The 143,786-nt window shown below is 39.3% G+C and overlaps 9 protein-coding genes across 14 annotated transcripts in view; 3 read left to right on the top strand and 6 right to left on the bottom strand.

Moving 5' to 3' along the window:
• The first annotated feature begins 27,402 nt into the window (after positions 1 to 27,402).
• On the top strand, positions 27,403 to 31,656 carry LOC117305237. 2 transcript variants are annotated; one of them, XM_033790061.1, is made up of 4 exons: positions 27,403 to 27,532; positions 28,210 to 28,302; positions 28,850 to 29,056; positions 30,229 to 31,656. In XM_033790061.1, the coding sequence occupies exons 1-3, from the start codon at positions 27,456 to 27,458 to the stop codon at positions 29,022 to 29,024; spliced, it is 345 nt and encodes a 114-aa protein (XP_033645952.1). In that variant the 5' UTR covers positions 27,403 to 27,455; the 3' UTR covers positions 29,025 to 29,056; positions 30,229 to 31,656. The 2 variants fall into 2 exon arrangements, with proteins under 2 accessions (XP_033645952.1, XP_033645951.1); XM_033790060.1 differs by having other exon boundaries at positions 28,207 to 28,302.
• Positions 31,657 to 47,583: 15,927 nt separating this feature from the next.
• Positions 47,584 to 52,508, bottom strand: LOC117305153 (60S ribosomal protein L27a-like). Its single transcript, XM_033789944.1, has 4 exons — positions 52,437 to 52,508; positions 51,183 to 51,328; positions 49,852 to 50,023; positions 47,584 to 48,200 (listed from the first exon to the last, which is right to left on the bottom strand). Exons 1-4 carry the CDS (start codon positions 52,437 to 52,439, stop codon positions 48,072 to 48,074), a joined length of 450 nt encoding a protein of 149 aa, XP_033645835.1. The 5' UTR covers positions 52,440 to 52,508; the 3' UTR covers positions 47,584 to 48,071.
• Positions 52,509 to 52,905: 397 nt separating this feature from the next.
• Positions 52,906 to 62,609, top strand: LOC117305152 (E3 ubiquitin-protein ligase TRIM33-like). Of its 3 annotated transcripts, none has more exons than XM_033789943.1 (12): positions 52,906 to 53,294; positions 54,417 to 54,616; positions 55,213 to 55,421; positions 55,670 to 55,849; positions 56,131 to 57,101; positions 57,625 to 57,787; positions 58,251 to 58,374; positions 59,050 to 59,249; positions 59,621 to 59,741; positions 60,083 to 60,157; positions 60,795 to 60,947; positions 61,968 to 62,609. In XM_033789943.1, exons 1-12 carry the CDS (start codon positions 53,078 to 53,080, stop codon positions 62,181 to 62,183), a joined length of 2,829 nt encoding a protein of 942 aa, XP_033645834.1. In that variant the 5' UTR covers positions 52,906 to 53,077; the 3' UTR covers positions 62,184 to 62,609. The 3 variants fall into 3 exon arrangements, with proteins under 3 accessions (XP_033645834.1, XP_033645833.1, XP_033645832.1); XM_033789942.1 differs by having other exon boundaries at positions 57,625 to 57,790; positions 58,254 to 58,374; XM_033789941.1 differs by having other exon boundaries at positions 57,625 to 57,790.
• A 3,832-nt stretch (positions 62,610 to 66,441) lies between these two features.
• LOC117304940 (peroxisomal membrane protein PEX16-like) lies at positions 66,442 to 77,256 on the bottom strand. Its single transcript, XM_033789586.1, has 10 exons — positions 77,100 to 77,256; positions 75,401 to 75,436; positions 74,946 to 75,025; positions 74,587 to 74,720; positions 73,913 to 74,148; positions 72,919 to 73,071; positions 72,256 to 72,328; positions 70,598 to 70,717; positions 68,935 to 68,999; positions 66,442 to 67,485 (listed from the first exon to the last, which is right to left on the bottom strand). Exons 1-10 carry the CDS (start codon positions 77,254 to 77,256, stop codon positions 67,424 to 67,426), a joined length of 1,116 nt encoding a protein of 371 aa, XP_033645477.1. The 3' UTR covers positions 66,442 to 67,423.
• A 4,756-nt stretch (positions 77,257 to 82,012) lies between these two features.
• On the top strand, positions 82,013 to 90,558 carry LOC117304956. Its single transcript, XM_033789611.1, has 2 exons — positions 82,013 to 82,571; positions 88,851 to 90,558. Exons 1-2 carry the CDS (start codon positions 82,469 to 82,471, stop codon positions 90,404 to 90,406), a joined length of 1,659 nt encoding a protein of 552 aa, XP_033645502.1. The 5' UTR covers positions 82,013 to 82,468; the 3' UTR covers positions 90,407 to 90,558.
• Positions 90,559 to 93,579: 3,021 nt separating this feature from the next.
• LOC117305113 lies at positions 93,580 to 111,483 on the bottom strand. Of its 3 annotated transcripts, none has more exons than XM_033789863.1 (12): positions 111,290 to 111,483; positions 109,573 to 109,746; positions 103,657 to 103,791; positions 103,132 to 103,234; positions 102,413 to 102,524; positions 101,761 to 101,838; positions 100,254 to 100,366; positions 98,876 to 98,973; positions 97,281 to 97,362; positions 96,220 to 96,294; positions 95,187 to 95,377; positions 93,580 to 93,805 (listed from the first exon to the last, which is right to left on the bottom strand). In XM_033789863.1, the coding sequence occupies exons 2-12, from the start codon at positions 109,735 to 109,737 to the stop codon at positions 93,656 to 93,658; spliced, it is 1,302 nt and encodes a 433-aa protein (XP_033645754.1). In that variant the 5' UTR covers positions 109,738 to 109,746; positions 111,290 to 111,483; the 3' UTR covers positions 93,580 to 93,655. The 3 variants fall into 3 exon arrangements, with proteins under 3 accessions (XP_033645754.1, XP_033645756.1, XP_033645755.1); XM_033789865.1 differs by having other exon boundaries at positions 95,187 to 95,338; positions 111,290 to 111,481; XM_033789864.1 differs by having other exon boundaries at positions 111,378 to 111,474.
• Positions 111,484 to 113,213: 1,730 nt separating this feature from the next.
• On the bottom strand, positions 113,214 to 119,099 carry LOC117304939. The gene is made up of 4 exons (XM_033789585.1): positions 119,011 to 119,099; positions 117,974 to 118,147; positions 115,993 to 116,229; positions 113,214 to 115,473 (listed from the first exon to the last, which is right to left on the bottom strand). The coding sequence occupies exons 2-4, from the start codon at positions 118,123 to 118,125 to the stop codon at positions 113,793 to 113,795; spliced, it is 2,070 nt and encodes a 689-aa protein (XP_033645476.1). The 5' UTR covers positions 118,126 to 118,147; positions 119,011 to 119,099; the 3' UTR covers positions 113,214 to 113,792.
• Positions 119,100 to 122,893: 3,794 nt separating this feature from the next.
• LOC117305304 lies at positions 122,894 to 131,550 on the bottom strand. Its single transcript, XM_033790154.1, has 4 exons — positions 131,268 to 131,550; positions 125,347 to 125,465; positions 124,905 to 124,986; positions 122,894 to 124,100 (listed from the first exon to the last, which is right to left on the bottom strand). The coding sequence occupies exons 1-4, from the start codon at positions 131,353 to 131,355 to the stop codon at positions 123,997 to 123,999; spliced, it is 393 nt and encodes a 130-aa protein (XP_033646045.1). The 5' UTR covers positions 131,356 to 131,550; the 3' UTR covers positions 122,894 to 123,996.
• A 9,659-nt stretch (positions 131,551 to 141,209) lies between these two features.
• Positions 141,210 to 143,786, bottom strand: part of LOC117305396 — a 21,465-nt gene continuing 18,888 nt past the window's right edge. Inside the window, exons 10-12 of the mRNA XM_033790267.1 lie at positions 142,969 to 143,178; positions 142,410 to 142,576; positions 141,210 to 142,229 (exon numbers count right to left, since the gene is read on the bottom strand). Coding sequence (XP_033646158.1) covers positions 142,004 to 142,229; positions 142,410 to 142,576; positions 142,969 to 143,178 — 603 coding nt within the window. The 3' untranslated portion in view covers positions 141,210 to 142,003. The remainder of the gene's footprint in view (positions 142,230 to 142,409; positions 142,577 to 142,968; positions 143,179 to 143,786) is intronic.

Here is a 143,786-nt window from a genome sequence, read left to right as displayed (position 1 = left end):
CTCCATCCAGGCTGTATACTCCACAAGGAGCTGAGATGAGTAATTTAATGTCCCTTTCTATATGGTTTAAGGGATGTTAAATGTGACCCAGTGACCAGGGAAATAATGTTAGAAGCGCCTTCTGGGCTGTGATAAACCCCGATATAAACATCGACTATTATTATTAAAGAGCAGTTTTCTTATCTAATCAAAAGTTCATGCGGATAGTAAACATGTAGCCTAGGGTGTACTTCCTGTGAGTTTACTGACACATCGACAACACTTTACATGTTCTTGTTTATAATATGAAGCTAATCTAAGTGTTTTTACCAAACAGTTAAAACTATTCAAAATAACCCCTCACCATTATTCGAATCAAACAATAATAATCGATTTTCTGCCATGTGTTGCTACTCAGTACTTGGACTCGGACCCCGGGGTAGGGGGTAGCACCGTGAGTAAACTTCAAATCCAACTCAGGAGTCGATACTGAAAATGGCGTGACTATAATTATCGATTGCATCTTAACCCATTATTGCTGCGTGTGTGACAGTTCCAACCTCTCAGTGTTCCTTTCTAAATCGTCCAGTCTGAACAAGTGTCTTGCCAGAAATGAAGAAGATAAAAGAGGAAGAGGGAAAAAACGTATACTTTGTTGAGCAGTCTTGTGCATATCCCACGATGGCCTAGGGAGATGTTGGAGGACTTAACGGGAGTTGATATGGTTTAACGTTTCTAACCACTGTATGTCGTGTCCTCGGACTTTGGCACGTATGACGTCCGAGTAAGGACATAGAAGCGTTTACTCTTAAGTCCTCAAAACAGTCCCCTTAACACGGACAAACGGGTCCATGAGGAACGCCAGGATTTCCCATGAAATTAGAGGATGACGATGTTTGAGCGATTCAAATTACCATTATCACCTTATTTAAGTTTTTGATAGTTAAAAACATTGTGAGAAACGGCTCCCTCTGAAGTGACGTAGTTTTCGAGAAAGAAGTAATTTTCTACGAATTTTGATTTCGAGACCTCCGAATTTTTCTGTCATTATTATCTCACAACTTGGACGACCAATTGAGCTCAAATGTTCACAGGTTTGTTATTTTGTGCATATGTTGAGATACACCAAGTGAGAAGACAGGTCTTTGACAATTACCAATAGTGTCCGGTGTCTTTAATATTTGAAGGTTGCAGTCTTATATCTGAGCGTCAGTCAGCATAATTTGCCGATTTACCAATATTCTCGTCTCAGTTTTCACTATCGTCTAAGCTTCCCGAAACAAAATACAGTCAAAGCTTCTAATGTTCAAAATGAAAAATCTTCTCTACTTCCATGGAAAATGAAACGCCAAAGAAGCTAATTTGTCCCTGACATAGATATTCGTGTAATATTACTTGACATTCAAAACTCTAAATCCTCTACACTTGACATATTTGCTTTTGATTACGTTAAAGGGGCAGTACTCTATCGGTGTAATTGTCTAGTGTCAACAAACGTGAACAGGTGGACTACATGCTCTTACGCAGTGTTACTTTAAAGGGAAGGTACACGTTTGGTAATTACTCCAAACAAATATTAAATTAAAAACTGACTTGGTAACGAGCGTTGGAGAGCTGTTGATAGTATAAAACATTGTGGGAAACGACTCCCTCTGAAGTATTGTAGTTTTTGAGAAAGAGTTAATTTCTCACGAAAATAATAAAAGACTTCTAGCTAGAAGTCTTTTTATTCCTGTCTGGAAGCACAAACATTCGTCCAACAAAGGTGTTTTTTCTTTCATCGTTTTCATGCAACTTCGATGACCAATTGAGCCCAAATTTTCACAGGCTTGTTATTTTAACGTTATGATGGGATACACCAAGTAAGAACACTGGTCTTTGACAATATTACCAAACGTGTACAGTGCCTTTAAAGGCAAAAAATGCCTTGGATTTTTGGAACCACTTGATTTTTTAAAATCCTGTATAAAATACAGAGTTGTTGTTTATACAATAAAACTAACATGTGAAAATATTATTTCAAAAGATGATCACGTTCTTGGAGATATCGCCGACATTTCGGGGCGAACAATTATGTCCACGCCGGAAGAAAAATCCCACTATAAGAACACACAGCCAAGCTTCTCAGAGCTAAACTTGATACATAAAAAAATATATCTTTTTCCAATATAGCAAGTTTATTGCACCTTGAAATCAAGACTATGCTGCCCCTTTAATCGGACATAGAAAAAGAATAGGCTGGCTTACATTTCCAAAGTAGACGTCAGCAAGAAGGTGAACAAGAAAAGGGGAGAAAGGAAGACTGTAAAATGCCTTGCAAATCCCCTTCTCGACAATACTCTAAGACGGAACCCAGCGGAGGTAAACCTTGCGGATTAAACGCAAAAGTACTCCGTCGGTCAAAGTGCCTTTTAAAGATGAACTATTTTGAACGTGTGCTGTTTTAATTTTGCAAAAATTTCGTGTATGCATTTATTTATTGACTGCTTGAAAAAATAATTGTATACAAATTGTCAATTCAACGCTTACTAAGAGAACAGTTGCTGACGCATATACGTTGCATCAAAAATTTCGTTACAATCAGCATCAATCTATATAGTATGGTTCACCAAACATAACTTTTACTGAATATGAATCGAATTTAACCACAACCGTATAATATTAACCATAATTCGAATGCTTAGATGAGGTCTCTTAATAAGTTCAAATAATCCTTTTAATAAGAAATTACTTTCTTCTCAAAAACTACGTTACTTCAGAGGGAGCCGTTTCTCACAAGCTGTTTACTATCAACGGCTCTCCCTTGCTCGTTACCAAGTAATGTTTTACTGTTTTGAATAATTCCCAAGAGCGTCCAGAGGCTTTATACCTTTGTGTGAACTGGTTAACTCGCATCACAGATGTGATGGTATACGCTAACACTCCGTAAAACCACACCGTGGGAAACATTAAACATAAAACAACTGATTGGAAAGCGGCTGCCGTCATCAAGCGAAACTCAACTCTGTCGCCGGATCTCTCTTTCTCTCTCTTTTTTCTCTTTTTTTTCTCAAATCAGAAACATACACATTTCATTCCGAAATGGAAGTGCCCCTATAAATTATTTGTAAGTTGAGGGAAAAAACGTCGCGTCTAGTTTTTACAGGACTTTTAGGAAGGCAAGCAGTAAATTTAAACAGAAACGGAAAGCGTATGGTGTACACAAATTTAATATCTTACACGTGGAAAGGGGAAAGGGGAAATTCGCGTAATTTGAAGGCTATACGTAAGTTATTTTTTGGTAACATTTATGTTGGTAACAACATCAGGAAATTATAGAAGGTTAAAAGCGGTACATGTGGAAGTGTCGTGGCCGAGCGTTTAAGAGCACCTAATTCAAACTCTGGTGTTTCTGATCAGCAGAGTGTGGGTTCGAATCCCCAGCCGTGACACTTGTATCCTTAAGCAAGACACTTAACCATCGCTTTGTCCTTCGGATGGGACGCAAAGCCGTTGGTCCCATGTGTTGTGTAACGCATGTAAAAGAACCCAGTGCACATATCAACTTAAAGAGAAGGGGTTCGCGCCGGTGTTCCTGGCTGGATTGGCAGCATATTGAGCCACAACACTTTGTTCACCATTACATGGTGCTAAGGATTAGGTATTATATCTCAAACTCCGTCCCACTCCTTGCAGTACTAGTACATGGCACATTGTATCCTTTGGCAAAAGGCGCGTTTTAAATACGGTTATTATTATTATCGTTATACAGTTGCAGATATAAGTATAGTAAACTTATTATAATTCGATAGGATTGCTCTAGAAACAATAACAGAAAGGGGTCGTTTCCGTTCTAGTGCCTATTTACTTTCAATTCTACGAGAATACAAACATCAATTGCTACGCAAATACGCATCACGTTTGAACTGCGAAATTGAAATCTGTACAGTCCAGTTCACATCACACAGTTTCAAATTAACCCACCAAAAATGAAGCGGTTGATGCTCAGTTGACCAATCAATTACTGCGTGGATTTACCCGTCTATTTGTTTAGCCAATACAAGTACAAGAAAACACATCAGTGAGCGGCAATTCGGTGTTTACTACTACTCCGAGTTGAGCTGTAGTCTTTGTTTTTATAAGCCTCCTTTGAAGGTGGCAATTTTTGTCTTGCAAGTAGGATGTTTTTACTTAAGATGGAGACTCTGGTCATTGATGACGGTTGTTTGGGGATTACTGATCCTTAAGGGGAAAAGCATACCTTTGTTTTTTTTTGTGCATAGCTCGTATTTTGGAGAAAAACAAATCTATTTTTAATGTCTAGTTTTTCAGTAAACACTTTGGATAGATTTCACATGACGTCACTGACAATCTTTGATGAAAAATAATGGAAACGTGTATTTGAAGTGGAAAGTTATACCTTTATTTTGTGTGTTGTGGCATGGATTTTTCTTTGAAGAGCACATCATTCTTTTTTTGCAAGTAGGATTTGGAACGTTCAAACGTTGCATAGTCGGGAGTTATTTATGGTGAAGTTTGCTGGAGCACGATGTGTCAGCCTCTTTGACTGATCAAAACATTGAGTTTTCAAACCACTGGTTCTTTTCAGAAGTCACTAATGCCAGCAAATTTACACGGGGTGTCACGTTGCTGTGCAGCAGTTCTTGTTTTGGGGAAAAGCAACCCTATTCGCTGTCTAGTTTTCCACAGCTGGATTCCACATGACGTCATTGACCGTCATCTTTGATATCAATAGACAATACTTTTTCATTTTTATTTTGTTGTTTTTTTCTATCAAATCCCTACGGTACAGTATGTCAAAAACCACGCAAATTCCCTCCTAAAACGCAAGGGAATTGTCAACTACTCATGGGTTTTTACTCTCCAAGGAGGAATTTTTGTTGGAAATGTCGAATTCAATTTTTCCGGGAGTTTTTGGTTAATTCTTGAATTTCAAATTTAATCAATCAAAACAGCCTTGAATACTGACAAAACGATATTCCTTCTTGAACCGATAATATGATTTGAGGCATTGCATGGTGAGGTATCATGATATTCGTTTCCGGTTTGCGGTGTGTATCTACTTGCAAGGTAAAGTTGGTTCTTTCGAGAACTGTCTTGAAATTCTACAACCGCGGAGTAGATTTATCGGTGTTGTTTCTGGAGACTTTTCAGTTGTGAAAAGAACTGTCCTACATTTCAATAACCGGGGTGTTATAGGCAGTGGACACTATTGGTAATTACTCAAAATATTTATCAGCATAAAACCTCACTTGGTAACGAGTAATGGGGAGAAGTTGATATTATAAAACATTGTGAGAAACGGCTCCCTCTAAAGTGATGTAGTTTTCGAGACAGAAGTAATTTTTCACGATTTTGATTTCGAGACCTCAAGTATAGAATTTGAGGTCTCGAAATCAAGTATCTGAAAGCACACAACTTCGTGTGACAAGGGTGTTTTTTTCTTCCATAGTTATCTCGCAACTCTGATGACCAATCAAGCTCAAATTTTAACAGGTTTGTTATTGTATGCATATGCTGATAAACACCAAGTGAGAAGACTGGTCTTTGACAATTACCAATAGCGTCCACTGTCTTTAATCTGGTTCTCGTGGTATATAATATATGTGACACGGTGTTAATTTCACCAGCGATATAGTAATGACAACACCATGTAGCTTTCTCCAGAAGACGATCAGAGCACATTGATCGAAACGTCGAGTTAAAAGCAACGGTTCTTTTTCTGAACCACCCAAACTCATTAGAGATAGTCAATACATGGTGTTACCGCAAACCTTTCTATAACACCATGTTGGTGTTGTCACATATAGATACCAGGAGGAATCGATTTAACACACCAGTTGTTGCAGTGTGTACCTGGGCGGAAGGTAGCGAAAATCGGCTGTCCGGTGGCTGGGACTACTACTTGAGCTTATATGATCGTTTTTAACTGGACTACAACTATTGAGTGAGTTCTTAATTGGTCCCAACGTTTCGAATAGCTTTCTAATAACCATCGTCGTGAGACTGAACGGAGCAAAACATACCTAACATATCTCTTGTTCCGGACAACGCACAGCTACATTACATACTAACATTTAACCCATGGGTATAGTTTATCCATCAGCTAGTAAAAATTGTCGCTAATGTTGAAATACCTGAGCACAGCACTCTACTCTTGAAGGGTGGACCCAAAGGTACCGTAAAAAAAGATAACTCAATAAAAGCTACGGGTTTTTATCGACTAGGCCACTGCGTAGGAAAACCGTGTACTCCCCAAGACGTGTTCTCTAATTGGGATAAATTGCGTCGGCTTGTTCTACACTGTGAAGTGGAAGCAACCCTATGGGGGCATGTCAAACTGTGTTAATGAATCGTGAACAAACGAAAGAGGAGTAGTGGCTGAAATTTCAAAGGAATTGGGTTTCGGGAGATTGCATTTGGAAGCTTTCAAAACCGTCGTCCTATACAAAACCAACATATATTCGGTTGGGATCCTGTTTGCAAGGAAATTGCAGGAAAGTTTGTTTAAGGTTTGACTTTGTAGTGCAAGGAAAAGAAAGAAACTGTTTTTGTACGCAGTATTCTTCATAACTTGCGTCATTTCTGACCTTAAACTTTTCTCGTTGTCGTTTAGAGTTTTTAAGAAAGTGCCCGTTGCTTTTATTTTAAACACGGAGTCCATAAGGTACACGTAAAGCAATCGAAAAGAGGAACAAAAATATCAAAATGATTTCGTTCCCTCGAAATATGTTTTTAATCCCTCTATGCTATCGATCTCGTGTAACTGCATTCGTTTGAACAATTCGCACTGCTATTATTTTTGGAGGGGGGGGGAGTTTTAGCATTCTTTTTTTTCACGGCAATCCTTCGATACTTTAATGTGGCTTCAAAATAGACAAATCCTTCTTCGTAGGGAAACAAATAGCTTGTCGCGTTGATCGAATCGACGTGTGTATATGCGTGGGCCTTAAGTGCAGTGTACTCCCCTCAAAGTAGCTATACAAGAAGTCTTCAAGGAATTTGTTTTCCTTTTGAGGGGCTTCGTATGAAGCGCCTACTCCTGAGGACATGAATGTGGGCCACGCTTAAAAGTCTCAGGTGATGAGACGGAAACCAGACATATTTTATTGTACATCGAGGCAAAGATTTAACATGATAGCTTGGTGTACGAGTAGAAAAGTGTAAAAGCAAAAGGCGGACGCGCCAACCTTGGGGCGCGAACAAAGCGGTTTTTAAAAGACTTAAAAGCTCGTTACATTAGTGCTTAAGCTCTTCAAGTGAACATAAACAGTGCACCTGTTCTCGCTTGCTGCAAGGCGGCACAAAGTTTAGACACTTAACGAAGGGGTGTTCGTTGAGTAGGTTTATCAGTGAACATCGCAGGCTAGTGGCAAATTCCAAGCAGGTGGAAAGGGGGTTGTAAAATAAATACTCAAGCCAAGGTTGACTATGAAATTTAAAACACTCGCACTTTGGACGTAAAGCCGTTGGTCCCATGTGTTGTGTGACGCATGTAAAATAACCCGGTGCACTTATCGAAAAGAGAAGGGGTCCGCCCCCGTGTTCCTGGTTGTGGCTGTTAAATGCGCCGTAGCACCTTGTAAACCTGTGATAAGGTGCTACATAATTGGGTCTCAGAATTCATCACTGCAATATTCTACCTTTGGTAGATACGTGCGCTATATAAGACTTCGATATTATTTAATTATTATTACGTGTATTATTACTTGTAATGCTGGAATTATCTAAGTTTAACGCAAGCAGTGAAGTGGAAATTAAAGAATGGGGTTAGAAAGCATACAGAAAAAAAGCAAGGGGCTGACAATGAAAACATACAAAAAGGGGGGGGGGGGTTGAAGGGAAGGGACTGCTTGACCACAAGGAAATCGAAACACAAAGAACAATATCAAGGGTGGGCAGAGGGGAAACAGGTTAATTAATTTGTGAATGAGGCAGAGCCTAAGCAGAGGATATCCGTGGGGACAAAGGAGACGGTGAAACAAAATGTTTATAATACGAACTTGTAACTAATGATCTTGAGGTTGGGTTTTTTTATGCCACCCGAAAAAAGGGAATCATAGAAGACAAGAATCACCATCAAGCATGAACAAACACGGTAGCCTCTGGCCGGAAATTTGGTATTTTGATGACCCTAGTGAAGTATGCGGTCAGCATACACACCTCATTCAGAATATTTAGACCTGATTTCCTTGGGAAACTCTTTCTAGTTTCCCCCCAATGGGAAAAAAAGGTCTGTATTAGGAGAGGAGCAAGATCCACAGGTTGTGTTTTCATTCATGATTGCACGCAGGCCCGCCAATTCAATGCGCATAATGACCTTTTCAAAAGTAAAGAAAAAAGTGTAGTCGAGATTTAGTGCAACGGGTGTTTATCTACGGTTCAAGTCGGGCATTGTGGGGAAAATTTGTATTAGACCCGGGGACCGGGAACCGTCCATTGCAAACACGATCCCTCTTCTTATAATAACAGCCCAGCGACTCGTAAACGCAAACGGGGACAAGATGAGACTATAGCGGAATGCGCAATCCGTACAATCGTGACGTCATTGGTGGAGCGTGTTGGCGCCAAATCGGTGTAAAATTTCAATTTCCTGGCTGGATCGTCCCTCACTCGGAAATGATGTTCTGAGAAGTTGCTTTTTTGTAAAAACCGGTCATTAATGGAACATTAAAGAATTTGCTTTTGCTTACACAGTAGTTGCAGACAGTGTAAATGCTTTAGTCCACGACTGACAAACCTGTAGAAGTTTAAGATCGATCGGCCATGTGTCACGAAACATTTAGTGAAACACTAATCACACATTATGCATGACATTGATTAAAAAAAAAATGAATAATTGTATTGTAATGTATTATGTTTTATTCCAAACTGGAACATATTGGTAACAATATTGTAAAAACAAAATACAGTTAATGAATATGTCATACGGAAAGGAATTTAACTTTATAGAACAAACACAAATAATACGCTAACTAAGCGATAAGACATGCCGTAATACAAGCCGTGCAACTCGCATAAGGGTTTGAAACAGAATACACATTAATTAATCACGGACATTTTGTCTTGCACGTTCATTCAAGTTATTTCGATTGTTACCATCGAAATAATTCATGATCAGCTCTCAATGACCTCCCAGTAATACATTAGTCGTAGTTACTTAAATATTTATCTGGAGAATTAAAACAGACATTTTGTTTTATAATCTGTAAGCTTTACCCGAGTATTAGCTTATCCTATCATCTTGTCTAAACAAACAATCATGTGAGGCTGGAGATTCGAACCCGAACTGACAATTACAACTAGACACACACATCAAGCACACATCACAGCCAAATCTGACGGCCTTCATCATTCCTAAGTTTATGATAATAACACTTGTGTTTAAATTATTGTTATTTTTGTATTATCCAATGAAATCGTTGTATTCAATGGGCTCATACGGCCTGTATGACCAGTGCCTATCTTAGCCTGAACATCTGACGTCACACTTCGAGGCTCGTGAAATACGCCATAGAGTGACCTCATAAGCCTAGGTCAATCCCCGTCCATAATCACCTTTCACCAACATTTTACGTGTGTGTGTGTGTGTGGGGGGGGGGGGTGCAGTTGCCGAACATCACCTCGGACTAATCAAAACACAGATATGGAAAGCTTACGTCACTGCATGTTTATCCTTTGAAATCATTGTATCAAATGAAACAACTTGTTTGGAGACGCCAGTACCTGTCTTTATCGTTGCGGTTAAAGACAGGGGACCAGTTTAGGTCTTCATTTGCATCAGAGAGGGCGCTGTTTTAGTATTATGACGTCATAATTAACAATTTAGTTCACATATTTGTTATTGTGTGCATATGTTGGAAATACACCACGCGAGAATACTGGTCTTTAACAATTACCAAAGGTGTCAATGTTTTTACTGTATGTGAGCATTTGAATTACCCTTTTTGAGGTCTAATAAAGATTTTTGTATTGCATTGTGTTGTATTGTATTGTAAGGGCCTTTAATGGGTGTTTTCATTATGAGAAATTCTCATAGAATACTATAAATCACAAAACAGCTTATCCCATATATTGCGACGTCAGCAGCTTCCTTGAATATTAACACCCCATTACCTTTAAGGCACCGTGCTTGGTTGAGCAAATGCTCAGCATTATTGGACAGAATATTACAACACTGAGTCGGAGCTATTGAACGTAACAGTGCACTAAATGCAATGTACGGCTCGTTGTTTGCAGATGGCGTACGTAAATTGGGGTGATACTTATGACTTGGACTACCGAAAGTTCACTGGGTACACAATTACTTATTTCGATTTCAATAATCGAAATAGCTTGGTTGAATGTGCACAAATATTATATTGTGTGACTACATTTATATGTTGGTTCAAATAACCTTCAAGAAACAGAAGTGCACTGTTTGGATTGTGGTGTGTCGTGGCCGAGCGGTCCAGTTCATCGGACCCAAGATTAGGAGATGTCAGCCGTTTTAATACCGGTCAAGTCACCCTTGTGCCCGTGAGCAAGGCATGTGAGTGTCGTGGCCGAGCGGTTAAGAGCACCGGATTCAAACCGAATTCGAGTCCCTATAGCCGTGACACTTGTGTCCTTAAAACCATTGCTTTGTCCTTCGGATGGGACGTAAAGCCGTTGGTCCCATGTGTTGTGTAACCATGTAAAATAACCAAGTGCACTTATTGAAAAGAGAAGGGGTTCGCCCCGGTGTTCCTGGCTGTGGCTGCTGTATGCGCCGTATTACCTAAGTAAACCATATAAGGTGCTAACTAATTGGGCCTCAGAATTCATCACTGCAATAACATATCTTTCTGAAAGTTTGTATACTCAGCGCCTAAAATCCATTGTTCTCGGTAATGTTCGCATGCTCAGAACGGACGTTAGCAATGGAAATTTACCCAGTAAGTCTGCTGCCACCTAGCGTTCCAAAGTCTCCCATTATTTCCGATCAAGTAATACACAGTATCCTATACGTGTCCGTTTCAATCAACGTAAAACATTCTTCGATACAAAATAATCCCCATTTTGTGAGTGATTATCCCTTCAAGGTATATAATAAATCATAGTTCTTGTTTGTTTTGGACATCTTTTTAACCTAATTTTGTCTCTTGATTAAAAAAAAAAAAAACACCAATGGGTATCTCAATACATAACACAACACTGCCACCGGATTCCCTTCCGTATAAGAAGACCGAATACCTCTGTATACTGTAACATCACCTGAAAGCAAAACTGGAGCAATTTAAAAATATATCCTGTACGCAAAAATGCCTTCGGTTTAACATCCGTAAAGAAAATAATACTAACACTTTGGTGATGGTAATGTAACGTGGAGAGGCATTGTTTTGTAATTGCAGGCGAAAATTGTTCCAAACTCAAGTACCTTACGGGCGTAGTGCATATACTCTTTCATTGAATTAATACGATCGCGTAACGCGAACTTTCCCTAAAGACCAACCGTCCACGTCCAAAGCAATATTGATCTTTCGAGCAGCGAATTTAATTCCATTTACTTGCGTTCGGAGAATTGTAAAAACAAACCATTATATGTAGAAGATGACAGGTCTGTTTGAAGTTGAGCAGTTTGTGTTTAATTATGACAGACTACTACCTATAAGACAGAGTCAAACCGACTTGGAAATGTCATATCACCAGCTCTTCCTTCTAAATTATCGAGGCGAGATTTTTTTTTATTCAGGAAATCTTCGGTTTCACATCGAGATCATTGAAGGAGCGAAAAGAGAATTGTCTCATGGGATGGTCGTTATACGTCTTTCGTTTCTTGTGCAAACAGAGTGTATTCTGTACGTAATGAAATTAACAATGATTCCAAAGTTGAGTTAAAGGTAAAATAATATATTGAGAAAACATTATGTAGGAGTTCGTACACTTGGAACCGTCTATTAAAGACACTGGACACTATTGGTAATTGTCAAAGACTAGCCTTCTCACTTATTGTATCTCAACATATGCATAACATACCAAACCTGTGAAAATTTGAGCTCAATCGGTCGCCGAAGTTGTGAGATAATAATGAAAGAAAACAAACCTTGTCACACTAAGTTGTGTGCTTTCAGATGCTTGATTTCGAGATCTCAAATCTAAGGTCTCGAAATCAAATTCGTGGAAGTTTACTACTTTCTCGAAAACTACGTCACTTCAGAGGGAGCCGTTTCTCACTATGTTGTATACTATCAACATCTCTCCTTTGGTCATTACCAAGTAAGGTTTCATGCTAATAAATGTTTTTTAGTAATTACCAATAGTGTCCACTGCCTTTAAGACAACAATATGTAGGAGTTCTTACACTTGGAACCGTCTAAGGAGAAAGTGGTTGAGCTTTTGGAAGGGACTCGTGGCAAAGGTGGAGTACCCATTGAAATCACACCACAATGCTCTTATTTGGATATCAGACCTTTGTGATGAGACAGCTGCACTCTAAAACACTCAAGGATTAACAATGGGAGACTTTCTGGGACGATAGAGGGCAGCAGACTTACCGGGTAAATCCATTGTTCTCAGAATTATGCGCATGTTCAGAACTACGTAAACAATGGAAATTTACCCGGTATGTCTGCTGCCACCTAGCGTTGGAAAGTCTCCTATTATTCTAAATGTGGGTCTTATAGGTCAAGGGGTCGATTTCACAAAGAGTTAGGGCTAGCCCTTAACTTGCACATGTCTAAAGAGATGTTAACATCTTAAGACCACTAAGTTAGGACGAGTAACTCGTCCTAACTCAATATAATAGTCTTAACTCTTTGTGAAATCCAGCACCCCTGGGGTCGATTTCACAAAGAGTTAGGACTTTAGTCCTAACTGGGACAAGTCCTAGGAGATGTTAAAAACCTAAGGCCACTCCTAACTCGAGATAAGACTAGTCTTAACTCTTTGTTAAATCCACCCTGCAGCCGATTTCACGAAACCCTAGGATTAAACCCCACGAAACCCGTCATAACTTGGGAAGGGTTCAATGCGTCCTTTCGTCTCCGGATACGGAACCTCACTCGTCCTAAGTCCTAAGATTAATCACTAGTTAGGATGAGTTTGGTGAAATCAATGGCTAACTCTTCCCAAAGTCAAATTTATTGAATCTTTGAAATTTGTAAAACTTCCACATCCATGATGTTTTAAGTATTACTGCTATGGTTAAAACTATTACTTAATTAAGCCTATCAAAATAATGTCAAGATTAGGTGGAAACTAAAGTAAAGTATGTTAAAATAAAGTAGTCAAATGGTTCATTCTGTATCCCTTTCCGGTTAGTAACTGTTCTGGCCCAGAGTGTGTGGCTCCAAACGGGAACGTTGACATCTTGCATGAGTTCATGAGCAGTAATTTGTGAATAATTCGAAGGAACGTGAACTGTTAGGGACATAGGAAAGAAACCATCACATAAAAACGAAACAAGCCAATAACAAAATAACAATTAATGTGCACAAAATGTAACCAAATCACCCAAAAAATGCGATAGCTATTCATTGACGCGTTTGAAACGGTACTAATGCGACCCTATTTCGGAAATTAATTTTACTGAGTAAGATTTTTGTGGAAGATAAGATTGTTAGGAATTTCTTATACACAACGTGCCCGGCCTCTCAAACGTATCTTGAGGGTTAAGTTGGCTACAATCAATATGAATCAGGGGCAAGTCGTTGCCCATGATTGACAAATGAATGACTTTAAAGGTGTTTCGACAGTAATATCCTTTTCTGACAAAAAGCTTAACCTACCGTGTGTCTAAAAGAAAAAAACTATATACACTTTTGAATTGGCTGCCGAATAAAAATATATGTCATTCTGGGGGACAATGTTTAGATGTATGGATAGCTTATGGACTCAACTTTCATTTGACACCATCAAGTCTGTAATTAATTCATGATTGGGTGAGCACTGCTCAACCTAATGTTCATACCCCTTACAAAGGTAAGCAGTGCTTACTCAAATACTATCGGAATTTTTGGTGTCAAACGAAAGATGAGTCCATAAGCTATCCATCCATATAAATCATTTCCCCCGGAATCATACATATTTTTATTCGACAGCCGTTCCAAAAGTGTACATTTTTTTTAGAAACCCTGTAGGCCTATGACCCATGTATTCATTGCATTCACTGTCATGTACAAGTGTAACTCTAACCTAAATAATTTGATCATTAAAATGGGTACCGACAACATGCGGCATGTTTACATTTTAGGTATACTCTCCATGGAGCTTCTCAAAACATAATCACAACACCGAACAAAATTGTTCCAATGTCACTTAGTTTCGTGAGATACTGAGACAATGGCAACAACTGTTGTTCACCAAACAGACATACATAAAACCCTCAATAAGCCTCAGGGAGCTTTTGGTAAAATTCATCAGCAAAGAGTACTCCAAATGTCAGTTTCTTTGTCCTTAGAAAGTGCATCTTATGCTTTGTAAGATAAAATAAAAAAATTATGAAAGTATATATTTCAATTAGCTAAATAGGAATAATAACCGACTGAAAGAAAGTATCAAGATTATAAAATTACTCGCCACAGATGAAAATACGATCCCTTATGATTCATTTGTGATTAAGATAAGAACATAATATTAATACAGCACTTATAAGGCGCGTTTTATCTGTGAAAGATGAGCGTCTTATTCAATTTTTATTAATAACGTCTTTTTTGTTTTGGCAAGTAAAAATTATGAAAGTATTTCTTTCAATTAGCTAAATAGGACTAATAACCGACCAAAAGAAAGTATCTTTATTATGAACTAAATGCACACAGCTAGAATATTAAGTGCTGTTACAATAATACTACAGCACTTATATTTTTTATAAGGCGCGTTTTATCTGTGAACGATGAGCGTCTGTGTAACAGCGCCTGAAGATGGTCGTTCAAAATTTGCCTCTAGTGATATTTCCCTTACAAGTCTTTTTCTTCCATTTCCCCCGTCTGGTCTGTTCCCATCTCTTGATATCAATTTAATTATGGAACAAATCGCCTTAGGCAACTGTCAGATTTCATGATGTGTCTTTTTATGAAAGTATTTGCCGCAGAATCGTAACCAAGTATTATTAACTTTGAATGGGTAATAAATATAATTGTGATAAATAAAAGGGTCGTATATATGGATTATTGTTTGGGGGATTGTCAAAACTGACTGTTTCAAAGTGACTTAATGACCTGAAAGGATTTGGGTACCATTGAACACAAAAACACAATGTCCATAGATTTACATTAAACTTACATGGTTTGATGATAATGAAAGTAGAAAGCTTTCATTCAAATATTACTTGCCGAGGTGCTGCATTTTTTAGAAAATAGTCAAACAATGTTACGAAAATGCGTTTTTCATGCTAACATGATTTTCGTCTCCAGAGGCGAGATTTTGTGTGTGTGACATTGTTTCACTTAAAATAGTAAAACTTCACAGCCAAAGGCTGAATTGAGTTTAAATTACAGAGTTTTATAAAAAAAAAATATATTTGTTAAATATTTATGGTGAAAAAAATATACAATCCTAACCCATGTTTCCCGACTACGGTCCAAGCTACATGTGAGTAATCCTGGTGCTCCGTTTAGATAAGGTCTACATTAACCTTTAAGGAACAACGTAACAACCAATTTCACTCCAATATCTCCGGGTTATTTTGATGTTCTTAAAAATAACGGTTGAATGGCTTCAATAAAAAATGTAGTCTACCGAAAACCATGATGCGTCACAAATTTAATAAAGGCATTTAAGCTATGGCCTAGAGTAACACGTTAGATCTTGTTATATTTGACCGCCAAAAAGCCAGTCTGTGTATGTTTTTTTTTTTTTTTTTTTTTTTCTTTTTTTTTTTTTTTGGCAATATTTCTATTGTGCTTATGGCATTAATATTTCCATCATCGTCATCATTTAGGATGTGGTCATCCAGTTGTAAAAGGTAGCCCTCCTCATGTCAACGCCATTCATTTATATTTATTGCAGTTCTTGTCCATGTTGTTCTGACTTCATCCCTCCATCTTCTTTTCTGTCTGCCTTTTTTCCTTGTCCCGGTCCTTGGTTGTCCACCTTTTGTTATTTCTTCGGGCAGTGTGTCAAGCCCTTCTCAATTTAGCTTGTTTTTTGTCCTTATGATGTATCTTACTCCAGTCTTCTTTCTCATTTAATCCTGTCTCCAATTGAAGTATGTAGCATTTAAGGTGTGAAAAGTAAAAACCCAAATTATACATTATTCGCGAACAATTATCACATAGCAAATGAATGCGCTACCCAATGCTGGATGTTATTGTTATTATTATTATTTTTATGAAACACAAACTATTTAAATAGTTTAAGAGTTCAAAATGAGACTTTAACTAAACCCTGCCACCAAACCTGAACGTTTGCCAACTTCAAAGTTCGTTGGTTCGAATCCCACCCGAGTAGCAAACACTATCAAGTCACGGTCTGAAAGCATCCGCTATAAACAAAAATGTTTACAGGTAATGAGGTACACCCCCAATACCACAAGCTTTTGGGTGTAAAAATGATACTCAAACAAGATCTCCCAATCCAACTAAAAAGTTCGTTGATTCGAATCCCACCAATTGGTTTCAGAATTATTCAAGTCATACTTTGTAAAGCACTGACTAGGTTACAGGTTTTAGGGTAAAACCTCAAATACTTTAAGATTTAATAAGCTTCAAATGCAGTGCCAAAAAAAAAGTCGTTTCAACTCAAATGGCAGGGAATTTCACGAAACCAGACCCTTGATGTGTCGACGTGCTGAGCATGCAACAATAAGTATTCATTTTAAAAACATGGTAAAAAAAATCAATACATTCATATCGAAACCTCCGAGACTGTGTTTCTTTGAAAATATATGCCGTTTCCGTCTTCCAGTTTGTAATACTTTTGCCGAATTGATAACAATTACTTTTTGTTCTCTGTGAGTCATCCTCGTTTCCTCTGTTCATGACGATGTTCAGTGATGTCATTTTTGTGCGATACGTTATAGTTTATGAGGGGACGAGGTAGCCCCGTTTCGCTGAACCGACAGCTTGTTTAAATCTAAGATAGATTAAGAGTGAGTCCCGGACATTGTCCGCTCGTTCATCTCAAAAGTAACCAAAGAAGACAAGGAGCAATCTCCAAACGACTAACCATAAAAACCCATTTCTCTTAAATACTCCATTTCTGCTAGTAATGATTACAGATGGCTGCCTAGAGCCAGTCGTTAATCTTCAACAAGATTTAGAATACATCTCTAATGGATGGCACCGTTCGAAACAGTATCCGCCCCTCATTTACAGAGTGGATTTTGCTTTTCTTCTTCTTCTTCAAAAAGACGGATATACGATCGGAAATAAATAAACGGAGCAAACTAAAGATTATGTTGTGTACCTTTTAAAAAAATCTTCAACGGAAATTAAATTCGCCACACGATGGAGGGCCTCTGAATGACTGATTGCAAGTGGGTACTTTGTCCAAACAAAATCTGTAACAACGATACAATAGAGGGCGTTGTTTTAGCAGCATTCTTTGTTTTCGAGACATGTCAAGAAGAACAGTGTTCGTTTCTGAGATAATTATATCCTTTGTATTATTTTAACCTTGTGAAATACTGCCGCAACAATCATGGTCTAAACCACGTAGGCCAACCTTTAGCCACTGGATCAAAATGAGAACGATTTTGGTACCGAAACGAAACACGAACATAACTCAGGCTACTTGTATTAATTTTATGGCCGAACCAAATTGCACTTTGTCTTTGTTATTGCGTAGGTTCGAAATTATGGCTACATTTTTACGTAAGGTCTATTATGTATTGTGGCGCGACCGGGGGGTGGGGCCAAAAAGTCTGGTCTTGTTCGACGGGGACACCGGCCCCCGGGTTAATTATCACACCCCAAAGTATATTTATGAGCCCTGGTGCTCAGGTGAGCGGCTACCCAAACACAAGGGGGGACTAATAACGAGCGGCGGCTAAAGCCTGCGGGCGGTTCGTTTGGTGGAGATGTACCACCACCTAGACTTAGATTAACCTCAAATTATAAACGAGCAGTTAGGAAACCTCAAATAACCTCACGAAGATTCATAGGTTCCAAGGCACAATTAAATGGTTTATTTCGAGTACAATAATCAATAGATAATTCACAGGTTTATAGTCACAACACAACCCAATAACCTCGCCTTATAATAATATCAGGCCCTTAGACAATGCAATCAATAAATGCACTAAACCTCATACACAAGTTATACACAATTGGGCCCAAGTGACAGGTGAACCTCACACCTCATGCAAGTTACACAATCTTCTCAAATACAGACTATGCCTCACACGAACTTTCCAGCGATAAACAGTGTGCCTCACCGAACCACATACAAGTCGTGAATTCCCCGGGCTACACTCAACCGTTTTCTCTACCCGAGATGCGGTTATTCGCCCTCACACGACCTCAGTATTCGCAGTTCCAACGTAAGGAAACACAACACACGCTCTCGTTCCCCAAATCCCGGTACACAAACTTAGTAGATACCTCGCTCTTCTATCTATACGGTCGGCGGTTCAATCCTCGATCCCTCGACAACCCAGCAACACGTAACCTCAATCCCTAAATGCTAGACTAGCCCAAGAGCTACACGTGGAGAGATAAACTTCGAGATCAGATAACACAGCACGCCGCACACCGAGAGAGAGAGAGCACGCCTCCAGCGCCGCCTGTTTTATAGCCAACGCGCCGCAGACCCCACGCGACGCAGAAAGGCGCAGTAGACTGGCCACAGTCCACCAACTACACTCAACTTACACCCTGTTCCGCCACAGTATGTACGTGGTTCCGCTATGTTTTGGTCAAAAATGCCTAAAGGCTTCAATAATGTGGTTGTATTGAGGTCCATGCTACATGTATGTACACGCTACATTTAGGTCCAGGCTACATTTATGTATACGCTATATTATGGTCAAGGCTACATTTTAGTGTACATGCTACACTTACGTTGAGGCTATACTTAGCGCCTTGCTACATTGTGGGTACAGGCTACATTTAAGTACACGCTACACTTACTTCCGGGCTATACTTAGCCCCAGGCTACATTTACGTCCATGCTACATATATGCGCACAATACTTTTAGGTCCACGTTGTACTTAGCTCCACAGGCTAACTTGGGGGCCATGCTACATTTATGCGCACGTTACATTTTGGTTCTTAGCTCCAGGCTACATTTAGGTACAGGCTAGCTCCAGCATACATTTACGTCCAGGCTACTTTTAGGCCCAGACTACATTTAATGTCAGGCTACATTTAGACAAGGTTTTGGGATACAGACAAAAACAAACGTGTATTCAATCTAACACAATTATTCTGATTGAAAATTAAGGATACCACCAGTCACAGCACTGTTCAATGTGAGACTATGGTAACCTGATGTTTAAGCAGCTTTATTGAAAGTGTACCCTCGTCAAAATGAGGAAACGTTGTCTGAACCAACCGATAGTGTTGGTGCGCATGCGTGAATGCACTTGGTACAATAACAATTTCATGGCCTAAGGTAATTGTTACATCAACTCAAAAGCGACGTCGCTAATCTAATTTTTAACATGAACAGGAACAGCTAGTCCGATACAATAACCAACATTTCACGCTAACCCCTCGTAGTTAGGAAATAAGACGCAAGATTGCTACTTCGTGACTAAGTCGATTAAAATAGACGATTGGCAGCACTTTATAAAGCAAGGTTCTTGAATTCACGATCGAAATGGGATGGGGGTAACTTTCCTCTAAAAACTGCACATGTTATCCCAAAATAGTGAGGTAGAAAGAAGATAAACGACTTAGCTCTAAGTACAACTTCAGTAAAGCATTAGCAACGTTTTCGATCAACGGTTTACGATCATTCAACAAGTTTCTGATTTCGCGTGTTAAAGGAACAAAAAGTGAATTTAGTGGAATTGGAAGGATTTGGGACGTGAGGTCAAAGCTGAGTCGGGGCTCTATGCACCTGTGAACGGCGAGAGGTCTCGCCCTGTCATCCACGATCGATACGATCGTGACGAAGAGGGTAATTTCTCATCAATGAATAAAATATGAGGAAATTCGAATAATTCATATCGAACTATAGACTTGGGCATCACCCTACTAGCGAGGGAAAGTTGTGAAAATCTACACTGGTTGATGTCTAGTTTAGCAGCGGAGGGCATGACTCGCCATGCATGTTAATAACTGTGTATAATATGATATCTAGTCGTGTTAATTGTTATGTTCGGTGCGGGTAATCTAGCCCTGTTCTATGCTTTAAGGTGGAATTAGTTTATAAACACTGTGCAGCGTTTTCCATTAATAGGTAACTGCTTCGGACACTTTTGGTAATTACTCAAAATAAATGTTAGCATAAAAACTTACTGGGTAAACAAGGCTAGGCAGAACGCAAAATGTATACACACCCCATCCAAGTATCGAGTTCTACAAATAATCACAGTATGTCGTGTATAAAACGAGGGTTTAAACACAAATTAATACTCACATTAATACTTAATAGATTCTGGAGCAAAATAAAACGAAAAATACAGGGAGAAATACGTTGCTCTCTCATGCCTATATAGACCTTTATTACAGTGCAGCCGTCTTGAATTTCTCCCATTGATATCAATGTTACCAAACCTGGAACAACACACTATAGTCTGGTTCCTAATTGCAGAATGATCATTAGCATTCATTATTGTTAATCGATACGAGGAACATGACCAAGATGGAGGCGGCATGATAAAGGTATATAGCTATCAAAAGACAATTGATACGTCTTTACGTGACTACACCAAAGTTTACTGTTTACAAGTTCAAAACTGAGGACGCACAAGGAATTCTTTCATTCTTATTATTCTTTTAGAATTATTATTATTATTATTATAAGTATTAAAGGAAATAACAAAATGTTGTGACATTATACCTTTAAGCAGATTGTGACGTGGAATGATTGACTGTGATTGTCGGTGTTTTGTGATAATTATGTTAGAGTGTTGTGTTGTATAACTTTAATGTCTCACGCATCGGGATGTATAAACTCTCTGAGGAAAATCAAGTTACATCTGAATATTGAAAGATTGGCCTACATCGAGGTTGTGTTAATGTCACCTGGTTGTCTTACAAGAGCACATGTGACAAGTCGATTCTTAGTCAAGATCATGTGGTCTTGAGTGGACACTTCGTGACGGTATATATGACGTTAGAACCAGATGCTGGACATGGTATACCTGCGGTTTGTGACGAGTCTCAAGGCTAAGACGGAAATTTGAATCCAACTTCTCCACTATGAGATGTCGCACTGCTATAGACCTTTGCCGTGCTGCCTCCATCTTGGTCATGTCCTTTGTATCGAATAACATTAATGAGTGTTAATAATCATTAGGCAAATAGGGACCAGACTATTTTCTTCTTCCAGCCTCGGAAAGGCTACATTGATATCAATGCACCATGATAAAGGTATTTACGCGTCTCTTAATATTTAAGCATGAGGTACGTCACTATTCTAACCCAAAACGAGGCTATAGGGCGCAGCCTATGCAAGTGGTGGCGGACGTGCACCCATGACATAGCCTCATTTTGGGTAAGAATTAGGACGTCATGCAAAAATATAAAGAGAGGCGTATTGCTGTGCTATTATTCCCTGTTTTGAAGAATTCCCTTGTAGGGTCAAGGTTTAATAACGAAATCCCTTGTGTAGTACATTGTTCAGTTGTGTCCATAGGGGCACCCCGTCAGCCTCAAACAAATTTACGTCCCAAAATTTGAATATGAGAAGCCTAACTGCAGTAACGTTTCTCAGATTGTATTAACCTATTATACTTCCTGCATCCGTGGACATAATTATTTGCTCCGGATTTACGGCGACATTTAAACAAAAACGCGACCAAACCTTTACAGGTTGGTTTTCATGTATAATAATATATCCACATTTATATAGTATTAAAACAACCGAGCGGTTCTAAAAAAAAACGTAGTATACGTTGCCTTTGACAAAGCCATTATGAACACGTATACGTCAGTTATGTCAGCGCACATTTAGTACGAAATAACTATGCCCTGTCACGTATGAAATGTATTAAGGTTTTATCAGGGAATGGCCAGCGAGTTTACACACGTCGCAATATGTCAACGCAGACATTTAGTTTTTTTGTTTTTTAAGAATTTTTGACAAGGCTTAGAGTGGTTTGCACAAACCAAACAATGTCCTCGACTTTGGGGGAAACTTTTTAAGAAATAATGTTCGTATACTCTTTCCCCATGATTCACTTTCTACATTATAACTTCCAAGCATATCCTTGCCATTTGATTGGAGGATTGTCCGTCACGTGATAACAAATAAAAGTACCGTGTCTTTGTAACGCAGCAGTGTTACTGCAACGAATAATATTAGTAAAATTACTAATACTAGCATTTGGATTCTACAATTAACAATTGTAGGCCTACGCTTTGTTTGTTTTGAAAGTTGTATCTTTCAATCAAAATGACAAAGATCTACTTGGATGTTATATAAAACAAATAATGAATGTTTTTCATTCGTGCAATGGTGCGAATATGTTCATTCGTTGAAAGCTGGAATGTTCCATTCAACTCGGCTCCGCCTCGTTGAATAGAACATTCCATCTTTCAACGAATGAACATATTCGCACCATTGCACTCATAAACATTCATTATGTGTATATTTTAGTTAAACAATGTCACGGAGATCATTTTTTGACCCTCCTCGATTCAACCACAAATCAGGTTTCCTTACCCTGGGGACCAAATTAACGTTGAATGTATCCCACTTTTCCATGAGAAGTACCAGTTTCCATCATCCAATCTTGTCAGGGGGAATTGGCGTGGTGGGTTCGTACACCACAGGGAACGAGGTTGTCCTCACCATGTTGCTCTCACCATGTTGAGCCCGTTTGGTTAATTGGCGTTCCAGGCATATTTTAGTTCGCCGACGAGCAAGCAAGTGATGGACTTTCGCTTGACTTCTTGTCTTTATATGGCCGAGAAAAACATGTTTAGCGTCCGGGTTTCTCAAAAAAGGGAAGGAGGAGGGGCTTTTTAATTTTTATTTCAAGATGGCCGCCATTTTTTATAAATATCAAAATATCCATTGTTTTTTCTACTGCTCAAACACACAATACATTAATGAAATATTTTGGTCAAGACATTCAGATTGTTTTAGCTGAGATCGTTTAAAATAACCCTTTTTTCATAAAATAAAATAATAACAAAAATCATAAAAAAAAGAGGCGGCCTCTAAAAAGGAAGCGGGCGGGGACGCTAAAAACGTGTTTCTTTTTTTACTCGGCCTATTCTTGATTAGAGACAAACAAACCGCATTTCGCAAAAAGCCTTTGTAAAAAATTCAAAAGAACTTTGACTTATGGCGTTTGGTTTAACCTACCGACACTTTAATCTATAGGCCTCTGGGCATATAACGCGTTATTATTTCATAACATTCATAAAACATGTCGGCAATTATAGAACTGGTTTTAGGAGCGTTTTAATAACCGTATTTCTGGCTCACGGCGCACACAGGGGAAATTTTGCGTTTATACGCGATGTCCGTTTGCGGTAATTTTTTTAGAGGCACGGCTCTTGAATGTCTATTACACGGGACCCGTTAGGGTCTGTGAAAACAAGCCAAGGGACGGCAGGGGATGTTTGGTTTGATCTTGAGGAAGGCTTAAGGGTTCGATGAGGGGAGTAAACATCAGTGACTGTTGGAGGAAGGGGTTACCCAACATTTGCAGATGGAGACAGGGATTATAAGAGACGTCTTGGATTCACGTCTTAGAGGTGCCGTCAAGACGTATAACTAAGCTGCTAGGGATTGTATGTCAAAATATGAAATATATTCAATCATGTCTATTAAAGGCACCGGACACTATTGGTTATTACTTAAGATTATATTTATAATATAAAACTTACTTGGTGACAAGCAGTTGAGAGCTGTTGATACTATAAAACATTGTGAGAAATGGCTCCCTCTGAAGTAACGCAGTTTTTGAGAAAGGAGTAATTTTCCACGAATTTGATTTAAAAACCTCAGAATTTAGATTTTGAGGTCCCGAAAGCAAGCATCTGAAAGCACACGACTTCGTGTGACAAAGGTATTTTTCTTCCATTATTATCTCCCAACTTCGAAGACCGATTGAGCTCAAACTTTCACAGGTTTGTTATTTTATGCATATGTTTAATAAATTTATTGTTTTTCTATAAAAACAAAGTATTAATAAAACAAATTTATCTTCACTTTACTTTTAAGGAGAACGTATCCCGACGCGCAAACCATTGGGTAAATTGGAGAACATTAGAGATTTTCCGGCTCGACTAACTGAAAAAAAAGGTGTTGTTCTATTTTCTTCGTCATTTTATCTTTTCTGTTTCGCGGATAATTCAATTGTTGTTAAAGTTGGCCGTAATCATCATAGTTTACTGACTTCACTGAAAACAAAAACGCACGTAGCTTTTCGCAGCTGTGCCGCCCGCCGTGAAACGCTACACCGTCCCCCCGTACCAAAAGGCCTCTCCACGGCCCACTTGAACACCATGAATGCTCATTACCCGGACATGAAGTTTAGGGGGGGGGGGGTAGAGGATCGCCCTTAGTGGGGGCATCGCTGTCATTTCACCCCGCAATCGGCACGTACAATACTCCTGATCATATCTCAATACACGTCTTGAAATTCCAAGAGCATCTATCTAAAGAAATAGGAGCCGGGCGTGGGTTTAATACACTCCAAAACAAACTTTCATATTAAAACGGTTTAGTTAGGGCTCTAGACAATTTTCTTTAATGGCGCATGTGCAGTTTGGTTTAATATCAAAACCTAATCTCATTTTGCTTCTCGCTGTACGGAAATTTTGCTAGGCAATAAGAAAAGTCACGGTGGGCGTCTTAAGGGCTAGTCTATGCTATTCAGACGCTATTTGAAACCACGAGGCAGCACGTCTTATACAGGGATTATCCTTCTCGAATAGTTTTAACGTCTAATGAGGTAAAATAATTGAAATTACATGGACGGGGTTTAGAATGTTGCTGCTACGAACACTGTATTGCAGTGAGGACAATATTCTTAATTACTCTTTTCATGTAGGACCTTCGATCCGTGTACCTTAAAGGCACTGTACACTATTGGTAATTACTCAACATAATTATTAGCATAAAACCTCACTTGCTAACGAGTAATGGGGAACTGTTGATGGTAAAAAACAACGTGAGAAACGGCTCCCTCTGAAGTAACGTAGTTTTGCGGAAAGAAGTAATTTTCCACGAATTTGATTTCGAGACCTCAGAGTTAGAATTTGAGGTCTCGAAATCAAGCATCTGAAAGCACACAACTTCGTGTGACAATGGTGTTTTTTTTTCTTCATAATTATCTCGAAACTCCGACGACCAATCGAGCTCAAATTTTCACAGGTTTGTTATTTGATGCATATGTTGAGATACACCAAGTGAGCAGACTGGTCTTTGACAGTTACTAATATTGACCAATGTCTTTATAGGCACTGGACACTATAGGTAATTACTCGAAACATACATTTTTTTGTTAGGTAAGCGATTTGTACTCTGTATTCGAGCATTGGAGAGCTGTACCAGTTATAAAACATTGTGAGAAACGGCTCCCTTTGAAGTTAGCGTAGTTTTTGAGAAAGAGGTAATTTCTCACTCATATTAAGTATACAATACTTCAGCTGACTCGTTTTAGGCATCTGAAAGCACACATTGTGCAATTTAGATGTTGTTTTTCTTTTCTTTCGTTAGTCTCTTGCGTTGGGTTCAATTTTTCACAGGCTCGTGATGTTATGCATTTTGTTGGATTACACCAAGTCAGAAACCGGATCGTTGACAATAGTATTACCAAAGGTGTCCACAGTTACTTTTGAGGGAAGGTTTACTCGTGGTATTTACTCCAAGAATTGTACAAATTCACTTGGTCAAAAACACCGGGAACCTTTGTTTATAAGACATTATAAACGACCCCTGAGACGTTGTGTAATTATTTTAAGAAACAGACAACCACTCTTCAATCACTTGCTTTGAATATAGGAAATGCTTCATACGGGCATGTATTTTCTTGCATCTTCGATGACCAATTTAACCTAAATTTTCACTGGTTTGATATCTTTATGCATGTTGGGATATAGCAAGTTCTGACACTGGTCTATGACAATCACTAAAGTATACCTTTAATTTTCAGTCAGATTTATTGATTTAGATTCATTCAACCAACAAGCTTTAAGGAAAAGCCTGGACTCTGTTTAGCCGAATGAAGAGCACAACAAAATCAAGCGACCTTTTATTCTTGATACTAGACGATTACAATCTCATACTCGTGATGTGTAATCTCGACAGAGGGCGCTCTTTCTAATATTGAATTCATCATCTCAAAAGAGAGCTCGCTCTTCGTTCTTGCAGTCATCTTGTAGTCTGTTGTAACCGCACAAAAATCGAACCAAGATTATTGACGAAATATTTTGTTGCATAATCTTAATTTTTTGGTGCGAACCGGCCCCAGTGAATGGTACCCACCCCCCCCCCCCCCGGTTCACACCTGTGGCTTTCATTCAATTCGTACACTCATACACTCATACTGTTTCTGCTTCTATTTAGCTTATGCTGTTCCGTACAGGCAAACATTTGGTTAGAGATTAGGACCTATGGGACATCGCGCAGTCAGAAAAGCCGTCACCAAAAAGAACGACCCTTGCACTTCTCTTGCGTTATTTGAATGGTCTCGTCTGGTTTTAAACTTCGTGACGTCATAGCCCACTTCACCCTCATCCGGTGTATTGACCACGTGACCTATAGGTTAATTATTACCCCCCGGGCAAGGCCCTGCGATCTTTTTAAGATGTCGGGGCACGATCTAGCGGCCCGCGGGGTGGAGGCCGGCCCTTCTCTGCTTACTTGCGTAACCTTGTATTAAAGGCTATCGGGCACTTCACTAGCGGGCAGAGCGAGCGATCGATCCCCGGCTCTACACTTCCTCCAGGTCCCCCGGTGCCCGCTGGCAGTTAAATCCGTTCAACCCGGGTGTTCTGCTACGGCACGGTGGACTTCATACCTATCATTGGTAACGTGAAGCTAGTAAAAGCAATTGACCAGCTAATTCGCTCACCGGCTGGCATTCTTAAAGCTTTGGGTTTGTTTTCTCAGTTTGCGTAGGTAGTTTTCTGTAAATGAGAAGTTTAGGAAGTGGAGTTTAAAAACAAGACTTTTTGAATGATTGCGCCGTGCGTTTATGATTGTCGGGTGACTTATTTCGGTAGGCTTACCTCTGCGGTACTTGAGCCCGATTCAATTACATATTTTGATTTAGCTCAGCCACAGTTAGCTTATCAGTCTGTATAAAACAAAATAATGAGCTCTTCATCCCATCCGAGGAATGAAGCACATGACTCATGCTCTTCATAACGTACAAGCTAATGACCTATTTGTATTGTGTGTTTGTTTGATTGCAGGCAAGGGAAGAGATCTATATAATACAATCATGAAGCCTACAACAGTTTTGACGCTAGCCGTCTTCTGCACCCTTTACACCATCATCACAGCCGCCTCGATATCCAGGTAGGTAATCCAATCCCACAGTTTCTATTAAAGACACTAGACACTATTGGTAATTGTCAAAGACCAGTCTTCTCACTTGGTGTATCTCAACGTAATTATGCACAAAATAACAAACCTATGAAAATATGAGCTCAATTGGTCTTCGAAGTTGCGAGATAATAATTGAAGAAGAAACAAAACCTAATCATACGAACGAAGTTGTGTTCTTTCTGATGCTTGATTTCGAGATTTAAATTCTCAATCCGAGGTCTCGAAATCAAATTCATGGAAAATTACTTCATTCTCGAAAACTACGTCACTTCAGAGGGAGCCGTGTTTCTCACAATGTTTTATACTATCAACCTCTCACCATTACTCGTTACCAAGTAAGGTGTTATGCCAATAGATATTTTGAGTAGTTACCAATAGTGTCCACTGCCTTTATAGGCACTAGACACTATTGGTAAAATACTCGAGATCCAACTCAATTAAACCAGAAACTCCGGGGCGAATGTTCAAAAGGTCGAGACTCATCGGCGCTCCAGAGCCAATTCACTCATCCACAGGAGAGCCATATATAACATGATTGCATACCCACAAGTTTGCTTTCGAAAGTTAATTACTATCTTTGGTTGGAATTCCATGTTTGTACAAATCCAATAATTATGTGGTTTTTTTTTTCTCTTGTCGTTCAGCAGGGATGATGACATGTTTGACGTGACGGGAGACGATCTGAGGCAATTAGCAAAGAAAGTAGACACATACGCAAGAAACAACGAAATACAGTCACTGTAAGTACAAACTTAGACTGGTCCTCTGTCTTTATATCGCAAGGATAAAGACAGGTACTTGCTTTTCAGAACCAGCGATTTCATTCGATACAATAATTTCATTATATAAACGTGCAGTGACGTAAGCACTCTGAATCTGCGTTTTGATTGGTCCGAGGTGACGTTTGGTAGCTGCACTTGCAGTCGATTACATACTATGAATCTAGGTGAAAGGTGAAGATGGACGGGGATTGACCTTAGACTCGGTCACTCTCCGGCGTTATTCTCTAGCCTCTAAAGTGTGAAGTCAGATGTTCAGGCTGATCTCCCCAACGATTATGATATAGAGGGCGCTGTTCCCTGTTGATGGACAATATTGTATAGAGAGGGTGTTGATGGTCTCCTTTAAATTGATTTGTGACTGATATTGCTATTAGATACCCCAGAAAAAATATCGAATAATATAACATTATTGCCAATAAAGATGGCGGCCAATTAAACTCATGTGGTGGATTGTATTTGATACATTCCCTTGATTCTCGGTCGTGTCCTTTGACTTCTTTTCCAGACTAAAAAGAAATGGGGAATCTCGTGGCTGTTCAGGATTCGGCGGCTGTGGGGTTCTGACTATTGGTCACAACGCCGCCATGCGCATGCTCGCTGAATCCAACTCGCCCTTCGGTGCCAGTGGTCCAGGCAAGAGAAGGAGATCGGTTGACGCTGTAGCAAACCAAGAGGCGTAGAAAGGATTGAACAACGGGAGTAGTGAAACAAGGTAAATATACGGCTCGAGTGTCTGAATTAGACGTATTTAGATAGAATGGGTCCTATGAACAATACCGTTGACTGTTTCAATGACTGATTGAATCCACGAGCAAGTTTGGATGAGCGACTTTTTACACTTGATCAGAAACTGTTACGTACCTCTCGAATTGACCAGAGTCGACCATTAACTTTCATATTGCATGGTACAATATTGTCAGTCTCTCTGTGCTCTATAGTGTCTGGTTAGTCTTGTTGGTCTAGTCAAGTCTAGTCGCCACCCAAACTTGCTCCGTGACTAATAAGGAACTGGGGTCGATTTCACAAAGAGTTAGGACTAGTCTTATCTTGAGTTCGGACGAGCTACTCATCCTAACTTAGGACTACGCATACATTTTGTATATCTCCTAGGACAAGTCCTAAGTTAGGACTACAATCCCGGCCAAAATGCTTGGGCCACCCTTTCCTAACGTTGTATACAACGATTCCCTGTGCACTTCCCATTCACATTCAAAACATTTGTCCCCCGCCCCCCGCTCAATGTTGACTGTAACTCAGAACACAACTCAGAACACAATCAGCAATTGGAACTCAGAACACAACTCAGAACACAATCAGCAATTGGAACTCAGAACACAACTCAGAACACAATCAGCAATTGGAACCAACATTGAAAGGGGGCAGGGGGGGGGGGGGCCCAACGAGATATGGCCGGGATTGTAGTCCCAACTCTTTGTGAAATCTACCCCACTGGGCTCATTTTCAAACCATGAGGCACCTTAGAAGGGATTTGACAACGGGAGTAGTGAAACAAGGTATTTATACGGAGTGTCCGAAACTTACTTTCAGAAAGTCGGTGCCCAGAAAAAGAAAAACAAAGCATTCTTGGGAAGTCAACATTTTAATTTCATGATGTCGAAATCCCGAGGTAAACTTATATTTTGAGAACGTCAACATCGGGGTCGACACAAGGAAGCTAGTCGAACAGTTTTGGGTGTCTCAAAATTGCGTCCGTTGTGGCTTCAATGTACGCACTCCGCTAGCAGTGGGCTCGATAGCTCAGTTAGAGAGCCGCTCTTTTAATCTGGAGGGCTTCGGTTCAAATTCCCTTCCTGCAGTCGATTGTTGTTTGTTCAGGCCCAATACTTATATCGGTCTACCATCTTTTTTTCCCCTTTTTGTCAGAAAACATCAAAGCGTACTTTAAGCAACTGCTTTGCTTCTCAACTGAACAACGCCAAAGATTCTACACAGACGACGTATTTTTTTTGTCAGCTGATTATGAGTGTTCCGGATTTTCAAACGTCATTTTTTTTTTTTTTTTAAGTCAACGAATTAAAAGAAAATGAAGGTCAGCAAATTAAGTAACCAGAGTAAACTTTCTGGAGGATATATTTGTATATAGTATTTATAAAGGTTTATTTTCATGAAATTTATTGACTGTGGACGTATCTGAATTGTAAAATGAATCCGTCTTGTGGACGGCTTTTAAGTCTTATTTAGCTATCGTCCGTTTACTATAATTGTCACTTGTGCTCGAAAGGTGGTTTCATGTGGTGGTAATATTCACACGGTTTGATGTGGTATATTAATGAGGTGACGTCATCTTGACGGAAACGAACTCACCCATTGTATACACGTCAGATGAAAATAAACCTGATCAACGTTAAGCTACATATTAAATAGTCTGGCCCCGTATGAACCAAACACCCGACGATCTCTATTTGGTTAAATGGAAATGGATGTGTGTGGTACAAACCCTTCACCGTGTGGGTTCGAATCCCGGTCGTGACACTTTTGACCTTAGCAAATCACTTAAACTGTAATTGGTAGCTTGAAAACGCTAGGTGGCAGCAGACTAACAAATACAATTTCCATTGTGTACACAATACTGAGCATGTGCACATTTCGAAGACAGTGGATTTACCAGCTAAGACCACTGCCACCTAGTGCCATCATAATTTTCTCAATTAGTTTTGCGATTGCAGAGGTGGTTCTGTCTAGCAGCGAACAATACCTGAAAGCTCAAATGATTTAGCCCGATACTTTAGACCCGGCTTATAATTATACAAACCCATCAGCACTATAGCTGTATACAATTATTATGTTTATCATTTGTAAGTTTGTAAATACTGTATTACTCATCATTGACTAATGGTAACACAAAATCAGTGGTAATATTTGTTTTTTAAATCGTATGAGACAAGTTTGAGCAGAATTGACCTTTAATATCTGCGCTTCATAGTTACAACGACTTATGTCATTCAACTACGTCATACAACAGCAAACACAACCTCGTCCCCAAATCAACTTGTGCATAAAACTTTACATTGCATAAGTACGATCCGCATAAGTTTGATGTTTGAAAAGAGCTCGCCCCAGACATCAGATTATTTGAGGAAGAGGTTGATAATTACAAAGTCATGCGATTGATAAATGAATGCGAAAAAGTTTAATTTTGCTTCACAAAAGTTAGTGATTTATATTAGTAAACGTACTTTGTAATGTAGATGAAATTGTTACATTCCATGAATTTCTTTATAATTATTGTCATGAATGAATTAGTGATTATTTATCTAATTAAACTTCAGTAGTAACTGCTTCCAACAAGAATCTTCTTTGTCTTTGTTTTCATTTAACTGTCTATTATGATAGTTCAAGTTAAGATGTTCACTGGTTTATTGCCTTTGTGTACAATTTTGCTTGAAAATGTATACAAAGCTATAGCCTTGTGTACTTTTAAAGTTTTGCTTGAACAGGTATACAAGGCCTTGTGAACTTTTCAATTTTTGCTTGAAAAGGTGTACCAGGATAAAAAAGCCTTGTGCACTTAGCAGCTTTTGCTTAAAAAAGTTTGCCAGGCTATATAGCCTTGTGTACTTTTCAATTTTTGACTGCAAAATTGTACAAACCTACAGCTTTGTTTACTCAGCAGTTTTTTATTTGTTTTTTTTGCTTGAAAAAGTTTCCAGGGTTTGCCTTGTGAACTAAGCAATTAATTTTCCACTTTAGCAACACATAAGACTAACAATGTAGATTAAAACTCTGTGAACTTGGAGCTGTCCCTTGTGATTTTTGTTTTGTAAATATTGTGCTAAACTTTGATAACATTTTTTGGGACGCCGATCGGTTGAGATTTTTCCATTTTGTTGCCCCAAACTGGATAGAAATGTTGCACTTCCCCTTGGAGATTTGTTTTACATTTTTTGCAAAAAAAAAACCATAATGAAAATAGTCAGAAGGTGAAAGCCTTGTGGCAGTTTAATTTTGGCAATAAGTTTCTTTAAAATTACGGACTTACCCCTTGTATGCTTCTTCATCTAAACACATCAACAAAAGTAAGTCCCCCCCCCTAAACAATTCACCATAACATCGTAAGGTAAAACATTTTACCAATACAACTAATTAAGAAATAATTCTATGACATGTTTCCTAAGTGTTGTGTGAAAATGAAAGATGTCTATGAATTCATGGCCGAATGAGCTCAAATGGAAGACAAAAACTGCTCTTCTCAATAATCACATGCCAATGACCGCCTGGCACCGTCATGGTGTTGGTAAGTCTGGTGACATGCTGCCGCTGTGGGATGGCATTCCACTGAACTTGCAGAAGATGGGACAGGTGAGCCAGGTTGCTGTTGGCGTTGATGTGGGAATATGCAGATCGCTTCAGCTGGTCCCACAGGGATGGGATTGAGGTTGCGGTTTTTTTACGTTGGTAATTATCTGCACACTCTCGTCCTGGAAAAAAAAATACAACACACACCGGGGTCGACCCAGGGAAGCTAAACGAATGCACCCTAAAACAAACATTCACCGTGGAACCCACTTCACCAAGACCAGTCTAGACCCACACGCCTACTGCTGCTGATATAACAGAACTACTTTGTTTTAAATTGTTTTCTCAAAACACTGTTTCCGCAAATCACACACAACAACCCCCATGCCGTCTATTTCGGCGTGTTTAATTTTGTGTTGTATTATTAATTTTAATTTTGTTCTTTTACCCATACACCGATGTGTGTTAGCATCTCTTATTATTAATATTATTGTTTAGGTATTTATTATTTGTTTACATTTGCAACTGGCGCCGTAGCTAGTCCAAGAACGCATTGGACTGGAAGCTACGAGACCCGAGTTCAATACCCGTGTGTGTATTTTTCTTTTTGTTTGCTTTGACAAAGTGAGTGCATTATTTAAGTAGTATAAAAATCATCTCCAAACACCAACGGGCACTGTGGCGACACGGTGCTCTGGATAGTTCCATTGTGCGTGCAATCCAGAGCTGGGACACCGGTTCGAATCCTACCTGTACCAAGAGGGACATGACTTTTACTGCTTGCACCAGTAATGGATTGGGGTCCGTCATGTCTATCCCCAAATTAGGTGTGGATGATTTACCGTGTGGGAGAGTAAAGGAGGGACCGGGACTGCAAATCCCTTAAGGGTTCTAATGGGTGATCACCACGCTGGTTTCGATCAGACTTTGAGTCCCCTGAAAGCCTGGTCGTCACTCTGACTAACTCTTTGCACAAATTTACTTTAACTTTATTTAACTCTAACCAAAAATACAAAAATATTATAACTAATTTGACCCAAAAACTGAAAACAAAATTTGACAAGATAGGCCTACACTTAAGGCCTTGTAGACGTTTTTCAAGCACAATTTGACAAGTTCGCAAGGCTAAAATAGCCTTATAGATTTGTTCAAGCAAAATTTGACAATTTGACAAGGCAAAATTTTTTGAAGCAAAATTTGACAAGTTCACGAGGCTATATATAGCCTTGTTAACTTTTTCAAGAAAAATGATACAAGTTCACAAGGCCTTATAGATTTTTTTTTCAAGCAAAAATTGACAAGTTCACAAGAGTTTTTTCAAGCAAAATTTGACAAGCTCACTAGGCTATTATAGCCTTATAGAATTTTTTCAAGCACAAAATTTGACAAGTTCACAAGGCTGTAGCCTTATAGATTTTTGTCCCGCAAAATTTGACAAGTTCACAAGGCCTTATAGATTTTTTTCAAGGAAAAGATTTCTTTCAAGCAAAATTTGACAAGTTCACAAGGCTATAGCCTTATAGATTTGTTTCAAGCAAAAGATAATCAAAAATTGACAAGTTCACAAGGCTTATAGATTTTTTTCAAGCAAAATTTGACAAGTTCACAAGGCTAGCCTTGTAAACTTTTATAAGCAAAAATTTACAAGTTCACAAGGCTGTAGCCTTGTAGATTTTTTTAAAACAAAATTCGACAAGTTCACAAGGCTATAGCCTTATAGATTTTTTTTAAACAAAATTCGACAAGTTCACAAGGCTAGCCTTGTAAACCTTTTTTAAGCAAAAATTGACAAGTTCAAAAGCCTTATAGATTTTTTTCAAGCAAAAGATTTCTTTCAAGCAAAATTTGACAAGTTCACAAGGCTATAGCCTTGTAAACTTTTATAAGCAGAAATTTAAAAGTTCACAAGGCTATATAGCCTTATAGAATTTTTTTCAAGCAGAAATTGACAAGTTCACAAGGTTATAGACTTATAGATTTTTTTCAAGCAAAAATTGACAAGTTCACAAGGCTATAGTCTTGTAGATTTTTTTCAAGCAAAACTTGACAAGTTTACAAGGATGTAGCCATGTAGATTTTTTTCAAGCAAAAGATTTCTTTCAAGCAAAATTTGACAAGTTCACAAGACTATAGCCTTGTAAACTTTTATAAGCAAAAATTGACAAGTTCAAAATCTATAGCCTTATAGATTTTTTTAAAACAAAATTCGACAAGTTCACATAGCCTTATAGATTTTTTTTAAACAAAATTCGACAAGTTCACAAGGCTAGCCTTGTAAACCTATTTTAAGCAAAAATTAACACGTTCACAAGGCTATAGCCTTGTAAACTTGTATAAGCAAAAATTGACAAGTTTACAAGGCTATAGCCTTGTAAACTTTTTTACGGCAAAAATTTGACAAGTTCTTATATATTTTTTCAAGCAAAAGATTTCTTTCAAGCAAAATTTGACAAGTTCACAAGGCTAGCCTTGTAAACTTTTTAAAGCAAAAATTGACAAGTTCACAAGGCTCTAGCCTTGTAAACTTTGTTAAGCAAAAATTTGACAAGTTCACAAGGCTATAGCCTTATAAACTTTTATAAGCAGAAATTGACAAGTTCACAAGGTTATAGCCTTATAGATTTTTTTCAAGCAAAAATTGACAAGTTCACAAGGCTATAGTCTTTTTCTATAGTCTATATTTTTTTTGTTAAGCAAAAATTTGACAAGTTCACAAGGCTATAGCGTTGTAAACTTTTATAAGCAGAAATTGACAAGTTCACAAGGTTATAGCCTTATAGATTTTTTTCAAGCAAAAATTGACAAGTTCACAAGGCTATAGTCTTGTAGATTTTTTTCAAGCAAAACTTGACAAGTTTACAAGGATGTAGCCATGTAGATTTTTTTCAAGCAAAAGATTTCTTTCAAGCAAAATTTGACAATTTCACAAGGCTAGAGCCTTGTAAACTTTTATAAGCAAAATTTGACAAGTTCAAAAGCCTTATAGGTATTTATTATTTGTTGACAATTGCAACTGGCGCCGTAGCTAGTCCAAGAACGCATTGGACTGGGAGCTACGAGACCCGAGTTCAATACCCGTGTGTGTATTTTTCCTTTTTTTTTGCTTTGACAAAGTGAGTGCATTATTTAAGTAGTATAAAAATCATCTCCAAACACCAACGGGCACTGTGGCGACACGGTGCACTGGATAGTTCCATTGTGCGTGCAATCCAGAGCTGGGACACCGGTTCGAATCCTACCTGTACCAAGAGGGACATGACTTTTACTGCTTGCACCAGTAATGGATTGGGGTCCGTCATGTCTATCCCCAAATTAGGTGTGGATGATTTACCGTGTGGGAGAGTAAAGGAGGGACCGGGACTGCAAATCCCTTAAGGGTTCTAATGGGTGATCACCACGCTGGTTTCGATCAGACTTTGAGTCCCCTGAAAGCCTGGTCGTCACTCTGACTAACTCTTTGCACAAATTTACTTTAACTTTATTTAACTCTAACCAAAAATACAAAAATATTATAACTAATTTGACCCAAAAACTGAAAACAAAATTTGACAAGATAGGCCTACACTTAAGGCCTAGTAGACGTTTTTCAAGCACAATTTGACAAGTTCGCAAGGCTAAAATAGCCTTATAGATTTGTTCAAGCAAAATTTGACAATTTGACAAGGCAAAATTTTTTGAAGCAAAATTTAACAAGTTCACGAGGCTATATATAGCCTTGTTAACTTTTTCAAGAAAAATGATACAAGTTCACAAGGCCTTATAGATTTTTTTTTCAAGCAAAAATTGACAAGTTCACAAGAGTTTTTTCAAGCAAAATTTGACAAGCTCACTAGGCTATTATAGCCTTATAGAATTTTTTCAAGCACAAAATTTGACAAGTTCACCAGGCTGTAGCCTTATAGATTTTTGTCCCGCAAAATTTGACAAGTTCACAAGGCCTTATAGATTTTTTTCAAGGAAAAGATTTCTTTCAAGCAAAATTTGACAAGTTCACAAGGCTATAGCCTTATAGATTTGTTTCAAGCAAAAGATAATCAAAAATTGACAAGTTCACAAGGCTTATAGATTTTTTTCAAGCAAAATTTGACAAGTTCACAAGGCTAGCCTTGTAAACTTTTATAAGCAAAAATTTACAAGTTCACAAGGCTGTAGCCTTGTAGATTTTTTTCAAGCAAAAATTGACAAGTTCACAAGGCTATAGCCTTATAGATTTTTTTAAAACAAAATTCGACAAGTTCACAAGGCTATAGCCTTATAGATTTTTTTTAAACAAAATTCGACAAGTTCACAAGGCTAGCCTTGTAAACTTTTATAAGCAAAAATTGACAAGTTCAAAAGCCTTATAGATTTTTTTCAAGCAAAAGATTTCTTTCAAGCAAAATTTGACAAGTTCACAAGGCTATAGCCTTGTAAACTTTTTCAAGCAGAAATTGACAAGTTCACAAGGTTATAGACTTATAGATTTTTTTCAAGCAAAAATTGACAAGTTCACAAGGCTATAGTCTTGTAGATTTTTTTCAAGCAAAACTTGACAAGTTTACAAGGATGTAGCCATGTAGATTTTTTTCAAGCAAAAGATTTCTTTCAAGCAAAATTTGACAAGTTCACAAGACTATAGCCTTGTAAACTTTTATAAGCAAAAATTGACAAGTTCAAAATCTATAGCCTTATAGATTTTTTTAAAACAAAATTCGACAAGTTCACATAGCCTTATAGATTTTTTTTAAACAAAATTCGACAAGTTCACAAGGCTAGCCTTGTAAACCTATTTTAAGCAAAAATTAACACGTTCACAAGGCTATAGCCTTGTAAACTTGTATAAGCAAAAATTGACAAGTTTACAAGGCTATAGCCTTGTAAACTTTTTTACGGCAAAAATTTGACAAGTTCTTATATATTTTTTCAAGCAAAAGATTTCTTTCAAGCAAAATTTGACAAGTTCACAAGGCTAGCCTTGTAAACTTTTTAAAGCAAAAATTGACAAGTTCACAAGGCTCTAGCCTTATAGATTTTTTTCAAGCAAAAATTGACAAGTTCACAAGGCTATAGTCTTTTTCTATAGTCTATATTTTTTTTGTTAAGCAAAAATTTGACAAGTTCACAAGGCTATAGCGTTGTAAACTTTTATAAGCAGAAATTGACAAGTTCACAAGGTTATAGCCTTATAGATTTTTTTCAAGCAAAAATTGACAAGTTCACAAGGCTATAGTCTTTTTCTATAGTCTATATTTTTTTTGTTAAGCAAAAATTTGACAAGTTCACAAGGCTATAGCCTTGTAAACTTTTATAAGCAGAAATTGACAAGTTCACAAGGTTATAGCCTTATAGATTTTTTTCAAGCAAAAATTGACAAGTTCACAAGGCTATAGTCTTGTAGATTTTTTTCAAGCAAAACTTGACAAGTTTACAAGGATGTAGCCATGTAGATTTTTTTCAAGCAAAAGATTTCTTTCAAGCAAAATTTGACAATTTCACAAGGCTATAGCCTTGTAAACTTTTATAAGCAAAATTGACAAGTTCTCAAGGCTAAAATAGCCTTATAGATTTGTTCAAGCAAAATTTGACAATTTGACAAGGCAAACTTTTTGAAGCAAAATTTGACAAGTTCACAAGGCTATAGCCTTGTTAACTTTTTCAAGAAAAATTATACAAGTTCACAAGGCCTTATAGATTTTTTTTTCAAGCAAAAATTTACAAGTTCACAAGGCTATAGCCTTGTAAACTTTTATAAGCAGAAATTGACAAGTTCACAAGGCTATAGCCTTGTAAACTTTTATAAGCAAAATTTTACAAGTTCACAAGGCTATAACCTTGTAGATTTTTTTCAAGCAAAAATTGACAAGTTCACAAGGCTATGGCCTTATAGATTTTTTAAAAACAAAATTCGACAAGTTCACAAGGCTAGCCTTGTAAACCTTTTTTAAGCAAAAATTGACAAGTTCACAAGGCTATAGCCTTGTAAACCTTTTTAAGCAAAAATTTGACAAGTTCACAAGGCTATAGCCTTGTAAACTTTTATAAGCAGAAATTTAAAAGTTTACAAGGCTATATAGACTTATAGATTTTTTTCAAGCAAAAATTGACAAGTTCACAAGGCTATAGTCTTGTAGATTTTTTTCAAGCAAAACTTGACAAGTTTACAAGGATGTAGCCATGTAGATTTTTTTCAAGCAAAAGATTTCTTTCAAGCAAAATTTGACAATTTCACAAGGCTATAGCCTTGTAAACTTTTATAAGCAGAAATTGACAAGTTCACAAGGCTATAGCCTTATAGATTTTTATAAAACAAAATTCGACAAGTTCACAAGGCTATAGCCTTATAGGTTTTTTTATAAACAAAATTCGACAAGTTCACAAGGCTAGCCTTGTAAACCTATTTTAAGCAAAAATTAACACGTTCACAAGGCTATAGCCTTGTAAACTTGTATAAGCAAAAATTGACAAGTTCTTATATATTTTTTCAAGCAAAAGATTTTTTTGAAGCAAAATTTGACAAGTTCACAAGGCTATAGCCTTGTAGATTTTTTTCAAGCAAAATTAGACAAGTTCACAAGGCTAGCCTTGTAAACTTTTTAAAGCAAAAATTGACAAGTTCACAAAGCTCTAGCCTTGTAAACTTTGTTAAGCAAAAATTTGACAAGTTCACAAGGCTATAGCCTTATAAACTTTTATAAGCAGAAATTGACAAGTTCACAAGGTTATAGCCTTATAGATTTTTTTCAAGCAGAAATTGACAAGTTCACAAGGTTATAGCCTTATAGATTTTTTTCAAGCAAAAATTGACAAGTTCACAAGGCTATAGTCTTGTAGATTTTTTTCAAGCAAAACTTTACAAGTTTACAAGGATGTAGCCATGTAGATTTTTTTCAAGCAAAAGATTTCTTTCAAGCAAAATTTGACAAGTAAACTTTTATAAGCAAAATTGACAAGTTCACAAGGCTATAGCCTTATAGATTTTTTTAAAACAAAATTCGACAAGTTCACAAGGCCTTATAGATTTTTTTTAAACAAAATTCGACAAGTTCACAAGGCTAGCCTTGTAAACCTATTTTAAGCAAAAATTTACACGTTCACAAGGCTATAGCCTTGTAAACTTGTATAAGCAAAAATTGACAAGTTCTTATATATTTTTTCAAGCAAAAGATTTCTTTCAAGCAAAATTTGACAAGTTCACAAGGCTATAAGCCTTGTAGATTTTTTTCAAGCAAAATTAGACAAGTTCACAAGGCTAGCCTTGTAAACTTTTTAAAGCAAAAATTGACAAGTTCACAAGGCTCTAGCCTTATAAACTTTTATAAGCAGAAATTGACAAGTTCACAAGGTTATAGCCTTATAGATTTTTTTCTAGCAAAACTTGACAAGTTTACAAGGATGTAGCCATGTAGATTTTTTTCAAGCAAAAGATTTCTTTCAAGCAAAATTTGACAATTTCACAAGGCTCTAGCCTTGTAAACCTTTTTAAGCAAAAATTTGACAAGTTCACAAGGCTATAGCCTTGTAAAATTTTATAAGCAGAAATTGACAAGTTCACAAGGCTATATAGCCTTATATAATTTTTTCAAGCAGAAATTGACAAGTTCACAAGGTTATAGCCTTATAGATTTTTTTGAAGCAAAAATTGACAAGTTCACAAGGATGTAGCCATGTAGATTTTTTTCAAGCAAAAGATTTCTTTCAAGCAAAATTTGACAAGTTCACAAGACTATAGCCTTGTAAACTTTTATAAGCAAAAATTGACAAGTTCACAAGGCTATAGCCTTATAGATTTTTTTAAAACAAAATTCGACAAGTTCACAAGGCTATAGCCTTATAGATTTTTTTTAAACAAAATTCGACAAGTTCACAAGGCTAGCCTTGTAAACCTATTTTAAGCAAAAATTAACAAGTTCACAAGGCTATAGCCTTGTTAACTTTTTTACGGCAAAAATTTGACAAGTTCTTATATATTTTTTCAAGCAAAAGATTTCTTTCAAGCAAAATTTGACAAGTTCACAAGGCTAGCCTTGTAAACTTTTGTGAACTTGCCAAATTGTGCTTGAAAAAAATCTACAAGGCTATAGCCTTGTGAACTTGTCAATTTTTGCTTAAAAAAGTTAACAAGGCTAGCCTTGTGAACTTGTCGAATTTTGTTTGAAAAAAATCTATAAGCCTTGTGAACAAATCTATAAGGCTATTTTAGCCTTGCGAACTTGTCAAATTTTGCTTAAAAAACGTCTACAAGGCCTTAAGTGTAGGCCTATCTTGTCAAATTTTGTTTTCAGTTTGTGGGTCAAATTAGTTATAATATTTTTGTATTTTTGGTTAGAGTTAAATAAAGTTAAAGTAAATTTGTGCAAAGAGTTAGTCAGAGTGACGACCAGGCTTTCAGGGGACTCAAAGTCTGATCGAAACCAGCGTGGTGATCACCCATTAGAACCCTTAAGGGATTTGCAGTCCCGGTCCCTCCTTTACTCTCCCACACGGTAAATCATCCACACCTAATTTGGGGATAGACATGACGGACCCCAATCCATTACTGGTGCAAGCAGTAAAAGTCATGTCCCTCTTGGTACAGGTAGGATTCGAACCGGTGTCCCAGCTCTGGATTGCACGCACAATGGAACTATCCAGTGCACCGTGTCGCCACAGTGCCCGTTGGTGTTTGGAGATGATTTTTATACTACTTAAATAATGCACTCACTTTGTCAAAGCAAAAAAAAAGGAAAAATACACACACGGGTATTGAACTCGGGTCTCGTAGCTCCCAGTCCAATGCGTTCTTGGACTAGCTACGGCGCCAGTTGCAAATGTCAACAAATAATAAATACCTAAACAACAGTATTAATAATAAGAGATGCTAACACACATCGGTGTATGGGTAAAAAAATATAATAATAATATTAATAATACAACACAAAATTAAACACGCCGAAATAGACGGCATTGGGGGTTGTTGTGTGTGATTTGCGGAAACAGTGTTTTGAGAAAACGATTTAAAACAAAGTAGTTGTGTTATATCAGCAGCAGTAGGCGTGTGGGTCTAGACTGGTCTTGGTGAAATGGGTTCCACGGTGAATGTTTGTTTAAGGGTGCATTCGTTTAGCTTCCCTGGGTCGACCCCGGTGTGTGGTGGGGTTTTTTTTTTCAGGACGAACGTGTGCAGATAATTACCCACGTTCGTCCTGGTAAAACAAAACGCCACACACCGGGGTCGACCCTGGGAAGCTAAACGAACGCACCCATTACAACTTCTCTATTGAGGCCTACAGCTGATAAAAGTGAGTAGAATTCAGCCTGAAAACGTGTATTTTTTCAATTTTGGTTTGAAAAAGTGTACAAGGCTATAGGCCCGGTCACACAGGCCCCGATAACGAGAACGAAAACGATAACGATAAAAATGCACGCCCTCGACTGGTTGAATGAGCGTGGGCGTGTTCTGCGAGGAGCAATTCAACCAATCGCGAGCGTGGATTTTTATCGTTCTCGTTTTCGTTCTCGTTAATCGGGGCCTGTGTACCGGGCCTTTAAGCCTTGTGTTATACTTTTCAATTTTTAAGAAATGTATTTACGGTAAAGAAACATTGACAACTAAGAAAAATGAACTGTCGAGAGCACAAAGTCAGTTTCCTGCGGTTTATTTGTTGATATTATTGTCAAGGTGATCCTCTGGTTGCCGCTTAGTCCCAGGTCGACTGTAAACTTGGGTGTGATCCTTAGCTACACGGCAATTACACGTTGAATTGCTTCTGACTGGCGCGCAGAACAAAGATATTGACAAAGTTCATTGACATACCACCAACAATGAGTGTTTAGTTCTACCCACAAGATGAAGATAGTATGCGTGAAGCTATGTCCATTTGATCGTGTTATCATTCATTGATTTCATACACAAGAGTTTGTTTCCCTTGTTTGCTTGTCATTTTGTTTTGTTTGTGTGTGTGGGGGGGGGGGGGTGGGGTTGAGAAAGAAAAAAAGGGTAACTGTCGTTATCTCTTTTCGGTAGTAAACCTTTGAACCAGAAGCCATGAAGGCGGTAAACAATTCGAATAGATATGAAAATTGACAACATGTAGGGCGGGGTCAATATCAAACGTGACTATACACGGTCGAAATCACTTTTTTTAGTACATTAACGGCACTATTGTTCATCTAAAAATATTAGTTGGCATAAAAACTTACTCGGAAACGAGCAATGGGGAGCTGTTGATAAAACATTGTGGAAAAGGCGGCTCCATTTGAAGTAACGTATAGTTTTTAGAAGATGTAATTTCTCACTCACTCAAACACTAACAAACTTCAGGCCTGAAGTGTTTTATTAGGCGTCTGAAAGCACAGTGTCACACATTTTATGCAACGAGAGTGTTTTTGTTTCTCTTGCAACTGCGATGCCAATTGTGTCACAATTTTCACAAATTTGTTATATTATGCATGTTGGGATACACTATAAAGTGATAATACTGGTCCTTGACATACAAAACGCGTCCAGCCGTCGATTTCTCCAAACTCTTCCCAACTTAAGATTAATCTCGGGACTTATGACGAGTCCCAACCCCGCACAGTAGCATGCAGACGTTAAGATTAATTCTAAGTTAGGACGAGTTACTCGTCCTATAACTCGAGATAGGATTAATCATAGCGTTTGGTGAAATCGACTGCAGTGCCATTAAAAAGGGGAAACCAAGGTGCTAATACACCACTTCTAAAATTAATAGCGATAAAAACTGACATTGGTGTGACACTTTCAACAGTATAAAACATGTTGAGAATCGTTTCACTTTGAAGTAATGTGGTAATATGAAAAAAATACAGTTTGTATACCCCAAAAAACCTGAATTAAAATTTAATTCAATTTTTTTTTAAATGTGAATGTCGGAAGCTTTTCCATGTGCGTAACAGATTCTTACTGCGAACACTAAACCACTTCAGATTTTGACAATATCCCCAAAACGCTCAACTTTTTGAAATGAATTTTTCACCGGTGTATCTGTATTTATACAGAATTTAAACAATTGAACGGTTTCAAAAACCAATACGTCCCCTTTAATGATCAACGAAAGAACAAAAACGTCCGAACTCCCATCTTATCAAAGGTCACAAATTCTACAAACACACAAAGTCAATAAAATCTGTGACTTTGTAAAAGTTTGCAGAGTTGACAGTGAGAGCCACATTTGCACTACATGGGAAGGTGTTTGGCATGCATCAATAAAATTACCAAATTAAAACAACTGCCAACCAGAGTTCCACCAGATATGTTTTTGTTCGAGTGGGGCTGGTTCAGTCTACTAGCCTATTCAGTGCTATGCTGGGTTTGGTGGAGTAAAAGCACCATGGAGTGGACTGCCGTAACCGGTGCATTGACATGTTATGCGATTGTAACTTTCATTCATGAGAACCGGCGGACAAGACATGAGGATGACGTCACGGAAATGATGAATCACCATACTTCACCGAGAGTCACAGGTAAGAGATGCATAATAGGGCATTTACGAAACCACGGCTTCGGCTTTGGACTCGGCTCGGGTTTTAGTATGGCCCCGCGGTTGTTTTTTGACAATACGCGTGCTTTGCATACGCGCTCACCCCAGGGCTACTTCAAACGAGAGGACGGAGCCTGAAACCGAATCCAAAGCCGAAGCCGGTTTCGTAAAGAGCCTAAGACATTTAGTGCTGGGGTGGGGGAGTGGGCGATGAGGGTTGGGGTGGTATGAGTGAGCTAGGGTCAAACATGAATTTAAAATAAATGATTACATATAGAAACCAATAAATATGTTGGTGCAGGCCGGTATAGGGGTATAGTTCATTTGGGTGATCTTTCTAATGTTCTGCTGCCATTTCCCAGGTTGTCTCGAAAACTTGTGTTTGATTGCTATAACCTATACGGCAATTACCTCGGACCAATAGAAACACAGATAATAGGGAGAGCCTACTTTCGGTCGTCTGCATCTTGTGTGTACTGATAGGCCCCCTATGTATATAAGCTTGCATGTAATGTATGCAGATTTGCAAAGTATCTTGACCATGTGAAATGATTGTATCCATGTATTATGATAATATGTCAAAGGTGATATGGACAGGGAGTGACGTATAGACCTTAACCATGGTGCAGCCATCTTGAATTTCTCCCATTAATATTAATGTTACCAAACCGAGGCAGGACAAACAAAATAGTCTGGTTCCATTTTGCAAAGTGATTATGAGCATGTATTAGTGTTATTCGATATGAGAAACATGATTAGGATGGAGACATCATGGCAGCTCTCTGAATTATCACTAGACCCGAAAGAAAATAATGTGACGCAGATGTTCATGCTGTTTACTACGACCCCATTGGGTAGCCTTAACTTCTGACGTCACACATCGAGGCTCGTGAATAACGCCAGTAGCCTCTCGCCTATAGGTTAATCCCCGTCCATCTTCACATTTCACCTAGATTCATATGCAGACGACCGCAAGTGCAGCTCATGCCAAACGTCACCTCGGACTAATCAAAACACAAAGAAAGCTTACGTCACTGCACGTTTATCCAATGAAATCACTGTGTCTGAAAAGAAAGTACCTGTCCTGTATTAATCCTTTACCTGTCATCCATTGGTTGCACTTTGAATTATTGCACTTTTAAGCACACTCTTGGTGGCGCACTCTGTGTGACTCCAATGATTTATATCCGTTTTTTTTCTTCCTTACAGAACATAGACACACCACTGGGTCTTCACGCAGCGCTATGTCTCAACGAGCGCACTGAACGTCTTATCAAGGACGACATCAAGCTATCAGCTGCAGGCAGCAAGAAGATAGCTTAAGAAACAGCATGTGTGAACAAAATCTTCCAGAACTTCAAAATTAGTGTCATAGATTAATTACATAACAGTTGAAATCACCATACAATCTTTCTTTATTGAACGCATTTTGAGCTGAGTTTGAGAAAAGCGAATCCCTTCGAAGTTAGAATTATTTTCTCACAAAGTCATTATGTAATCTAAAGAAGGAAAAAAAAACATTCATGCTGATCACCGTTTCTCGGGATTCTAATGGTTGGTGTCCATTCACGAATGCTGCAGCCAGAGATGCAGTTGGTACCTGTCACCTCACTGAAGCGTGGATGGAGTCGACCTTTGCGTGAAAAGACAAAGAACTGCTTGCATGCATGATGCAGCTGAAAACAATCATTCTACTTTATGGGTGCGTTCGTTTAGCTTCCCTGGGTCAACCCCGGTGTGTGGCGGTTTTTTTTTCCAGGACGAACGTGGGTAATTATCTGCACACGTTCGTCCTAGAAAAAAAAAACCGCCACACACCGGGGTCGATCCAGAAAAGCTAAACGAACGCACCCTATGTAGGGAGGTTTAGCACGCGAATGGATACGCATACACTTAGGTTCACTCTCCGTAGCCTACTTACGTGTAGTAAAGAAGCAGGATTTCAGTGATCTTGATCTTGATCTTGATATTTTTACTGCACAAATCGCTTCAGAGGGAGCCGTTTCTAACAGCGTTTTAAAATACTATCAACCTCTCCCCGTTATAGGTTTTATGCTAACAATCATTTTGAGTAATTACCAATTGTGTCCACTTCCTTTAATGGTCGTTTCTATGATGTGTTTTGTTATTGACTTAGAGAGGGGAACATTAAAAAAAAATGCTTGCCAAAATATAGCAATTGCTGGACTATAACCCCTTTTATTGTCTTCAATTGTTCTACTCTTTTTAAGCTATCAACATTTCCCAGTCTAATGATGAAGCTGTGCGAATGCCTCTATTGAGTATTCCTCGGAGCGCTGGTACTGCAGATACAAAAAGCCCTATTACCATAGGTGGGTGTCCTTGGTGTCACAAGAAGGTACGTGTTTGATGATCTGAGTCTGCGATGAACCATGTATTGTGACACAAGTTAATTTAGAAAGCCTGGTGCTAGTCCATGATTCTGGTCAAGCCCCGTCTATCCACAAGGAAGCCCGGTGTCCATGCAATTATGTCCTATATGCAATCCTATCCGGAGAACATTCTTGCATATGCTTCTGCATATGCTGGGGATGCTGCTGCATAAATGCAACCGTGTCCGCCCGGACACATTTGCATATGCAGTTGTGTCCGCCCCCGTGCAAAATCGTCCTTGCAGGAAATTAAACGCCCTTGGTCAACGGAACACGTTCGCCTTTTTTTTACAAGCTAAGTGAGTATTCACTGTAATCATAAAATACGTGAATATTCATGCTGCATATACATGTTCGCAGGTTCAGTGCATGCACACTTGCTTACGCAAGCACATACACGTACAATCATGTACATGTCCACCGAACGGTTCTTGCATAGCCCCGGACACGATTGCATATGCAAAAGTGTCCGGAGCGGACAGTATGCATGGCGGACACAATTGCATCTGACACCGGCGGGACTTCAAGTTGGACGGCAAACCAAGAACTTAGAGTTTATACGAGACAAATTGATAGTTTTTAGTAGCTCTGAACTAGACTTGGTTCCAAGATCATGGCTTTCACTCGTCCTGATAGCTGCTACAAACAGCGCCATCTTGTATCAACTTCTGTCATGTAGAGTTAGGGCGCATGATAGTAAATGTGGGGGTGTTTTCGTGGCTGAGATGAGAAGAATAATCACGATCTGGAAGTCATCCATCATCGGTGGATTTTGAGGAAAATGTCGGAAACTAAAATCAATACAGAATTTTAAAAAACAATCTTTGTTTACTATGAATGAGATGGTGGGCTTTACCTCAGTGCTCTAGAAATAAGGTCAATGTCTGTAATCCTTCTCGGCTTCCTAAAGGAGTTTACAGACAACAGCCCAAGCTGCTGCGACGCTCCAAGGGCTTTTCATCAATCTCTCTGGCACCAAAATATTTCTACCCCTTGGTGAAGAGAATGTGTATTGTGAGTTGTCTTCACAGAATCGAGGGGGGGGGGGGATTTACTGTACCATGCACATGGGTTTCTTCAATACTATAATAAACTCCAAATACTTCATGATGAACTCCACACACGACACATTCATTTGTGTACATAATTACTTTATTTTCTCCAACTGTGTGAAACCCTCTTCGTACCAACTCTCTTTTACAATTGTGACAGGAAGCAAGAAAACATCCAGCATTTTAGACACTAGAATTAAGAGGCTGAAAACAAAAAAAAAGCGACGCACGCGACAAAGAACACAACACACTTTCAGCATGTGTATTGATTCGTGCTTTCTGGACAAATCATTAAGGTATTTTCTTTTACGGTTCACTATGGACGTAGTACTAAAAAAAGATGCTAATGGATTAGCTACAATTTTCCAAAAAAATTATTGCATCTGAGTTAGCTTTGCATCCATGACGTCACCTGCCTTTGATCATCCACTGTTGCTAACTTTCACATGCGCCATCGTAGCTTTCTATCCCATGGTTATTGTTCTGGCGGGAAAGGTATCTAGTCCCCGCTGATACTCGTGAGTTCCTGGTGCCTGTGGATGTCTTCTTATCTAGTCATGGATCGTCTAGGCAACGAGGACACAACATCCTCCGGCCTTCTTGATCTTTTCCTCAGCTAGGCGACTGAAGAACTTGGCTTTGACGATAACTGGCTGTTTGGGGAGGAGACCTTTGCCCAAGACTTTGTAGTAACCCTGAGGTCAAAAAGAAAAGATAATTTATACATGTATTCGAAAGAAACATATCTTCACCATTTTCACGAAGAGCCAAATTATCTTAAAGACAATGGGCACTATTGGTAATTGTTAAAGACCAGTCTTCTCACTTGTTGTATATCAAGATATGCAAACAATAAGAAACCTGTGCAAAATTTAGCTCATCTGGTCATCAAATTCGCAAGATAACAATATAAGAAAAAACACCCTGGTCTTTCCAGACCTCAAAATCTAATTCTGAGATCTCGAAATCAAGTTTGTTGAAAATTACTTCTTTCTCGAGAACTATAATACTTCAGAGGGAGCCGCTTCTCACAATGTTTTATACTATCAACATCTCCCCATTTCTTATAATTATTTTGAGTAATTACCAATTACCACGGCCTTTAATCCTATAAAATGCAGATGAATACAATAAAACCAATAAGTGAAATTTCATTTCAAAAGTTCTGTTTTTGTTTGGATAATTTTAAGGAAAAATTCCAAAAGTAAACAATCCCTCCCTGTCCCAAGCAGTGTTCCCCGTTGGCTTTTTCTGTAGAATTACAAAATTAAATAAATTAGGACAAAAAACACAATGTCTACAGATTTACACTAAACTTACACAGTTTGAAGATAATGATAGTAGAAAGCTTCCCTGAAAATATTATGTGCTGAGGTGCCGTAGTTTTTGGGTAATGAGTAAAACAATGTCATGAAAACAATTTTCGTCTCATAAGACCAAAATTATTTTAAGCATTTACAAACATATTTTCATTACATTGTTTTACTCATTTCTCAAAAACTACAGAACCTCAGTAAGTAATATTTGAAGGGAAGCTTTCCACTATCATTATCCTCAAACCCTGTAAGTTTAATGTAAATCTGTGGACATTTTGAAAAAGTACCCAAATCCTTTAACAAACATCCCTATCAACTTATCGCGACCGTGATGTTAAACTGACAGACAAAAGAGGGCACAGAAAACTTCCGCGCAGCCACGGTAACTTAACAGGGCGGCTAAAATGTCCGACGGCAACAGCTCAGCGCTGTAAAACTACCGCGACCAGTCTGTAAAGCGCTAAGCAAACGCCACAGAACACCAGTCCAGGGTTAGGGACCACCCGGTAGAATTATAGCAAAGCTAGTTACGGTAACTTTCAACGTGGCAGCGGGAGAAAAAGCGCAGCAGGAACACGGCTTTAGGTTGGAATGCGCTGTACTTTTGGCCGCTTGAGGGCGCGCTCAAGAGTATGATCATCACTTTCGAGTATATAAGGCCGTGTCCGAAACGGCGACTTCGGCTACAGCTACGGCTAGATCGCGCGCGTCTACCTATTCTTCAACACTGGTAGACGCGCTGATCCAGACGTAGCTGTAGCCGAAGTCGTCATTTCGGACACGGCCTAAGATTTGTCTTGCACTGTTTCAACAGGAGTTCTGTCACTTTTATAGCGTCCTAGTTTGAAGTTGCTTTAGAGGTGGATAGCTCCTTTAAATGTGTTATTGTCCTTGATGGATAAGATGTCTGTGTTGTTAATGTGTTCCTGTCTTTAATGTTTTGGGTATGAATGAATATACCCCCGGAAGTGATTGAGAGCGCCCTCGCGCGGTAAAACATATGGCCCATTAGATATAAATGTTGACTTACAGCTTGGACGCAGTCGATAACCGGAGCCTTTTCAGTGTTCTTGGCGTAGTAAGTTCTGGTCTCTTCGGTGACTAGCGACCACACCTTGTCAACGTTGATAGCTGGCTTGAAATACTTATTCCTCGTCATGTGGAAGTGTCTCATACCAACTTTTCCAAAGTAACCAGGATGGCTGAAAAACAGATACCAATCAGTTAACAATAACAACAAACGATGCTTCAACAGTGCATAATACAATAAAGTATCCAAGGGCTTGGGTGAGTTAGGTGAGTTTTAAGTTTCCACTTAAAGGCAGTGGACACTATTGGTAATTACTAAAAATAATTATTAGCATAAAACCTTTCTTGGTGATGAGTAATGAGTAGAGGTTGATGGTATAAAACATTGTGAGAAATGGCTCCCTCTGAAGTGCCATAGTTTTCGAGAAACAAGTAATTTTCCACGAACTTGATTTCGAGACCTCAGATTTAGAACTTGAGGTCTCGAAATCAACCATCTAAACGCACAGAACTTCATGTGACACGGGTGTTTTTCTCTTTCATTATTATCTCACAAGTTTGATGACCGATTGAGCTAAAATTTTCACAGGTTTGTTATTTTATGCATATGTTGAGATACACCAACTGTGAAGGCTAGTCTTTGACAATTACCAATAGTGTCCACTGTCTTTAAATTGTTCAAGGGTAGGGCAGGTTTTGATGTGGTGTGGAAGATTGTTCCATAGTTCAGATGCAGTGAATTGGAAGGCACGTTGACCATGGGTGTGTTCGATAGCTTCCCTGTGCCGACCCTGTGGTGCTCATCGGGTCAGCCCCTTACAAGAGCTAATTGAACCGTTGAACAATCACTCACCCTCTCGTGGTGACGTCAAGAACCTCAGGCCAGCCCCAAGTGACCTGTTTCACAAGCAGGGCACTTTCGGCTGACCCAGGTAAGCCCCTGGAATGACATCAAAGCTATTCGAACATGCCAGGGGCAGACCGGGGTTGGCCCAGGGAAGCTAATCAAACGCATCTTATGATTTGGTGAGAACTGTATGTACGTTCGTCACTGGAAAAACGAGACACAGTAGTTGTCGAGAAAGAAGTAATTTTGCACGAACTTGATTTCGACACCTCAGATTTAGAAGAGGTCTCGAAATCAAGCATCTGAAAGCACACAACTTCATGTGAGTGGGGTGTTTTTTTCTTTCATTATTATCCCGCAACTTCGACGACCGGTTGAGCTCAAATGTTCACACATTGGTTATTTTATGCATTATGTTGACCAAGTGAGAAGACTGGTCTTTGACAATTAGTTACCAATAGTGTCCAGTGTCTTTAAATACTTACTATTTATCGTAGTTGATTCTGTGGTGATGTTGTCCACCAGCATTTCCACGACCTCCCGGATGCTTTCGGTGCTTGCCAATACGGCCGTGACCGTGGCTGACATGCCCACGAAGCTTCCTCGTCTTCTTGCGATGCTTGAGAACCGACTAAATAATAAACCGTCAAAAATACATATTAATATTACTTGTCGAGGGTTGTTGCGATAGTCATTGTATTGGTTGCCACTACACCTTGCACAGTTGGCGATGAAGTTTGTCAGAAACTGTTGTCATTTGCCTTGTTAAAATTTAAAAAATTAAATCCAATATTTTTTAGCTTGTCTACTTAAAAAAACTACGCAGGTTTCAATAATTTGTGTTCTTCAAGATGTAAACATTATTATTTGGGGCACCACGCTTAAAAGTCGCCAACATTATACAAGGTTTAAATTAAAAACTCACGTGTTTTGTTGTAAAAAAATGTTAGCCAAGTGATTTCTTAAGTTAGCAGATGACCGATAATGACCAATAATGTCGACTCAAAATTAAAAAAAACAAATCTAGCGCCCCAGTCACTGGGTCTACGTTAGCACTGACTTTAAAGCAGGGAATTTTACGTGTGCATGCAAACTCCACGTTCGACATGTCATTAGATTTAGAATATTTAGGGATTCTTTGTTTGCATAAACACAAGTCTAAAACAGCTTGCGCAGAAATTGGGTGCTTGCACAGCAGAGCAAGGGGATATAGTGATGATCATAAACGGAGGTTCCTTAAGCACTAGCCATACAAAATGTTCCCGTCTATTCTTTTACGTAAATAAAACCAGTTGAGTAGGGGCCTATTCCCAGTACATGAGTAAATAAAATCAACCGAACCAGTGTTTTTTAAATTAAAAATAGACAATCATGAATCAATGTCCCTGTCAGTCTGTGAACGAGTTCTTTTCTTGGCATTGAGTTAAGATAATTGGCAATTTTATGAGCTAAGGTAAGGTTAAAAACAAGCAGAATTAAAAGTTATTTATTTTTAGTGTTATATTTCGGATCAACACTGTGTGTAGACGTATACGGTTAATACTTTACGTCAACTCGTCGATGAACACAAATTTAAAATCAGTTTTAATTAGTAAGGTGCGTAACAAATAAAAGTGAAAACATCACCGTTTTGTAATTCAGTTCCTAAAGTTTACGAAAAACATAGTTAATATCAAATATATTAGCCCTAATACCCCGATGACATCGGATATTCTGGATAGTAAAATTCACAAACCCACCATGTTGGATTGATGGTAAGCAAAAGAACGATTCTCGCGAGACTACGCGAGAACATCCGAGACTAATTTATGAAAATAACTTGGGCTCGAGGTTGCAAGATAATTATTAATAAAAAACGCACAAAGGAAATAAAAATATTATTTTTGAATGAAATATTCATGTTAAAATTATAGTCTTATAACTGTTGAAAGTTAACCTTTTTCAAATAATGTCACTTTAGTTGTCTAAAAGTGCACTTAATGTTCAACCTCGTAACCAACTCTAGGCAAATTTGCATGATTTCATATTATTTTCTCATATCCCACGATGGTACAGGGCATTACTTAATTAGGACTGTTTTGTTTTCGGGCATTTAACACTATAAATTTAAGTTCCTGAGGACTTTTTGTCACTCTAAAAATGAACATGTCCTCCTCCTGAGGACTTTTTGTCACTCTAAAAATGAACATGTCCTCCTAAATAACTTCTCTTGACAATTTCGGAAGAAATGTAACACATTTACATAGCTTACCGAAGACTACTTAAATATTCGTGGGAAGACAAAACAGTTCTTAAACTTTACCAAGATGGCGGTCTGATCTCCCGCGCGAAGCAGAACCGAAGAAAAAATTTGCCTCTCAATTTTGTGCCAAGTATCAAAATGGAGAAGGGAAATACGCCCACCCCAGATCCACCCGAGGTAGAGAAAGAAGCAAGTGGCAGTTCTGATAATGCTGAACCCGAGGAACAGTGGTCATTTGTGACAACTTGTAAGGTTTGCGATGGCGATCTTACAAGTCGAGAACCGAAGCTAATGCCGTGTCTACACACAGTGTGCAAGGAGTGTGTGATGAACGTAGCCAGTGCAGACAAACAAAGTGAGTGCATTGGTAATGGTGGTACTAGCTAGTTTGGCCCAATTTCCGGACATGGCCCTTTTACTTTTGCTGCAATGTTTTCTGTCCTTTTTCGTACGTACGATTATATAAGTTTATAACTTAATTGCCGCAATATTTACACTAGTTTCTAGAACCACAAGAAGGTTCGCGGGCAGGCAGTATTAAGTATATTTTGTGTTGGCCATGTTATTTTTGTTGTCATTTTACTTGTAAATTTTTTGAACAAACAAACCCAGGTTTAAATTGTTATAATTATTTTCAACTGAAACTTAAAATGTGTTAAGTGGAATAATCAGGAGTTTAGATATTTTAGTAATGTACAATTGAATGATTGGTAACAATTAATAAGGTTTATCGCGAATAGCAAAATATCAAGAGAGGGCACTGTTGAACCCACACAAAGGTATAGGCGTTGCGTGCGCGAGTCGTAGAAACTGCATAGAAACCGCCCCCCATTCCTTCCCACAATGCATTGTGTTTCTGAATCGCGATAAACCTTATTAACGGATATGTTGACTTTGAATTTGATATGATTCAAACTGCCTCTTGCTACCGGGAGCCCCACTTGTGTGATGGCCAAGGATTCAGCTATCCTTGGCCACACAAGTGGGGCTAGCTACCGGGCAATCTCGGTGGTCCAGTTGGTATGGCACTGCATGCTCTAGAATTGCAAAAGTTGTGGGTTCGAAATACCACCGAGTAACGTGCCTGTGATTTTTCACAGAACTCAGGAAAGTACCGAGTACACACTTTTTACACTGCTAGTGCTACATAGATTGTTAGACACATCGGTGTACATTGGCAGGCCTGATACTTCACGGAGGCAACGGAGGCGATTGCCTCCGTTGCCCCCTGTCATTGCCTTGGTGCCCTTGAAATGCTCCAGTAGAAATTTACAATTTCCTCATAGGGTGCCCTTTGCCAAAAAGAAGTTGCCTTGGTGCCCTTGCCCTTTCAAAACAGAAGCATACAGCCCTGCATTGGTAAATACCGAAATGAATTTTATTTATCCGCAGTGCAAGTTTTCAAGGTAACTGGGCAAACAATGTGCACTATGTAGTAAGACTAATTATATTGTTCTATTTCTTTGTGCTCAAAAAGGTTGTCGCTGTCCCATCTGTCGTCAAGATTGTCGCAACGTCAATGACATCATCGACAACTACTTCTTGACAAGTGCTGCGGCATCTGCTTCATCGGAGAACAATATCAAGAACCCAAGTGTTTGCTTGTGTGATGATAAATCGGAGGTCTCTGCCTTCTGTCAGGATTGTATGGAGTGGTTGTGTGATCCCTGCGTACAGGTTTGTAATAGTTTTGTAACCTCTCACTTAAAGACACTGGACACTAATGGTAATTGTCAAAGACCAGTCTTCTCACTTGGTGTGTCTCAACATATGCTTAAAATAAAAAACCAGTGCCTTTTAGTGTGGATCTTAAAAGTTGGATGTTCTAGGCAAAAACAAAAACTCCCTTGATAAACATTACAGGAAAGCCAGAATAAAGCATCCTTTTCCTCTTGCAACTCACACCTGTTATCTTCATGTAAATCCTTTTCCAAACAGGGAACTTAATTGGATCATGCACAAACCAGTCGGGCTGGTGACTGCCCCAGGCCGATTAACTGCTCATCCGTTGAGTTTAATGACCCAAGTCATTCAATTTAAACAATTTGACAATATCTCAAAAACGGTGGAAAAAAACCTTTCCTAGATCCATTGTACTCCAAGAACACTCCGCTAGACTGCATCGTTTTGCCGAGATACGGGAGCAATCTTATACTAGTGAATATGCACTTAAGTATTTTTTTTTAACAACTCGATCCAATAAGATCGTTCCTACATGTACCATTCCCTCTATTGACGCATTCCCTAATTGTGTATTTCCAATTTATTTTCAGGCCCATCAGCGTGTACGCGTCACCAAAGATCATGTGATCAAGGAGAAATCGGAGGTTGCAAGTACTTCAGGGGAGAGCAATGGTGGACGCACGGAACAGAAACCGTTATTTTGTGCCGTCCACCTGCAGGAACAACTCAAACTTTACTGTGAGACCTGTGAGAAGTTAACGTGTAGAGATTGCCAGCTGCAAGAACACAAAGAGCATAAGTGAGTGAAATTATAAAGTTGTAACGTAATTCGGGTGTGATCCCTGGCTCCATCAAATACGACATTTCAGACAGAAATATTTCAAGGGATGTTTTCTACCATCATCATCATTAGACCGTGTAAGTTTTATGTAAATCTGTGATCGCCACGATTTTTGTTTCTTACCAATTCTGTAACGTTCCTTTAATATTGTGTTTTTTTGTTTTCCATCCTTCATTTATTTAATGATTTCGATTGTTCCTCCCTAGATATCAATTCATCGGTGAGATTGCAGTTAGGCAGAAGTCGGCTCTCCGGATCCTGCTTGGTAAACTCAACGAGAAACAGAACTACGTACAGCAGACCAAGAAGCACATTCTTAGCAAAGGGGAGGAGCTTCAGAACAAAGAGCAGAGAGCGACTCAGGAAATACGCAACCTCGTTTTTAGGTATGAAGAGGATATCGCTTTTTATCGACATTCTGTGCTTTCACTCCGATGCTTGATTTTGAGACCTCAAACTCTAAATCTGAGCTCGCGAAATCAAATTTGTGGAAAATGACTTCGTTCTCGAAAAACTATGTCACTTCAGAGGGAGCCGTTTCTCAAAATGTTTTAAACATGTTATACTATCAACCTCTCCCAATTACTAGTTACCAAATGAGGTTTTATGCTAATATTTATTTTGAGTAATTACCAATGGTGTTCACTGCCTTTAATTATATTTCTAGATTGGTAAATGACATCACACAGCGAGGCAAGAAACTCCTGAGTGATTTGAAGGGGGCCTGCGACGCCCGGAGGAAGATGTTCGATCAGCAGATTCTAGAAGTCCACCGCGTGGAGCAAGCTATCGAGCACTCGGCCGATTTCACCAAGCGTGCCCTCCACTCTGAAAACATCACTGCACTCCTCTACAGCCAAAAGGTCATAGTTCACCAGTTAGTCTTCCTCCTTCGGATCATGTGCACGCGGCAGCCGATCGCAGGGCTTGACATCAAATTCCTAACCAATATGCAACACATGCCAAATTTCTCACAACTATGGACTCTTATGATTCACGACCCTCTACAGGCGGCAAGTAGTGGGCAGCCCCCTCAGGCGTCAGCACATACAGGGTCACGTCCTCAAGGCCAAATACCTACACACCCATCTAGCGGTCCCGTACCCCATGGGTTGTTAGTCGGGGGACCAATGCGTGGCCCTGGTAACCGGTTACCCAGTCCAGGTCAAGAGCTACAACAGAAAATAAACTTGCACCAGTTAATGAGTCGGCGGCAAAACAGCGCAGAAGGTAGCCCTCACAGTCCGCAAAATCGACTAATTGATCCATCGCATTCTCCGGGTTTCCAGCCTGGCCTCACACCCATGTCCGGACCCCAAAGGATTCACTTGCCGCCTGCATATCGCCCAGTCTTCCCCCGACAGGCGACAAGCCCGGCAGTGCCCACCATGATCTATCGGGCAGGCCCCGTGCAGCAGAAATACAACTTTCCACCAGCGAACCTCTCAATCGGGCAGATGTCCAAGCAGATGTTATCCCAAGTCGGAATCAATACGTCCGAGACGATTCCTAATATTCCACCCATCATTCCTCCAAGGCCAAGTTCCAATCAATCCCAGACGGGACTCAGTCGTAGCAACACCCCAAGCTCCCCACTCCTGGTCAGCCCAGCTAGTAGTGGAGATGAGACAATACAGGGTAAGTACCAGCGAATGTCCCAGGTGCTACCCCAATATCACATTTCGCTACTCAATATCTGCATTCAGTGTGCACAAAAGTTTCTAGTCAAAATTGTTTTGTTCTGCAAAATTGCTGAAAGAAATCGTTCCCTAATTGCGGAGTATATCAAACTTAAGACCTGGGCCCAATTTCATAGCGCTGCTTAACGGTAAGCAGATTATTATCTTTACTGTAACAGACAAAATTCACCGGTTAGCAAGAAAATTAGGCAGCCATCTTGCACATTCATAATAATAACAATGAGTTTGTATACAGCGCTTTTTCACACCCGCAGGGCGTCCCAAAGCGCATCAAATTGATATCCCTGGTCACTAGCCCTTAAATCATTTCTTAAACCATCTCAGCTCCCTGGGGAGTATCAAGCCATGTGCAACAAATGTGCGCTACTATGGACACCATTGGTGCTTTGTGACCACAAACCGCACCTGACTAGGTGCCTAGAATTTTCTTGTGGCTAAAATGTCTCGCTTCATCTTCTCAGGTAACGGGCCGCGTATTAAGGACGAGTCGGTGACCTCTATGGGAGAACGAGCGAGCTGCAGTGTTGTAGAAGGTCAACAACAGAGGGCCAATACTTTCTCCCCTCAGAGTGTGTCATCTGGGTCGTCGCAGGCAGATGTCAGTCAAGCTGGCACAACAAACAACAAGTGAGCCAATCAGTTAACGAGTTAAAGGAACACGTTGCCTTGGAGCGGTTGAGTTGGTCTTTGAAAAGCGTTTGTAACCGTTTGCTACAAAATGCATTGGTTGGAAAGATGTATTAAAAGTAAAATACAATGATCCACACAACTTTTCCTCGAAATTGCATGGTTTCCTTTTACCTTGTCGACTAACTCGGTCGACCATTTATGGGAGTAAAGTTTTTGACTCCCATAACTATACCTTTTGCCCAGGTAGTAGTTAAAAAGCAGGACAGTTCTTTTCAGAACTGAGAAGTCTCCCGAACATCCGATAAATCTACTTGGTGAGAGTAGAAAGAAGAAAAAAAGTTCTCTAAGAACAAACTCTACCTGGCAAGTAGATACACACATGGTGTTACCGCAAACCAAATATATAAGAACTAGTTGTTATTCTAATTTTTATTAACATTTATGTTTTGTTTTCTAGTAGTAACGACCAGCCTAACACAAGTCGGTCATCTCCAGCTATTTCCAAGGGTGAGGGCGATCGAAGCAGTTGCATGATGGGAAGTAATGGGCCTTTGAATGTCAAACAGGAACCAGGGTTGGAGGTGAGAACCGTTATCCTTTTGTTTTGTCAAATAAAAGGTCTTCGACTGAAGGACGTTACAATAAATACTCGGAGTTTGATCTTAAAGACACTGGACACTACTGGTATTTGTCAAAGACCACTATCTTCTCACTTGGTGTATCTCAACATATGCACAAAATAACAAACCTGTGAAAATTTGAACTCAATTGATCGTCAAAGTTGCGCGATAATAATGGAAGAAAAAACTCCCTTGTCACATGAAGTTGTGTGCTTTCAGATGCTTGATTTCGGGACCTCAAAATCTAATCCTGAGGTCCTGAAGTCAAATTCATGGAAAATTACATTTTTTCTTGACAACTACGTTACTTCAGATGGAGCCGTTTCTTACAATGTTTTATACTATCAACAGCTCTCCATTATTTGTTAGCTAGTAAGGTTTTATGTTGATAGTTAAAGGCACTGAGAGTCCAGTGCCTTTAATGCCAACAAATATTTGGATTCATGGCCAGTGGCTCTAACTTTCATTTATATATTACTCTTTTATATTGTAACTTTGGTTTGAGGTGCATACAAAGCGTTGATGCCTTGACACTATTGGTAATTGTCAAAGACCAGTCTTCTCACTTGGTGTATCTCAACATATGCATAAAATAACAAACCTGTGAAAATTTGGATGTTGTGTTTAATTCTACAGGAAAGTCACTCGTTACAGCCCTCAAGCAGTGAAACCCATGAAAATGGAAAACACATGTCTCCCCGTACCCACAGTAATAGCGATCCCAACGAAGATTGGTGTGCGGTTTGTCACAATGGTGGGGACCTTCTCTGCTGTGACAGTTGCCCACGGGTCTATCACCTGTACTGTCACGTCCCTGCCCTCACCTCTACACCAAGGTAAGTTTTCTCTTATCGGCGCAAAATACCAGGAAAAGCTCCTACCGAGTTTGGTCACAAAAACTTGGAAAGTATACATCCTTTTCACGGAGTGGGTGTGTCTTTAAACTAAATGGATGAGCAGTTAATGGTTGACTTTCTTTTTAGGGCTTATAAATTCTTTCTGCTCTGGACCAACTTGGTCTTTCTCGGTCTTATTAGTCCTTTCTGCTATAAACCAACTGGGTCTTTTTAGGTCTTTTAAGTCCTAACTGCTTTATGCCAACTGAATTTTTGTAGGTCTTATCAAATCCTTTTTGCTCTGAGCCAACGATGGGTAGCTGTACGATTCTCTGAACTTTAACTCGGTTTTCTTTATCGTCTCTTTATAGTGACTCCTGGGTCTGCACTCTATGTCAGGTACCAGATGACGGCACTAATAGAAGTGTGTCGCCCTCTGGGACTAGCAGAAAACGACGGATAAGCTCAGCGCTTCCTGAGAAGGAGAAGATGGTAGGTCAAAGGTCAAGATTCTTTGACATCCATGGCCTATCATAAAATATACCACTTTTGCTGATAGAGCCTTCTCAGTTCATGGTGGACCCAAACTCTGAAATAAGTTTCCAAAATCACATCAGGGACACAACATCCTTCAACATATTCAAGTCACTTCTGAAAGCCCACTTATTTTAGGAGGCCTACCATCAGTGACTTATTTATTTCATCTGTGCCTCATCGCCTTGGAGCAAACCTTCGATTTAGGTGCTTTATAAAATTGTTTATGAGTGACTGATTATAATTGATATAGACTCAGTCAGAATTTAATTTTCTTTTATCTTTGATTTTGTCAACAGTTATGTGAGAAGGTCCTGCTGGAGATCTACTGCAGCGAAGATAGTATTCCATTTCAAGACCCAGTCAGTCGATCGGTGAGAAGCCATCTTTTCTTTGACTTTGAGTTCTTAATAGGTCTTAGATACTTTGCTGCAGCAGCCCCCTCGTCTCTGGAACTAATTACTACCATCCATTAGGTCATGCACCAGCATATAAACATTTAAGAAAACAGCTCACAACTCATCTGACTGGTCTTTGACAATAACCAATAGTGTCCAGTGTCTTTAAAGCCATTGGACACGTTCGGAACAGAACAAAAAAAGTTCACAGATTTACATATTACTTACAGGGTTTACAGAAGATAACGGGGAAAGATTTCTCTTGAAATATTATTCCATGAAATCCTTAACTTTTTGAGAAAACATTAAAATAATTATCAATTCTCGATATCAGGAATTACGGATTTATATTAAACACATGTCATGACACGACGAAACATGTGGAAACAAGGGTGGGTTTTCCTGTTAATTTCTCCCGACTCCGTTGACCATTGAGCCTAAATTTTCACAGGTTTGTTATTTTATATATAAGTTGTGATACACAAAGTGTGGGCCTTTGGACAATACTGTTTACCGAAAGTGTCCAATGGCTTTAACAAATGAAACAAATTATTTAAAATAATTTTGAAAACTGAAGACCACGAGTTTAGCTAATAATTTGTTTGAATTTCAGGTGCCGAACTATCACAAGATTATACAACACCCGATGGAGCTAGGCACGATACGAAGTCGTCTTCAGACCTCACACTTCAACCACTATCAGACTGTTTTAGAATTCATTGATGACTTCAAACTCATGATCCATAACTGCCATATATATAATGGGGTGAGTCCGCCCAACAAATAGTGTTTTATACGTCGAAAAATTGTCTCTGGAGGCTAGAAAGTGGATATCTGGGTTTTGGTGATGTGCTTTTTTTTTGCTTTTTTTGACACCTTTTTTCAGTTCAGTTCAGTTCAGTTTTATTTCCACTCAATCATTTCCGATGACAAGATATAACATAGAGTAGTAAAGATACACAATAGATTAAGTGGTGGAGGACTCCCAAAAGCAAGCTTGTAGGGTGGATTCCCCCAGGGATGTGAGTACATTTACTAGTCAATTGCAGCTCTGCCATGCATCTGTGTGTACACACGTGCGGCCATTATGTCATGTACATGTATATGCAAGTACACGTGTTGTGTGCATGCACAATGATGACGTATGTATCTATATTTAGCACGCTGCGTTTAAGACGAGATTCGGATAATACGAGGAAAATGGGCCAGTCCGGCGGACCTCGTTATAACGGGAGTCGACTGTAAATACAAACGTAGTTTGTTTTTCACACCTACATGTACGTGTACCTTCCAGTGTACCCTTTAAAGGGTTAGGGTACTGTTTGTAGGACACAACATAATCATAATATCAAAACACAATGTCTACAGATTTACATTTAAGAGTTTCACGGTCAGAAGTAAATGGTGGTAGATTTTTATAAGTTATGACACAAGGGCGAGTGGAATACGGAAAAATATAGCGCTTCGGCATTGTAAGATATCAACGCAGACGCGCTATATTTGTTTTGTTTTTTTCACGAGCCAAGTGTGATAGTGTTTTTATCTTCGAGCAAACTTGGCGCATGACTTATTTATTCTAGTATATATTTTGTTATGCAAAATCGCCTAAAACAAGGCTTAAAGCCACTCTAGGTAAAGGGCTACTAGGAAGTAAACATAGAAATGCAGAATTGTTTTTGTGTGTAAAGCGCATTGATCATTTTGGGGGAATTGCGCTAAAATAAGAGCTGGCATTAGTATTACCGATCCTGTATAATTTGTATCAATTGGTTTGTGTCTCATACAGGAGGAATCCCATATTGGTGTCACAGCTACAGCTCTCAACCGTTACTTCGACGAACTAATCGAACAACATCTTCCTCAGTATGTCTCACTCTTAGGGCATAACGAGGAGACAGTCGCCCGGCCGGTCAGACCCGCTAGCGAGGGAGACGACGGAGAACGAAGAAGGAAACGCAAACCAGATAAAGTGTATCACATTGCGCCCATGCATATCAAATGATAACGGGCCTTGCTCAAACTACATGTAGTGTGTACACTGTATTAGATCCAATATTTTTTCTATTTTTTTCGCTTTGCCTCGCAGAGTAATTTACTTAGCAGTATTTTGTACTTAAAAACTTCATTAGTACGTCCCCTTGTTTTTGCTGAGCAGTTTGCTCTGCGGATCTTGATCCTGGAACAAATACCTTGAAAAACTAATTTATTTGTGAAACTTTAATTCTGTATCTGGCCGCCACTTTACCTCCCTTAATTTAAGGTCAATTGAGATCCCTATCGGCAGCTGGTTTCACGAAACTTTACGCAACTGCTCAACGTGTATGGCGCAACTTTGCTCCATAAACGCTACGCAAGTGGACTTAAAGGCAGTGGACACTATTGGTAATTACTCAAAATAGTTATAAGCATAAAACCTCACTTGGTAACGAGTAATGGGGAGAGGTTGATAATATAAAACATTGTGAGAAAAAAAGGCTCCCTCTGAAGGGACGTAGTTTTCGAGAAAGAAGTAATTTTCCATGAATTTGACTTCGAGACCTCAGATTTAGAATTTGAGGTCTCAAAATCAAGCATCTGAAAGCACACAACCTCGTGTGACAAGATAGTTTTTTTTCTTTCATAGTTATCTCGCAACTCCAAGGACCAATCAAGCTCAAATTTTCACGGGTTTGTTATTTTATGCATATGTTGATATACACCAAGTGAGAAGACTGGTCTTTGACAATTACCAATAGTGTCCAGTGTCTTTAAACAGTATGGTAAAGTTTTGTGAAATCGGCTGCAGAAGGGTTGACAGAATGTATACAGAGAGGCGTAGGCACTTTGAACTGAATACACAAGTGTTACGAAATGTCAACATCATGAACATAAGTGGTTTTTGAGTATTTGGTGGTCGTGACAAGGCTGATGGTGCAAGAGTTTCTTCCGCACGATGAAATTTTCCTTTGTACATGTTGTAAGGTTCAACATTTATTGCTTGAGCAACCCATTTTTCAAGAAGAATATTTCAAAAAGGGAAATAAAGTCCCAACATCAAATGAATCCTTTAGAATATTGCTGCCAAATACAGAAATGTTTCCGCATTTTGTTTTAACATTGTTTTTTTAGCCAGGCTGTTGCATTTGTACAAAAAGCTCTGATAAGTGAATTGACATCTCAAACATTCAAATGTAAATGATTAAAAAATTATATTTTGTTATTATCCAACTCTTTGTAAAGTGACCTAAAGACACTGGACACCTTTGGTTAATTGTCAAAGACCAGTCTTCTCGTTACACGCATAAAATAACAAACCTGTGAAGATTTTGACTCAATCGGTCGTTGATGTAAAAAAAAATTGTCGCACAAGTTGTGAGCGCTCAGGTGCCTTGAATGAGAGACCTCAGCAGAGGTCTCTCATTCAATTCAAATGTTTTAGTGACAAATTACTTCTTTCTCAAAAACTAATTTACTTCAGAGTGAGCCGTTTCTCACAATGTGTTGTACTATCAACTGATCTCCCTTGCTCCTTACCAAGTTAGTTAGTATGCTAATTTTGTTTGGGTAATAATCGATAGTGTCCAGTGCCTTTAAAGCAATCGCACAACATTGGTAAACAGTATTGTCCAAAGGCCCAGACTTCGTGTATCACAACTTATTATATAAAATAACAAACCTGTGAAAATTTAGGCTCAATCGGTCATCGGAGTTGGGAGAAAATTCTCAAATAACCATTAAATGCATAAGGTTTAGTTACAGTTGGTTTTTTCTCCCTGGAGAATTGATACTGGGATAAACTTAAATAATTGGCGAGCTTTGGAATTGAATAAAAATAATGTTTTTCTTTCCCTTTTTGATCTTTACCATGTTTACCTTCCCCATAAATGTTTCTTAAGACTTTCTGATACTCATAAATATTTGTAACGTTAACTGTGTATTATTAATTCAGAAAGACAATTTGTAAAAGCATTTGTTAACAGGTGTTTTGTTTAAGTTTCATCTTTTTTTACATAGGATGTGAAGTCCTTTTTTAATAGAGAACTCGGTCATGATCCTTAATTGATATTTTAATAACTGATTCAACATTGATTAAATCAGATATGTAAATATAAACCAATTGTAAATAAATTACTGTGCTGGAGACTTTTCAAGTAATCTCGTGTTCTTGTTTTATTTATTGGCGATTTACAAATAATGTACAGTTATTTAAATAGATATTCACATAATTTTGTCTTGTGTAATTCTAACCTTTAGAAAGTAAATGAATGGGTAATCTTAAAACACCAAGTGCCTGACACTGCACTGCCAGTTAAAGGAACACGTTGCCTTGGATCGGTCGAGTTGGTCACTGAAAAGCATTTGTAACCGATTGTTATAAAATGCATATAGGTAGAAAGATATTGTAAAAGTAGAATACAATGATCCATACAAACATGCCTCGAAATGTTGGATTTTCCTTTTACATCGTCGACTAACACGGTCGGCCATTTATGGGAGGACTCCCATAAATGGCCGACCGTGTTAGTTCGCAATGTAAAAGGAAAACCACGCAATTTCGAGGCAAATTTGTATGGATCATTGTATTCTACTTTTACAATATCTTTCTACCTATATGCATTTTATAACAATCGGTTACAAATGCTTTTCAGTGACCAACTCGACCGATCCAAGGCAACGTGTTCCTTTAACTCTTCATCTAAAGGCACTGGACACTATTGGTAATTACTCAAAATAATTATCAGCATAACAACTTACTTGGTAACGAGCAATAGAGAGCTGTTGATAATATAAAACATTGTCGGGGGGGCTTGTAAGGAACCACACAAAATGAGCAACGCGGGGGTCAACCTGCGGAAGCTAATCGAACCCACCCTCAGTGACTTGTCAGCGGGGGGGACCAGTTGGCTTGTCATCTCAATAGTCCACCAGACTGGTCCACTTCGTACAGATATCTTTCAACAGGGGCGGATGTTGGGTAATTTTTCCCCTTACAAAGTTAGACACTTTTTACATGTATATTGAAAACGAGGCCTGTATGACGCTTCTCAAAAGGCATTTACAGTGTGCAATAATATTAATGATTTTCTAACAAGGGAATAGTAAAAAACGTTTAGCTTTCAACATAATCAACGGTGGAGAAATCAAAGACAAATGCATAAATTAATGGTTAGGCACTTAAGCCCCTCCCTCTGTTGTTTATACACAAATATTTCCACCACCAATTTAAAACAAAAGTGTTTTGCAAACTTAACACATGTATTATTTTAGGTTTTAACCCATACACCAATGTGTGTTAGCACTGCATACTCGGTACTTTCCAGAGTCCTGTGAAAAAAATATCACAGGCATAATGTTACTCGGGTGGGATTCGCACCCACGACCCTTGCAATTCTAGAGCAGTGTCTTACCAACTAGACTACCAAGGTTGCCCGGTAGCAGGGGCAGTTGGAATCCTATGTTATTAAAGGCAGTGGATACTATTGGTAATGGTCAAAGACTAGCCTTCACAGTTGGTGTATCTCAACATATGCATAAAATAACAAACCTGTGAAAATTTGAGCTCAATCGGTCATTGAAGTTGCGAGATAATAATGAAAGAAAAAAACACCCTTGTCACACGAAGTTGTGTGCGTTTACATGGTTGATTTTGAGACCTCAAGTTCTAAATCTGAGGTCTCGAAATCAAATTCGTGGAAAATTACTTCTTTCTCGAAAACTACGTTACTTCAGAGGGAGCCGTTTCTCTCCACATTACTCGTCACCAAGAAATGTTTTATGCCAATAATTATTTTGAGTAATTACCAATAGTGTCCAATGCCTTTAATACATGTACAGTTGTATTGGTTACTCCTGACACCCAAATACTTTTGTACATGGTACAATGTATCCAAGTCAATATTTGATTTTTGATCAGCCTTAAAAAGCAAAGTATACCTTTGGTTTTCGGAACTGGTGGATGGTTTGAATCCTATATTAAAGGAACACGTTGCCTTGAATCGGTCGAGTTGGTCTTTGAAAAGCGTTTGAAACCGTTTTTTATAAAATGCATATGGTTGGAAAGATGTTGTAAAAGTAGAATACAATGATCTACACAAACATGCCTCGAAATTGCACGGTTTTCCTTTTCCCTCGTCGACTAACACGGTCGGCCATTTATGAGAGTCAAATTATTGACTCCCATAAATGGCCGTCCGTGTTAGTTCGCACAGTAAAAGGAAAACCAAGCAATTTCGAAGCAAACTTGTGTGGATCATTGTATTCTACTTTTAAAATATCTTTCCAACCATATGCATTTTATAAAAAACAACATGTTCCTTTAATGTATATTTGGAGGCTCGTAATCCTTGCTTGCAGTTTGGAAGCTGAATTGCAAAGGAAAATCCTACAGCACTTTTCAGTTGCTGACATGTAAGACCAGCCGTCGATCTCACCAAACTCATCCTATCTTAGGATTAATCCTAGGACTAATAGGACGAGTTAAAGTCTGTATCCATGTTAGGACACATTGAACATCCTAAGGTAGGACGGGTTACCCGTCCTAACTCGAGTTAGGATTAATCCTAGTGTTTCATGAAATTGGCTGCTGGTGCCTATATGGCAGAAAGTCACATCGAACCCTATAAGACCTCGGAGGACAGCCAGAGATCAAAAGTGTTTGACAGTGGGAAACATTACAGAAAAGCTCCATTGAAAAAGCCAGAATAACACATCCTTTATACCTTTACCAACTCACACCTGTTATCTCCATGTTATTCATTTTCCAAACAGTACACTTTAATATGTTAATTGGATCATGAACAAGCCAACCATGGGGCAGATTAACTGCTCATCCATTAAGTTTAATGACCTAAGTAATGACAATGTAGACACATTCGTTCGATCAAGAGGATGTCAAGTTTTGGTGGCAAAACTCTAAATTTCATGATTTGAGCTTTCCTGCCGTCTATTTCACCAAACTCTTCCTAACCTGAGGATTAATTTAGGACAAAGGACTGGGTCAGTTCCGTATCCAGATACGTAGGACGTATTGAACCCCATCCTAAGTTAGGACGGGTTACTCTTCCTAGCTCGAGTTAGGATTAATCCTAGCATTTTGTGAAATCGGCTGCTGGGATGTTAAATTCAAGAAATGAATGACATTTTAGAGAAAATCACATGGTGTTAACCCAAACAAAATTGTGTACTGCTCAAATGAAATAAGCCTATGTAGAAAAGTTCTCTAGACAGTTGGGTCTTCGGGGAGCAAAGTTTGTTTTACTTTTTTTAACGGCCCCAGTTGTAGAAATAAATTCCTTGCCATATCGGTAGGTACTCCATCAGTGGCTCTGTGAATTCAATACATAGAAAAGAATAATATTTATCAGTCAAAAACAATTCATTGCAGACAGTAGGCCTAACAATAGACCGATTCGTTAAGCTCCGCCTCATTGCGTATTGACCAATCACAACCCACTGCGCAACTCAAAGTCCGACAAAATAAGGTCCGACATGCATGCGTGTATGCTTTGCCAGCGACGCAGCAGAATGGCATTGGAGAGGCTCAGTTGTTCTTGTTCACACGTGCGCCGTGGGCGGAGCCTAATGGATTGGTCTATTGTAGAACAGAAACGTCATTGCAGGCTGGCAGAGTGCATTTTCAAAACTACTGTTGATTAGGCAGACAGTAGGAGGGTTAACTGTGTACTGCCATGACTGTGTGGATACATTCACCACGTGATATCATATTGCAGGCTGGCATAGTGCACCATTCAAAACTGCAGTGGATGATATGGAATGGTCAGACAGTAGGAGGGTTGACTGTATACTGTTCAGATTTTAAGCTAATACGTGATATCATATTGCAGGCTGGCATTGTGCACCATTCAAAACTGCAGTGGATGATATGGAATGGTCAGACAGTAGGAGGGTTGACTGTATACTGTTCAGATTTTAAGCTAATACGTGATATCATATTGCAGGCTGGCATTGTGCACCATTCAAAACTGCTGTGGTCGATACGGATTGGTCAGACAGTAGGAGGGTTGACTGTATACTGTTCAGATTTTAAGCTAATACGTGATATCATATTGCAGGCTGGCATTGTGCACCATTCAAAACTGCTGTGGTCGATACGGAATGGTCAGACAGTAGGAGGGTTGACTGTATACTGTTCAGATTTTAAGCTAATACGTGATATCATATTGCAGGCTGGCATAGTGCACCATTCAAAACTGCTGTGGTCGATACGGAATGGTCAGACAGTAGGAGGGTTGACTGTATACTGTTCAGATTTTAAGCTAATACGTGATATCATATTGCAGGCTGGCATAGTGCACCATTCAAAACTGCTGTGGTCGATACGGAATGGTCAGACAGTAGGAGGGTCGACTGTACACTGTTCAGATTATAAGCTAATACGTGATATCATATTGCAGGCTGGCATAGTGCACCATTCAAAACTGCAGTGGATGATACGGAATGGTCAGACAGTAGGAGGGTTGACTGTATACTGTTCAGATTTTAAGCTAATACGTGATATCATATTGCAAGCTGGCCTAGTGCATCATTCAAAACTGCGGTGGTCGATATGGAATGGTCAGACAGTAGGAGGGTTGACTATACTGTATAGATGCATTTACTACATGATACCAAATTGCAGGGTGGCATAGTACATGTTCATACATGTTATCTGTCAATCAAAACGTGTCATGGGCAAGTGGTTAAGAGCACCGGACTCAAGCTCTGGTGTGTCTCATCAGCAGAGTGTGATTTCGATAAATTCACTTTAAACTTACTCAATATAAGTCCAGCTCCAGGAATAGTTCCAGATAAGCTTTTCAATGCACCCAGTAACCGAGATCTGCAAAGATAACAACATTCTATATTCATCATGCTGGCACTCCTGGGGTGGTCGCTGTTTTTCATATGCCGGGCCATTTCTTTGGAACAGTGTTCCACTTCAACTCAGAAAAGCAGATACTTGTTCCCACAAAAATTGAGGATTCCTACTTAATTACAACTGACCTTGTGTAGAGGTCATATATAGCACAACAATGTAAGTTTGCCACTTGATAATAATTGACCTTGTGTAGAGGTCATAGCACAATAATGTAAGTTTGCCACTTATTAGTAACTGACCTTTTGTATAGGTCATAGCACAGCAATGGAGGATTCCTACTTAATAATAACTGACCTTGTGTAGAGGTCATAGCACAACAATGGAGGTTTGCCACTTGATAATAATTGACCTTGAGAAGAGGTCATAACACAGTAATGAATGTTTCCCACTTAATAATAACTGACCTTGTGTAGAGGTCGTAGCACAATAATGTAAGTTTGCCACTTATTAGTAACTGACCTTTTGTATAGGTCATAGCACAGCAATGGAGGATTCCTACTTAATAATAACTGACCTTGAGAAGAGGTCATAGCACAGTAATGAATGTTTCCCACTTAATAATAACTGACCTTGTGTAGAGGTCGTAGCACAATAATGTAAGTTTGCCACTTATTAGTAACTGACCTTTTGTATAGGTCAAAGCACAGCAATGGAGGATTCCTACTTAATAATAACTGACCTTGTGTAGAGGTCATAGCACAACAATGGAGGTTTGCCACTTGATAATAATTGACCTTGAGAAGAGGTCATAGCACAGTAATGAATGTTTCCCACTTAATAATAACTGACCTTGTGTAGAGGTCGTAGCACAATAATGTAAGTTTGCCACTTATTAGTAACTGACCTCTTGTATAGGTCATAGCACAGCAATGGAGGATTCCTACTTAATAATAACTGACCTTGTGTAGAGGTCAAAGCACAACAATGGAGGTTTGCCACTTGATAATAATTGACCTTGAGAAGAGGTCATAGCACAGTAATGAATGTTTCCCACTTAATAATAACTGACCTTGTGTAGAGGTCGTAGCACAATAATGTAAGTTTGCCACTTATTAGTAACTGACCTTTTGTATAGGTCAAAGCACAGCAATGGAGGATTCCTACTTAATAATAACTGACCTTGTGTAGAGGTCATAGCACAACAATGGAGGTTTGCCACTTGATAATAATTGACCTTGAGAAGAGGTCATAGCACAGTAATGAATGTTTCCCACTTAATAATAACCGACCTTGTGTAGAGGTCGTAGCACAATAATGTAAGTTTGCCACTTATTAGTAACTGACCTTTTGTATAGGTCATAGCACAGCAATGGAGGATTCCTACTTAATAATAACTGACCTTGTGTAGAGGTCATAGCACAACAATGGAGGTTTGCCACTTGATAATAATTGACCTTGAGAAGAGGTCATAGCACAGTAATGAATGTTTCCCACTTAATAATAACTGACCTTGTGTAGAGGTCGTAGCACAACAATGGAGGTTTGCCACTTGATAATAATTGACCTTGAGAAGAGGTCATAGCACAGTAATGAATGTTTCCCACTTAATAATAACTGACCTTGTGTAGAGGTCGTAGCATGGTGATCTCAGCAGGTACAACAGCAACATCAAGGATCGATTGCCCAACTCTTTCTTTTCTGATTCGTTGTAATGTTTGGACGATTGCAGCATTTGTAAACTTATTGGATCAAAACAAAAACAGAATCTAATTTTAAAAAATTTACTTGGTAAAGGGCACTTGAGAGCTGTAAACATTATATAACTTAAGTTAATGTCATTAAAGAGAATACGGCGCCTCAAATCACACAATTTAATACAATAAGGTTAATACATGTAGTAATAATAATAATAATAATAATAATAATAATAATAATAATAATAATAATAATAATAATAATAATAATAATAATAATAATAATAATAATAATAATAATAATAATAATAATAATAATAATAATAATAATAATAATAATAATAATGATAATAATAATAATAATAATAATAATAATAATAATAATAATAATAATAATAATAATATTGAAGTCTTATACTGTATACTGCATGTATCTACCAATAAGGTACTCAAGGCGCTGAGTACTTACAAACTTTAAATATGAATTATGCGACCCAATTGTGTAGCACCTTATATAAGGGTTTACAAGGTGCTACCCAAATTACTTCAGTTTGCGAGTATAAAAAACATTAAAATTACAAACATACATTAAAAGGCGTGATCTACTCACTGTTAAACATCGCACATTAATTTATGTAGTTATTATCTTTAAATATGTATACATTGTATTACATTCCTGTTAAATTATCTGGCATCCATCCTTTATTATACTCATTTTTATTAGTTTTCTACTGTATGCCTAATTGTTAATTGTTGTTGTCGACATGAAAAATAAATGTCCACCCGTGCCGGAGTCTATCGCATTCCATGCGAATGTGGTAAGGTTTATGTCGGGGAAACCGGGCGTAACCTTCCCACTAGACTTAAGGAACACCGAGCACACGGAAGGAGGGGGGACTTCGATAAATCCGCCATCGTCAAGCATTCCCACATCACTGACCACCGAGTGAACTGGGAAGCAGCAGAAATCATCGCTCCAATCCAGGCGTGGCACCCCAGACGCATCAGAGAGGCATAGAGATCCACAAGCATGACACCGTACCCCAAGACATCGGCTTCCACATCAGCGACATCTGGCTCCCCCTTCTCCCGACCAATGGATCTTCTATATCCACGGTCACCCCCTAGGCCCCAACCATTAGAATGCTTTGGGTCATCTATACCCTCAGTCACCTAGGCCCCACACCCTCACTATCCCCTGTGCTTGTTCCTACTGACACGGTTCAGTGAGCACACACCCCCCACACACCACCCTAGGCTCCACAACAGGTTTCACCACGCATCATCGAGTTCACTTCCCGCCTCTATTTCCCGCCTTCATGCATCACCGCTGATCCACCGCCCAGTACTTAAGCAGCATACATCATCAGAGTCCAGCATTCTCCAGAAGACGATCAGAGCATACTGATCGAAACGTCGAGTTAATCCAACGGTTCCTTTCAGAACCACCCCAACTCATTGAGAGATTGTTATTACATGGTGTTACCGCAAACTTTTCTATATGTCCACTGATTAATTGATTGATTGATTTTGTTTTTCCTCTATAAAGATCTCGGACTATTATCCATTCTCTGTAAACTTACCTTGCAATATCCGCAGCAAGTGACAGTAACCATGGTTTCCATGACTGTTGACCCCATACAAACAGACTTGTTACTATGGTAAGCATCATTAAGGACTTGTATGCAATGGTTCTTTGTATTGAGATGCAGTTCGTTGCTCTTGTTCGCTCGGCCACAACACAATAAAGGCTCTGACATGTCTGAAGGTTATGTTTGTACAGGTATGTTCATGAACATTTTGACAAATGCAAAAGCCCCTTAAAGGTAAGGTACACTATTGGTAATTGTCAAAGACCAGTCTTCTCACTTGGTGTATCCCATCATAACCATAAAATAACAAGCCTGTGAAAAATTGAGATAAATTGGTCATCGAAGTTGCGAGAAAATGATGAGAGAAAAAAACACCCTTGTTGGACGAACTTGTGTACTTTCAGATAGAAATAAAAGACTGTATCTTATTATTTTAGTGAGAAATTACCTCTTTCTCAAAATCTAAGCTACTTCAGAGGGAGCCGTTTCTCACAATGTTTAATACTATCAACAGCTCTCCAATGCTCATTAGCAAGTCAGATTTTAAGTTATTATTTGTTTTGAGTAATTACCAAGTGTGTACCTTCCCTTTAAAAGACACAATCTATTTTTAGTGGACTCAAAATTATTTGTTGAATGAGATTTTAAGGATACAGTGCAACAAGGGTCTAGCTATCTGCAGAGATTCTCCTGCCAGAGGGATGCCGAGGAGTTCACTGGGCTCTTCATTTTCCTGGGGGGTTTTGTCTTGTCCATTTGTGCTCGCAATGGAGGGCAAACGCCACGTTCTTTTCTGAATATCTGGTGCTATAAATAAATAAATATAATGGTATAGATTTTAGTTTGATTTTAAGCTTTCCAAGCAAGGAAGTAAAAGACAACAATTTCCCCGGTTAGGATCATGTAAGTGAAATTAATCTCTTCAAAAACATAATTGTTTCATTTCCGGGGATATGGTCATTCATACCCCAAACAGTTTTTAAAAGGCTTAAACACGTTACCACTACAGACATCATATCCATCACGAACTTCAAGACCTTTAAAGACAATGGATACTATTGGTAATTGTCAAAGACTAGTCTTCTCGCTTGGTGTATATCAACATGAGCATATAACAACAAACCTGTGACAATTTGAGCTTGATTGGTCGTCAGAGTTGTGAGATAACTATGAAAGAAGAAAACGCCCTTGTCACACAAAGTTGTGTGCATTCAGATGCTTGATTTCGAGACCTCAAATTCTAAATCTTAAGGTCTCAAAATCAAATTCGCGGAAAATTACTTCTTTCTCGAAAATTATGTCACTTCAGAGGGAGACGTTTCTCACAATGTTTTATACTTTCAACCTCTCCCCACTACTCGTTACCGATTGAGGTTTTATGCTGATAATTATTTTGAGTAATAACCAATAGTGTCCACTGCCCTTAATGACTAGAACACAATTCCACTACGGACATCTCATCCATCACAGACAACAAGACAATTAAAGGAGCCGTTATAATCCACCTCTAAAGCAACATAAAACTACGGTGCAACAAATGTGACAGTACTAACAACTACTAAAACTTTGCAGGACGAATCGCGTTTACCCCCGGAAATGATGCAAATTTACTATTGAGAGCGCCCTCATGCGGTAAAAAAATTCTTACCGGCATCGAGTAACCTCACGACCCGACCCGACCTTCCACCCTTGAACGTCACCCCTGAATTTCCAGCCTCAGTTTCCTTGTCAACATTTCTCCCAGGAGTCTCGGATTCGTTTCTTTCCATCCCTTGCGAAGATGAAGAAGGGGTTAGTTCTGTTTCACGGTTGAGTGGTTTTATTGGAGGCTGGGCCTGCAATCCGGATTTATGCTTGTAAAGTAAAATCCACCTGAAAATTGATCTGTCAGAAAGAAAAAAATGGGAACTTTGATAATTAGCACTGTTGCATCATCTGTTTTAAAAACAAATTGTTTATTCCGCAAAAATAATAGTGTATTAATAGTTCCGTTTAATAATTCTGTTAAATAGCAAAAATATTAAAAAGTGATAAAATTCCCTAGTGGGGGATTATCATTATCTTCAAACACACGCTAATCCTCCAATCAGATTTGCAGAATGGAGTGGTGAAAACCTGTATTGCACGGCTAATATCACTAACTGCATTATGTGTTTTATGTCACGCGCCAAGTTTGCTTGAAGATAAATACGTTATCACACGCGCGCTCATGGAAATACGGAAAATATAGCGCGTCTGCGTCCCATATCCAACTCGGCCATGCAAAAGCACGATGTTTTTCCGTATTCCACTCGTGCTTGTGTAAACTTATAATACTACTACCTGAGGATTTGAATGATGGAAATGAAGAACCAGCGTCCAGCCTCTCCCCATGACTTAGCCGCAGCCATTTCAACAAAGACTTCAGTGTGGTCGATGACAGTCAACCAACGCATCAATCTCTGTGCAGATATATTCTGTAAAGACATCACACATGGTTAGCGTCTGATACTTTGGAAGCCAAAAGTAACAATATCCAGCCAGAATTAAACAATCCCTCGCACTCACAAAAGGGCAGGGGACCGGTCCTTTTCAGTCGCTGGTCCCCAATGCTGGATCGCGGGGAATCGCGATCGTTTGCGCAGAATTCAGCGGTAAGCAGAGCAATGAAATTGACCCCTGATAATATCTGGTATACTTACCAGACATGGTACGGAGAGACCTCTTGCTTGCCTCAAAATCCCATCATGGAACAAAACCAGTAAGTTAGATATCGAGAACACTGTGGAACCCAAAATTAAAACATTTTAGGTAAAAAGTAGTAGTAGGCCTGCAGACGATTTCACGAAACGCTAGGATTAATCCTATCCCCAGTTCGAACAAGAAACCCGTCCTAACTTAGGAAGGGTTCAATGCGCACTAACGTCTTGGGATACCGAATTTGACTCGGCCTGAGTACTAAGATTAATGCTAAGTTAGGAAGAGTTTGGTGAAATCGACGGCTGATGCTTTCATTACTCCTAATTATTTTATATAATGCACAAAATACATGTAGTTAATTTTAACTATCTCAAGGTCTGTTTGTACAGGCTACATACATGTTCATATGATCTTTCATTTCCCCTGCCCCCCCCCCTTTTTTTCTAAGAAATCTTACCTAACTCCGCTGCGACTGTATCCACATTCACAGCACCTGTTGAAATTTAATATACGATTTTTGCCATGTCACACTCAAATTAAATTTTGGCAAGACAAAAGTGAGGTAAGTTAAAGGCAGTGGACACTATTGGTAATTGTCAAAGACTAGCCTTCACAGTTGGTGTATCTCAAAATATGCATAAAATAACGAACCTGTGAAAATTTGAGCTCAATCGATCGTCGAAGTTGCGAACAAGAAAAAACACCCTTGTCACATGAGGTTGTGTGCATTTAGATGGTTGATTTCGAGACCTCAAGTTCTAAATCTGAGGTCTCCAAATCAAACTATGGCACTTCAGAGGGAGCCGTTTCTCACAATGTTTTATACCATCAACCTCTCCCCATTACTCGTCACCAAGAAAGGTTTTATGCCAATAATTATTTTGAGTAATTACCAATAGTGTCCACTGCCTTTAAAAACAAAGATCAAAATTAGTCAAAATGGTATGCTATAAATAATTATTTCAAATGACGGATGCAGGAGAGAACCTGCCACCACCTATTATTTAAAACAAAATAAAACAAAGTTAATACTCAAATTAAATATTCCTTAAATTGTGACCAAATAGTGAAAACATGGTTGCAGGATAGTTTAAAATTTTTAGATTTGACGTCACAAAGCAAATTCATTCGCAACCCAAGTTGACCGAATATGTTCTTACATGTACTTTAACCATTCCATTGAAAAACGCTTCCACCTATAATCAAATTTTTCTGGCTGCTTCTCCATTCAGAAAAGATTCCGATAGCGCCACCACTTTTTCATTCGATATGAAAAATTATAGGCCTAGTATATATGTAATTTACCTCAATGAGATATCCCTTTTTGAAAAAAGAGTGAAAAAGTTATCCCTTCATTCAGCACAATATATCACTCATATAGTTTTGATTTAAAGCCATTATACACTTTGGGTACAGAAAAGAAGAAAAAAAATCACAGATTTACAAACAATTTACATGGTCTATATACGGAAGGTAATGGTGAAAGACTTCTCTTGAAATATTATTCCATGAAAAGCTTTACTTTTTGAGAAAACATTATACAATATAAATTCTCGATATCAAGATTTACAGATTTATTTTAAACACACGTCATGACACGGTGAAACGTGCGGAAACAAGGGTGGGTTTTCCCGTTATTTTCTCCCAACTCCAATGACCGATTGAGCCTAAATTTTCACGGGTTTTTTTGTTTTATTTAGTTGTGATACATGAAGTGTGGGCCTTGGACAATACTGTTTATCGAAAGTGTCCGATGGCTTTAAGCACACAATTAGTCGTTTTATTAACGCCACTTAATTATAAATGTTGGGGAAAAGTTTCCGTATGGCGCCACCACTTTTTCATTTGATAAGAAATTATATACATGTAGTTTCTAATTTACCTCAATGAGATCCATTTTTGCAAAAAAATTGTGAAAAAGTGGTGGTGCCATAGGGTCATTCCGTGTCAATTCAACACGCTTTTCATTCGATATAAAATAAAATAGTATCTAATTTACCTCAATGAGATATCCCTTTTTGCAAAAATGAGTGAAAAAGGTGGTGGCGCCATACGGAAAGTTATCCGTAGCCCCACTTGTGTGGCCAAAAAGGCTAGCTGGATGGGGATGGGTTCTCAATCAACCGTTAAACGAGTCGTTTTAAAGCCTTTCTCACCTGGTAAAAGGTACGAAAATACCCTGAAAATCTTCTCGATTTGTGAAACCACATCGGGGTTTTCGGAAACCCAGTTCTCGTACCATCTCCATGCCTTTTTGTATCGCTCTAAAACTATGTCCCACACTCGACATCCACTCACGTTGCACGCCTCCATTTTATTTCTGTTGTTGATAAAACTCGCCTATAGACTGGTACCGGGATACTCTTCACTGTTATTGCTCGGTGACACCATTCATTGCGCGAGGAGGGGACCCGACAAAGCGTGGTCGTCGATCTCACGCGTTGAAACCAGTGTTCGACCCCGTCATACTGCAACGTAGATCATTTTGAACCACAACATCAGCTTGCTTTAGGGCGGTTATTATTTTGAAATTTAGAAAGCATGTGCTTTCATCCTGTTACTAAAAATCAGGTCCCAATTTCATAGAGCTGCTAAGCACGAAAATTTGCTAAGCATGAAACAGGATTCCCAACCAAATTAATTTCCAATTGTTGCATAGGCCCACTGCTTATAGTTTTCAGCTGTTGTTTGCTTATCCTGAAAATCACATGGGCCATCAATTCATGGTTGGTAATCCTGTTTTTATAAGGACGAAATTTCATGCTAAGCAAACTTTTGTGCTGAGCAGTTCTATAAAATTGGGCTCTGGTAGACCATACAGCAAGAACAAGAACCCCAAGCTGCTCTATATGGGTAGACGGATCCAAAGCTCAACTCTAATTTTAAAACAAAAACCAACGCGAAAGTCACGAACAACAAAAATCAACAGGCCCCATTTTAGAAACTATTTTGTGCAGGGGACAAACAACTACAAACAATTGTTGTGCCCACGTACGGCGTAGCTATACATAATATAAGATTTGTTCAGTTGGGGGGGGGGTCGCTTTAAGTGGGAATTACTTTGGCAGTTGTGGGGGGGGGGGGCAGATGCTTTTATTTTCGACGGGTTACCCTCTCTTGCAGAGGACCACATTATGGCATTTTGCAGATGCGGGGGGGGGGGGGGGGTTGAAATCGCCGTTTATGTGAGAAGGCCTAGCATATTGCTAAGGCCTCTACTTAGAGATAATGCCAAGCTGGAGTAGTGTTATAACTTTTCCCTCCACCCTTCCCTAGACTTGGGGAAAAGTCGTAAGTCGGGGCAACCAGCAGTTCGCGCGAGAGCAGTGATCGTGCGAGAGCACCCGGCGCCACAATGCGAAACTATGAATGATCTGATTTGACCAGTGAATACAAAACAAATTGAATTGACTTACTCATTTTGACTGTTGAATGCTGATTCAACGGAGCATTCGTTTCAAACAATTTTATTTGACTCACTTCTTTAGGATGTTTACAAGCTGCACCAAACGAAAACAATATTACTTTAATAAGTAAAAGGAAAACCACGCAATTCCAAGGCAAATGATTTGTGTGGATCATCGTATCACTTCGGAACCCTAATTAATCTGGTATCCAATGACAACAATAATTTACGAAATCAATGACATTATTTGCAATTTGAACCACGAATCTTGTAAATACTGCAATATTCTTGAAAACTTCAATTATATTTTCAGTAAAGGAAATTACGGGTAGGGGTGGGAGGGGTTTTGGGGGGCTGTCAAAAATATCGAGACAGTAAAGCTTTCCGGACCACGAAAGACACCGCGTTTACACTTGATCCTCGTACAAGGATCCAGAAGGATCAGATCCCAAAAGCAAGATCAAGCATTTTTGTGCCGCGTTCATACTTGAATGTGATCTCGCATTGATCTCGCAAAGTTAAACGGAGGTTCAGTTCAGCTGACGACATGTGAGCAGCTAATTGCAGGATCTGATATAAAGAGAGATCAAACAGAAGGATCTCACCCTGATTCTGATCGCGTTCACCGTAGCTGGTGATCCCCTTTGATCGCCCTTTCGAGATCAGATCCTCCTTTGATCCTAGCAGGATCAAGTGTGAACGCGGTGCAAAGTAATAAGTAGACAATGTGTGTATCATGTGATCGCGTTCATTAAACCGGTGTATCTCGCGACGACAAGGTAACATCCGAGTTCCCTCTGATCCGATCGTTGTTTCTTTTTACGGTATGCATTGTTAAAAGGCAGTGGACACTAATGGCAATTGTCAAAGACTTGCCTTCACAGTTGGTGTATCTCAACATATGCATAAAATAACAAACCTGTGAAAATTTGAGCTCAATCGGTCATCGAAGTTGCGAGATAATAATGAAAGGAAAATAACCCTTGTCACACGAAGTTGTGTGCGTTTAGATGGTTGATTTCGAGACCTCAAGTTCTAAATCTGAGGGCTCGAAATCAAATTTGTGGAAAATTACTTCTTTCTCGAAAACTACTCCACTTCAGAGGGAGCCATTTTCTCACAATGTTTTATATTACCAACCTCTCCCCATAACTCGTTACCAAGTAAGGTTTTATGCTAGTAAATATTTTAAGTAATTACCAATAGTGTCCACTGCCTTTAAAGCTAAATAGTTCATCGTCATTAACACGCGAAAAAGTCAACTATGAAGTGGAAATTAATATGAGCTAGCAAAGGCTTTACAATATTGTATTCATCCTTAATAGCCATACAATTTCGTTAATGGATTGCACTTTTCATTTCATTTCATTTCGTTCAATGGTTTATTAAAAATCAATTCAATTTGCTGCAGTCAGCACGCAGCAGAATTATATGAACAGCTACATACTTTAAAAAAAAATCGATTAAAACGTAACATTAATAATTAAAATGGCCTTAAATCTTACACACAGGTGACGGAGATGTACTGTTCACTCTAAATGGGAGGAGAACAACTACATAATTAAAAACCCGAGTAAAACATAACATAAATAATTTAAATTGCATTCATAAATAACCAAGACAGTTTCTCTACTCCTATTGGTGGAGAGCGCGTCACGTGGGGGTGTTTAAACGGTTGATAATGACCAGTGTTTATAACCGGCTGGCTTCCGCGTGTCAGGCGCGCAAGATTATCACGCGGAACGCAATTCATAGCTATTAGTAACAGTGTTATACTTCTAAGCGCGCGCGTAATCTATTTCTAAGCGCGCGCGCGTACATAAAACCCACGCGCAATAGACTCTTCACAAAGTTTTTTAAAAAATATTTCAAACCTCGAATTTTCAACTGTCAAAGTGTCTGTAATTGTATTTGTTTAACGTTTTTTAACAAAAGGGCATTTATGAATTGGAATAAAAGAGTAGTGACTCGTTCTTAAACGTCCGTTTAAAACCTTGCAGGGTCGTTGCCGTGCTCTAAAGGCCCTGGCCTTCGGCTCGGGCCTTTATCACACGGCAATTCGACCCTGTCGGCTTTAAACGTTAACGGCCGTGTAAGAACTCGTTTTGTTCCCTTATTTAAACTTTTACACTCAAACACGGAGATGTTTATAAAACTGTTCACTCTAGCGCTAAACGGGAGGAATTTAAAGTCCATCAAAAGGAATGCCGTCAGGGACCAACTTTAAATCCGAGGCACTTGGGAAAAAAATCTAAAAGATTTACCCCTGAATCAAAAATGGACCGGCGCCCAACTACAGTCCCCCGGATGGACCAACCTTTTAATCCCTCCCTTTTGTTCCATATTATGAGCTTATCACTTCTGAACCTGATACAGTCGGGTATTCAAAAGACAGCATAATGTATATTATAACACACCTCTTGCTTTTTCTATATTCTGGTTGGCTGAAACACGGTCACGTGGGATGTTATAGTCTAGTGACCGCGCGCGCGTTTTGCGGGAACTAGTGCCCGAGCGGGCACTATTCTTTGAAAATAGTGCCCGGTTACAGCGCCCTCTCTTGACTTGAACAGTGAACAGCAACTACAAAACTTCCTTTCTTTTCCAGATTTCTAGCGAAAGTTGTCGATTTTAGTGCCGGGCTGAGTCGACTGTTTCGCTCGTAGCTGTCATGGCGGCGTCACAAGTAAATCGAGTGAATCGAGCGTCTACGACCAAAGTATTGTGAAAAAAGTAATCACAATCATGTATTTTGAGGAGCGGGAATTACAAAGACGGTTCTTCTGAAAGCCAGCATGCTACGTCATCCGGAAAGCTTGGCTCGCCGTGAGCCTGAACATCTTACGTCACACTTCGAGGCTCGTGAATAACGCCAGAGACCTGCTTCCAAAACCGGCGTGTAGATTCACCTTTGACCTCAGTCATTTCCCATAGAGGGTGCGTTCGTTTAGCTTCCCTGGGTCGACCTGGTCTGTCCCGGTGCGTTCGAAAAGCTTCGACGTCATTCCGGGGGCTCACCCGGGTCAGCCCCCAGTGCCCTGATTGTGGAGTGGGTCACTTGGCCACAGGTACACGACGCCACTACGAGAGCGGTGAGTGATCATTCGTTTAGCTCTTTTCAAATTCAGGGGCTCACTTGAGTGAGCACTGCGGGGTCAACCCAGGGAAGCTTATCGAACGCACCCAGAGATACGCAGTCAAATTCTATTGAGGACTTGACAGCAGTGACTATTTGGTGGGTATCTATGGGTGCGTTCGACTATAGACTCCCTGGGTCAACCCCGCGGTGCTCACTCGGGTGAGCCCCCGACAAGAGCTAATCGAACGATCACACCCCCTCTCGTGGTAACGGCCGGCACCTCGGGTCAACCCCCATGTGACCCACTCCACAAGCAGGGCACTGGGGCTGACCGGGTGAGCCCCTGGAATGACGTCAAACCTATTCGAACGCACGTACCGGGGGCAGGCGTTTTCAAATCATTGTATCCAATGGAATCACTGGATCTAGCGGTAGGGACCTGTCTTTATACTTGCGGATAAAAAGACAGGGGCCCAGTCTATATGAATTTTTAGCAAACCGGACATCAGCTGAGAGACCGTGACACCAGGGCTGGAAACTCATGTTCATTTGGCTACAAAGTGTCCCAGACGTACCGTTTTCATTTGCTTTGGATAAACGCTTATTGCCAAACGATGAGTATTTACTGTGGAAGGTGGGGTGGCCATTTTGCAAATAGTACAGTTTATAGTACAGCAGGCCCAATATCCTTGCTCAAGGCAGTTGCAATTTACTCCGAAAAAAATACGCCGCTAATCCACCTATATAACTGTACAACCACAGCACACGACGCTCGTTCAACTACTGGGTAGGTTATCGCACTCGTACCGCTCTATGCTTGCGACGGGCCGTCAGGCCGACATTTCGATGATTACACTAACTATACAGCTCACCTAAGCACCGATGCGCACACAGATACCACTCGGGTAAAAAGGTAGCTGGGACGAGTCAGTATAGCGCGGCGCAAATACAATAAAATCAAAACAATCAATACCAAACCCTGAACAATCCTCCAAAGCTTTGATCAAGTCTAGAAAAACAGTGACAATCAAACAAGCAGTATGCATCGACCGAAAATAATAATTATTATTGCACTATGTGTGTGTTCGATCATCGTTGTACGGAATCTTGCACAGTGGAATTATAATATTCGTCGATTTGAAGGTAAGTGCTGTTGCATATATTTTTGGGGACTTGTCACACGAGGCAACTGTTACAGGCAACTTGGAGGCAAACAACTGCTATGATGCTATAATGACCACTTCGGAAGCATAATGAGTAATTTTTCAATCAATGTTTGGCGATTCCACCACAACATTAATTTAGGAAACACTCAACTTGGAGGCAACCAATTGCAGTGCATGCTATACAGGACCATTATAATGGGTAATTTTTTCAATCAATGTTTTACGATTCCCCCAAACAAATCATGGGAACATTCAAATTGTGAATGGAATTCTAGATTACAGGAATAATGTTTACAAGTAGGTAAATAAAGATATTATAAATACTAAGTTAGTACACATGGGGGTTGCAACCAGAGGAGGTAACCCTCCTGTATTGGAGCACCCAAACTGCTGTAAAATAAATGCTTCACTGGAATACAATCATACATACAAATAATAATGAATAATATGGTCAAAACAAAATGTACCATACATTAAATAACAAAAACAGTACGGTGACATCCATTGAAGGGACTGGCCTTCTGTGACGGAGCACTTCATGAGTATAAATAAATTTGTGCACTTTGCGTACAATACACATAAACAACGAGTTCATCAAAAATTCAGAGCAACTCATGAGAAAGAATGTTTGAGTTTTACCCTCAGGGTATGGCAGGGTCACCCATTGTTAAAAAATAAATGATGGGCAAACTTAAAGGTAGTGGACACTATTGGTAATTTCTCAAAATAATTATTAGCATAAACCACACTTGGTAACGAGTAATGGGAAGAGGTTGATGTTATAAAACATTGTGAGAAACGGCTCCCTCTGGAGTGCCATAGTTTTCGAGAAAGAAGTAATTTTCCACGAATTTGATTTGGAGACCTCAGAGTTAGAACTTGAGGTCTCGAAATCAACCATCTAAACGCACACAACTTCGTGTGACAAGGGTGTTTTTTTCTTTCATTATTATCTCGCAACTTCGATGACCGATTGAACTCAAATTTGCACAGGGTTGTTATTTTATGCATACGCTGAGATACACCAACTGTGAAGGCTAGTCTTTGACAATATTATCAATAGTGTCCACTTCCTTTATACGACTTTAGCGGAATACTTTTCCCTTGACACGTCTACGTGTCCTGGTGTCCTGTAGCCGAGCACATAAACAACGAGTTCGTCACAAACTTAGAGCAACCCATGAGAACGAATGTTTGGCTTTTACCCTTGGTGTACATATGGCAGGGTCAACCATTGCTAACAATAAAATGAAGGGCAAACTTACAAGACAGACTAATATTTTTCTCGTGACACAGTCGATCTCTGGCTGGGAGTGTATTTCACAAATTTAAGAGTTAGGACTAGTCTTATCTCGAGTAATCGTCCTAACTATTATATTAGACTAACCAAGTTGTAATTGTTAAAATTCAGAATTCGGCCATTCAATTTCGTTTTTGGTCGAGTCAAACTCCTTTATCACTCTGTTCAATTTAGCGTAGCGTCATTCTTTTTCGTGACACACACGCCTCAAGAATTAGAAGCGTCTGCGCTGATGAATTGTTAAATTGAATGATTATTTTGTTAATTCGAATGACGCAACATTACATTTGACTAATCCCAAAACGAAATCGAATGACCCTTTTGAGTAGCATTCGATTTTGCGCGAAATAGAATAGCTTGGTAGTTAAATTGGCTGCTCTTTTTCTGAAATTGACCGAGAAAACCTATGTAAACATTATTGATGTCGACATCCTAAAAGTAGGCAATTCTATGTATGGAAAGTACAGCAACACAATGGAACCGAGTTTAAAGACACTGGACACTATTGGTAATTGTCAAAGACCAGTCTTCTCACTTGGTGTATCTCAACATATGCATAAAACAACAAACCTGTGAAAATTTGAGCTCAATTAATCGTCGAAGTTGCGAGATAATAACGGGGGAAAAAAACCTGTTACTAAAGAAGCGTCTGCGAATTTGAATGTTGCTTTGATGAATTGTTAAATTGAATGATTTTGTTTGGTTAAATAGAATGACGCAACATTAAATTGGACTAATCGTGAAACGATATCGAATGACCCTTTTGAGTAGCACTCGATTTCGCGCGAAATAGAACAGCTTGGTGGTTAAATTGGCTGCTCATTTTCCGAAATTGACTGAGAAAACCTATAGTTACCAACAGTGTCCAGTGCCTTTAAGCATAGAGCTTTAAGATTACACCATCTTATCTAATAAAATTGCTTACATTGCTTGTTCGTTAGATATGGGGTCCGTACTCGAAAAGCTCTGCTTTTTATGCCCCCCCCCCCTCATCTCCACCATGTGTTTGGTATTGTTGTTTAGTTCTTGTTTTCTGTTATTGTACGGTTGCATTCAGACCTGACTGCATTTGCTTGTAATCTATTATTCACTATACCTTCTGGTGGTGAGATTTTGTTTGGTCCTTTATTTTAGTTTAAAGTAGTTTATGACCAAGAACATTACTTATTATGTTGTTGGAAATATAATACTAATTCATAACAAAGCATAATATACAAGTAAATGTCGATTTCTATATTCTTTAATTCATATTTGGCCATGTCAACAAAACTACACACAAAAATAAAAACCCGCCGCCCTCCCTCCCCATCCACCCAAAAAAAGGACGATCAACATTTTTGTTTGTTTCATGTGGCCAAATAGTGGCAATTTGGAGATCTGGAAAAATACTCATGGGGGACAGTGGAACCTTGATAAAATCTAAACGGGGTTGCTCTTTGATCTAGATCTGGTAATATTATTGGGTCACTGTAAAAATTGATGTTATTACAGTATGGGATTTGACCTTGGGTCCAGGGACAAAACAACTTGTTTTAATCGGGACCTTGTAATTTCCGAGCTTGTATTAGGCCAAGTAAAAAAAGAAACACGGTTAGCGTCCCCGCCCGCTTCCTTTTCTAGAGGCCGCCTCCTTTTTTTTTCTCCCCCCTTTTTTTTATTTGTTATGCACATTTAAAAAAAAAAAAAATGATATGAAAAAAAGTTTGTTTAAACGATCTCCGCTAAAACAATTTGAATGTCTTGTCTGAATGTCTTGACCAAAATGGTTCATTTATCTATTGCGTGTTTAAGCAGCAGAAAAAAACAATGGATATTTGACAGTTTAAAAAGAATGGCGGTCATCTTGAAATAAAAAAAATAAACAAAAAAAAAGCCCCTCCTCCTTCCTGTTTTTGAGAAACCCGGACGCTAAAACAGATTAACATAGCACCTCACTAGTATTATTAGTTCGCCACAAACAAGGCTTAAAGCCACTCTAGGTAAGGGGCCACTAGAAGAAGAAAAAAGATTAAACATGATAATAACTTGATATTGATATTCCTCTTAAAGGAACACGTTGCCTTGGATCGGTCGAGTTGGTCTTTGAAAAGCATTTGTAACCGTTTGTTATAAAGTGCATATGGGTAGAAAGATGTTGTAAAAGTAGAATACAATGATCCACACAAACAAGCCTCGAAATTGCACGGTTTTCTTTTCACCTCGTCGACTAACACGGTCGGCCATTATGGGAGTCAAATTTTTGACTCCCATAAATGGCCGACCGTGTTAGTTTGCACAGTAAAAGGAAAACCACGCAATTTCGAGGCAGATGTGTGGATCATTGTATTCTACTTTTAAAACATCTTTCCAACCATATGCATTTAAAACAAAACGGTTACAAACCCTTTTTATAGACCAACTCGTCCGATCCAAGGCAACGTGTCCTTTAAAACAGTCCAGATTGTGTATGATATGGGGGGGGGGGGGGGCATCCGCCAGGCAAGGAGTTCCAAAGAGATGCAGTACGTGGAATAAAGCTGTTGGAATGACTCTTTATACTGTAGATCCAGTAGCAATTTTGGGAACACTAACATTGGTGGGTGTGGGGTAACTTTTATTTATAGGTCTGGTGACACTTTTGGAACACTGTATATATTGATGTTGTGTTAGGCCGAGTAAAAAAAAACCACATGTTTCACGTCCGGGTTTTTCAAAAAAAGGAGGAAGAAGGGCTTTTTATTTTTCATTTATTATTTCAAGATGGCCCCCATCCTTTGTTAAAATGTCAAATATCCATTGTTTTTTTCTACTGCTGAAATACACAGTACATAAATGAAACAATTAAGTCGAGGCATTCAGACAAGACATTCAGATTGTTTTGCTGAGATCATTTAAAATAACAAGTGCATAACAAAATAAAATAAAAAATAAAATAAAAAAGGAGGCGGCCTGTAAAAAGGAAGCGGGCGGGGACGCTAAACATGTTTCTGTTTTTACTTGGCCTTTACGTTCAAGATCCACAATTGGGACACATGACAGTTAGAGCACAGATTGATATGGGATATGGTGTTGACACAGTAGCACTATGGGGACACTAACATTTGTGTAGACTTGATGACAAGTCGTTAGGCGCTGCCTATTTGTCTTCCGTTCATGCAACAGTCACCGTGCGATTATACACATGCAACGGTCGTAGGTAGCGCGTGGCAGCTCTAACTGCTGCGACTGACACACATGCTGGGATCGAGGGTGTGTGCACCGTCCCCGTAATTGCACCGCGCTCCAAACTGCACTGCGCTTACAATTACCGTCTTGACTTCAAGACTAATATTTTGGGGGTATGGGGTAACTTGGATTTAGGTCTGGTAACACTATTGGCACACTCAAAACATTGATGTTATTATATGGGATTGCACTTTATGATCAAGATCCACAGTTAGGACACTGACAATTAGAAAACAGATTGATATGGGATCTCACTATTATGGTTGTCACAGAGTGAAATAAAAGTAGCGAAATTACTCCAGATCTTATGGTAATAGAGTAACATAATATAATTTGTGTATGGCCAGAGTGCATGTAGATTACTTTAAATTTGTCGTGTAAGATAACAAGTTCTTATTTTTGAGTGGCTAAACCGCGCATCAAAATTCCTTAAACTTGGTGAGCCATCTTATTTTATGCAAAGAAGTAATGTGACTTCAACATAGGTTTTGATTGGTGAAGTTAAGGGTTATTTTGAACAATAAATATTCATGAGCAGGCTTGAGCGAGCAGGGATAAAAAGTTCACGGGGAATACAAATAAAATTCCTAAGTTTCTTTTCTGTTTGGGAGGGTGTGTAAACCCTATGGGAATAGAATATATATTTTTGGCATTCGACATCAGAGCTTCTTGAGGAGAGGATGTGAATCCAGCCTCAAAGATTTAAATTGCGAGCCTTAGGAGAGAGGGCATAGCCAGCCTTTGGCATTGAGAACTAGTGAGAGTTCAACCAATAATAATTTTGAGTGGAGTGCCGCTTGGTAATAAATATTTTATATGTGGCGATTTTGAGAAGAACTTCGAGAAAGCCAGGATTCGCCAGTATTCCTGGCTTGTGCCTTGGGAGAAGCGTACTTGAGAAGTGGAAGGTGGACGGAGATCTCACACCGTTTAGACGAGAAGGACGGAACATCCTCCCCCTACCAAGTCAGAGGAAGGCAGAACCGAGTAACATTAATGAGAGAGCTTGTACATTTTGTAGAAAGTAAAATGTAAATAAATTTGTAAATATAAATGAGAAGCGTCACCATAGTTTTCTTGTGTGTGCGTGTGTGTGTCGAGGGGGTGGGTGTAGAATACTGAAGGTCTATACTTGGGTGGAGTCCTGGATATGTGACAATGGTGTAGAGCACTATGGGAACACTAACATTTGTGGGGTATGGGGCAACTTGGATTTAGGTCTGGTAACACTTTTGGAACACTGTAAACATTGATGTTATTACAGTATGGGATTGTACTTTATGAACTAGATCCATAATTATGACACTGACTATTTCAAAACAGTTTGATATGCGCGGTCTGTGCTTCCGAGGGAGCTTTCGATTCGGGACGGTAGAGAATGATTTAATTGTCACGCCGGGGAAAATGGGACAGAAAATGCTTATATTGTCATTTTGCAAATGGGTGTCAAAAAAACAAGTTTCTATAAGACTTTTGCTTTTTAATTAAGAGTAAAGCCGAGTTCATACTTCCTGTGGATGCAAATGCAAAGCGAGTTTTGACGTCACAGGGGTGTTTTCGCACTGCGAATCTTTCGCAATGAGTTGAGCGACGCGAGTTATTTGTTGCAAATTTGTGACGTCAAAATTCAAAATTCGTATCGCACTCGCATTCGCAAGAAGGGTGAACCGGGTTTTAGTTCTATATTACTTTGAAATGAAACAAACAATCTCAACATCTTGTATTTTCTGTCTGTATGTTCTTCTTGCCCAGATTTGAGGAAGTGGTCTCCATTTTCAACCACCGTTGACAAACAAGATGTCACCTTCGTGAATGAACAGTTGGGTGGCCACATCGTCATTATCGGTTCAGGGCCGACTGCTCTTGGGGCTGCCCAGCGACTCTTTGAATACCGGGGTATCATGGGCGCCAAGAATGTGACCATCTTAGAGCAGGAGAGCCACCCCGGGGGTCTGGCCTCATCCGAGCGGGACGAAAAGGGATTCCTGTGGGACATGGGCGGTCACGTGGTCTTCTCACACTACGAGTACTTCGACAAGACACTTGACCGTGCCGTCAAGGACTGGAACAAACGCAAGAGGGCAGCCTTCGCTTTCATGAAAGGTTCTGACGGTGAGCGTAGATTCATCTTATACCCGGTCCAGAATAATATCGAGGTCATGGATAAGGTGGATCAAGGCAAGAGCTTAGCAGGCCTGGAAGAGATAACAAATCTCCCCATCGTTAAAAAGCCCGCCAACTTTGACGAGTGGCTTGTCAAGAACTTTGGCGTTGGTCTCTGCGATGTGTTCATGAGGAAGTACAATAAGAAAGTGTGGACAGTCAACTCGACCGAGATGAACTCTGTTTGGGTTGGGGAAAGAGTCGCCGTTCCGGATATCAAAAAGATCAAACAGAAAATCAAAGATTTCAACGAGGGTAAAATTGTCCAAGAGCAGGCCTGGGGTCCGAATAGCTACTTCAGGTTCCCGAGTTTTAACGGAACCGGGAACATCTGGAGGGGCGTGGCTAATCTCATCCCACGTGATTGGTTCAAATTTCAAACCAGAGTAACTGCCGTCGATTTAGACTCGAAGACACTGTCAGTGCAAGATACACGATCCAAAACTACGTCATCGATGACGTATGACACTTTGATATCCACGGTTCCTCTTGATAACCTTTTCGGTATTCTAAAATGCAATGATAGAACTTTGAAAGAGAAACAGGTATTGGCATCCCAGCTTGTCTATTCACACACCCACGTCATTGGTGTGGGGTTGAAAGGTCAACCACCGAAGAGTCTATCCGATAAGTCATGGATGTATTTCCCAGATTCGGATTCTCCGTTCTACCGAATCACTGTTTTCTCCAATTATTCTGATGACCATGTCCCGAAACCGCGGGTTTTCTGGTCCCTAATGTGCGAAGCAGCCGAGCCTCAAATACCCTTCAATCCCGGCTACTGGGAGGCTGCAAAACTGGTAACAGCAACCGTTGATGCTTTAGTTGACTATGGATTCATTTCAAAAGAGCAGGTCGTCTCGAAGTATCATCGTCGTTTAGAGCATGGCTACCCGGTTCCTTCGGTTAAGCGTGATCATATACTTAATGTTCTTCAACCTTGGCTGGAGTCTAAGGACGTCTACTCACGGGGACGATTTGGAGGCTGGCGGTACGAGGTATCGAATCAAGATCATTCCTTTATGCAGGGGGTCGAGGTTGCCGATAGGATCGTCAAGGGTGTTCCTGAGGCGACTTATCCAACCCCAAACATTGTGAACTCCATGAGGAATGTTGATCGACGCTTCATCGACGGAACGGTCTAGCTTCATCGTAAAGGAACATTACCTAACTTCATTTCATTTTATTTGCCAGCAAACAATTACCCAATTGGTTTTTGCATTGGGAGACTTTCAGGACGCTTGGTGGCTATCAGACCTACCAGGTGAAATCCATTGTTCTCGATAATGTGCGCACGCTCATATCTACGTAAACAATGGAAATTTACCTGGTAAGTCTGCTGCCACCTAGCGCCTCAAAGTCTCCCATTAACAGACCCATTTCTGTATAAAGTTCTCCATATAAATTGTCAATGAGTGTTCAGAAACACAAACAAAAACAATGTATTTATAAAAATAAAAAAACAAATAAAACATAACAAATACATAAAAGATATTTACTTTAAAGGCAGTGGACACTATTGGTAATTACTCAAAATATTTATTAGCATTTAACCTTTCTTGGTGATGAGTAATGGGGAGAGGTTGATGGTATAAAACATTTTGAGAAACGGCTCCCTCTGAAGTGCCATAGTTTTCGAGAAAGAAGTAATTTTCCACGAATTTGAATTCAAGACCTCAGATTTAAGACTCGAGGTCTCGAAATCAACCATCTAAACGTACACAACTTCTTGTGACAAGGGTGTTTTTTCTTTCATTATTATCTCGCAACTTCGATGACCGACTGAGCTCAAATTTTCACAGTTGTGTTGTCATTAAAACTATGGATTTTACAGTTTTTCCGAGGTGAATTGAAAAAAGTATGTCATTACACAAAATTACATATGAAATGAGTGATAATTATTTGAAATAACCAAATTGACTAAAAACAAACAGATGCAAGTGTTTATGCTTTTTGTTTAACCTATGCAATAAATTAAGCATACCCCAACACCCGCAAGCAATATGCCCCGTAAGTATAGCGACGGTAAGGTCACCATATACTTTTTTGCAAATGCCCATTGTGCGAGCACCTGTTGAATGAGCACCTAGCTAGCGACCACACTTGATCACCAGCTAGACCATCATGCACCTCATTCCACGCCTAACGCACATGTACCGAGTATTTGCGATAAGGTCTATTGAGCTTCCAGCCACCATGTCTAGTTCGAGTAAAATGTTTTTCTTCCAATTCTATTAAAAGTTGTTTAATTTGACCTGAAGCACTTAATTCGTCCATGTCAAATCCAACCTTCAAGACAATCCATTCAGGATGGACGACTGCAGTCAGGCCAAAAGTATGACCTCACAAATGGGAGACTTTGGACACTAGATGGCAGCAGACTTCATGGACAGTGGACCGATCAGCGAGACGCGATTTCGTGCTGTGTTGCACGAACGTACTTTTCGAAACTTTGTCGGCGGCCATTAAAATAAACCGACTGAGTGTGCGCTGCTAGGTACTACTGCTGTCTGCTGCATGCTAAAAGCGCACGTTCAATTACAAATATGTAAACGTACATGAACGATGATCAGTCATTCATAGTTACACAAGTTTCTTGTCAGAACAGTCGGCAGTAAGGAGGCAAAACTTCAATATTTCCTGGGGTAGGTAAACTGTCATTGTTTACATAGTTCTGAGCAAGCGCACATTACCGAGAACAATGGATTTTACCTGGTAAGTCTGCTGCCACCAAGCGTCCCAAAAGTCCCCAATTACTCTTGCTTATTTCAATATCAGCAGTACCCATCCGTTGGCCAATCAGAATTTACCCTCATTAAACTAATGCATTATCCATGAATTTCACAAAGACTTGCAATACAAGCAGACTTGCAATACAAGCAGACATGACCAATCAGGACAAGCTTTGACCAAATTGATGCATGTTCATGACTTTCATACAGATGACAATAAAAGCAGACTCCCTTGACCAATCAGGACAAGCTTTGACCAAATTGATGCATATTCAATACTTTCATAATGAATTACAATTTAAGCAGACACGACCAATCAGGACAAGCTTTGGTCAAATTGATGCATATTCATGACTTTCATAATACATCACAGTAAGATAACACGACCAATCAGGACAAGCTCTGACCTAATTGATGCATATTCATGACCTAAAGCAGACAAAACCAATCAGGACAAGCCAAAATGACACATATTTCACACTGCTGTGACTGGTACCTTGCCATATGAACGCTAGACAGAAAGTTGTTGTCAACAGTATTTCCTGTTTTGCAGTTTAGGAAATTGTTCAACTAATGTCCAGGTACGCCGATGATTTTTCTGGGATACAAGTGTCTTCCTATCTTCCATTTAGACGTCTTTTGTTTGTCAGTCAGTTTGAAATGCCACCGAGCCCAAGACTTGTGAAACACAGCATAGCATGAATTTTACAGGCGACAAATATTTTTTGTTTATGCCTACTCGAGTTTTGCTTGTGACTTGACCAACCGTTCGAAACCACTCAGTAATAACAGTTGTGTACAAAATAGCAACTGTGCACAGAACTTACAGTGTACTGTTGTATAGAGCAACTACATTCTGACATATAGCAGGCTGGCATAATAGTGCATCTATCATTCAAAACCAAGTGGATGATATGATATTGAACGGTCAGACAGTGGGAGGGTTGACTGTGTACTTTTTTACCACATTTACCACATGATATTATATTGCAGGCTGGCAGCGCGCATCCATCATTCAAATACTATCTAGATGATATTGAACGGTCAGACAGTGGGAGGGTTGACTGTGTACTTTTTTACCACATGATATTATATTGCAGGCTGGCAGCGCGCATCCATCATTCAAAACTATCTAAGATGATATTGAACGGTTAGACAGTAGGAGGGTCGACTGTGCAGTGATAGATGCATCCACCATATGGTGTTGCAGGCTAGCATAGCACATTCATTCAAAACCATCTAGATGATATCGAATGGTCAGACAGTAGGAGGGTTGACAAGGTACAGTGTATTTACATAGATGCATCCACCACAAGATATTGCAAGCTGGCAGAGTGCATTTATCCTTCCAAACCAGACAGTAGGAGGGTTGACTGTGTACAATATGTGTAGATGCATTCACCACACTGCAGGCCGGCGTAGTAATTTTCAGACATTGGGAGGGTTAAATACAGATTACTATACATGTACATGTACAACTCCAAGCCAACTGGGCCTAGTTTAATAGAGCTGCTTTTAAAAGCACAAAAACAAGCAACAAAATTATGCTTACCGAAATAATTATACATGTACAACTTGTTACTGTATCCTACTCATTTCTGCTAAGCAGATATTTGTTAAGCTAAATATTCTGCTTAAGCGGCTCTATGAAATTGGGTCCTGCTAAAGGTTGATTTTCTTGCTTAGTGAAACAGCATCCCCTGTATTTAATCGAGGCCTTGGAAGATCGCCAAACATTTCCGTTCCATCTTGAACGCTAAACGAAAGCGCCCTCATACTTGCGACCATGCGGTCTGGTTCTGGCATGGGCACCTGGAAGGAAACGAGAATATTTCAATTACCGGTCCGAATTACATATTAAAGGCAGTGGACACTTTTGGTAGTTACTCAAAATAATTATTGGCATAAAACCTTACTTGGTAACGAGTAATGGGGAGAGGTTGATATGATAAAACATTGTAAGAAACGGCTCCCTCTGAAGTAGCATAGTTTTCGAGAAAGAAGTAATTTTCCACGAATTTGATATCGAGAACTCAGATTCAGAACTTGAGGTCACGAAATCAACCATCTAAATGCACACAGCTTGGTGTGACAAGAGTGTTTTTTTCTTTGATTATTATCTTGCAACTTCAACGACCGATTGAGCTAAAATTTTCACAGGTTTGTTATTTTATGCATATGTTGAGATACACCAAGTGAGAAGACTGGTCTTTGACAATTACCAACAGTGTCCAGTGTCTTTAATGTCACTGGACACTTTTGGTAATTGTCAAAGACCATTATTCTCACTTGGTGTATCTCAACATATGCATAAAATAGTGTACCTGTGAAAACTTGTGACAACACCTATATAACAAGAACAACTAGCTAACAGAACACAACAAGCAGTATGCAACAAATGGAAATTTGGTTGGTAATCCTGTTTTTATCAAGGAAGAAATGTCATGCTAAGCAAATTGTTGTGCTTAGCAACTCTTTGAAATTGGGCCCTGGTCTTAGACAATTACCACAGGTGTCTAGTTCTCTTTTTTCAATCCAGTGAATCGAACAATGGTTTAATAAAAAACACGACTGCCACTTAAAAACTGAACGGCACATGTGAACAGGAGTTAGTAAGTTCTTAAAGGCAGTGGACACTATTGGTAATTGTCAAACACTAGCCTTCACAGTTGGTGTATCTCAACATAAGCATAAAATAACAAACCTGTGAAAATTTGAGCTCAATTGGTCATCGAACTTGCGAGATAATAATGAAAGAAAAAACACCCTTGTCACACGAAGTTGTGTACGTTTAGATGGTTGATTTCGAGACCTCAAGTTCTAAATCTGAGGTCTCGAAATCAAATTCATGGAATATTACGTCTTTCTCTAAAACTATGGCACTTCAGAGGGAGCTGTTTCTCACAATGTTTTATACTATCAACCTCTCCCCATTACTTGTAACCAAGTAAGGTTTTATGCCAATAATTATTTTGAGTAATTACCAATAGTGTCCACTGCCTTTAACAATTTAAACATTAAAACATGGAAATCTAAACATGAACAAAAAATAATAAAAAGATGGCCTACAAGAGCATTACACAGTTCATTAGGCAGTTCTATGAAATCATGCCCCCGTTGCCTTGCAGGTATGTGTTTGCAAGTATAGTGTCACAGGTCCAAACCAATTAAAACAACATCAAACAGAACCTACCTTGTCTTCATCATCGTCATCTTCGTACGAGGCCTTGCCCTCACGGTTCCACATCGGCATCGAAATAGGGACAGAGGCGGCATAATTCTGCGTCCTTGTCTGGTCGCGTCTGGCCATCACATGACCCAAGTGGTCATCGTTTAAGGAGTTATCTGGCGGGAGAGAGTGGGTAGGGTTGACATGAGAGGAGTCTTTTGAAGGTCGGGGGAAGAAGGTATCGGGGTGAGAAAGTTGAAAGAGATGTTGAAGAAACAGAGATAGTCTTGGGAAAAAAAAAAAAAAAAAAAAAAAAAAAAGCAGTCACCAGAAAATAGGGTAGAATAGAACATGTAGGATTTGAAACTTTTCATGGTGGAAGTATAACTAACATCCGTTTCAAGCCTGGTTCATACTTCCTGCACTTGCGAATGTGCGAAGTTTGGCGTAACAAAATGGCAACGACTATTCGCATCAGTTGACTTGTGCTAAACTCCTGAGAAACATTCGCTGTGAAAACGAAGCTGTGATGTCGAAAAATCGCTTCGCATTCCCATGAAGTATAAACCGGGCTTAATTAACACCCGTTTCAGACAATAATCTGAATTAAGAACATGAAAAGTTTGACGTCTGAAAACAGTTAAGAGCGACGGGACGCGCTAAAAGTGGAAAGATCGACTGTTGCAGTGGGTTTTTTTCTGAACGACTCCTTAGCTTCTTGGTTTCAGACATAGATTTTTTTAATTTTTTTTTTTATGCAAGTCGCCCAAAACAAGGCCACTCTAGGTTAAGGGCTGCAATGAAGAAAACATAGACAAGCAGAAACTCACTGCAGCTGAAGGTAGGAATTGACATTCCTCTTAAAAGATGGAATATCACAAAATGAAGGGAAACATGAACCAGGCAAGGAGTTCTAAAGAGATGCAGTACGAGGAAAAAAGATGTTGTCATGAGCTGAGCCAATGTAAAAACAGACACAGAACTAGGTGAACAATTCACACTGATAAAATAGACAAATTATGACCTCGGTTCAAGGGTCAAAATGTCATAACCTTACCATCAGTGCTGCTTTCATCATCCGATTCAAAAAATGGATCGCAATCGTCGTTAAAACCATCCAAATCAAAGATTGCTGTAAACAATAAACAAAAGAATAATAATTTAGTAATAAATATTGAAAAAAAAAAAAAACCTTTTCAATACCAGGAGCTCTAAATGCTCAACTGAATCAATCTTTTTTTCTCTTTTTTTGATTGTATTCTTATTAAAGCCATTGGACACTTTCTGAACAGAACACAAGTTAAAGTTCACAGACTTACAAATAACTTACAGGGTTTAGAAAAAGGTAATGGTGAAATGTTATTCCATGAAATGCTTTACTTTTTGAAAATACATTAAAACAATTATCAATTCTCGATATTGAGAATAACGGATTTATTTTAAACACATGTCATGCAGACGGCGAAACGTGCAGAAACAAGGGTGGGTTCTCCCGTTATTTTCTCCCGACTCCGATGATCGATTGAGCCTAAATTTTTACAGCAAGTTAAAGTGATACACGAAGTGTGTGCCTTTGGACAACACTGTTTACCGAAAAGGGCAAGGACACCAAGGCATTTTTTCCTCGGTAAATAGCACCCAATGAGGAAATTGTAAATTTCTATTTGAGCATTCAAACAAGAGCACCGAGGAAATGAGCCGGGTGCGTGGAGGCAATCGCCATCATTGCCTTCCTGTGAGGTGATCTATTTATAGAATATGATGTCATTGTTTCATGGAGATCTCGTTGTACGAGAGCTCTGTTGTTTTGCTTGGTTTTATCATGTGAATAGAACCAGAGTATTTGATGCAACGTTACACTCGTTACCTTGTCTGTTGTTGATTTTTTTTTTTTTTTTTTTTTTTTAAATGAGTTTTTTTATTAAGGTTATTGTTTTCTGTTGTATTGTGGCATAACTTGTGCAATTTTACCATTTTAATATTTTGTACAAAAGGATTTTAAATTTCATGTATTTTTATATACTCGACGAATAAACCATTCAATTCAATTCAATTGAACGACGTACGAACACAACAAGCCTCGTTTGTCAGATGAGGGAATGGCCGGCAATTACTCACTATCGGCATCATTAGTTCTTCCTCGACTTGGTTTTGATGTTTGTCTGACTGCGGCTGCCGTTGGATGCGAACTTCCATACGCCTGATGATTTCAAATCAAATTATCAAATATTATCCTTCCAAAATAGTCGATCAATTCAATTTTACATTAATTTTTTTTTTTCAAACTAGTAATAAAATAATTATAATAATAATTGTAAGGTGCTACATAATTGGGTCTCAGAATTCATAACTTCAAGCACCTATCTTTCCGTATAAATGTATATACTAAGCGCCTTTAAAGGATTAGGGTACTTTTTCAAAATGTTCACAGATTTACAATAAGCTTAAAGGGCTTGAAGATAATGATGGTGGAAAGCTTCCTTTCAAATATTACTAACTGAGGTTGTGTAGTTTTTGAGAAATGGGTAAATCAAGTCACTCACAATATAATTTCCGTCTCAGGAAGACGAAAATTATTTTAGCATGTAAAATCCCATTAACCAATTATGATATTACACCAAAACCATATCATAATTGGTTAATACGTTTTTACATGCTAAAACTGAGACCAAAATTATTTGTTTTACTCATTTCTCAAGTACAATTTCAAGGGAAGCTTGCTACTATCATAATCTTCTAACTGTGTAAGTTTAATGTAAATCTGTGGACATTGTGTTTTTTTGTTAGGAAAAAGTACATACCCTTTAATCAGACTTTGATATTATTATTAATAATATTTAACAGTGTTTAATAACAAAAGGCCAACCTTTTTTGCAGAAACCAAATAAAATGTGACACAATTTTTTGTGTGTGGAAACGTTCAACTGTTTTAATCAATGAGCGGGGTATTGTTTATAAGATTCTCTTGCTAACCTACAAGTCTTTGTCTGGTTTAGCACCGCAATATTTATCGTGCCATGTCAAATTGGGGTATTTCGGGCTCATGGGAGGGCTATGGCGAAAGACAATGGGGGTAACATTAACAAATAACAGGCAACTGATCTTGTCTGCAATACAAGTTAAAACATGTGGGTGACAAGTTAGCATAGAGTGGGGTGTTTCGGGGTACTTGGGAGGGCTGTGGCCAAAGACACTGGGGGTAACATTAACAAATAACAGGCATACTTGTCTTAGTCTCAATACAAGTTAAAACATTTGGGTGTCAAGTTAGCATAGAGTGGGGTGTTTTGGGGTATATGGGAGGGCTGTGGCCAAAGACACTGGGGGTAACATTAACAAATAACAGGCAACTGATCTCGTCTGCAATACAAGTTAAAAAATTTGGGTGACAAGTTAGCATAGAGTGGGGTGTTTCAGGGTATATGGGAGGGAGGGTTTCTGGCCAAAGATACTTTAGGTTTAAACACAACAATCGCAGAATCAAAGAAAGAAATAGAGAACAAACATTAATAATGTAAGTAAAATACAACAGCATTAATTGAATACAAAAAAATGCTTTACGTACATTTCAAAATACAATACATGGGGACATTTTGGGATTTTTTTTAGGGGTATGGTTCGTAAATTGTACAATCAAACAATGAAAATATTCATTTTTTTCAAGGAGATTTTTGTTTTACTAAAAGGCACAAGGCTTGTTTAATGCTACCTACTTTTAAGACTGTTGTTTCTGATTTTGATTTGGAGGTTGGTGCTCTGCTGTGTAATGACCTGGGAGAACTTGCGATCTTAGACGAGTCGTGAGAAACAACTATGAAGAAGAACAAAGACAGTTTTGTTTAAAGGCCGAGGACACGATTGGTAATTACTCAACAAAATAATTATTAGCATACAAGCGTACTAGGTAATAAAACATTGTGAGAAGCGGCTCCCTTTGAAGTAACGATCTGCCCATGGATTTGAGGTTACAATACACTATGTCATAGACACCACAGGATTTGTATAACAGCTTGCTGACCATCTGAAACAATTTGGCTATGGTAACGCACACAGGTACTATGCACAACTCAAAACAAATTAATATTCTTTATCCCCGATGCAAATTTAACATCTATTAAGAACAAAGACAGTTTTGTTTAAAGGCCGAGGACACGATTGGTAATTACTCAACAAAATAATTATTAGCATACAAGCGTACTAGGTAATAAAACATTGTGAGAAGCGGCTCCCTTTGAAGTAACGATCTGCCCATGGATTTGAGGTTACAATACACTATATCATAGACACCACAGGATTTGTATAACAGCTTGCTGACCATCTGAAACAATTTGGCTATGGTAACGCACACAGGTACTATGCACAACTCAAAACAATCTGAAAGGTTTTGAGTGGTAGTATACAAGTATTGACTGCTTCTGCGCTTCGGGAAAATAGAACGCTCCGGGGATCACCTTGGGAGTCGGAGTTTCAACCATAGCACGAGTAAAAGCAGTCAATATGTGTTTTATAACACCCCAACAGACAGTTTATCATCCTCGTACACTTAACATTCGTACATGCACTTCAGATACACAGATGCCCAGCTGATTGGGTTGGAGGTGGGTAAAAAGACGTCTGGGTACGTTAATACGTGCAGTTCAGGTACACAGATGCCCAGCTGATTGGGTTGGAGGTGGGTAAAAAGACGTATGGATACGTTCGTACGCACGTTTCAGATACACTGATGCTCAGCTGATTGGGTTGGAGGCGGGTAAAAAGACGTCTGGGTACGTTCGTACGCGCGTTTCAGATACACTGATGCTCAGCTGATTGGGTTGGAGGTGGGTAAAAAGACGTCTGGGTACTGCACGACAAACGATGCACTATCACACGGCTGCTGTTTCTAAAAACTTTAAGACATATCCTGGGCGCTCTCTAAACCAATGAAAAGGCAGAATATTTATAAGGGGTGTTATGATACAGCTTATCAACATCACTGCTCAAATGGTACTGCCGACATGGCCGAGTGTGTACAAAATCCATTGGTGTTGTAAAAGTTAGTGAATTTAGAATGGTTTTGAATGGTGTATCGTGAGAGGGTTTAAGTCTTACCTCTTTTATTGCTACCAATGCTCACGGGTGTCTGGGGTGGGGTGAGGGTTGCTTCTAACATCGCCTCTGATATTGAGTCTTCTAAGCACTTCTCATCTGCTTCAATAATTAAACTGTACGACAAAAGGAAACATAATGACAAGGTATGATGAGGACACAGAAAACAAAACGTTGTTTTTCTTCTTTTTTTTTCTTTTCATAACATCCAAAATGAAATCAAACGCCTGAGACGACACTGTGGCGCATCAGGGCCGGGCGGTCAGTGGCAGAGTCTAGATTTGAATTCCGGTCATGACACTTGCCTTTAAGTGTGTTGTAAAAAGTGGAAAAGGTACATGTAGTGTACATGTACTCTGCTGTACCAGCCAGGCTCCTATAGACGATGTGACCTGTGACATGTTTACAAAAGAGCCACAGAGCCTGGACTTCCTGCAGGCACGATTTGTACACAGCTCAATGGAAGAAAACATCAAATCCTATATTTTATGGAGATTGCACTGTCTAATTCTAATCAACTTTTGATATGACAAAAGGGGGCACATCTCAAAACTTGTCCAGCTTTTACTTTCACAACTCTTGGTTTTATGTGGAAATTAGGACACAAAATGTCAACTTTCCCATAGGACCAGTGTAGTATCTTGCCTGCCAGAATACTCAAAGAAAGTACAAGGTCACACTTATTGTAAACAAAGTTCACATGGTCTATAGCACACACCTTAAAGACACTGGACACTATTTGTAATTGTCAAAGACAAGTCTTCTCACTTGGTTTATCTCAACATATCAATAAAATAACAAATCTGCGAAAGTTTGAGCTCAATCAGTTGTCAAAGTTGCGTTATAATAATGAAAGAAAAAACACCCCTGTCACACAAAGTTGTGTGCTTTCAGATGCTTGATTTCGAGACCTCAAGTTCTAAATCTGAGGTCTCGACTCAAATTCGTGGAAAATTGCTTCTTTCTCAAAAACCAAGTCACGTCAGAGGGAGCCGTTTCTCACAATGTTTATACTATCAACCTCTCCCCATTACTCGTTACCAAGTAAGGTTTTATGCTAATAATTATTTTGAGTAATTACCAATAGTGTCCACTGCCTTTAAAGGGAAGGTACACGTTTGGTAATTACTCAAAACAAATATTATCTTTAAAACTTACTTGGTAATGAGTAATGGAGAGCTGTTGATAGTATAAAACATTGTGAGAAACGGCTCTCTCTGAAGTATCACAGATTTTGAGTAAGAGGCAATTTCTCACTCAAATAATAAAAGACTTCTAGGACTTCTAGCTAGAAGTCTTTTATTCCTATCTGAAAGCACACAAATTCATTCGACAAGAGCGTTTTTTGTACCATCATTTTCTCGCAACTTCGATGACCAATTGAGCCCAAATTTTCACAGGCTTGTTATTTTATGCATATTACACTGTATGTTGAGATACACCAAGTGAGAAGACTGGTCTTTGACAATTACCAAAGGTGTACCTTCCCTTTAAACGGAGCGTAACTTACCCAACCATCACATTCTTGTCTCTATAAGCTTTCTTCTGGACAGCTGTATAAGAATGCTGCTGGTCCTCAGTAAACTTCCTACAAGAAAAAGAAAACAAATTTAAACGGTTTGAAATTTGTTGATACATACAGTGCTAACACATAACGGTGTATATGGGTAAAAACCAAAATGAATATTCTTTATCCCCGATTCAAATTTAACATCTATTACATGTATCTAGTTGATGAAGGGTTAATCCTATTGTTTTTTAATTCCAATAAAAGCGCAGATATATATAACAAAATTTACCTGTGAAAACTCCATTTGTAAAGGTGGTTGTGTTGTTGAGATTTAACGCTGAAAAGCGGTTATGTCAAAGCAGGGCCTAATTTCATAGAGCTGCTAAGCACAAAACATTGCTTAGCATGAAATTTCTTCTTTGATAAAAACAGGATTACCAACCAAATTTCTATTCGTTGCATACTGCTTGTTACTGGTATTCAGCTGTTGTTTGCTTATCCTGAGTAACACATGGAAATTTGGTTGGTAGTCCTGTTTTTATCAAGGAAGAAAATTCACGCTTAGCAAATTTGTGTGCTTAGCAGCTCTAACAAATTGGGCCCTGGTGTTTGTGATCAGGGGAGTTTGGTTTGGTATGAGTTTCAAACTTACTTGATTCTTGCTTCCATGGAGGACTTCTCCTTTGCAAGGTACCGGGTTAGCTGATCTTGAAGGTCACCCGCAGTCTTCTTAAGTGCGTCTTGGTTACTTGTCATTGGAAGCCCTGGGTATCATCAAAGACAAGTTCAGCTCATTATTTATTATTACTAACAATCGTCTTCAAAAATAATAATAAACAAGTTTCTTTTATATAGTGCTTTATACACCATGTCTCAAAGCGCTTCCAACAGTATTACCCCTTTGCCTCATTCTTTTTCCCTACAGATACTCCCCCCCCCCCTCCCTTGTAGCCTGCCTTATTCACTAATCAATTCCCCACCCTTGATATTGTCCTTTGTGTTTCCAACTTCTTGTGGTCTGAAATCGGCCAACAATAAAGAGAAAATCTAAGCCTGGATGATGAGAGAGCAAGGCATGCTGGGAATAAAGGCACAGCGGCGCGATGGATCACCCCTGAGAACGAGGTTGAAAATCACAGGCATCGGGCTTGGGGTCCAGCTTGTCAAGTATTCATAGACCCCCATCTGTAGTCGCACCCCGAAAAAAGGGCCCTCACTGGGGTAAAAAAGCGCCCACACTGGGGTCAAAGGAAGCAAATGATTGGACATAAACAAACATGCGCGTGAGCTCAGCGTCCGTGTTGCGTTCGCCTTATGCAAGGGGTCTACTTCAAGCCCTGTATGTAGGTCAGTTCAAGCACGTGTACATACCCAATGTAGGACTGCTTATTTTGTTGACGTCTCGCAAGATCAAATGATACAGGGGTGAGAATTCTGTCGACCTTTGAAGATCTTCTTGTTTTGCTGTGTCGCCCTGGAAAAAGAAAAAGAAAAAAAAAAAACAATCATGAGGGTGATTTTGTATAAACTTCTTGTCGCGCGATGAAACCAGCCCCTTCCCTTTACCCCGCACTTTTCATTTTTGGTTCGCTTTCTGCTGATATCTCTCTCTCATCACAACTTTCCACTTGGTCACTTCCAGTTGTAGCCACGGTGGGCGGTGCCAGGCAGGCCTGCCCAGAACTAACAAGGTGCCCAGCACTCTGAGCAAAATGTAGTCTAGTTTTAAGACACTGCTCTAGAATTGCAAGGGTCGTGGGTTCGAATCCCACCCGAGTAACATGCCTGTGATATTTTTTCACAGGACTCGGGAAAGTACTGAGTATACAGTGCTAACAAACATCGGTGTATGGGTAAAACACAAAATTAATATTTTTATTATTTAAAGTTACTCACCTCTAGATTCAAACTGACTAATATCCTGTTCAATCCTTTGCTGATGTGAGTCGCATAGCACTCCATCTCACAGTTGAGGCATGTCCGCACAACCCAATTACCAACCGGGTACCTTCTGATCAGGCATCTCTGTGCCTGGACAAAATAGCAAAGAAAATGAAAACTATATTAAAGGCAGTGGACACTATTGGTAATTACTCAAAATAATTATCATCACAAAACCTTTCTTTATTACCAGTAATGGGGAGAGGTTTATAGTATAAAACATTGTGAGAAACAGCTCCCTCTGAAGTGACGTAGTTTTCGAGAAAGAAGTAATTTTCCACGAATTTGATTTCGAGACCTCAAGTTTAGAACTTGAGGTCTCGAAATCAAGCATCAGAAAGCACACAACTTCGTGTGACAAGGGTGTTTTTTACTTTCATAGTTATCTCGCAACTCAGACGATCAATCGAGCTCAAATATTTTGTTTTAATTTATTCCGAGGTAAGACGCGATGTGCGGGACTTGACCAAATCTTTGCATCCTGCAACTTCCTTTCTTTGTTTTCTTTTCATTTAACCCCGTTATCAAGCTCATAACCAGATAACAGGCCCTTTTCTGGAGCGGGAGGGGGGGGGGGGTGGGCCAGGTTCTCGTAAACTTTCAGATTTCCCAATGGAAGTACATTGTACCATAATGAAACCGGCCTTGTCCTCTCAAAGATGAGGTTCCAGGCGTGCCCAGGCTCAGGACCGCCCCCCCCCACCCCAAATATTTACCAGGATTGATAAACTGCCGGGAAAACTGAGAACAAACAAATCTACATGAGTCAAGTCAATTGCGAGCATTATATTTTAAGCGGCATAGGATATGAGTCACTTTTATCTCCGAGTATGGTCAAGTTCAAAATCCAGGGATGTGAACAAAATCCAGGGAAGCGATCCGAAACAGGGACTTTCTAAAAGAAGGAAAACACAAACCTCTGTTGGCACAGGATAGAGTTTTAAAGCTAAACAAAAAGCATAGTTTAAAAGTACGTAGGGTCATTCTTAGATCTCCTCAGAAAACAAACTGTAGTTTGTAATACAGTATACATAACTGATCAATGTTTAGGTAGTCTTTTGATTCACCCATCCACAATTCAAACAAAATTTTTGACATTTTGAACCGTCAATTTTCAGTGCCTCCTTAGTCATTAGTCTCTCAACTTTTAAAGGGTCTATGTAACTTTTGTAGGACAAAAACACAATGTCCACAGATTTACACTAAACTTAACACAGTTTGAAGATAATGATAGTAGAAAGCTTCCCTGAAAATACTATGTGCTGAGGTGCTGTAGTTTTGGGGAAATGAGTAAAACAATATCATGAAAATTATTTCAATAATTTACAAACGTATTTTCATGACATTGTGTTACTCATTTCTCAAAAAACTACAGCACCCCAGTAAGTAAGATTTGAAGGGAAGCTTTCCACTATCATTATCATCAAACCCTGTAAGTTTAATAAAAATGGACATTTTGAAAAAAATATCCAAATCCTTTAAACTTTTTAACCATAACTTTTAAACAGTGTTGTAGCCACGATGGGCCAGTGCTACAATGTACATGTGGGCAGGCCTGCTTAGACGTGTTAGAGCTCACAATTTTTACCCAGTACTATGAGAAAAATAGGCACATTGAGTTGCCCAGCACAGATTTCCCCTAGAATAAATCTATACATTGTCCACTGTGCATTGATCTGAAACACTATTATACCTTACAAATGCCTTATAAAAAATAGTATCAAGTGTCACAGAGAAAGGAAACAGCTAAGGCAAAAGAAAAAAAGAAAAAAAGAAAAGTTGATCGTCCGGATTTTTCAAAAAAGAAGAAGATGAGGGCCTTATTAGTTACAATTTTTTTTTTTTTCAAGGTGGCCGCTTAGTATTTCAAATCAAACAGGTCACCAATTCTTCAGTTTGAATAAACCGAAAACTTATTTTATACATGTACCTTTATTAGTTGCATGAGGACCTGTGTTAACACTAACACATAAACAGGGTCGGTAATCACTAACAAGATTTGCTGGTAGGCATTCTCTAATATTGTTTTATGAAACCAACGGTTACAAGTGTTCGAGAGCATCAGTCCTATTTGAAATTATGGAGAGAAAAAAAAGGAAAAAAAAACTAACGTTTTTAATTTTTGTTTTTTACAAAAATCGAAAAATAATAAATAGTAAAAAAAAAAGGATGCAGCCCCCAAAAAGGACGCGGGCGGGGACGATCAACTAGTAGTTTTTTGGGGGGGCCTAAAAGGCCAATGTAACCTACTGCATGGGCCAATAAAAAGAACAGTTTGGAAACCTGGCATTATGCTTGAAGCTTGCACTTCAGCAATACTGATCCCATTTTTAAACATGAACAATTTTGTTGATTTGCTCAACAGCATTGGTTTTAGCTACAACCCTGGTTCCAAAATCACCCATAGCCAATGTTTAAAGACAGTGGACACTAAAGATTAGTCCTCACATATGCATAAAATAACAAACCTGTGAAAATTTGAGCTCAATCGGTCGTCGAAGTTGCGAGATAATAATGAAAGAAAAAACACCCCTGTCACAAGAAGTTGTGTGCTTTCTGGTGCTTGATTTCGAGACCTCAAATTCTAAACTTGAGGTCTTGAAATCAAATTCATGGAAAATGACTTCGTCACTTCAGAGGGAGCTGTTTCTCACAATGTTTTATACTATCAACCTCTCCCCATTACTTGTAATCAAGAAAGGTTTTATGACGATAATTATTTTGAGTAATAACCAATAGTGTCCACTGCCTTTAACAAGCCATCTGTGGTAAAGGGTACGTACAAATGTAGACCAGTCCACTGTGAGTGGTCTAAAATTCAAGCCCTGATTGACCAGTAGTCTGAAATTCAAGCCACGACTAGTGCTCAAGTGCAGTATTACACACAGGCCACCATTGCCCGTGGTCTTGGCCTTGGTGCCCCTTCCAGCCTTCACAAGTTTCCAATTCAGGCCTGATACTTCATGGAGGCAACGAAGGCGATTGCCTCCGTTGCCCCTGGTCATTGCCTTGGTGCCCTTGAAATGCTACAGTACAAATTTACAATTTCCTCATAGGGTGCCCTTTACCAAGGAGAAAATGCCTTGGTGCCCTTGTCCTTTCAAAAACACAGCATACAGGCCTGCCAATTGACTTTAACATGTTTGCAGCTATAGAAAATGACCTAGCCCTTTCAAAGATGAATGTCAAGGCCTGAACACAAACCCACAACTTACTTCCAAGAAACCCTAATCTACACAATGTACATGTAGATGAATAATGCCAACTACAATCTAACAAAGGTGTTGACTTAGCAATTGTGGTTGGGATTAACTTACTAATTTAGTCAGTGAGTAGCTGGAAGCTTTAGTATACAGTAGACATTGGGGAAGACTTAATGGTATTATACTAGAGTCAGGGTTGTACTACAATGTATGTAGCTAGACCAAGTTTAGTGGTGGGCAATAAGGGCAAATCTACCAAGGGCAAGGGTATCAACCAAATTTTTTAAATGTTGAATTATGGGCCATTATTGCTGAAGTAGGGCCAGGTTTCCAAACTGTTGATGCTATGGGGGCCATGCAATAAGTTGAATTGGCTGTGTTTTTATCTCTGTGACATTTGATACTCCTTTATCATGAACTGTGCTGAGAGCAATGCAAAGTGGACAATATTTGAAACCTGCGCTGGGCAGCATAATGTATTTTGCTCAGAGTGCTGGGCAAAAATTGTGAGTCCTGGGCAAGGCCCGCCCAGCACCGCCCACCGTGGCTACAACACTGACCAGAGTCCAATTTCATCAAGCCTGTAGTGTAATCACACAAACTTGCAAAGCACAACAAATTTTGCTTACAACACACCTGTAATACGTACATGTACTTGTTCACTCAAACACATTTATTTTAAAAATGGCATCGAAAACAGGGTGTCCAAAATTGAATTACAGAGTACCAAAATGGCACCCAGACATGCCAGACACATGGAACACTGTGTAAGTGCTATCCACACGACAGCAGTTTAACTAGTTTAACTAGGGTCCCTTGCTTAATTCTAGCATGGTTTTAAAATGATGAAGCAATGTTTGACAAAATTTTGCAAGAGAACTTGGACAGTATGCCAAATTATTATCCTTTCACACAAGATACATTTTGTAAAATTTTACAACCATGCTACAATTTAGCAAGGGACCCTTGCCAAATTGCTCTGGTGCGAAAGGGGCTTATAAGCCAGCAACCATGTGACCAAAGAAAACTGGTACATCCAAACATCTCTTAACAAACAGCTCTGGGAAAGGTTTTTGTTTCCCTAGCCTATACATGCAATTGTTTGTATGTGGGGGAACATGGGCCTAAAAATGTACATAATTTCTTCTTTGGAAATATTCAATTTTAAAATGGTTAGTACAGTATTTCCCTACAATGAATGTCACAAAATAGTAACTTAAATGACTCGCTTTGTATGTTCATGACTTTGTACAGCTTTAGCTGTAGAACATGTAGAATGTACAACAACAAGGAAATGGGACTTCCTTCCTTTAGCATAATGGGTAATATTTAGATTGGGATGCCACATGACATGTAAAATAGGTGCTCTACACATCTAAATAATGTTTCAGATATTGTAATCAGTGAAATGTTTTCCAACACTCCGAGAGAGAGAATTACATTCAGTATTTAGAAAAAAGTTTTCCATGGTCAGGAAGATGTCAATTTTCTTCATTATATAGAACAAGGAATGATTGGTTGATTTTCAGGGAACTTTTTGGAGAATCAGGTCAGGGAGAGCTACAGGTACATGCAAATCTCCTTCAGGATCTTCTTCAGAAAGTTAATATGATACCAAAGGCATGGTGCTGCAGGCCCAAAAGCAGGCATGGAATAACACTAGGCCAGGACCGTTGAGTGGGACAGCCGTTTTCATCTTAAAATTCTCCACAACATGAGATCCATGGTTTACATGGTTCGATGTGCTGCGGCGGATTCACCAGCCATTGCCAGAAAACACTGTTGCAAACCCATTCTCTTTGCGATAGTGTAAAGGGTGTAATGATGTATCTAAGGCGCCATATTATTTGTGGCTTGTTTACAAATCGGCTCCCATAAGGGAGTGAGCCTGGGCTCCAACTTTTAAAGCCAGTGGACACTTTCGGTAAACAGTATTGTCCAAAGGCCCACATTTCGTGTATCACAACTTAAATATAAAATAACAAACCTGTGAAAATTTAGGCTCAATCGGTCATCGGAGTCGGGAGAAATTAATGGGAAAACCCACCCTTGTTTTTGCACGTTTCGCCGTGTCACGACCTGTGTTTACTATAAATTCGTAATTCTCGATGTCGATAATTGTTTTAATGTTTTCTCAAAAAGTAAAGCATTTCATGGAATAATATTTCAAGAGAAGTCTTTTACCATTACCTTCTGTAAACCCTGTAAGTTATTTGTAAATCTGTGAACTTTTTTTTCTCTCTGTTCCGAAAGTGTATAATGGCAACCAACTGCAGTGCATGCTACAGGGGCACTTAGGTAGCACTTGAGTGGTTTTTCAATCGTAAAGTCTTCCGATCCCAAAGAAAATCATATGAACATTCATTGAATATGATTGCATACTTTGTGAAGATTGCCTCGAACAGGTTGCCTGTAAAATGTCTCGTGCATGGACCTATTAATGTGAAAATGGTGGAAGGTGTCAGAAGATGTGTCTTGGCCTAGGGGTTAAAAGTGCATCGGACTCTTGCCTGATCAGCAGAGTGTGGTTTCGAACCTGCTATGTAAAAGGAGGTCTCATAATTCAAACATAGTCCCTCATACCTTGAAGGAAAATACAGAATGTAGGGTTAGAAACTACTGCAATCAGCACATACAAACTTTTATACTATTATTATTACAAACTTACTTCAGCTATTCCACCAAGATCGAGTTGAACCTCAGCAACGTCGCTCCTGAAGAAGTCGTCGCTTTGTTCTTCGGGCGTTAGTCTTAATTCTGCGAGTTTTAATGGTGTTGGGACTGCCTTTGTGTGTACACTGATGTTTAGACACTGGCAGGTGAGTCGACCCATGATGATTAGCTGTTAAGGGAGAAAGAGAGTTGTTGCATTGGGTGAAAAAGATTGTTGGGGTTAAGAGCATTCCGCACAACTGCTAAAAAAATAAGCTCACATGTAGTACCCAGATCCGGTGTTGCGGTCTCAGATGTGCTGTGTGCTAAAAGCTCCGGATTACCAAATACGGCAGTATTACGTCATGTCATACCTGCGTACAGCATGCGAAAGTGATCGATTTTAGTGCCGGGATGAGTTTTGCTTGAGCTTGTAGCTGTCATGGTGGCGCCCACAAGTAAATTGAGTGGTGAACGAGTGGAGCATCTACGTGTACGACAGTATTGTGAAAAAGCAATCACATAATCGAGTATTTTTGAGGAGCGGGAAAAGCAGGTTCTTCTGAAAGCCAGAAGAGGGTTGTGCGTTGCCAGGCGAAAAGGGCACTCATATGATAACAAGGAAAAGTTTCAGAGATTTATTCGCGGAGGCAGCAGAGAACGGAAGACCCACGCCCGCAACAATAGCATGCTGAAATGCCCGGCTACGTCATCCGGAAACCTTGGCTCGCCGGACATCTGAGACCAAGGCTACTGCGTGCCGAAATGCCCAGTGACGTCATCCTGAACTTTCACTTTCAGCACACCTGAGATCGTGACAACAGGACACGCATACAACATTTCAGTAAACAATAATAAATATACGCACACGAACATGTCCAGGCAGTGTCTTAGCCAGGAATTTGGAAAGTGGGCATGCAAACTAAAAAGTGGGAGTGCAACTAAAAAAAAAAGAAAAAAAAAAAAAGAACATTGTGTGCGTAGGGGGGGGGGATAGCTTACAACACGAGTGCGCAGTACGAAGTCTGTCTCGTAAATCGAAACAAGCGTGAACATTTTCAAGTTAATGTGGTCTTCACAATGAGCTACAATATAGTATTTAAATGTATGATCTGACATGTCCGACATGTCTGATGGTAAGCAAAGTGACACTCACTCCTGGCTGACTGGGGAAATTTTGATGCACAAGGGTTTCTATTTGAAAAATGAGTTAACCTAGTAACTTTTTGGGGAATAGGGACAAGCTGAAGCAAAGCCAGACCAGAGTAAAGAGAGAGGACGAGGGGGTCCAGCTTACTCAACATTTTATTTTATTTTATAATTAGGCCTAAACCAAAAACAAAATAAATTTTAAAAACAAAAGGAATAAATTTTTTATTAATATTTGTTATAATAAATAAATTAATAATTATAATAACATTAATAATATTATCTCTTCATTTGTTGATTTTATTGATTGATTGTTTGAGGATATACTAAATTATTTCATTTTATTTTGATAACGTGATATCAAACATGATGGCAGGATACTGACAGTTTGCCCTTAAATAGTAAAGCAAAAAATGTAGGAAAATGCTTCGAGTGCAAAGAAAGTCGAGTTGTCCAACCAACACGAAAATGACAATCATTTGGAGTGGAAATTCGGACAGACGACGACGTGTCCCCCGTAAAATTAAAAAGCACAGAAGAATAAAAATGGCAATTTGCAAAAATGCAATGAAAACTAAACTGACCTTTTCGTGTTTCTCAAAATAAATAAATTATGACAGAATATCTTGCACCATACGTCGGTTGTCGTTTGGTTAAACACTTCAATATTACCTAACTTTGACGGGCTTTTGATGACACATTTTTATGTGTAAGTTCAGCGATTCACGCACGTCTTGCACGAAATGCTCACAATTTCAGCTAGGTCAATTTGTGGGTCAATCATGTGATCCAGGATGGGATATTCCATTTTGTATTAGGGGTTAAATAACAAATGTACACTCTACCAAGTAACCAAATTGAATTGTGTTTTCATTTTTGTAATAACAAATAAATACTTCACTAACATTTCAGTTGGTGTACTGAATAAAGTATCAAATTAATTGAATTTTATTTAAGTAAATAATTTATTTGGTTTGGGTTGTTCTATTATTTAACCTAACCTAGATTTTGCGGAAAGCGCCACCATGTGACGATTATTTTATGACGAAATACTTGGGAGTTAGGCCTAGGGGCGTGGGCGAAGGGGGGTGCCAGCAGTGTATTTTTTGTTTTCAGGGGAAAACGAAATCAGAGGACAGGCGGGGGGTGTCTTTTGTATGATGATATTAATTGTTATCCCATCATTTGTGTTCGTCACAAGATTATAAGATGAAAAATGGGAGAGGAGGGGCGGTGATGACATGGGGGTGGGGGGGGCACTAGGGAGACAATTCAAAGAGCTGCTGATCAGGGAAGATTGCTTGAAAATTGTCTGCTTAGCAGAAATGAGCAGGATACCACTCACACATTGTACATGACATGGCACTGCCGTTTGCCTCAGATTAACTCTGGTAATCACAGTTGTTGTGCACTTTTTATACTTGGGCTCAAACAACTCTGCGCAATGGGCAAATATTGCTACCAGTAAACAGACCTAATAAGATTTAACAAAAGTTTCTTTCGGTTTTCCCAGAAAAAAAAAAAAAAACCGACCAACAATTTTATAAAAGGAGTGTAACAGAAAAACAAACAAAAAAACCTTTGATGATGTTACCCTTGTGTTCTGACCAGGGCTCAATTTCATAGAGCTGCTTAAGCAAAAAGATCTTTTGCTTAAGCAAAAAATTCATTGCTTAGTAAAATCAGATTACCGGCCAAGACTCCACTCAATTGTAATGCTAAGTAAACAACAGCTTAATACTAGTCATAAGCAATGTATATGGCAGGAAATTTTGGCCAGTAACATGTGTAAAATAAGCGAGCTATTTTCGTGCTTAAGCAATTTTTTTTTTGCTTAAGCAGCTCTATGAAATTGGCCCCTGGTTGGCTGCAAGGTACATTACAACGAGTTGCATCACCTTGTGGACCCTTTGCAATGTGCTTTTGGTCAATGAGCCAATGCAGTGTAGACTTAAAGCCATTGGACCCTTTCGGTTCAGAAAAAAAAAATAAAAGTTCACAGATTTACAAATAACTTACAGGGTTTACAGAAGGCAATGGTGAAAGACTTCTCTTGAAATATTATTCCATGAAATGCTTTTCTTTTTGAGAAAACAGCAAAACAATATAAATTCTCGTTAACGAGAGTTACGGATTTATTTGAAACACATGTCATGACACGGCGAAACGCGCGGAAACAAGGGTGGGTTTTTCCGTTGTTTTCTCCCGACTCCGATGACCGATTGAGCCTAAATTTTCACAGGTTTGTTATTTGATATAGAAGTTGTGATACACAAAGTGTGGGCCTTGGACAACACTGTTTACCGAAAGGGTCCAATGGCCTAAAGGGAAGGGCAACAAGGCAATGACCAGAGGACATAGAGGCAATCGCCTTTGTTGCTTCCTTGAGGTATCAGGCCTGCTTGTGATACGGATTGGTACTGAGAAGCACTTATAAGAACTGCCAGAGGATTAAAATATTAAATAAAATTATCAACATGATCAATACCGAACAACATTGTTTACCATTTAAAATATCAAAACTGTATTCGCAACATGTGCATCACACTTATATACAAAAATGCTTAACTTGACACAGAAATTTGCATACAAACAGTTATAATTATTTATTGGTCAAGTTCTACAGTGAAAATGAAATTTCCATAATGTACAATTCATCGTCTATGTGCTATAGGTCTGTAATTGCAAGTTCATAGTTACTGCATGGGCAGATGGGAGGTGCAACTTTTCCTCTGTGTTGTATACATGTAAGGAGCGTGCATGCAGTAATGGGGGGCGGGGGGGGGGGGGTCATAACTCCATGTTTAGTTCTCAACATAAAAGTCATACAAAAAAATGGTAAGCTTTTACTCGGCAAGATTTTTCTGTGCTTGGAATTTGTTGTGTATTTACAGCTTTATAAAAATGTACCTCCACCAGGCTTGGAATTTCATCTTTTAGGGGGCAAGGCCAATTGTGTTTTGCAAAGGACAATTCCTTTGGAAATCCATTAAAAACTTTTAAGGGGCACCAAGGCAAGAACCAGGGCAACAGCGACCATGACCTCCGTATAATTCAAGGCCTGCCCTGCTCCCCTGTTCAGCATCATCAACTCGATTCTTCATCTAAGATCTGCTGCATTGTCTCAAGATCGTCATGCGCCTCATCCATACAGTTCCGGAACCTCGACAGACAAAAGTGTCTCCCGCATCGTGTGCATCGAGTGTGAACCTTGCGCACCTCACGATGCAGTGACCAACAGAGGGCGCACTTCTGGCCGATCCTACTTCTTGCTTGGACGTACTTGTGGAGGTTTTGGTTATCGCCGCCCGATTCATCACCGCTTTTCTCTCCGCCAGCCTCATCGGAGGAAGTGTCGCGAGAGACGTCCGACTCTCTCATCTCACTGTCCGAGTCAGACGGCGACAACAAACCAACATCCCCTAGACTGACGAGCCCGTCGATTATCTGATCTCCCAAATCCGTCGTTGAGAGCTTCCCAGCTTCGACAGAGCACGCTGATACCGGACATAGCAAAGCTTCAGTCATGGAGAAGTAATGCACCAAGTTCAAATAGTGGTAAAAGAATGATTTGGCGAGGGGAGGATTGAAAGATCTACCCGAACTTTGAGCGACATTGGCGTCATCTTTAACAGATATAGCGTCTTTATTATAGATCACTTCTGGACAAGGGAGAAAAACGCTCTGCCAGTAACCAGGATCTGGAGTGCCCTCAACTGCAACATCCCCTGAAAATACGTCACTTTGTTCAGAGCAACCAAGGTCAAAAGTTACATTACCATTTCCATCGTGCCAGTTCAGGCTTATAACGTTCAAGTCAGCCGACTGATTGCCGAGGCTTTTATCACAAACTACAGGTCTCTCTTCAATGACCCCTGGTATATTATTTGAAAGTTTGACAAGCTCCTTAGAATCTTCCTTGCTACTTTCTTGTCCATTTACCGACTCAAGCCCATTACTTGGTCTGGATGAATTTACCTGTAACATCACCTCAGATCTTTTAAGAACATCCAACTTAAGATCGGGAACAAGTTTTGAATCTGTCTGTGTGGGCGATTGTGTTTTCGTCTCGTCAGACGGTGATCGGACAACCTTCATAAAATTAAAAATTTCATCCTGTGCAGTTGACACTTTTCTATTTATGACTTTCTCTGCAAACTGAACATTAAACTGTTGTTGAAATGTTTTAAGCACTGTCTTGATTTGATCAAAGAAATAGAGATAACAATCTGATTTCTCAGTGACTGTACCCGACTGCGAGTTAGGCTCTCTGATTTTCTCTGCCTCTTGTGAGTTCGAGTCTTGCATACGAGATGTCTTTTTAATGTTTGGTGGGTCGGCTACTGTGAGCAGCTGAACAATAGCGAAGAAGCGGCTGCGTTTCATGAGCGTCCTCGGCCAATGCTCGCCGTCTCTCTCTTCTCGCCAGAACGAACCGAAACCGACGTCTGGATTACGTCTCATGATTTGGACGATCGCGATGAAAATCTGCATCTCCTTTACAGTGACGTCCTCCCACGCTCCGTCGGCACCTGCGAAGGCTGGGTTGACGAGGACAACTTCCCAGGCATTGGTGTTGGTCAGATCGCAGATTTTGTTGAGGACGTCGACTGTGAAGAAGAGGAGGAAGATCTGCAGAGGTTCGACGATGCCTTTCTTGATGTCGTTGGCAACAGTTGCCAAGTCGGCATGAAGAGACGATGGGTTGGGTTTTAGTCTGGTTGTTGGAGGTTCCTTTTCATCATTGCCCAAGACGTTATATTGTTCCCTGTAAGATTTGAAGGAGAAGACAATGAAAATCAGGAATTTAAGAATAATGATAAGACTTCTGTTTTTATGCGCACTAATCCACCTTGTTGGGTGTTCAAGGCGCAGTTAAACAACCCCCCCCCCAAAAAAAAAAAAAAAAAAAAAAAAAACAGGGAAAACAACCAAATCAGTCCTTGAAAAAAATTACAAATGTCCTTAACCCCGATGCATGCGCAGATGATGCAAAATGTCAACATCATCAGTGCGCAGAATCATCCGCCGTCCAAAACGAAAGCTCGTTAATGTTGATGGGAGCGCAGAACGCACACTGAGAACCAACAATGAAAACAAGCATCGAAAGGGGGCACGGGGCCGTGGTACGGGGGCCAAACGAGACATGACCAAGATTACAGATAGCTCAGTTGGTAGAGTGCACCTTATACACAATGTTCCCTCATCTAAATTCCGCTTTCAATAAAAACAAAATTGTGTATGTTTTGTGAATCCTCTCTGAAGTTCAGAAAATTATCAAACCCACCGTAACCTCTTCCGATTGTTCTTCGGCTTGGATTTCACCTCCTCGTCATTGGTGCCGCTTTGTTGTCCTCCTTCCCTGACGTGGCACTTTCCTCGTGGATTAACTTCAACCTCAGTCCCAGAAGTACTGAGGTGCCTTGAGGACGGCTCCGACCACCATGTTGGGGTGACTGACGAGGGACTGCTGACATTTCCAACGAAGACTTCAGAAGGAATAGGACTCTCTTGCCTGACCTCCCTGATTGAAAAATTATAACGAAAAATGTTATTTAATGCAGAGGTATCCCAGGCCTGTATTATTTTGGTTTTTACGCAAGTCGCCAGACACACAAGGCCTGAAGGCCATTTCAAGGTGTGGGCTACAACTTGTATGCTTCGTTTTCGAAAGGGCAAGGGCACCAAGGCATTTTCTCCTTGGTAAAGGGCACCCTAAAGGAAGTTGTAAATTTCGACTGTAGCATTTCAAGGGCACCATGGCAATGACCAGGGGGCATGGAGGCAATCACCTTTGTTGCCTCTAAAGGTACATACGAGGCCTTGTATCCATCAATTATAAGGGAACAGACCAAAGTTAAAGGCACTTTTATTTAACAAATCTGTGAAAATGTTGGCTCATTTGGTCATCGAAGTTGCAAGAAAATAATGACAGAAAAAAACCCCACTAAGTTCCTTCAGAGGGAGTCGTTTCTCTCGAAGTATAGGCATCAACTGACAGCTCTCTGTTGCTTATTACTAGGTATGTTTTTATGCTAATTTTATTTGCTTTGAGTTGGTTCCACAAGTGGATTTCAGAAAGAAAACAAAATAACGAAAAACTCCTCCTACTGACCCCTCGGTATTTTAATTGGACAAATCAAGCTGTTCTGGGCCAGTTGGTCACAGCATCATCAGGTGAAGCTCTCATCAATAAGCCATTTGCGAGTTAAATTTGAATAATGTTTAGAACCATGTCTTACTTAGTCAGAATAGTTGTAGCTTTTTCTACAGGGCCCCCAGGGAGAACAGTGTTTTTAAACGGATGGGGCTACCCTGTATAATTAATACTTAATAATAAAATAATAATAATTACATTTGAAATTCTCAGTTGCTATATCAATTGGTTCGAGGCAAGCCTTCGTATAACAACCTCCAGATGAGCAAACCCTAGTACCATTGTGTCATACACATCCATTCAGAATTGTGAATGGGTGTTCATCGTCTCTTAATACGTAACTACGCAAAAGCTGGTCCCAAATCATGTGACATAGCAATTTAAGTGGTAACTTGTGATCAAGCAGGTCATTGTACGTGTTGTACACAGCAATATTCAAATCTAACACGCGATTGTCTGGTCACTTCTTGGGTGACAGGTCTTTTTCTTCAGCTGCGCCACGCATCTGGAAGTGACTCTCTACCACTTAATCTTAGATCTTGTCTCTGTACCACAACATTCAAATCTCTTCTCAAAACTTTTTATGTCGCAGGTTTTCAAGGACTAATTTTGTTGTGTTCGATTTTTCTTTAGTTTTGTGTTTGTTTTACTGCGTCTTGAACACCCAGCAGGGTGGATATGTGCGCATTACATGTTTTATTATTATTTGGCTGATTTGGTCTGCTCAAAACTCTGAACATCTCCTGGCAAGACAAGGTGCGAAATGAAGAGGTGTGGAGGAGAGCGTCAGCTGGTGGTAACCCACCAGAGTTGATCAATTCACGCATCTACAAGATCCAACTTTCCTGGTTTGGCCACATAGTGAGAATGAAAAACCAGACTCCCAACAACATCCTACTTGAAACAGTAACTGAAAAAGACGGGGTAGGGCTCGGAAGAGGTGGGGAAACGACATCATCATGAACAGCACCTTCTACCTGGAACATCAAAGATTGCAAGATGGGCAAGAGTGGAGAAAGAAAAATCGTGGAGACAACGCCCTGCGCCCTGCGGGATACGGTGCAAGATTGATAGATTGCTTGATTGGTCTGTCCTTGCATGAAACACTCACCATTGTGTGTTGACATCGCTGTCCGACTCCCACCACGGTGACTCCTCAGTTGATGAGCCTCGATGGTAACGTTCTGAATCTGACCACCACGAGAGAGCTGAGAAGGAGGTTAGACTGCCCTCAACGTCTGACGGTGCGTGATCTGATGCCATGCTACATCACATGCTCCTCTTTCTGAAAACAAAGTACACTCATTTATAATAAATGGGCCGACTTAAGTTTATACTTTGGTCTGAAAACAGGTTTGACTTTGGTTTTCAGAGGGACGTCAACTGATTTCAAAGTATATAGTTCGCTGGTGTTGTCCCCTAGCCAAACTCATCAGTCATGCACTGTCGGGTGCTGTATCTTTTTCTTTTTTTTACTTTGCGCACTGCACGCGAAACTGGAAGATAAACTCATTATAACACGAGCGCTCGTAGAATACGAACAAATATAGTGCGTCTGCGTCCCATATCCAACTTGTCCTTCGGCCTCATACTCATAGTCATTATGCATGTGGTATGGGACGCAGAAGCACTACACTAGGCCTACAGAGGGGGGTACAGTATACAGTTTATATAACATCCATGTATGTTTCCATATTTCACTCGCTTTGCCTTTGGGTGATAACTTATATTTTTTATATAACATTGATAATGATGTGGATGGTATGCATGTGCAATTCTGTGTAATTCCTGCACTGCAGTGTCTGGCAGCACAGCATTAGCAGTCAGTGAGTGATGAGTCCGACCAGTGCAGTGATCTGGTGATCCCATCCATCCCCACATCCTACTCCTAGAACTATTTCGGTTTCGTCCGGCTATCGTATCGTCTCCCGATAGCCGGACGAAACCGAAATAGTTCTTGGAGTACCCACATCCCATGTGCGCTGACATCACACACCACTGCACATGATTATATTAAAAGTTAAACATTGTTATTGTTAAAACTGCTGTATTCCCGTTTTCATTCTTTCCAAAATGATAATAAACGTCAGCAATATCTGGAGAGTTGATTGCAAGTTAAAACTGAATCCATATTCTTTAAATACTCACCAAAATCAGTAACAAAATTCGGCGCCAACAACACAGAACACACGAAGACTGCCAACACACTTTGGAAAAAGAAAACAACTTGCGCTCACATGCGAGACTGAACAGCGCCCTCAGTTGTCTCAATTGAGATAGTTCGTTTAACTTTTTTCCACGGGGGCGGGGTGGGGGGGGGGGTAGTCTGACGTCAGGCTGGTGGGGGGTGGTAGCAGAGCCATGTTCTAGTGTAGAACATTGTTGTTTTTCAGCATTTCTACAACTTTCTTGTTGCAAAGTATTTTGAACACTTCTTAACTTAAAGCCATTGGACCATTGGACACTTTCGGAACAGAAAAAATAAATAAAAATACCAGGTCACAGATATTTACAAATAACTTACAGGGTTTACAGAAGGTAATGGTGAAAGATGCTTTACTTTTTGGGAAAATATTCAACAATATGAATTCTCGATATCGAGATTTACTGATTTTTTTTTTAACACATGTCATGACACGGCGAAACGTGCGGAAACATGGGTGGGTTTTCCCGTTATTTTCTCCCGACTCCGATGTCTGACTGAGCCTAAGTTCACGGTTTGTTTATTTTATATTATAAGTTGTGATACACGAAGTGTGGGCACGTTGTGGACAATGTTCACCGAGAGTGTCTTTAAAAGGTGTCCTCAGGAGTCGAGTCAGACGGTGCTCTGTCTGCTGGAGATTTGTGGCCCTCATGGGGGAAGGGCTGGGGGAGGATGAATAAAAAAGGGCGCTATCAGAAGAAATTTGTGCACGAGGGGTCATGAATAATTATTGTGCCACCGGCTCAGTATTTTTGAGCCAATTACACCACCTTCAAACGAGATTATTGTTACCTGCAACCGTACTTTAAATAACATCACCATACAGTTAGTTTTAAGGGAAGCGCATAAAACCCCGGGGAAAACAATGATTATTGTTTTTTTCAGTGGGTTTAGTTTTCTTATTAGAAAATTGAAAACCGAAGTTGATGACAGTTTGACAAAAAAATGTGTGAGTCTTTATTGAAACAAAATAAATTCAATTTAAGACATTGCTATAGGCATTTGCTATAGGCATTTGCTATGTAGAAATCTATGGGAAAGTTGAATGTCTATGAAAGATGGTATACGTTATTGTGAGCAGAATTGAACACCCCAGTGATTTTTTTTAGGAGAATGTCGAACTACCGATGTTCTGATGGGTCTTGGAACTGTTTTGACATTGTATAATAATTTTGTTCTTCTTACAAAAACAACAAGGCCGTTCCCTAAATTAATATCCATTTGGTGCAATGAGTCGGTGTCATCAGATTCGGACTCCGTTTTGCTACAGGAGGATAGGCCTAATAATATGAAGTATTTCCACTCGACGGTAATAATATATCGAACTTCTCGGCTCATATAGGGTGCGTTCCATCCAGCATTCCCTGGGTCGACCCCGCAGTGATCACCCCACTCGGGTGAGCCCCAGCCGACAAGAGCTAATCGAACGATCACACTCGCCCTCTCGTGGTGACGGCATGCACCGCAGGTCACCCCCAAGTGACCCACTCCTTGCACAAGCAGGGCACTGGGGGCTTACCAAGGTGAGCCCGTCAAAGCTATTTGAACGTACCGGGGCAGACCGGGGTCGACCCAGGGAAGCTAAACAAACGCACCCATAGTAATGCCATGCTATCCTCCTTCCTAAGTTGGACCATTATCACATGTCTAGCAGGCTTGTAGGTGGTAGCCTTGTCCCCAAGGCTCTTCTTGCAAGCACCTGTGTCGCATGCAATTATGTCCTCTATGCAATACTATCCGGAGGACAATGTCCGCCGGACACATTTGCATATGCAGTTGTGTCCGCCCCGTGCAAAACCGTCCTTGCAGTAAATTAAACGCCCTTGGTCGACGGAATACGTTCGCCATTTTTTACAAGCTAAGTGCATGTCATGAATGACATGGGAAATGTTCGGCCGTTGGGTATTCGCTGCAATCATAAAGTACGTGAATATTCATGCTGTATATTATTAAAGGCTCAGTGCAAGCACGCTCGCTAACGCGCGCACATATTATGTACAGTCAAGTACATGTCCGCCGGACGGTTTTTGCATAACCCCGGACACGATTGCATATGCAAAAGTGTCCGAAGCGGACAATATTTCACGGCGGACACAAAGGCGGACACAATTGCATCTCACACCGGCCCGCTCTAAATTCACCAGGTAGCGTTGACGCCGACGAACTGCACACATGTACTGGGATGGGACGTAATTATTCGGTATTGAACGGTACTTGATACCGTGGGGTCGAACCATAGTTTTTCGTGGTTTTTCAACCTCGTAAAACGAAGCCGAAAACGAAGTCGATTCTGTTTCGGCGTCGTTGTACGAGGTTAAAAAAAAAAAAACTCGAAAAACCATGATTCGACCCCACTGTTTGTATCACGTACTGTTTCATGTATACCGTACCAGTACATGTATGCAGTTCGTCATCCAACGCTACGTGGTGAGTGGTGTTTGAAGCTTTGCATGGTGTGGGAATGAGAGTAACAGTGTCCATGTCCGGGAAACGGCGACTTCGGCTACAGCTACGGCTAGATCGCGCGCGTCTGCCCATTCTTCAACACTGGTAGACGCGCTGATTCTAGACGTAGCTGTAGCCGAAGACGTCGTTTCGGACACGGCCTAATATTAACAATAAACTTGCGGGTACAACCTAGCCCTGGCGGCCTTACACTTTCGTATTGTACTACAGTGACGTCCTGGACATCAGGGTATATTTCTGAGGCGAAATTTTTCCGCCCCAGAAACGGGCCTTAATAGTTAGGACTCTGTATCTGTGTACAGAGGAAGAGTCCTATATAAGGCTAGGGAACAACCATGAGTGAAATATCCTTTGAGTGAGTGTTGGCTCTGAGAAAGAGCCGGTTTTGTCTTGACGTTTCGAACACTACTCTGCTCGTCTTCAGGAGAAGAAACCCCGACACGTCTGCTACAAACGTGGTGAATGGACCGATCCGGCCTGCCAATCAAACTGTGCGCGTTCACCCATTTAACCAATCACAGCAATGATTGTGGTCGGACAAACTCGGTCATGCGTGCGCGTATTATTTGGCACGCGCGGCAGAATCGCAGAACCGTGCAGAATGTCATTGGGAGTGCTTGTACACGTGTCTTGCTCACGTGTGCGGTGGGCGGAGCTTAGTGGAAAGCCGGAACGGTCCATTCAGAGGTTGGGTGCTTGCGATAAAGAGCCTTTGACAAGGCTAGCAGGCTGTGATTGGGTTGGGGGGGGGGGGGGGGGTCCAATCAACACGGGTCAGTAATGCTCGCATCATATTTAGGTACGTCAATTATTATTGTCAATGAATCATAATAAAACATTAGAAAACTTATTTGATTGACTAATTATTTAAAACTTTTCACTTAATTAAACATAAACTTTAAATAATCAAATTAGCAATGACGAGACCATGTAAACAATTTTATACTCATAATAACACATAAATTAATGAACAATAAAATAATAATAGGCTTATTAATATTATTATTAATTGCCAAATTCCACAAAAACTGGGTACATCGCTTGAGCTTATGTGTAGTAAACCAGCCTTCTTTAAAGGGAAGGTACACTATTGGTATTTGTCAAAGACCAGTGTTGTCACTTGGTGTATCCCATCATAAGCATAAAATAACAAGCCTGTGAACATTTGGACTCAATCGGTCATCGAAGTTGGGAGAAAATGATGAAAGAAAAAACACCCTTGTTGGACGAATCTGTGTGCTTTCAGATAGGTATATTATTATTTTAGTGAGAATTTACCTCTTTCTCAAAGTCTATGCTACTTTTAGCGGGAGCTGTTTCTCACAATGTTTTATACTATCAACAGCTCTCAAAATGCTCGTTGTATACCAAGTCAGTTTTTAAGTTAATATTTTGTTTTGAGTTACCAAACGTGTACCTTCCCTTTAGTACTTCAATTAGCGCTGTATGTACGCAAAGTCTCAAGAAGTTCTGTTCGTCTATGATGTAACTATCGTTATAATAAATAACTATTATAACAAATAATTATTATGTAATAATTGTAAGAGCTTAAAATAGGCTTAAATTACCGCAACAGGCTTTTATTGTAAAGCAAAAAGCCGCGTTTACTATGATCTGGTATGATCGAATGACGTCATGCACCGATGATGACGTATGTATAGTTTTGTGCTCTGTATGTTTTGTTTTTTTTGCTTTGTTTTCCGTAATTTATATTTTGCCTTTGCTTGTAAATGTAGTATTATAGTATTACTTCATGTATTACCATTATTCCATTTGCTTGTAAAACATAGTTCTTTATTCACTGCTAATTGTTTTGTTTATTTGTTTGGATTTGGAAATAAAGTAAAGTGAATTGAATTGATCAGCTCCAAAGCTCCGATCTGAAATTTTGTTAAAAAGTCTGGTTCCCAACTTTAACCCCAAAGTAAAAAGTGTACAGGGCTCTTTTTCAAATCCCACTAGTCTATAACATTTATTTCTATTTTTATAATAACATTAAAGTGTCCCGTCATTTTTCTTGTCGCTGGTAAAAGCAGCGTCTGGCGTAATAACGTCTATAGTCGGCTAGATGACAATGGGTGCAGACAATCAGTGAACGAGAAACAAGTGAACGAGAAATAGCGTGACTTGCGAACTTCAATCGATGAAGACGTGACGCCATTTTGAAGTCGTCGTTGTGGCTGCTCACAAAATTATTTTGTAAATTTGTATAGCCTAATAGTGTTTTTTTTCTGCTGCAGTGACTCTAAGTATGTCTCTAAGAGCAACTTCCTTCCGACATGTAACACACCACGGCCAGTGCTGGTATATAGTGGTGCAAGAAGCAAAAGGTCATGTCTAAATATCTCGGTCGTAACAATCGGTCACAGTGGTAGAAGCGCCCCCAAGAGGCGGTGCCACCAGCAAAAATGTTAGTCGAAATGGTGAAGTTATATTTATACGCTGGTCAAGTAGCCAAGGGTTTATGCTTTGTCATCCCGAAGTACAGCATGGCGAAAACTGAGAATGTCTCTGATTTTATTCATGGTCCTGGTCCAGAGTGGTTGAAAAAATCTCCGTATGCTATCTGTAGATACAAATCAATAAAATACATTTTTAAAAGCCACAAAGTTGGCCAATGGATGGGGAAGGCCTTGTTACACGAGGCAATTTTCAGGCAACTTTTTGAGGCAACCAACAGAATTATGCCACATGATCACTTAGATAGCACACGTGTAGTTATTAAAACTATGCTTTATTATTATGACCCCGAATGGGAACATTCGAAATGGACCTTAACGCAAATACCAATGCGCAAGCGCAGACTGTTGAATGAGGTGCATTGTGGGATAGATATGGATCAAATTTGGATACCAGCTAGACCACCTAATTCCAAGCTTTACGCGCGCGCCCCAGTATTTGCGAAAAGGTCTATGTGAATGGTTTCCCTTCTTTGAGTTTTTCATGAACTGGTTGCCTGAAAATGCCGTGTGAAAGGCGCCACTGATATCAGTTATTTCAGTGAGTAATTTCAGAGGAGCCGTTTCTCACAATATTGTTTACTATCAACTGCTCTCCATTTATCATTATCAAGTAAGTTTTTGTGCTAACTAGTATTTTGAGTGTTTACCAATAGTGCACATGCAGTACCTTTAAGGCGTTTGCCAACCAATAGTCTCATTTCGCCTGCTTGAATGTAAATTTGCATCTTTCATGGAAAGATCTATTGCGTTACTTGTAGTGCTTATAATATACACAAAAATCAATGCCCGAACGTCGGTACAGCAAGATCTGTGCCTTGACCTCGTGGGTCACGTGGCACGATGCGTCATCATGTGCTTATTGTTTTGAAAAAGCAGCAATAGTCACAGATCATATTAAATTATTATACCTTGTCCAGTTTCAATGTTGCTTGTTGCTTCTTGTCTTGTTCTGGCTTGATGTGATGACATCTTCTCATGTAATGTATCCAGCTGGTGAAAAAGAATAAACATAATAACTTTTATCGGTAAAAAAAAAAAAACCGGGTGTCTACGAAATCGACAATCGTTGAAGGCCTACTTGACACTGTGAAAGTGCGCCGGGGTAACCGTGGGTAAAACACAAAAATAACCCGGGCCTCCCCGGGGCAGCTGTACTCCACGGGGATTAGAGTTACAGTGTGAAAATGGCTACAGTATTATTAGTATGTTTGTAGAGGGAATAAAAGCGAAATTTTAAGCACAGCTGGTAAATAGTTAATCCATGTAAACCAAAAATGAAGATGTTAAGCAGACTGCCTTGCTATGAAAGAAAATGCAAATTGATGATGACTATAAACTCGTGAGATTTACCGAGAATGGACGAGCCAACCTCTTTACGGGTAACACGACGACATTCCCGCCCGAATTCCCTCGACCACAACGTAGAAGGCAGACATACGTTATATTACCATCGTCTCCACAATCACATTCTGAGGAAGACAAGTGAACAAAATAAGAAGATCTGTGTCAGGATAAAATATAAAATGCAACTTAAAGGCACGGACACGTTTGGTAATTTCCAAAGACCAGTGTTCTCACTTGTTGTATCCCATCATAAGCATAACATAAAAAGCCTGTGAAAATTTAGGCTCAATCGGTCATCGAAGTTGCGAGAAAATTATGAAAAAAAAAACACCCTTGTTGAACGAATTTGTGTGCTTTCAGATAGGAATACAAGACTTCTAGCTAGAAGTCTTTTATTATTTTAGTGATAAATTACCTCTCTCTAAAAAAACTATGTTACTTCAGAGGGAGTCGTTTCCCTCAATGTTTTATACTATCAGCAGCTCTCCAATGCTCGTTACCAAATCAGTTTTTAAGTTAGTATTTGTTTTGAGTAATTACCAAACATGTACCTTCCCTTTAAAAAGTATGACGAGATGGAAATAACATTAATATTATTAGTATGGAAACATTCATTGGAAGTTTTGATGAAATGTTAATAAAACAACATTTGAAAGTTAAGAAAATGTTTACCGAGCATCCTCTGTCATTAAGATCCTTGCTATAATATTTTTGTAAACTCTTCTACTTCTTTCAGGTGAACACGTTCGTGTGTAATTAAACCTGTGATGCTTGCATATTATATTAACCCACGGGACTTACTGACTTATAGTAATATTAATGGAACATTACAGAATTGGTTGTTGCTCACAAAACAGCTGCTGGCAGTGTAAGCGCTTTATGTTTATCCATTACATACATAAACTGACACACCTGTATAAGTTTTGGATCGATCGGCCATCTGGGCCACGAGAAAAATAGTGAAAAACCGAATACAAGTTTTGCATTGCGAGCGATAAACTCCAAACGCGAAATTAAATTATTTATTTCTCATCAAATATTACATTTCAGAGAGAAATATTTCAAGGGATGTTTTCTACTATCATCATCATTAGACCGTGTAAGTTATATGTAAATCTGTGATTTTCACGGTTTTTGTTTCTTACCAGTTCTGTAATGTTCCTTTAAGAGCAGCACTGTTTTTTGTATTGTTTTTTTTTATATATAATTAGAGAGCGTATACTATGATATGATACAATTGTATGTGTATTTCCTATGGACACCTTTTTAAAGTATTGTAAGTTTAACTAATATTTTTATAGTAGTGCTTTTCCATAACTTTTTAAATTTTGCGGTTTGTGGTTTTAACTATTGGCTGGTCCATTTTTGTGGTTTATATTTTTAGGAATCGTTTATGCTCTTTGATTATTTTTGTTCTTGTTTGCAGCTATTTTTAAATATGTACAGCGCCTTGGGGTCCAGTCATGGATGTAAGGCGTTACATAATATGTTACCATCATATACTAGCCTCTGTCGTGTATTCTGTTTGTCTAGTCTGTCTTGTGTTTTCTTTCTTCTGTATAGTATTTTATGTTGTTTGTCTGTCCATAGGTTGAGGCACAAAAGCCTCTGCTTCACCCTAACCTAATTGTTGTCCTACTTTAAGAGCTTCCTAAATATAACTATCTAAATCATTGTAAACTTTCATATCCTAAGATACTAAGTAATACTGTAAACTACTCATAATTTGAATATAGTTATAAAACTTTGTAATATGTGTACGTGCACATGTAGGGCAGCAATGAAATAAATGTGTGCAAATACAAATAATAAGCGTTGTTTATTATTATTATTATTTATAATGATCACTCGTCACCCAGTGACGCCCAAGCCGCTTCAACATTCAGTTTTTGTTCTTGCAAGATGTATGACTACGTTTGAATTATGAGATCTACTCCTTTTACATAAAGCCTTGTTATGCACGGTTAAAGGTGCTGTGGCGCAATACACTGCCAACCAAACCAGTGTGGTCGATTTTACAAAGAACTTATAAGGACTAGTTCTACATTAAAGGCAGTGGACACTATTGGTAAATGTCAAAGACCAGTCTTCTCATTTGGTGTATCTCAACATGCACAAACTAACAAACCTGTTCATTTGGTCGTCGAAGTTGCGAGATATAATGAAAGAAAAAAACACCCTTCTCACACATAGTTGTGTGCGTTTAGATGGTTGATTTCGAGACCTCAAATTCTAAATCTGAGGGCTCGAAATCAAATTCGTGGAAAATTACCGGTTCTCGAAAACTATGGCACTTCAGAGGGAGCCGTTTCTCACAATGTTTTATATTATAACACCCCTTACCAGTATTCTGCCTGCTCATTGGTTTAAAGCGCGTCACATGACATGTCTTAGTTTTGCTAGACGACGGCCGTGTGATAGTGCGTCGGTTTGCCGTGCGCTAGTCCGAAGACTAGCACACGGCGTGCAGTACCCAGACGTCCGTTGCGTGTACGAGGATGATAAATTAATAGTCTGTAACCATTTCGGATTGCACGACACTACATGCAGCACAGTAAAAGTTTTTGTATTCGCGTCGTCCGTGGATTGTAGCATTCAGGTCTGTAACTTAATAATAGTAGTACAATATTTAGAAATGTTTGGGGTGTTATAAAACAAATATTGACTGCTTTTACTCGTGCAATGGTTAATACTATGACTCCCTTGGTGATCCCCGTAGCGTTATATTTTCCCTCGGCTTCGCCTCGGGAACGCTCCGGGGATCACCTCGTGAGTCATAGTTTTAACCATGGCACTCGAAGCAGTCAATATTTGTATACTATCAACCTCTCCCCATTACTCGTCCCCAAGTAAGGTTTTATGCTAATAATTATTTTGAGTAATTACCAATAGTGTCCACAACTTAAGGCTAGTCCTAAGTTTAGGACGCGTTACTCGTCTTAAAACTCGAAATAAGACTAGTTGTAACTCTTTCTGAAATCCACCCCTGGCAGAAAACATTGTAAGGAACATAGCAATGGGCCTACCGCAGTGCTGTCGCCCCTGACCTGTCGCTCGGTTAAACCAAGTTAACATGCACTCTAAAAACTAAAGAGTTGAATCCAACACTTGCATGAGTTTGGTGAGTGACTACTCTTTGAAAGTGTTTGGTCCAGCGTTCTGTTTGTTAAATCTAGCATTTTAAATGTTTGATCCAACGCAAAAAGGGTTAATTCGAAAGTTTATGTGTTATTTCAACAATTCTCAAAAAAATAATTGAATTGTTATATCAGCTTTTTAAACGTTAAACTGATGACACTTATTGTTGACCGAACATTTAAAATGCTGGATTCAACACGTTCAAAGTGTATAGTCATCCTAACCGAACTCATGCAAGTGTTGGATTCAATCTTTAGTTTTTAGAGTGTGGCCATTCGACTTTATTAATGATATGGAATTAGTAAGACGGAAGACTGTTTAAAAGTTCTTCTTATGAGTTTAGTTATTAAAGAAAATGCAAATAAAATGCATTGAGCGTGGTAAGTCAACCTCGGAGGAGGTTTAAAACACTATGTTTTCATTGAATTTAACTTAATTGAATGCGGTATTTTCACAGACTATGTTTGACAGACGAAAGTTCCATTAGATTTCATAAAACTGGTTGTTGTAAGTAAAATTTATTTATAGGCAAATTAAAAAAAAAAAAAAAAATACAATTAGAGTTATTATGTTTAAGCTTAAGCTGTGTTTAGTGTCTACTTAAAAAACAAAACAAACGTTTGCGGTACTTTCTCACCGAGTATATACGACATAACAATAGAGTTGTTGAAACCTACGAACGTTCTGCCTTTAAATACATGTTCATATAGATCGGCTGCTGTTCAAGTAATGCTTATTAATTTAAAGGCAATTAATAATAAAGCAAGATCAAGCAGTGAACACACTAAATATTTAGTGTTAGCATTAACAAGTTACTTGGTATAACAAGAAGTTGAGAGCTGTTGATAGAACACAATGGTAAGAAACGGCTCCATCTGGAGTAACGTAGTTTTCGAGAAACAAGTAGTTTTCCACGAATTTGATTTCGAGACCTCAGATTTAAAATTTGAGGTCTGTAAATCAAGCATATAAATACCAATAAGGTCCAGCGTCTTTTTAAAAATGTATGTTCATAGATCGGTTGCTGTCAAAGTAATGCTTATTGAAAGGCAATTAATAATAAAGCAATACGCAGTTAAAGTCACATCTAAAAGTTTCAGCTGAAGTCTATTTGCTTGGAAAAGAGCAAACACAACTATTGCGGTATTTTCACAGATTAAGTATGGCAGACGAGCGTCTGCCCTTAAATGTATGTCAAGACATTCGTTGCTCTCACAGATAATGCTTATATAGGTCATTAATATAGACAGGTTTGCGGTAACACCATGTAATAACTATCTCTAATGAGTTGGGGTGGTTCTGAAAAGAACCTTTGGTTTCAACTCGACGTTTCGATCAGTATGCTCTGATCGTCTTCTGCTTTCTCCCGAAGACGATCAGAGCATACTGATCGAAACGTCGAGTTGAAACCAAAGGTTCTTTTCAGAACCACCCAACTCATTAGAGATAGTCATTACATCATGGTGTTAGCGCAAACCTTTCTATATCGTATTTCCACCATGCAAAGTTTCAAATCCCACAGGTCATTAATAATACCAACGAAAAAACAATTAAAGTCAAATGTACAAGTGTCAGTGTCTATACTTGCTGAGGAGGAAAGAGTAACAAACTATTGCGTTAATTTTTCTCACAATATAACAATTGTTTGACATTTACGTAATGCCCTTAAATATTATGTTCATTTTCTTTATTACTATAATATACTCTTCAAATGTAAAAAAAATTATAAAAATGTTGAGTGAAAAACACCACTCTTTACATTTCGAGCTGTCCCTCATATGGCTCTTCAAAAAGAGTGGTGGTATATTCACTCTTTTAGAGAGGTTTCACTCCAGGACAGAGTGAAAAATCACTCAAAAAGATGCAAACTTCAATCTAAAAGAGTGGAAGACCACTCGAAAAAAGAGTTGTCCTTCATATGGCTCATCAAAGAGTGCTTTTTCACTATTTTACATTAAAAGATATAAAGTGACATGTAAAAGCTACGGCTTGTTACTAAGCTTATGATTGCAAAAAGAACGACAAACACTGCCACACTATTCGAAAACTCATGTCAAATCCACCCACGTTGTTTGTTTCTTGAGGGCGAACCCCCTTGTTCGTGTGGGTTCGCAACCCCACTCCTTTGGGTGTTCTTCCGACACGTAAAACTAGCTCGTGTTTGTCCTTGGTAATTATATTTTTGTTTAATGCGGCCACTTTTTTTGAGACAGTAATACACAAGAGTGTTGGCCATTGAAACAGCTTGTTTTAAATTTAAACTGCTGTTGCGTAAACTTTAAAAATATTATGCAAAGATAATGTCACGGTTTGTGAGGGATTTTGTAAGTTGGGTTTTGGAACACACTCATGTAATGTTTCAATGTACCAGTTTTCAATATAAAACAACCATAAAACAACCGGTGAAAGCTTCACGTCAAAAGGTGGTAGCATTTTTAGATAATAACCGAATACTACAATTATGCTTGTTCTGTAGTTGTTTGCTTATTTTTCAGATTCACGAATATGGACATACACGTCAAACATAACGTGATTTACTCTTCAAAAAACCTCGGTTGTTGAGTGCTGTCAGAACAAAAGTTGTATGCCTATTGTTGGCTGTATGGCGTTTTTCACGTAATCTGTTGCAATGAACTCGTTTTCACGCAACACCAATTTTCTATCGTCGACTGCGCAGGAAACAACACTCAAACAATAACAGAAATACATCCTCGCTGCAAAACAAAGCATAATAAATACACAAACTAAAAGATCGTTTCCCTGATATTAAAAAAAAGCAAAAGCCTTACCTCTTCTCCGCTGACACTGTGATAATTTGACGAACGTCATCGCAATCAGAAAACCCGTCATTAGAAGTGTTAACTTGGTGGTTGCCATTTTGTCTTTTGTCAGTTCGGGGCGTGAACCAGGAGATGACGGAAAAAAGACCGTCCAAAGTCTTCAGTGTATAGCTGTTGAACACTCCTATAAGAAGACAATAGTGCCACTGCGCCAGTCGCCTTAGTTAAAGGCCTTGGGAAATGAAAACCACCGTTCACACACTAGAAGCAACACCGGGACAAACTTGTTTCATTTTTTTAGCAACCGTCAACCTTCTCTCGCCGTCAGAAAACTCCTTATGTATACTTTGAGATATTGTGCGTGGGATCTGCGATATAAACTTCTTGTTTTCACAGGAAATGTATTGTAAGTAAGAACCCTATCTCATGGGTAAACCATGTTATTATTCTTTCTTCATATTGACTCGGCAGTCGTTTTCATCTGCTAATTCAAACAAAAGAGAGTTTTTTTTTTGCGAGCCAGACAAAAAATTGGACTTGCCTTTAGCAACCACACAAGGGAAAACTCTTTCAAAAGTATAACTAAATGAGAAACGAACAAAATGCATAAGAAAACAATGGTGTTGAAGACTTTTTGTTAAGAGCGAAGAAAATTTGTGGTCAGTCTTTGTCAGGCAGGACGAGAAAAACAAAAAATAACCCATAGAAATTGGAATTGAGATGTGAATGGTGTTTTTTTTTCTTCCATATTTTAACCACTGTTAAGCCCAATCAATTATTAATAATTGGTGTACCAATTTATTCATATGAATGGTGGTTTGGAATGGTGGTTTTTACTATGCAGCATTATATTTAGACCGAATGGTGCTACCATTTAACACTTAAAATCACAATAATGTGTTTATTTTACTTCTATAAATGTCTCTAAACAACCCATGATTTCCTTTTTTTGTTAATTACCGTAATCAACATTTTGATAATAATCGGTTAATGTTTAAAAAAACAACTTACTGCAATCTTTCTTGCAACGAAACATAGGTTTTACCCTTCACAGATATTAGTTGGCACGATTGACTATTATTTGTCCCGAGTTCTGTTTAAAGGCAGTGGACTTGGTAATTACTCAAAATATTAACTATTAAGCATAAAACTTATAGAACTCTATCAAACTTAGCGAAGTTGATAACATTATGAGAAACGGCTCCATCTGGAGTGACGTAGTTTTCGAGAAAGAAGTCATTTTCCACGAATTTGATTTCGATACCTCAGAATCAGATTTTGAGGTCCCGAAATCAAGCATCTGGAAGCTTTGTGCGACAAAGGGTGTTTTTTCTTCCATTGTTATCTCTCAACTTCGACAACAAATTGAGATTAAAATTTCACAATTTTTTTATGCGTTTGATGTTGAGATACACTATTGTATAGTGAAAAGAATGGTCTTTGACAGTTATTATCAAAGGTGTCCAGTATCTTTAAATGTATTTGCATTTAACAAACCTCATTGTCAGTAATTCCATTCCCTTTCTATTTTCCTGGGTTAATTTTGTTTGATTAATGGTGACAAAATGTCTTACCATATTCCCACAAGACGAAGTTTACCACTGATTTTTGTTTAGCGGACGCACGATAAAACGGAAATGACACAGTCAAGTGAATTTGATTTCGAGACCTCGGAATGAAATGTTGAGGTCACAGCCATTTGACACAGAGCCGTTTCTTTCGCCAATGTATTTGAATCAAGATGAGCTTTAACATTGGTAATGTTCGCATACTGCTGCTTCTGGTATAACTATTGCACCTTATCTTATTTCAAAGACAGTAAGCATATTCTGCTTACTGTTTTTGAACAAACACAAAGTATTGGTAATGTTGGCAAAATTTCTGGCCTTTCTAGTCGGTCTTCGCGTGCAATATATTGCGCTGCCGGCATCAACTCATAGGGCCTACATTGGTGAACATTTTATTTTGTTATGCAAATTATGCATATTTTCTGTACTTATTTTGGTTTTAATTTATTTTTGAAATGCTGTTTTATAGAGCTTTAAAACAATGTTGCAAAACAAAAATATGCTGCAATTTTGTCCCGGTCACTCGTACAGCACTTCGAAGGCGCTAAAAAGAACAAAGTCAAAGGTTCCACATTTTTCCCTGCTGCAGGTAATTTAGTATTAACTCATTCATTACAACTCAAACAAACTCTCTGTTGACTGTTGCTCAGCATAGAGTTCATATCCGCATCAACACCATTAAAGTCACTGGAGACAACTTCAAACAAATTTAAGCATAAAGACTTACTTAATAACGGGCAATGGAGAGCTGTTGAGATAGCATAAAACATTGTGAGAAACGGCTCCCTCTGAAGTAACGTAGATTTTGAGAAAGAAGTAATTTTCCACGAATTTGATTTCGATACCTCAGAATCAGATTTTGAGGTCCCGAAATCAAGCATCTGGAAGCTTTGTGTGACAAAGGGTGTTTTTTCTTCCATTCCCTTTCTATTTTCCTGGGTTAATTTTGTTTGATTAATGGTGACAAAATATCTTACCATATTCCCACAAGACGAAGTTTACCACTGATTTTTGTTTAGCGGACGCACGATAAAACGGAAAGGACGTCACCAGTTCCAGCCGTCATTAAATAATTCATTCATATCTTAAAGTTTCCATTTTCGTTTGAAATCGTTCGGACAATGTGCTACCAAAGTGATCTTGTAGAATGCACTGCATTTTTGATTTCCTCCGAATTGCCAGTAAAAGTCGGCTAAAGGTGACCAGGCAATAATGGAAACAGAATGATGACCACCAAATAAATTGATAAAAATGAACCATGGGACCGATAAATATGACCAACCACCGAAAAATGCTACTCCACGATCATAGTAGAATATAAATTGCAAGGGACTTTATCAAGATAACATAATTTCTGCCCAGCTAGTAGACTTGATGTCAAGTCGTTAGCGCTGCATGTTACAAACACACACTCTGCCGTTCATGCAACAGTCACAGTGCAATAATAGTAATACATTCATGCAACGGTCGTAGATTACGCGTGGCAGTTGCCATTGACTCAAACATGCATGTATCTGGGATTGAGGTTGTGGGTACCGTCCCCATAACAAGTACACCGCATTACCGACTTGATTCCAAGACTACCCAGCTAGTATAGTAGAAATACTGTTTGTTATTATGTAAAGGCATCCAGATCATAATACAAGTGATACAACAACCCAAGGTTAACTTACTCCAGATTTCATTATTTCCTCGGCATTTTCAATTATAATTTCGAACTTTTGGGTTGAGTGAAACATCGCGTCTTTTCATTATATCTGAAGGAACTGAATGGCGAGGTGTTTCATGCCGATGGACCTTGACTTAAAAGGTGGCAGCTGGCGGTCTGGACTTACAAATATTTTTTTTTTTTATCTTAAAGGCAGTGGACACTATTGGTAACTACTCAAAATAATTATTAGCATAAAACCTTACTTGGTAATGGGTGATGGGGAGAGGTTGATCGTACAGATCATTGTGAGAAACAGCTCCCTCTGAAGTGAAGTAGTTTTCAAGAAAGAAGCAATTTTCCACGAATTTGATTTCGAGACCTCAAGTTTAGAATCTAAACGCACACAACCCCGTCACGGTGTGACAAGGGTGTTTTTTTCTTTCATTATTATCTCGCAACTTCGACGACCGATTGAGCTAAAATTTCCACAAGTTTGTTATTTTATGCATATTATGTTGAGATACACCAAGTGAGAAGACTGATCTTTGACAATTTACCAATAGTGTCCAGTGTCTTTAAAGGAACATTCCGGAATTGGTTTTGGCTAACAAAACAGTTGCTGATAGGAAATCACCGGTGCCATGTAAATCAATCTGAATTCACGACATTCGGAGATAATAACCTTAGGCACCCCGCTACTCATTGATATCCTTCTGTATGGATGCTTCTTTTAAAGACAGTGGACACAATTGGTAATTGTCAAAGACCAGTCTTCTCACTTAGTGTATCTCAACATATGCATAAAATAACAAACCTGTGAACATTTGAGCTCAATTTGGTCGTCGAAGTTGCGAGATATGAATGAAATAAAAAAACACCCTTCTTTAGTCACACGAAGTTGTGTGCTTTCAGATGTTTGATTTCGGGACCTCAAATTCTAAACTTGAGGTCTCGAAATCAAATTCGTGGAAAATTACTTCTTTCTCGAAAACTACGTCACTTCAGAGGGAGCCGTTTCTCACAATGTTTTATACTATTAAACTCCCCCCATTACTCGTTACCAAGTGAGGTTTTATGAAAATAATTATTTTGAGTAATTACCAATAGTGTCCACTATTAAAGAAAATTTTACTGATTTGGTATTTGATAACATAATAATCCACCATATACATAAACTGACAAACCCGTGGAAGTTTGAGACCAATCGACGATTTGGGTCACGAGAAAAAGTGATAAAAACATTTACACATTTTGCATGACACCGATTAACAACAATTAATTAAACGTTCACTGAGCGATCAACTCCAACGGGAAATTAGTTTAATTTTATTCCTCAACAAATATGACATTGCAGACAGAAACATTTTAAGGGATGTTTTCTACTATCATCATCATCATCATCATCATATAACCGTTTATATCACAGTTTCATGTATATCTGTGATCTTAGACGAGTTTTGTTCTTACCAATTCTGTAATGTTCCATTTAAATTCCACTTGTTGCATTTAAATGGAAAGTAAACAGCGGTTTGAAAAACCAATACGTTTTTAGGGCCGCACAAGGGAAAGGCTGGTGCATTTCAAACCTACATCGGGACCGGGAGGGGTGCGGGGTGCGCTAGATAACGTGGGCGGTGTTCCCCTAGCATCAACATGTTTTTAGTTTGTGTCAAAGAACAGAGGGAAAAAACAACAAGAAGAACAAATAAGTGATGCTTAACACATTTACCACATTGATGGATCATTTAAATGTAATGTTCCTGAAAATTCCACCTGTTGCATTTAAATGGAAAGTAAACACTGTTTACATTTAAAGCGAAGGTACACGTTTGGTTATTGTCAAAGACCAGTCTTTTCACCTGGTGTATCCACGCATGCTAAACAAGCCTGTGAACATTGGTAATTTGGTCATCGAAGTTGCGACAAAATGATGAGAGAAAAAAACCCTTGTTGGACGAATTTGTGTGCTTTCAAATACTCTGTAAATGTAAAAGAGTGAAAAACACCACTCTTTATACAATTCCAGCTGTCCTCCATACGGCTCTTCAAAAAGAGTGGTGGTTATTTCACTCTTTTAGAGGAGTTTAGCTCCAGGACAAAATAAAAAAACACTAAAAAAGATGCAAAATTCAATCAAAAAGAGTGGAAGACCACTCAAAAAAAGAGTTGTCTTTCATATGGCTCTTCAAAGCGTGCTTTTCACTCTTTTACATTAAGAGAGTATTTTATTATTTTAGTGAGAAATTACCTCTTTCTCAAAATCTATGCTACTTCAGAGGGAGCCGTTTCTCACAATGTTTTATACTACCAAAAGCTCTCCAATGCTCAATATACCAAGTCAGTTTTTAAGTTTATAATAATAACCAAACGTGTACCTTCCCTTTACGGGCGGCACAACGTACTAGGGTAGTGCATTTTAGACCTACATATGGGGACGGGGGAGGGAAGGAGGGGATAGTGTTAAATAATGTGGCAGGGTGTATCCCCTTGGTATCCACATGTTTTTAGTTTGGGTCTAAACACAGAAAAACAAAAAGAAGATGAATAAATGTTTATTTGGTTTGCGGTAACACCATGTGTATCTACTTGCCAGGTAGAGTTTGTTCTTAGGGAACTGTCTTGCTTTATATTTGGTTTGCGGTAACACCATAAGTGTATCTACTTGCCAGGTAGAGTTTGTTCTTTAGAGAACTGTCTTGCTTTATATTTGGTTCGCGTTAACACCATGTGTGTATCTACTTGCCAGGTAGAGTTTGTTCTTTAGAGGACTGTCTTGCTTTATATTTGGTTTGCGGTAACACCATGTGTGTATCTACTTGCCAGGTAGAGTTTGTTCTTAGGGAACTGTCTTGCTTTATATTTGGTTTGCGGTAACACCATGTGTGTATCTACTTGCCAGGTAGAGTTGTTTTTAGAGAACTGTCTTGCTTTATATTTGGTTTGCGGTAACACCATGTGTGTATCTACTTGCCAGGTAGAGTTTGTTCTTAGGGAACTGTCTTGCTTTATATTTGGTTCGCGGTAACACCATGTGTGTATCTACTTGCCAGGTAGAGTTTGTTCTTTAGAGGACTGTCTTGCTTTATATTTGGTTTGCGGTAACACCATGTGTGTATCTACTTGCCAGGTAGAGTTTGTTCTTAGAGAACTGTCTTGCTTTATTCTACTGCCGCAGAGTAGATAATCGGAGGTTCGGGAGACTTCTCAGTTCTGAAAAGAACTGTCCTGCTTTTTAACTATTACCAGAACAAACTCTACCTGGCAAGTAGATACACACATGGTGTTACCGCAAACCAAATATAAAGCAAGACAGTTCCCTAAGAACAAACTCTACCTGGCAAGTAGATACACACATGGTGTTACCGCAAACCAAATATAAAGCAAGACAGTTCCCTAAGAACAAACTCTACCTGACAAGTAGATACACACATGGTGTTACCGCAAACCAAATATAAAGCAAGACAGTTCTCTAAAGAACAAACTCTACCTGGCAAGTAGATACACACAAGGTGTTACCGCAAACCAAATATAAAGCAAGACAGTTCTCTAAGAACAACTCTACCTGGCAAGTAGATACACACATGGTGTTACCGCAAACCAAATATAAAGCAAGACAAGTCCCTTAGAACAAACTCTACCTGGCAAGTAGATACACACATGGTGTTACCGCAAACCAAATATAAAGCAAGACAGTTCTCTAAAGAACAAACTCTACCTGGCAAGTAGATACACACATGGTGTTACCGCAAACCAAATATAAAGCAAGACAGGTCCCTAAGAACAAACTCTACCTGGCAAGTAGATACACACATGGTGTTACCGCAAACCAAATATAAAGCAAGACAGTTCTCTAAAGAACAAACTCTACCTGGCAAGTAGATACACACAAGGTGTTACCGCAAACCAAATATAAAGCAAGACAGTTCTCTAAAGAACAAACTCTACCTGGCAAGTAGATACACACATGGTGTTACTGCAAACCAAATATAAAGCAAGACAGTTCTCTAAGAACAACTCTACCTGGCAAGTAGATACACACATGGTGTTACCGCAAACCAAATATAAAGCAAGACAGTTCCCTAAGAACAAACTCTACCTGGCAAGTAGATACACACATGGTGTTACCGCAAACCAAATATAAAGCAAGACAGTTCTCTAAGAACAACTCTACCTGGCAAGTAGATACACACATGGTGTTACCGCAAACCAAATATAAAGCAAGACAGTTCCCTAAGAACAAACTCTACCTGGCAAGTAGATACACACATGGTGTTACCGCAAACCAAATATAAAGCAAGACAGTTCTCTAAGAACAACTCTACCTGGCAAGTAGATACACACATGGTGTTACCGCAAACCAAATATAAAGCAAGACAGTTCCCTAAGAACAAACTCTACCTGGCAAGTAGATACACACATGGTGTTACCGCAAACCAAATATAAAGCAAGACAGTTCTCTAAAGAACAAACTCTACCTGGCAAGTAGATACACACAAGGTGTTACCGCAAACCAAATATAAAGCAAGACAGTTCTCTAAAGAACAAACTCTACCTGGCAAGTAGATACACACATGGTGTTACTGCAAACCAAATATAAAGCAAGACAGTTCCCTAAGAACAACTCTACCTGGCAAGTAGATACACACATGGTGTTACCGCAAACCAAATATAAAGCAAGACAATTCCCTAAGAACAAACTCTACCTGGCAAGTAGATACACACATGGTGTTACCGCAAACCAAATATAAAGCAAGACAGTTCTCTAAGAACAACTCTACCTGGCAAGTAGATACACACATGGTGTTACCGCAAACCAAATATAAAGCAAGACAGTTTCCTAAGAACAAACTCTACCTGGCAAGTAGATACACACATGGTGTTACCGCAAACCAAATATAAAGCAAGACAGTTCCCTAAGAACAACTCTACCTGGCAAGTAGATACACACATGGTGTTACCGCAAACCAAATATAAAGCAAGACAGTTCTCTAAAGAACAACTCTACCTGGCAAGTAGATACACACATGGTGTTACCGCAAACCAAATAATAATACATTGATACCTCACCATGCAATGCCTCAAATCCTATATAAGATGAAGTAAGGAAATCATCACATGTATCACAATGATTATGTATCAGTACAGATTTGTGTTTTAACATTATGTATTTTTTCTTTTTTCTTTTTATGCAAGTCGCCTGACACACAAGGCCGAAGGCCACTTCAATGTGTGGGCTACAATTTTTTGTTTCCAGAGGCCATTGCCACCTACTCCTAGGGCTGAAACAACAAGGTTACCCCTTTCACAGTCCATATGAATGTAGGCTTGGATTTCTTAAATCCGAAGCCTAGCCGGTAGAGCAGAAAGCACTACCTCCCCAATTTTATGTAGCAAGTGTCACGACCGGGATCCGAACCCACACTCTGCTGATCAAACACCAGTGCTTGAATCCGGTGCTCTTAACCGCTCGGCAATGACACTGCCACCAGGTGAGTATGATGGTCTTTGGCAATTTAGCAGTGGTGTCCAGTAGTACTAATAGTGTCCAGTGTCCCCACCAGTGGTTTCTTACCACCATAAGCAATTACCATAATTGTCCAATGTCCAAAGGCACTGGACAACTTTGGTATTTGTCAAAGACCAGTCTACTCTCAGTTGGTGTATCTCAACATGCATAAAACATCCTGTGGAAATTTTGACTCAATTAGTCGTCGAAGTTGCGAGAGAATAATGGAAGAAAAAACACCCCTGTCGCACAAGTTGTGTGCTTTCAGTTGCTTTGAATTCGAAACCTCAGCTGAAGTCTGGAATTAAATTCAAATATTTTGGTGAGAAATTACTCTTTCTCAAAAACTACGTTACTTCAGTGGGAGCCGTTTCTCACAATGTTGTATACTATCAACAGCTCTTCATTGCTCGTAAATGCTAGCAATCATGTGTCCTGAAGCCATATTCTCTAAACGCTAGAATTAATCCTATCTCGAGTTGGGACAAGCAACTTTTCTTAACTCAGGAAGGGTTCAATGCGTCCTAACGTCTTCGGATACGGAACTTAACTCGTCCTAAACAGTCCCCAATACTAAGTTAAGAAGAGTTTGGTGAAATCGACGGCTACACGTGCATCACCCGACACGGGACAGTTATGGCATTTACCTCATTATTCAAAGCACTGGAACAATAGAGAAAATTAACACGTGTAAGAGATCAAACTCAAACAACTTTGTTTTGAAACAAAATAACAATTTCCTCTGTCAAACAAGTCACACTTCTTCATTTAGACTGATTCAGTTTATTGCAGGCATAAGTAATAAGAAAGTAAACAATAATTCAAACAACAACATGCATAGGTTTCTATAATATATATAATATATATTTATAAGTTAAAAAAAAAGAAATCTATGGCAATTCGAAAACGCGTTTTTTTTTTGTACAAAGTTGTCCTTCATATCTCAACCAGTTTAATCATCATTTTAATGACTTAGGTCTATCTGAATGTAGCACTCTCCAGTATTAAGTTAAAGGCGGTGGACACTATTGGTAATTACTCAAAATAATTATTAGCTTAAAACTTTACTTAGTGATGAGTAATGGGGAGAGGTTGATTGTATAAAACATTGTGAGAAACGGCTCCCTCTGAAGTGACATAGTTTTCGAGAAAGAAGTAATTTTCCACGAATTTGATTTCGAGACCTCAAGTTTAGAATTTGAGGTCTCGAAATCAAGCATCTGAAAGCACACAACTTCGTGTGACAAGGGTGTTTTTACTTTTCAAACTACAACTTCCTTATATCCCTTTACAAAGGAGAAACTGTGTTTGGGACCTTGCCCCTTTCAAAAACAATGCAAACAGAATCGTTCCGTTTCTTTCAAACGATAATGTAATTGGATATCTTATTGATGTATGAATTATTTATCTAAACTATCTCCCTCTTTTTGTTTCTTCATGAAGAAAAGGGCCTTTGGACGGGGGGTCGGGTGCGTGGGATGAGGGGAGTGTATTTTGCGATGTAAGGCTGGGTTTTCAGAAGTGCTATAGGGATATGATAATCACCGGGTGGGTGGGTGAAGTTTTTCTTTCCAGCGATAGTTAATATTATCTCTTGGCTTTGCTGCACTTCGTGTCAACTTTCTTTTTTACATTGTACGTTTTATAATTATATTCTGCCATTATTCATTTTTGTTTTCTGTCTCTGTTTTTTTTTTTTTTTCTTTTTCTTCATGTTCTTCTTGCACTTGTTCGTTTGTGTGTGTGTGTCGTTCTCACTTTCTGTCACATTACACTCCTCCACGATTTATTCGGTCCACACTTGACATCACTCGCTTGAACGTTCCCCAAACAAAGTTCTAGGCCAAACAGCTGTTAGTGTAGTTGGTCCACCAACTTTGAACAGTCTTCAAACTGTCATTTGGGAATAATAATAATGTTCTAAATACTCTCGTTTTTTACTTCAATTGTTTTAACTTGCGCTATGATCTATGAGCGCTTCGTAAATTATTGTGTGTTGTAATATGGGGAGTGGAGGTAGCTATTTGGCTATCGCGACAATACGTACACCACTCTTGACACGTTTAGCATTTGACCTTGATCCTGGCCATTTCGCCCACCCAGTAGATCCCTTTGATGTTGACGGTTTGCTGGCGATGAGGGCGCCTGTCTTCTCCTCGTGTAACGTCTCCACCACTTTCGACTTGAAACCAGACCAGTTGACATCTCCCAAGTACTTCCGGTACAGCTCTTCCTGGCACGGAACTCTGGTTAAAATAAATAATTGTGTGCCCGTATTTATAAGCATGGCAAATAGTTATTGTTTTATATTACACTGGATCTTAACGCAATGCAGTTCTTGTGCTGATTTGTGTATCCTGTATACAAATCTTAAAAAAAAAAAAAAAAAAAAAAAAAAAAAAAAAAAACTGGTCACATGTCATTACCTCAGTGGTTTCACCGGTTGTTTCCAAAGTATCTCCATGACTACTCTAGGCGCGTACTGCTCGAATGTCCGTTTGGACATCCTCATCAGTCGGACGCCGTTGCTTACCAGCGTAACGCCGGCTGCCTGCGACCGGATCTTTGAGTTTGGGTGCAATATGGAAATTTCCTGAAAAAGGGAACATTTTCAGTTTGTATTCTTGGTTTATTTCATAAGAAAAAACTGTAAAACGAATGTACAGTAAGGCAACAAGTATCTTAAAGCCTTGAACACCCAGCAGGGTGGATACGTGCGCATTACAAATATTATTATTATTATTATTATTATTATTATTAAAGGTTAAACACACGTTGGTAATAAACCAGAATTATAAACAACCAAAATTAAACAATAGTTATGGATACCATACCAGATCTAAAAATAATCCACTTTTAGTGAAATATCTTTCGTAGGTCAAGATAAAAACAGAGAGCGTCTAAAAAACTTGTTTTTCTTCAAATCTGGTTAAAACATTTTATAAACGGAGATAGCTACTATAGTTTGGTCATTTCTATTCTTACCGTACATCCACCATCGCGAAGCTCACCAACCCTCAAAAAACATTTATTGGTGTCTGTAGCCTGTGGAAGCAACATCTGCCGCCCTCTATTGTTACATTCCTGGCCAGGTCTCGGCGTCGGTAGATCCTTGTTGCCGAATGTCTGGATCGCTACGCGGTCCTCGGGTTGGATAGTTGAAAGGTCAAACTCCTTCAATAAAGTGATTTTACCCTAATAACAAAAATAGTAATAACAACTTCTGATTAGAGCACATTATTTTCACAGTTACTCTCTCAATCAATGGGCTTTACATTAGTGCCCTGGTCATTGGGCAAATAACATCCCTTCAATATTTATCAGCTCCCTGTGGAGTTTACAACCTGGGCACCGACGCATCCAGAGGAATTTTCATACACAAATATCAACCTCTCCCCTCGCATTTACCCATTCATACCACTGGGTAAAGAGAAGTAAAGTATTTTGCCCAAGGACACAAGAGTGTCATGACCGGGATTCGAACCCACGCTCTGATGACTCAACCACCAGAACTTAAATTGAATGCTCTTACTCGGTAACACCATGTGAATATATTCGGGTGCGTTCGTTTAGCTTCCCTGGGTCATCCCCGGTCTGCCCCGGTGTGTTCGAATAGCTTTTGACGTCATTCCAGGGGCTCACCCAGGTCATCCCCCAGTGCCCTGCTTGTGGAGTGGGTCACTTGGGGGCTGGCCCCAGGTAAACGACGTCACTACGAGAGCGGTGAGTGGTCGTTCGTTTAGCTCTTGTCAGGGGCTCACCAGGCACCGCTAGGTAGACACAGGGAAGCTAAACGAACGCAC

This window comes from Asterias rubens, chromosome 22 (assembly GCF_902459465.1).
Source record: "Asterias rubens chromosome 22, eAstRub1.3, whole genome shotgun sequence".
NCBI lineage: Eukaryota > Metazoa > Echinodermata > Asteroidea > Forcipulatida > Asteriidae > Asterias > Asterias rubens.
Note: the sequence above shows the minus strand (reverse complement) of the source record. Positions and strands in the feature narration are given on the sequence as shown.

What these genes read in the sequence shown, in the direction of transcription:
- LOC117305153 (XM_033789944.1), bottom strand. An exon ending in AGAATCAACTACGATAAATA is followed by an intron (nt 50,024 to 51,182) that starts GTAAGTATTTAA and finishes TCTGTTTTTCAG; the next exon opens with CCATCCTGGTTACTTTGGAA. An exon ending in TTATCGACTGCGTCCAAGCT is followed by an intron (nt 48,201 to 49,851) that starts GTAAGTCAACAT and finishes TTTTGACCTCAG; the next exon opens with GGTTACTACAAAGTCTTGGG.
- LOC117305113 (XM_033789863.1), bottom strand. Translation starts at nt 109,737, where the DNA reads ATGGGTCGACTCACCTGCCAGTGTCTAAACATCAGTGTACACACAAAG. An exon ending in CATTGGTAGCAATAAAAGAG is followed by an intron (nt 98,974 to 100,253) that starts GTAAGACTTAAA and finishes TCTTCTTCATAG; the next exon opens with TTGTTTCTCACGACTCGTCT. An exon ending in TGATGAAAGCAGCACTGATG is followed by an intron (nt 95,378 to 96,219) that starts GTAAGGTTATGA and finishes GACCTTCAAAAG; the next exon opens with ACTCCTCTCATGTCAACCCT.
- LOC117304956 (XM_033789611.1), top strand. Translation starts at nt 82,469, where the DNA reads ATGCATCGACCGAAAATAATAATTATTATTGCACTATGTGTGTGTTCG. An exon ending in TAATATTCGTCGATTTGAAG is followed by an intron (nt 82,572 to 88,850) that starts GTAAGTGCTGTT and finishes CTTCTTGCCCAG; the next exon opens with ATTTGAGGAAGTGGTCTCCA.
- LOC117305152 (XM_033789941.1), top strand. Translation starts at nt 53,078, where the DNA reads ATGGAGAAGGGAAATACGCCCACCCCAGATCCACCCGAGGTAGAGAAA. An exon ending in AACAGGAACCAGGGTTGGAG is followed by an intron (nt 58,375 to 59,049) that starts GTGAGAACCGTT and finishes TTAATTCTACAG; the next exon opens with GAAAGTCACTCGTTACAGCC. An exon ending in TTCCTGAGAAGGAGAAGATG is followed by an intron (nt 59,742 to 60,082) that starts GTAGGTCAAAGG and finishes TTTTGTCAACAG; the next exon opens with TTATGTGAGAAGGTCCTGCT.
- LOC117305237 (XM_033790060.1), top strand. Translation starts at nt 27,456, where the DNA reads ATGAAGCCTACAACAGTTTTGACGCTAGCCGTCTTCTGCACCCTTTAC. An exon ending in ACAGCCGCCTCGATATCCAG is followed by an intron (nt 27,533 to 28,206) that starts GTAGGTAATCCA and finishes CTTGTCGTTCAG; the next exon opens with CAGGGATGATGACATGTTTG. An exon ending in AACAACGAAATACAGTCACT is followed by an intron (nt 28,303 to 28,849) that starts GTAAGTACAAAC and finishes CTTCTTTTCCAG; the next exon opens with ACTAAAAAGAAATGGGGAAT.
- LOC117305304 (XM_033790154.1), bottom strand. Translation starts at nt 131,355, where the DNA reads ATGGCAACCACCAAGTTAACACTTCTAATGACGGGTTTTCTGATTGCG. An exon ending in ACAGTGTCAGCGGAGAAGAG is followed by an intron (nt 125,466 to 131,267) that starts GTAAGGCTTTTG and finishes TGTCTTCCTCAG; the next exon opens with AATGTGATTGTGGAGACGAT. An exon ending in CAACATTGAAACTGGACAAG is followed by an intron (nt 124,101 to 124,904) that starts GTATAATAATTT and finishes TTGTATCTACAG; the next exon opens with ATAGCATACGGAGATTTTTT.
- LOC117304939 (XM_033789585.1), bottom strand. Translation starts at nt 118,125, where the DNA reads ATGGCATCAGATCACGCACCGTCAGACGTTGAGGGCAGTCTAACCTCC. An exon ending in AGCGATGTCAACACACAATG is followed by an intron (nt 116,230 to 117,973) that starts GTGAGTGTTTCA and finishes TTTTTCAATCAG; the next exon opens with GGAGGTCAGGCAAGAGAGTC. An exon ending in AACAATCGGAAGAGGTTACG is followed by an intron (nt 115,474 to 115,992) that starts GTGGGTTTGATA and finishes CAAATCTTACAG; the next exon opens with GGAACAATATAACGTCTTGG.
- LOC117304940 (XM_033789586.1), bottom strand. Translation starts at nt 77,256, where the DNA reads ATGGAGGCGTGCAACGTGAGTGGATGTCGAGTGTGGGACATAGTTTTA. An exon ending in TCCATCATTCAAATCCTCAG is followed by an intron (nt 74,149 to 74,586) that starts GTAGTAGTATTA and finishes TCTTTCTGACAG; the next exon opens with ATCAATTTTCAGGTGGATTT. An exon ending in TGCTACGACCTCTACACAAG is followed by an intron (nt 69,000 to 70,597) that starts GTCAGTTATTAT and finishes TTATCTTTGCAG; the next exon opens with ATCTCGGTTACTGGGTGCAT.